The sequence below is a fragment of the Cavia porcellus genome, unplaced genomic scaffold, assembly GCF_034190915.1.
Source record: "Cavia porcellus strain 051 isolate PalLab524CR breed Dunkin Hartley unplaced genomic scaffold, mCavPor4.1 scaffold_11, whole genome shotgun sequence".
NCBI classification, from domain to species: Eukaryota; Metazoa; Chordata; class Mammalia; order Rodentia; family Caviidae; genus Cavia; species Cavia porcellus.
The window spans coordinates 41691657-41835835 of NW_026947494.1; the positions used below are offsets into that span (position 1 = coordinate 41691657).

General features: G+C 35.8%; 1 protein-coding gene and 1 long non-coding RNA gene across 6 annotated transcripts; one reads left to right on the forward strand and one right to left on the reverse strand.

The window, feature by feature from the left end:
- Positions 1 to 628: 628 nt before the first annotated feature.
- Positions 629 to 9615, reverse strand: Mocs2 (molybdenum cofactor synthesis 2). Of its 5 annotated transcripts, XM_063258135.1 has the most exons (8): positions 9303 to 9486; positions 9124 to 9219; positions 8409 to 8530; positions 7146 to 7290; positions 4185 to 4312; positions 3491 to 3641; positions 2466 to 2589; positions 629 to 741 (listed from the first exon to the last, which is right to left on the reverse strand). In XM_063258135.1, exons 4-8 carry the CDS (start codon positions 7241 to 7243, stop codon positions 673 to 675), a joined length of 570 nt encoding a protein of 189 aa, XP_063114205.1. In that variant the 5' UTR covers positions 7244 to 7290; positions 8409 to 8530; positions 9124 to 9219; positions 9303 to 9486; the 3' UTR covers positions 629 to 672. The 5 variants fall into 5 exon arrangements, with proteins under 5 accessions (XP_063114205.1, XP_063114206.1, XP_063114204.1 ...); XM_063258136.1 differs by lacking the exons at positions 9124 to 9219; positions 9303 to 9486 and adding an exon at positions 9564 to 9615; XM_063258134.1 differs by lacking the exon at positions 9124 to 9219 and having other exon boundaries at positions 9303 to 9484.
- Positions 9410 to 72776, forward strand: LOC111756973 (uncharacterized). Its single transcript, XR_010050469.1, has 4 exons — positions 9410 to 9532; positions 13423 to 13496; positions 55229 to 55336; positions 65151 to 72776. It is a non-coding gene; the product is annotated as an uncharacterized LOC111756973 (long non-coding RNA).
- Positions 72777 to 144179: the final 71403 nt, after the last annotated feature.

Genomic DNA, 144179 nt, shown 5'->3' on the forward strand with positions numbered 1-144179 from the left:
GAAAACTATGAGGGTATAGTCACAAATTCTAAAATACTACAAGTCTCCATATTTTAGATTTATTGCTAAATACTAAAAAACAGGAAAATATTGTTTTTAAGTTTTCTAAATCATGTAGTTTTTTTATTTTTTTGTTTTTCCTTTTTGGTAATGGGAATTGAACTTAAGACCTTGTGCTTGACAGGCAGGTGCTGTGACACTGAGCTATATCCCCAGCACAGTTTATTTTTTAAATATATAAGTTCTGAAAATATATAACACACAATGTTAAAATTGGTGGATAGTGATTTTCCATTTCTGTTAGCATTTCCACAATGCATCCCTGACAGTAACACTATTAATGTTCTGAGGGTTGGGGCACAAAGAAGTCTCTCTGAAACAGTTAAAATTAGTAAGGAGGGGCCACACTTTAATGTGAGTTGAGTTATAATTAGAAATTAATCACGGAAGATACCTTTCCTCATATTTAAATTATCTCATTTCTTCCCCAACTCTACTTCCTAGACCCTTTTCCTCCAGAACCATTTATTTTGCCTTTTCTCTCATTTAGCTCACTAGTAATACCTAAGAGATTACGCTTTACTCAACTATCTTTTCTGTAGAGGAAAACTCAAAAGATGACCAACAATGAAAATTTACCAAATTTAAGATTTAATGATCTAAAATATGTGATTAATCACTGGTTGCCCAAAAACATTCTTTGTTTCTTTTCCATGATGATGAAGATTCTTCATATATTTCCTAAAAAGCAGAACCATAACAAATATTCAAGAGACAATTTTAATAAATGACAGTGACTAAATACATTAGACAAACTAATTCCACATCTACTTCAATTTGTTCATTTCAATAATCCAGTCAATACCAACAATTGTATGAGGAACTGAGGGCAAAAAGCTGAACACAGACGCTCCCTACAATAAGGACTCCAACTCCAACTGCGGAAATGACAGACCTCCCCCGTAGGGAGAGAAATCCAAATTTAACTGTTCTTTCTTAATCCTGGGCTTTCTTTTTGATAGTTTTAGAATGATTCAATACTTTGTTAAATTTTCAGATACATTTCTCTACTGCTTTTGAATTCTCTGGAGTTTTCTGAGTTTTCTCAAGACAATAATTTTGAATTTCTGGCCTGAAAGGCCTCTTATCTCCAGACAACGAAAGTAAATTACTGGTGCCTTGTTAGCTCTATTGCACGAGATCCTAGCTTCCTGTTCACTCTTCATGCTTACAGAATCACATTTGTGAACACCTGTACCTCTTCTGACCCCCGATGGACAGAGAAACAAATACCCTAGTTGGTTCTCAAAGCAGAAACAATGCGACTATGCCAAACTGTTACCCTGTCCCATGTTTTCTGGAGCTGCCCTCTTACAGCTACTTTGCCAGCTGCCTATTCTTTTCTCCCTGGTAAAGAATCTAATCCTGGCACACAGGCTTGATGCTCATTTTGGAATTGTCTTCCTACCTTTCCTCTTCCAGGTTGTACCTTATGGGGAATTGACATTGTGGTTGACTTGTTCACAGCAAAACAATCTTGTATCTGAGCTCTGTTAAGGTCCTTTTCACATATCCTATCCTCTAAGCGAGGTTAATACATTTCTTGAGCCCTGCTTCATTTTTCTCATTTATCCCTCGCAATGCCCGAGGTGGAGGCTCAGGGAAGGACACAAGGCTCGGCCGTTAAAGCCCTGGCCCGCTGCTCTGCTCTTCTGACCCACTGAGCTGTTCATTTATTCCTCCAATTCCCCAACAGCCACAAGACTGTGAGCAACTCTAAACTCAGACGTGGAATTACACAAGTTTACAAATGCAGAACAATTCTACTGTTAATGCTAATAGCCAGGGAAAAATCAAAGGGAGCGCACCCTTTCACAATGCTCAGTTTTAATCAAAGAATTGCTTCTGTTGATTGGGTCTGACTTATTAACAAAAATAAGACACAACTTCCTATGTATCTTTTTAAATTCAATCATTATGCATTTTTTTAGTGTAACATCCCACTGCCCTCCTTTTTTCTCACTAAAAAGAAAGAACAATAGTTAAAGACTTTTTCTACTTTAAGGAATTTCTATTTTAGCCACCGCCTAAGTAACCAGGTGTTATTCTCATTCTCCAAAAGAAAGAGCCTGTACTTGAAAAGAACTCTTAATTCAAGGGATATGACTTTATCCATGAACCAATGGGACAGTCCAGGTTAGGAATTCCCTGCTATCATCTGTTGAGATCTACTCTGTGCCTTAGCTTCTGAGGAGATGAATTTTTTATGATTAACAAACCTGAGGATATTACAGAAATGCTCTATTTCACATATATAGAAAATAAGATTCTGTATAAGGAAGGCCCAGCCACGAATACAAATTCTGTATAAACTCTTTTTCCTTACCCTTCATTTGAGAACTCCTAACCAAAAAAAAAAAAAAAGGGAGAGTTGGTTTTTTTTTGTTTTTTTTTTTTTAACTTACCTTTTTCCATATGGGCACTTTGGCTTTTAAAGTGTCAATGGCATAGCTCACAGCTGCTAGAGAGGCAGCCCTGTGGGCTGAGGACACAGCAATAACTATGCTTGCTTCTGACACTGGAACCAAGCTTTAAGAAAATACAGAAAAAAAGTTACTATCCCTTCCTAATCTACATGTTAAAGAATCTGCTAGAAAAGCAAGAAGAAAAAATTCAGTTGTATAATAGGACTATATTATAGATCTATTTTATTTAAACAACCAGTTTAGAAAGAAAACAAAATCATCCAAAGTGCACTCAGCCAAGGGGATCCCAAAGTTGATGTGGCCAATATGCTAGCATTAAACCAGAAAACCTGTTTGATTGAGGGCCAAGAAGAAAGGATCCTCTGGCTGACTCAACAAACATTTGATTCAAACAAGCAAGGCACAGTGCCAGGTAAGACTTAGAGGTACAAAGTTATTGCATGCTAAGTATAACACAGAATTTAAAATAATAAATGGTAATAATAAGTAACAGAATTAACAATATTTATTAATAAAATTACTGGTTATAATAAAATACTGGTTATTAATAAAATTAAAATATAACAAAATAATAACTAATATGACAGAGGCTGTCTTAAATTCTATCTTGTAAAGGCTAGAATTGTATTCTTTTTAGTGGGACAAAAAGGCAAACTATTTTAATGACTTTGAATTTTTCACAGACTCATAAAAAACAGTCCAGAGCACAAAATAATTCTCAAAAAGCCTCAAGGACTTTAGCAAACCTTCCCACAGGTACTCAGGTCCAGGGCTGGAAAGTTTGCATGACTGCCCCCTGCTAGAGGAAAAGAGGCAGCAAGGGCTCCCCGGAGTTACAGCTCCCAAGCATCCATTCAAGTAGTAGAAGCCATCTCCATTGTCCACTGAAACAATACGCACACTTTGCACTCCAAGTAAGAGAGAATTTCTAAGAAAGAGCCCAGCATTCACGCAGAGATGGAAGACACTATACTTAACTTTCAGATTAGTAAAGAATATCATACCCAAGTCTATGGAACACTGCTATGTGTTTTACCGGCCATTTCTGCCTAATGTCACTACAAATTTTTCTGATTTCATTTTCCGCCATTGGTATATATGCTTCATATTCTAAACTAATGACTTTTTTCCCTTCAAAGTTATTTCTTGTAGTCCCTAAAACACAAAAAATGCACAATATTAAAATAAAATCTTCCCCTAATTTAGAAATAGCACATTAACAGAAAAAATAAACATCTATCTAAAAATTACTTTGAAATTTTACAGACACAGACCTTGATTAAGAAAGGAAAAGCTATTTACCCCAAAGTTGATAAGGAAATAAACACTGATTAAGCAAGCTTCACTGAAAACATTCAGGTGACAACACAAACGCTATTTCTTTTCTAACAGTTATCATTTGATATTAACAAGGAAAATATGTTCCCAGAATTATTTTCAAGTATATTTTTTCTCAACATTGGGGAAATACAGAACTTCTTCTTTTTGCTATTGCGTAAGACCTTTTTTGTGTCTTGCTATAAATTAATCTAAAGGTTACTAAGACAAAACAAAACAAAAAAATCTGCTAAACTTCTCTGGGTAATTTTTGTTTATTTTCTAGTATCTTAAAGTCCTCTATTAACCCTCTGCATGGGAAGCACTTGCTAATTTCTACAGTGTTGTGCAGTCAATAGATGCTATGGGATTAAAACTCACCTACAAATAAGGACACTGCACCACATAATGGAGAAATCACCAACTGTGAGATTTCATCTACTGAAAGTTTCTCGGCAGTGCATTTTATTATGTCTTTAGATTTCTCTTCAACCGCACCCATATTTATCCTAGAAATAAGACATTACTTAATCTTAACTGGAATACTAGAAACAAAACACTCAACTTGTAGGCTATTTCAATTTATATTTTTTTCCACACCAGACATCTTAAGAGGCTTGATTTAATGTGAATGATAAACATAAGCAACCATAAGCACTGGGGTGGCTGAGACAGGAGAGTTGCCATGAATTCAAGGCCAGCTGGGGCTAGACAGTATTAAAGGACAGTCAAACTACATAGAGAGACCCCCATCTCAAAACAAACAAACAAACACCAATTGTAAACTTTTAGCAAAATTAATCTATTCACAAATATCCCTAATAAGTCAGGCATTATATACAAAGGAATTCAACATTAGCTAAAATGTAATCACTCTCACATGTCTATTTCAGTTCTGGTTTTTTTGTTGTTGTTGGTTTTTTTTTTTTTGTCTTTTTCGTTTTTTTTTTTTTTTTTTTTTTTTTTTAATCGATACCAGAGATCGAACTCATGACTGCCTGCTTGCAAGGCAGGCGCTTATGCTGCTGAGCTAAATCCCCAGCCCCTTATTTCAGTTCTGTAACTGCTATTCATATCTCCAATCACGGTACAGGTGAGATATCACCATCTTCACCTACATGTACTTTATAACCAAGCACCCTAGAGCTACCTTTTTCTTTATCCATAAAGGAAAGAAGGAGAGTAGAAGTGATGGAGATTTGATGGGAACTAGGTTCCTTTCATAACTTGGAATCACCCCAGCTAAGTTACAGAGGAAACAGAATAAGCTGTACACCTATTTCAGGTGTTGAGCAAAGTCTTTCGCAGCGCATTCCTCATAAAATTCATTGAAGGTTATTTCACATTCACTAAGGGCCGCAAGTACATACTACTCACAGGTTCCCTTCCTCAGTTGTATCTGGATAGGAGAAACAAAGAGATGAAGAACTGTAGATGGGATACACCTCATGGAAATAAATAAGGGTCTGAGACTGAGCTTAGGGGTTATGAGAGAGGAAAGTATTCCAGAGGTCTCTCTCCAGAGGTAGTATTTAAAGCTGAGACATGAAGGATTAGGAAAAATGTGAAGAAAGGGGACAGGCAAAGAAAGGAACTAGCAAATGTGGAAGCTTTGGGACAAAAAAGAACATGGTGTGCTCAGAAGCCACCAGGAGGCCTAAGAACAGAAAGCACAGGAGAAGGGGCAGTCAGCGGTTAGATAGGTAGGTAGGGCCCTGTAGGGCCTAAAGGGTATAATTACAAATCCTGGGAGGTTTCATTGGCACTGAAAACAGAAAGAAGGTTCAAAGTAGTTAGTGATTCCTTCAAAATGCTGAAATTCCAATCAAAAGGCCTTAACAAGTCCAGTGCTAATTTTCCTGTCTCTTTCCAACTACTGAAAAGCACACTGTTCATGTGTCACTGGATTCCAGGATGCTTCACCTGCTGTACACATCAGTCAAGCTTCTTTCATCTCACCACCTTCACCTACAAGACCATCACTTTATAACCGAGCCCTGGTAGCTCTGGGCACACCTATTCTGTCCCAGAGCCTTTCAAGCTTTTTTCTTTCACTAAGACATATGTAAACCAAACAGGGTCTATGAGCTTAAATCACAGAATTCCTAACATCTAATTGTAGAATACTAAAACCTAGCACACATAACTAACATACAATGTTGAATAATCTTTCTAATGTGAGAACTGCTGTTACACACATCTGTAATTTTAACAGCAGTCTGTCCCAAATGCTGAAAAATTCCAAATGTTGAAAAACAACATTTTAAAAACTCCAGAAATCATGATGATGCCACCAAGGCCACAATAGTCAAAGAAAATTTGAGATCCATACCTAGTAAGAGATTCTATTATTTCCAGATAGCAGGTACGACAAAGGCCCCCTAAGTGTGGACATGCTGATCAATCTGCCATGCAGACCTATTTTTCATTTTCTGAGCCACTGTTCTCCAGGAAAGGAAGGCTAAGGAATGCATGAAAAGCTAATCAGGCGTCCTTGATTTGTTTCTTTCTTTAGTAAAATCAAGATTTTGCTATTGAGTGTAACATTCACTGTCAATTTTAGATAAAACTCCATCAAAGGTTTTTTCATTACTAATTTGAGTTTTAAATCAGGAATGATTTAACCTACCTTGTTCTTCAGTTGACAGTAAGTTTCATCCTATCTCTTTATACTGAAGAAAAGCATGATCTCTTGAAGTATGATGAATTTTCTTATACATCATCCTACTCAAATATGGGCTAAGTTATTTGGAATGATGGAAATATAGCACAGGACATGAGACCAACTGCAATACACCTATAGTGAACTATAGTAAATTTTATTTTCTGACAAAATGATCTACTGACATTCTAGTTACATTTCTTTGTGTGCAATTAAGCCAATATTTACCATTATGCAAGACAGTCATTATTTAAAGTCATTTCAGAGAAAATAAAAGAGTCCAATAAGATGAATTCAAAGTTGGTCTCTGCCACTTATTGGCTATGTGACAAAAACCAGCATTTTAAACTTCTCTGAATTTCAGTTTTCCCACCAGCGAGACATGGATATTAATACTCCACCATCTAATACCATGACTGACACATAAATAAGATCTCAATAAACCATGTTAAATAAAAAAATTAATATATCAAACTAATATGGAAATCCAACAGAACTGATACAGAGCTGGGAGGTAGGTATCTCTAATTCTGTCTATACCAATAAAGAGCTATTGCACCAGTAAATAACTGGTATAAACAGACTTACAAAGAATATACAGTAACAGCAAACCACATACAAGTTATCATCTCAACAATCCTGCTCCACAAGACTGGTTTAGAAAAACAAATCACACGTACCTACATGGTTGCAAAGTATTATCCTCCACTAATGGGGGGGATAATGGCAATTTCGTCTCCTGGCTGAAGTTGGAGGAGCTGATCTCCCAGTTCGACATACTCCTGACGAACAGCAAATATCACCTGATTTTTAATATCAGCCAATCTGAAGGAGAAAAAGTCTAATTAGAAGTAAGTGTGTGATTGACCTCAAAATTCTTCAGCTGCAATTAAAAATATGACACAAATACCATTATCTCAAGCATGATCTGCAAAGTTACTCATTTTCTATAGACAAAGGAAATATCTACAAAAAACACATTTATTCATTACAAAAATACATTTAACTGCCAACAACTCTTTATTAAATGTTGTATATATTGGGGAATTAAACAAAACCAGAATGGAGGCAACATTCAAACCAGTTCAACAGAAAAGAGAAATTCCCAAATCAGTCTGCAGTCTTCTGTGTAAGTATAGCAGCATACTAAGCACAGCTCGTAAGTTTCCTACAGTACCAGGTGTCTCCCTACAGCTACATGAAAAGCAAGACAGTATGGAGGCATTGTGAGGGTTCACTGTTAGAGCATTGTAAGAGAGAAAATCGAGCAGGTAATAGTTTTCTTTTGAACATTCATTGTGGAGTATGTGGGTGCTGGGGATGGACCCGAGGGCCTCCTGCATGCTTAAGCCACATTTCCATCCCTGAGTAACTCAAGCCCTTGGAGTCCAGGTTAAACAAACATTTATGTAGATTTCAGCCATTATTAATATTTCAAGAACACCTTCATGTAAGCACATTTATATTTTGTTCCAAACAGGTCTCAAAATCAGAATGAGAGTAGCAAAATTACAGTTTCAAGGACCAAGAAAAAATATATATATATTGCAAGACTCAAATTCAGCAGCATTTAGGGTTTAATGTATTTTTCTTTAATTTTAGAAATTTCTATTCTGAATGTTCTAAAGAAAGATAACACAAAGTACAAAGCACATCTGAAGTAGAATTTGTAAAAATTTCACTTAATGGTATAAAAATACAGAATCTACATTTTCAATATAGTGCAAATTATAAAAATTGTAAAATATATAATCATGTGGGAGCATCTAAGTTCATAGTCTTTAGTAAATTATCTTTAACGTTCCTCAAGGAATTGTGCATTTCTAAACAACAGAGTTGAAATTTTCAGGAGTAGTTCCAGAAAAATGCAACTAATAACTCATTTTAAAACTATTTTTTATATTACTTGTTTATTATATGCATTATACAAATTTTTTAACTACCCAGGATGTCGAGTTTCTATCTCTTTCCACAGCTGCAACGCGTTTATTTCTTGTGGCACAGAAATGGTCTCTGAACGAACTCCTGCAATTTCGGCACTTTTTGCAAAATACAATACTGCAACCTGAAAGAGGAAAAAGATGCTTTTGATAGTAACTCACAGTCCTTTTCACACAGTGAGTTTTCTGATTTTTTCCAAATGTATTTATTTTAATCAGATAAATTTTATAAATTAGAGAAAACTGAATCATCAGAAGTTTCCCATGTATCTACAGGTTCGTTTTTTAACAATTTTTTGTTTTAAACACAATTCAGATTAATTTAATGCTTTTTACTTTTATAAATTTAACTCTGCCACCGTCCTAAATTGTATAGCCTTAGAAAATAAGTTGTCTATTTCCAAGTGACAAAATCATAGTGACTTTTTAGAAAGCATAAGCAATGAACAAAGTGTCTGAGCTGTGAGATGAATTATGCAAACAAATAAATAAGTCAGCGAATACTTTGTTTTGACAATTGCTGAATGACCTGTGGCATCTGTCTACAATTACATTGGAACCAGTTGCCAGGGATTAAGCTACTTAACATACAAAACCCGACATCTAAAAAAGCAAGTGGGTAAACCCGCATTTCCTAAGAGAAACCTGCGCAAAGCAGTCTGACAACTGAGGGATTCGACTAAGTAAAACACACCACCTGTCATTCAGTACAACTTACTCTCTGCGAAAAAGAAATAATCACGGTTCTACAAATAAAGCAGTGTTTGTAAATCCATAGTTGTAGCGCATTTCTTCTCAGGAATTCTTAAGTGCACTTTAAAAATTAAAAATATATCGCGTCAAAATGAGTAATTTGAAAGTGGGTCTAAAAAGGTCCAGGTGCTTCCAACAACAAACCTGCCCTGGACTCGATGGCCTGGACACCTGAGTTCCAGGAGAGGCGCGGACTGCAGCGTCGGCGGCAGCAAAGTCCCCGAACCAGAGGCCACCGGGACGGCGGTGACGCAGACCCCAGGCGCAGTACAGGGTGAGTGCGCGTCGACGGGGAGGAAAGGAGGAAGGTCTCAGACCAGGGGCAAGTCTGCGGAGGGATGAGCCAGACACGTCTAGGAAACCTAAGCAACCAGGTAAGCTCGCCGACACACTTCCTACCCTTACCTGGCAGCTGGGTACCATCCCGCCCCCGACCCCAGGGCCCAACCACACCCGCAGCAGCGGAGTCCGACTGAGCCCGAGAGCGCAGGCGCAAGTAAATGCTCCCGCCCCTCTGGCGTGCCCGGACGGAGCATGCGCGCAACTAGCTCCGCCCCCGCTCCTGTCCAACTAGTCAAAATCCCCGGGAGCCTTTGCCACAAAAGTAGTTTTACTTTCTAGTTCGTCACGGGATAAAAGCAAACATGGCAATCGATGTGGAAATGAATAACGAACTGGCCATGCCTGGCCTTCTTCCCAGGAAGAACCGTGTGCAACCGAGGACTCGCCTAGACCCTTGTCACCTGCGTTAATGAGGCTTTGCTGGGAATAATGTTGCAGAGGAGTCTAGGCTTTTCCAGTTTTCCACCTTCAGGCCTCGATGCACTTTTTAATTAACTGCCCCAGTGTTTGATTTTCGTTAAAGACTTTAAGCCTTTGCCTTATCAGAACCTCGGAACCGTGTCAAGTTCACGCTTGTCCTAGTTGCTCAGCTCTGTGTCCGCGCCCTTCAGCCCACCTCGCCCGCTTCCACCACCTCACAACGCTGTCGCGCAGCGTTGAATTTCTCTCATGTAGTGAGTTAGGTATTCTGCCCTGGAGCTCACAGCCGTAGGGACTCGTTAACTTTAATCGTCAGTCTTGTACCAAGCGTAAAACCAGGTGTCATGGCGCGGCGGGGGGGAGGGGCAGAGTGCGTGGCGGGTCACCAAGAAGGGCGCTGTCGGAGCCTTGGCTACAGAGGAATCTGCTGGATCAGGGCCGCAGGGACAAGGAGGACTTGTGTGTGTGTGTGTGGGGGGGGGGGTCGCTTGCCCATGCGAAGCCGCAGGAACTGAAGCAGCAGAATGAGTTCACGGAAGGATAAATAGTTGGCATGGGGCTTATGCCTCTTGCAAGAAAGGAGGGAGTGAACAGTGAGGCTGTAGTCACAGAAGAGAAGCCTGTAGCAGGAAGAATTGATGTCTAACACCCATTTGTATGCTGGTGAAGTTCCTGAACACTGAGGATGAAAGATTATATTCATACCGGCCAAAAAAACAAAGGCATGACCAAGGAGGCCTTGTGGTTCCTGGGGGGCCGTCTAATGCCAGGCGATGGTAGTATCTAAAAGAGGATGAGGTCAAAAACTGACCCAAAATGTGATACACAACCAAACATTTATAAAGGCCAGAGTCTGAAACTCCTCATCCTGTAAAAACTCATTAAAAATACAATACTCTAGATCTTTTCTTAAAAATTCTTGATCAAGAAATTTAATCAATTTACAGCGATAAAAATAAGTAGGTGCAGTAATACAGATAGTGGTAAAAACAAAACACACATTACTATTTTGATTCATTCCAAATTGCAAATCAATTGTGGGATTATCATTATAAAATAAAATGCAAGTAACATCAGAATAAGATCAGTTCTAGTTAAAATGCATTAGTTACTCAAATTGGAACATTAAATATTGCAACACATCCAATCTTATCTATGTTTTTAATGATCATTTCTTTATTTCAGAAGAATGTTTTTAGGACCAAGAATAAATAATAACATGATGAATTATACTTCTGTCAGTTTCTCTTCAGTTATATTGTTAAAGAAGTAGCCCAGCCAGAAAACTTGGGAAATTTTCAGCTATTATTTTGACAATACTGCACTCTTTTATTTGTATGTCTCTAATTATTAGAGGAATCTTTACAGGTTTTCCTTGATCCATTGTTTTTCTTTGTGAGATTTGTGTTCATGTCTTTTATTCATTACTTCTGTAGATGTGAAACAGTTCTTTAAAATATATACCACATTTAAAATATATACCACATTGTCTTAGTTACTTTTCTCTTGTTGCTGAGACAAAACACCTGACACCCAAAGTTAAAGAGGGAAAGTTCATTTGGCTTATAGTTTGTAGAGTTCATAATTCACTGTTTCCAAGGCATGATGTCTTGGCAGAGAGGTAATGCAGAAGAGAACCTGTTCATGGCAAACAGAAGACAGCAAAAGCAAGCAGGGAAGGGAGCAGACAAGCCTCTTTCTGTCACTTACGTTATCCAGGCTGTAGGGATTAGGGTGGGGCCAAACCAATCAGTGTATTGTTTAGTGATCACACACCCTTAACCACAGCACCATTAATCCCAGCATTACATCATGAATTAATCACGCACTCTAGATTCACTCTCCTCTCAAAAAGCCCCACCTATGCCTGCATGAGGTTTTACAGGGGGGACATTTAAACGAAAACCATAACTACATATAAATACCATATGTGCATATATATCTTATCTGTAATTTGGAGGTATGCAAGAAAGATACCTGACAATTTCCACCTATTCAAAGACTCTTTTTAATTACAAATTCATTAATTATATCAGTGGACGATCAGAATGGAATATAACATTAGTTTAGAAACTTTAGGATCAATATTTGCAGTTCACTTGAACTACTGTTCACTTGAACTATTGACTGGATTAAGAATTGTCTGAGGTGCCTGAATTGTGGGAGCTCACTGTATTCATCAAGGGATTAATCCACTGCATTTCATAGTGCCATTGGCTGTCAGGGGGAGGGGCCAAAGTGGAGGAGTTGATCCCTGGGACCTCCTTTGGAGGGTGGTTCTCTTGCTGGTGTTCTGTGCTATTTTCTGGCTGCCTTTGCTCTGTGACCACTTTTGCTCTATGAAGCAGAAGATTCTGCTTTGAGAACCGTGAGCCCATAGGAAAAAACCCACTGAAACTGTGAGCTAAATGAACTAGTTCCTCCTTCAAGATTGTCTATGTCAGGCATTTTATTTCTCAGCAGTAGGAAAGCTAATATATACCATTACTATTTATGATAAAAGAATAGTCAGAGCCCACATTTTCTGTTATTTTTTACCACAAGAAATGCTGTTTGATTAAACATAAATAAAAAGATAAATCGAAGCAAAAACACTTCCATTTTATTTTAAAACTTCTGTGACATTTGAACTATAAATGTATTTCAGACTTTCACAAAAGCTCACATCAAAGCATCAAGAAGAAGCTGAGTATAATGGAATATGGCCTGTAATTCCAGCACTCGCGAGGCTGAGGCAGAAAGATCACAAATGAAAGAACAATTTAGCAATTTAGTGAGATGCTGTCTGTAAATTTAAAATAACAACGACAATAATAATAATAGATTAGGAAATATAGCTCAGTGGGGAGGACTTGTATTCAATCCCTTAGCCCCCTCCACACCAGGAAAAATCAGAAAGTTAACTTTGTTTGTAGCAATAAAATTAACAAAAATATTCTTCTCTTTTTCTGTAAAACAATGTCTCAGAAATGCCTAGCAGAATTAGCATTCACTGTTAGATTTTCTGTCAACTTTTTAACAAACAGGAAAGAGTTTAAGGGTTTATTTTTTCCTAACCAATTAATATAATTGAATATAGGTCATAATTACTTAGATTTAAGAACATGCTAAAGCTCTGCCTATAAACGAATATAAATATAAATTGAAATATCTGTACTATCTGATTTCCATAATCCAATTTATTCACCCACATTACAGATTTTTTAAAATATAAATATTTCAAACCAATTCAAATATTTTAAGCATATCCTATTTTCATTTCTGTCCAAATATTACCTACTATTATTTTCCACTAATAAATAGTACCTACTCTTGGATGGCCCTATTGTCAGGAATTTTTCAGAGGCTTTAAGCCAGGTGAGGTTTATAATTATGTACTATGTTTAAAAATATAGGAAATAGATTTTCAAATTTCAGGATTGTCATGGTTTATGTCAGTGGCCCCAAACCTCGTGCAGAGACGGACTGGACCAAATCTAGTGTTTGTGTGTTCTTTGTCTAGAGCTTGGATTGGTGGTGTGAACGTTTCAGCTGCCCCAAGGTGGAGCCAGGGTACCATGCATCAACTCAGAGAAGGTGCGTGTCTCTCTTGCAAGTTTACGTGCTTTTGCCGTTAGCAGTGGACATAAAGGTCTGCCCTGCCACACCATGTTGCCTGGGAGCCAACTAAGTATGGATGGAAAAGTCCAGGAACTGCAAGAAATAAACCTTTCCTTACCTAATTTTGGATGTCAGGTATTTTGTCTCAATGATGAGTAAAAAAAAGTAACTAAGACAAGTATGCATCTCTTTACTTTTAAATGTAACAAAGTTTATAAAGATTAAAACTATAAAACTATTTCTGAGGAAGTTTGGAGTATGTGAGTTCTGTAGACACCGAACTGAGGTCTTGAAGGGATTTGGGTGATACTTAAATTTATCATTAAAAAACAGATGATGCGGTAGCTGGTTTTTGAAGAACTAGTTGGGTCTACAACCATCTGGAGGGATGTATTTTAACCCAGAATGTCAAACACATTTCTACAGTGATATAAAGTCATAGAATGTAACGCAGTTTTAACAACCCTTCATGGCAGCTTGCACCTTGTAGGTATACAACACGTTTTAGAATAGCTTTGGAACTGAAAAAAAGACTGTTTTAAAAATATTGCATTTGTCTTGTATAATTTTATTTTTTCACCATTTAAAAAGAACCCAAACCCACCATAAACTACATATACTTATTAGTTTATTCAAATTTAGGTCAAAAAAAGAGAAGTGATCCCCCATGCAGTTAGTTATTCCAATTGCAAATCCTTCACCTCACAGTCAAAGTAGGTAACTAGGAAGTGCCAATGTGTACTCCACTGATTGTTTTCCAAAACCAGTAGGCAATCTTTCTACTCAAGGTGAAGAAGAAGTTAATGTTTTATTTCTATAAAATCTAAGATATGTGCATAAATTGCACATGATATGAAGGAGCAGGAAGAGGGGAAGGAAGAACATTGTGGACACCACCCAGGAGCCAACACAAAATGAAGCTCTTTTAAGGAACATGGTGTGGACCTTATAGAGGTTTTTGTTTTGTTTTGTTGTTTGTACCAGGGATCAAACTCATGCCTGGCAGGTGCTTATGCTGCTGAGCTAAATCCCCAGCCCTTAGAATCCTTAACATTAGCTTTTGAGAATTATTAAGGAGATTTGAGGAAAACAGAAAACTGAAAATCTCACCAACAAGAGTTAGTGAAGCAAAAATCTTCATAGAAAGAGACAGCACATTTACTTCTGGAATGGAAAAGACCTTGGGCGATTCATTGCAAATGAAGGTAGAAGCTGTGCCCCAAATCCTTGGTGAATACCCTGAGTAAAGTCCTAGTCTAAAAGGTGGTCAAGGAAGGCAGTCTTACCTTTCACACACCTTTTAACTCTTTGGCACTAGAAATGACAACTGTTTCTCTTTAAAAGCCACAGAGATAAAAATAGAACTGCAAATTGAGAATGATTTGAAGCCCAAGTTTATGTCAGTACTCAAAAGGGATATGACATTATAAACTGTTGTGGACTGCACGTCTCTGTTACCCCACAGTGTACAGTTTGAAATCCTAATCTGCAAGCCGATGGCATCTAAACATTGGCCTCTTGGAAGAAATGAGGGCATAAAGTTGGGTCCCTCATGAAAGGCATTAGTGTCCGTGTAAAGAGAACCCCAGAAAATCAGCAATCATTGCCATATGAAGACACAAGAAGTTGGTGTCTATGACTGGGAGAAGACCCTAAATAGGACCCAATCATATGGACATCCTGATCTCAGATTCTCTGATGCCAGAACTAAAGAAATAAATTTCATGCTGGGATGGGGATTTAGCTCAGAATTAGAGTGCTCCTCTAGTGGATGCAAGGCTCTGAGTTTGATCCCTTGAACTACAAGAGAAAAAGAAGAGAGAATGAAAAACGAAAATATATATTATGGTATAGCTTTTCATACCCATGGATTCCATATCTGTATGTTCAACTAACCACAAATTGAAAGTATTTTTCAAAATTTCCAGCACTGAACATATGGAGACTTACTTAGTTGTCATTACTTCCTAAACAATATGGTACAACAACAATTTACCTATCATTTGCATTATAAATAATCTAGAAATGGTTTAAAGAGTACAAGAGTGGACTACCAAAAATACTACATCACATTATGCAAGGCCCTGGAGTGTCTGTGGTAGTATCCACAAAACGTCCTGGAGTCAGTCTTCTAAGGATTTTGAGGAGTGATTCTACCTGCCACGGCAGCCTGAGCTAAAGCATGAAGTAAACACAGGCTAAAGACCTTTAAGAAAACTGTAAAGAGGAAAATGAACCATATTTGGGTAGTGGAGAACCTTAAAGTATATTCTCACCCTACCCCATCCTCTCAAGCAATAGGTAATTTTTTATTCACTGTACTTCAAGAGTCAGCAAACACTTATGGAAAGGATGAATCTGTAAAGGCTTAGATCAGCCAAGGCATGTGATCTGTCACAGCTGTGCAATGCTACTATTGCAGTGTGGAAGCAACTAGTTGCAATAAGTAAAATGAATGTGCTCTATTTCAGGAAAATTATTTACAAAAATAGGAAGTGACCAGTTTAACCCACAGACCATCTTCATAAACCCAGTATGTGAGGCAGTCCGTATCTCATAAACTAAGGGAAAAGACAGAGGAGGAGTTGAAGAGAAATCAACCATATTATAATTTGCATAAATAGACTTTGACAAATCTTTCCATGTTGAATTTCAGTAAAATAAGAAACAAGCAGAAAATAAAATATAAAACAGCATAAGGGGAAAAGAAAATATGCTTCAGTTAAAAATATATAAAATTGATATAAACTGCAGCATAAAACTGATAGCTGAAAAAATGTTACAGTAAAAACCAAACCCTCTCCCCAAAAGGATATGTCCTAGTAGATCTGCACTACAAGAATGTTTACCATGGTTCCCTGTTATCCATGGTCTCACTTTCTATACAATTTCAGTGTCTATCAGTGATTGATGAACAAGCAGACAACATAGACATACAGAAGAGCTGGGTAAATAACCCATTTGGTTTAGTTGGCATACAGAATATGATATCTAACATCAGTGTCATTTTACATTGACAGTTTTCTCTTCGGGTTGCTTCACCACCTTCTGCAATTCATTGATTCTCCTGTTAGCATGTCTGGGTGGCTCTTTGTGCGTCCACACAGAATGTGCTCCCCTCCCAGTGTACTCTAAAAGACTTCTCCTTGTCACTTGGTGCACTAACTTGCCTGTGATAGGCCTTGACATAATTTTCCGCATAGTTCTTGTGTTTCAGCTCACGAGTTCCATAAGACAGTGGGCTTACAGTTTTTACCAGTTTTAGAGGATTTCCAGGCATTTCAGATTTCTGCAAATTATTTCTCCTTTTGGGTTCTTCCATCTCTTGTGAGGACTATAATCACACCTTTTGTGATCCCCGCTAAGTTAGAACTCCACTCACAGGTCCTGCATTCACATTATTTCCCCTTTTTTTCAGTTTCATTTGGATAGCTTCAATCAATATATCTTCATGCTTACTATTTGTCTCTTCTCTAAGGACTAATTTACCATTGAAGTCATACATTGTATTTTTTTACTTCAAATATTTTTGTCTGCATCCCTAAAAATTTAATTTGAACCTTTTAAAACATTTTTTCTTGACTGGTCCAAGAAATCTGTCAGTTGAGGCAATTCTGGGTTAATTTGATTGACTTGTTATTATGAGTCATATTTTTCTTTTTATTTGCAAGGCTGGTTGGTTTTTACTGGATGCCAGACACTGCAAATTTTACTTTGTTGGATGAGGAAATTGTTTTTGTATTCCTATAAATGTTCTTATGTTTTGTCGTGGAACAGGATAAGGTATTTGGAAGCATTTTAACTCTTTTATGATTTACTTTTAAATTTTGTTAAGCATACTGACATTTAGTCTGGGGTTAATTTCCCTACTATGGAAGCAGAATCCCCCCCGCCCACTACTCTGCCTCCTCCCCTGTGAATGACATAAAAAGTTCCCCAGTTAGCTGGTCAAGTTGGGGGAAGAAATATGCAGCTTGGCTCTGTGATCACTGTGGATTTTTCCCCTGCTTATCGATATCGGTCCTTCCTATGGCTTTGGTAATTCCCTGACACACATGTGCTGCCAAGTGAATGCTTGGCAGAGACCCTCAGCAGTCTCCAGCCTTCTGCGCTATCTAGGTCTCCCTGGTTCAGTAGTCTAGTTTACTTGATCCCTGTACTCAGCTGCTCTCCTCAGCAAGACCACCGGTTTCTGCTGAGTTTTCTTTAGTGTGTGGCAGTTTGGAAATTCTGCTGGCTCAATTATAGAGTCATCTTCATTTGTTTTCCAGGTCTTACGAGTCACTGGTCTTCACTGTCTGATGATCAGCACCCTGAGAACTGTCCTTTCATATGTTTTTTCTGTTTTTTTAAAAAACCTTTTTCAATGGAAAAGGTGAATCTGATCCATATGATTCTACTTTGGCCCAAAGAAGAGGCTTGTTTCCCTGAGCATTTTGGATTAAAGATGAAGAAATCTGCTCCATGCTATTTTTTAGGGCACATAAGGTCTAGAAGTCTTAAGGTCTATACATATAGAGAGATTAGTGATAGAGAATTTAGAGCCAAATTTTCTATACCTAGACTTTAATATAAAGCCCTGGCTTTTAGCTCTGTATTTTCAGTCACACACATTGTTACACTTTGTCCCTAAATTCAGGTTTCTAAAGTCCAATTAAAACCTCTTCAGCTGTATCCTTCTCCTTAAACCCTCTAGATTGTGTCATAGTCTGCACCATCTCATTGCTCTAGCTGTTCCTCTCTGGATGTTCAGTGGTCTTTCACCTGATTCACTCTGTTTCTACATTCTGCTGAAATTACTTTTGTTTAAATTAGCAAACGATACATCTGCTATTAAGGCCACAAAATGCCACCTTTATATTTTCAATGCTGGTTAATTCTTGTGCACTTTATATGTTTATTTTCACCCAGGAAAACAATCAAATTATTAAACAGTTCTAAGCAATTCAAAGCATTCCACGGCTTATTTAACCTCATTCAATTTGTATCATATTGCCATGGTTTTTATTACTGTACATATATTTGAAGTCATTTACCATAAAAGTTATTAAAGAGTAATAGTTTATGCAACTGTAGCTAAAATTAAATGTTAACTAATTTAATCAAATTTAAATCAGTTAATTAGAAATTAATATAAAATGTCTTCTTACAATTGAGCATGTGCTATTTTTGTTTTTGCCACATGGTGGCACCACTTTAATTAGTAATTACAGGTATTAGTCTGCGATAGAATTTAACTGAAATTATGCACTCTGAATAGTACTAAGCCTTCAGAAATAAATCAGTTCCCTGAACTTTGATCAACCAGTTGTAGACCTGGTCAATATAATTGATTTTAAACTATTGAATAGTCAGGACTCAACTGTTAAGGTTCCCTAAGGAATCTTCCCTGTGGGTATTAGAAAACGTTGTTTCCTGAAAGTTTTTGCCATCAGCTTTCAGAGATATCCTTAAGGCAAAAGCAAAAAACGTACAAGTTGCAGTGGTCTGTTCATCCACGTGTATAATTCTGAGTCAGCCAAGAGCATTTATATTGTGTGAAGCTGAATTTTGAGAAATTAAAAGGAACCTCAGTAAATAATCAAACATCATCAGGGAAAAAATACTATAAAATATTAGAGAGGGTAGAAATACTGTACCTTCATTTATAAGATAAGACTATTAGTGATTATCAGTGAACATATATGCAAGAAATACTTAATGTGTCATCTGTCGCTCTTCTAACTTATTCAGGCCTAAAACATTGAGGACCGTTTCTAGTTATGATTTCACCTTTCATGTTGCTTCTTTCTCTCCATGAGAAAGTAGCATTTTTGGAAAGTCTTTGGTGTGCCGAGAACCATGCTCTGTGTTTCTCCTATTTTATGCCATTTAATTCTGACAACTACCTGGAGATAAGCATAATCACAATGATTTTACTGAATGAGGGGGCTCACTTAATTAAACACTCCTTTAAAAAGGAACAAAGCCAGAGTCCCCTGTGTCCCACAGCCCAGACCTGTCCTTCCCCTCAGGATGTTCCCTCGCTTCCCGTGAATGTGTGCGCCTCCACCTCCACATTGCTCTTCTTCCTGTTAACATTAACATTTCACCCTTAACTGTTTGTGACGATAATCTACGTATTCCTCAATTACTTACCGCTGGTTAAAACTAATGATGAAAGGAACTCATATTTCTGTTGCAATCTATTGCTTGATTAATGTGCACTTTGTCCCTTAGAAAGTTCTGAGGGTTTGTTTGAAAGATCAGTGTGGGAAGAACTAGATTCAAAGCCTCATGACTTAGTAAAAGAGGAGAAACTGAATTAATTAATTCATCCTGTGGGCAGGATGTCGGATCCTCTGGGACCACGGAGATTACTGAGTCCAAATAACTAGCTGAACTCGAATGCATTCTGCCATGTGCCAACTGAGTGGCTAACCACCCTCTTGTTGGGCATGCCTCAATTATCAGAGCACTCTAAATCCCAGGGGTTACTTTCAGGCTTTGATAACTCTGACTGTTCTTTATTCACTGAGATATGGACCATCACTAGAACAAGGTGGAAGTGGACTGGACAGCTGACGTCCTTGAAGATTTCCCACTTGATCACAGCTGGTCAGATCTGCGTCAGAATTATCCTTGGGGACAAGGAATCAGGAGAACTTTCAGCAGGCCAGATGCTAAAGGGATCAAGAAGAAAAAAGGGGAAAAGAAAGGAAGAAAGGAAGGAAGAAAAAAGAAAGAAAGAAAGAAAGAAAGAAAGAAAGAAAGAAAGAAAGAAAGAAAAGAAAGAGAAAGAAAACCCATGGAAACATTGTGACTTAAAACTTGTAAAAATATTTTTATTTGTATTTTGAAGTAGTCATCTGGTTCATTTTTATAATGCTAATCATTTTATCATAAAATCATTTTATTTGATAAAAATATCAAATTTCAGTTATAAAATTTTGCAAATTATATGATTTGCATACCGAGAAGAAAAATACAACATATTAATCATTTTTCATGAGCATGTCAAAGACTTATTGGACTATCCCTAAATCTGTTACTTATTCTGGACACCAAATTCAATTTGTGGTAGAATATAAGAGTAGCTAAATGAGCTGTTAAGTAAAATGTTTTTAAGTGTTGAATCAAATGATTGCTGAGGATACTCAAGATAATTCTGACAGTGTAAACTCGTGAAAGCCACTATTGTTCTGCATGTTAATCTACTTTTCTAGATTTTGTGTATACACAAAATTATATGATTAATTTGAAGCTACCATAGTGTCTAGGACAATACATCTATGGTAAGTTTTCTTTCCAGGACAGTCTGTAAAATAATCACTTCCACAAGAGGGCGCTAGTTGATATGTTAATCTCTACAATTTGGAAGGTTAATTTTAAAATGAGTTGTTACATTTTATATTTATGTAATGACGCCCAAATATTTCAACCTAATTTAGATAGCATACTTATGAGGATTATTTTCATTTTTTCCCCCTCCAAAATAACATTTTGGAGTACAGAAAGATGTAGTTTCTAATAAATGTGTTTATGTGTGTGTGTGTATATATATATATATATATATATATATATATATATCTCAAACTTAAGTATTGTGTATTTTGAAAAACAAATGTTAAAATGTAACATAGAACTATAAATTCATGTTATAAGTAGTTTTAAACTTTTCTGAAATATTAATTTTGGGCAAATACAGCTTTGGAAAATATTTGCTAATGTTTATGGGAACGTATCTAAGAACATTGCCCTTTACAACGTTTTGAGATGTTGTCAGATCTATAGGTGTCTCAAATTTGGCAGTGTCTCCAAAATTTGCATTACTAATCTCTGGAAATGATTAGTGAATCTCTCTCAGTTTAATCCTAGCATGGATATCCTAGCCACATATAAATGGACCCACACAGACACATATGGGCATATATTCTTGGATATACACACTCATGTACACGTGTGAGTACACGTATACTTACCAGGGCTTTGGACAGTTCAAAAATTCTTTCACGCTTGCTCTTCCATTTCCTATATACAAAGACTAGTAGAAGAAATGGCAGGAAATTCTGCCTGCTTCTGGCAAAGTAGAGTCAAATTGGTCCTGTTTAGGAAGTGGGAAGAGAATCCTTCATAATTTAACATGTTTCTTCATAACATTGCAGATAATATATGTATGTCTCAAGTATTTACCACTGGCTAAAAATAATGGTGAAAGGAACCCGTGTTTCTGTTGCTATCTATTGTCATGTTTAATGTGTACTTTTCCCTTAGCAAGTTTTGAGGGGTTTTTGAAAGATCAATGTGGGGAGAACTAAATTCAAAGCCTCATTATTATCTTAGCAAATAATACATGCTTAGAAGTATTAATTAAGCACCTAATTATATCACCTATTATATAATTCTAATCATAGCAGGCACATTTTATTTTATATTCTTAACAATCCAGGGTTACATATGTTAAAAATATTCCCATTTTATAGTTGGAGAAACTGAGTCTCAGAGAAGTAGTTATCCAAGGTTGTTTGGATCCTGGAGTCTTATTCCAAGTTCCCAAATGTTTTTTCTTCATGCCACTCTGACCAGTAATATCATCACTATCTTGCCAAACCCTCAGCTTAGACTCAGGAAGTAGTGTGTATCTATACTCTCAGGTTGTGTTTGGATGTGGCTGGATCTGGGAAACGTATGACCTTCTTTCACATCACCACAGAAGGTGGAGGAAGGATGAAGGGAAATTATTTCCAATCTTTGACTTGCTCTCAGAGTGGCACCAGCTAGCCTGAGCACAGTCGTGCAGTCGGGAACAAACACGTTACCCAAGTCACATTCTAGGACATTTATAGAGCAGCTGGGAAAGGTTTGTGTTGTGACACGCACCTCAGGGCCCTTTATAATGACCTTGCAACTCTTCTGTTTACCATTTCTTCCATTAAAGAAGGCAGAGTAGAGCCAGGGTCTCCATAGGGCCTGGAGCTGGATGTTTCCACTCACATTTTAAGATTGAGATAATGTTCTTCAATGGAAAAGCTACTTTTGACAAGGTTCTCTATTACAACCAGAAGTGTCCCAGCTCATTCATCCAGCTCAGACAGAATACTGTAGCAGAGTGCTGAGCACATGTCTCAGACTTGGCACCAAGGTTCTGAACAGAGAACAAGATGCGTGCAATTGTGAAGTTCTTGCAGTCTGAAGACAGGGACCAACATTCTTTCCTGGGGGCTTGAACCTACCACACATTGGTCCCCATTTCCAGACTTCGTGAACATAGGATTAGGGACAGCAATGGGTAAGACTTAGTGGATTCTTTGTCCTAGGGAGAACTGTAGAATTTGGTGACAACAGATACACCTGTTCAGGTCCCTGAAAGGAAGAGAAAGTCACTCCCTGCACCAAGGCAAGTGACAGGGAGGCTTCAAGAGAAGAGCTCAGAGGCATCTAACTGAGCTTCCGGCTCAGTGGGACAGATACCAGATGTTTGCCTAGGTTATACTGAGTTATTTGTCCCCGTGCTGCACTGGTTGTAGCGAAACACTTCAAAAGGGATAACAAGAAGGAAAGGGAGAAGCGGCCCACCACTATTTGCGTCAAAGACCAGTGAGTTGACAGTGTGGAAATTAGCTATGTTACCCTCCTCGTGGAGATGAGTTTTCAAGCCCGAGGATCCCAGTAACAAGAAGCTGTGGAGTGATGGCATGAGCTAATGATAGGTGGAAGAGATGAAGTCAGCGCTGGATTTTCTAGCCATGCAATCCTGGAGTGCAGGGGTCCTACAGGACCTTCTGAAAAACTCACACGGACCACACAAGAAAGAGCACAAGGGAGAGAAGGGATTTAAGTCAAATTTGAGATTGATACTCTCAAATAAGTGTAATGAGTTTTAATGGCTCCAAGTGACTGGAAATTTATGGGATCTATCCCAGATGGTATTAAGTGACAAGAAATGGGGAATGGATTAGCCATGCTTGAAGGCAGTGACTGGAAAAAATCAAACCTTTATGTATTTATACTGTAATGAATTGAAACTATTACCAACCCTAATGGGATATTAAAGAATTTCTCTCTCATCACAAGGACATCAGAAAATGGCCCAACAGGCACTAGAACACTAGAAACTTTGGCAACCGGTCAGAAGAAGCCATGGCAGACACAGCACCAGTACATCTGTTCACAGCTGTGTTAAAGCCTGTCTCAGGAGCTTTCCACAGAAGAGACTGAAGATGACAGTGAGGCTGGGATGTGCACGGCAGGGTGGAGAGTGTGTCCAGTGATCACTTAGATGGCATTTACCTGGATAGTCAGCAAGCATCATTCAGTTTCTTATTTTGAGAAGATATAAGAAATTGAGTTCTCTTTCTTCTGTAAGACTTGCAGAAGTTTATTCTTTCTCCTCTTAGGAGAAGAAGTTTATTCTTTCTCCTCTTAGGAGACACTGTTGTTGTTGTTTCTATTTCAAAGTCTAATTCTACAAGATTGTTGTCATTATTCTTAATAATTATTAGGGAAATTGGAATAATTCTTGGGAGAATGATGCTGTGGGAGTGACTGAGCCTGGGATCCATGGGTGCTTCACTCAGATACCTACACGGATCCAAGGAACCTGCCAGAAGGCAGGCAGACTGGGTAGAGTGGTGGAGAACTGCTGGATGTTTGTCAAATAACACAGCCACTGCTCCATTCCAGCTGACAGTTTCCATGTGAGCATGCATACCTGGTTTAACTAAGTCTTCCAAATTTTCAAGAGAAATGAAAAATTTAAGTTTTTATATAAATCTCATCATTGTTAAGCATTGGCAATTACTCAAAAAATTGTAAAGCAGTCTCTGGGCCAAATGAAATATGTCTGTGAGCTGATATAACAGATGGGTTGCCAGAAACTTCTGCCATAGGTAATGGGAGAAGGTGCTCAGAACTAAAATCTGGAATGAAGTTTCTGGGCCTGTCCATCATTGTTTCTGTTAAAATGAGTTTGGACCAGAGATATCTCTCAACCTGGAAAGAGAAACTTGGTAAAAGTTCTGAGGATGAAAGGAAACAAGATAGATCCTAATGCTAAACAGTGAGGCACTGATCCCCTTAAAATGCTGTCACCCACCACAGGGAGCACACAAACTACAAAAGACTCGCATCTTGTCCTACGCGGAATATACAAGGAGACTGAGATGCTACTAAATCCAGAACCTGCTTCAGTAACATACGATTGGGTGTGCTGCTGGCAAGACCAAGAAAATAAAAGTTAAGAAAATGGATCAAGAGTTTTAAGAAATTTCTCAAACCTATCAGAAATGTTTTGGAGTAAGAAAAAATTACAAATGCAAATTTTCTGAAGCCTGCAGGAAAAGTCTTTTAGAGCCAAAAGACTGAACATCTTTATTTCTTTGGATAGTGTCATTTGGCTATCTAAGGAGGTGGATTGGAGAAATGGTGGTTCTTGTACAGAAATGAGATCAAAGCAGGTTATGAGTGGTTCTGAGAAAAATGTCACACCCAAAGGTTGGCCATGAGATAAGGATTATGGTTCAACATCTAACTCAGACTGGACTGAATATAAGCTCTTCCAAAACAATAACTCATCTAATTTTTGCATCCCTCAATTGGCTGTTTATTTATTCTTAATATAGAAGTCAAAGTGATCCTTTTAAAATTTAAATCCAGTCACATCATTCCTCTGCTAAAAATTTCTGCATGGCTTTCTATCTCGATTAGAATAATTGCCAAAACTCTTAATACAAATCACGAGGCCCTTTACGTAGCCCCTTCTTGGTTTTATTTAATAATATTTCCTTCAACCCTGAATACCTTGCTCATTCTGGTCCAGCCAGCCACATCAGTCCAAGTCATTTCCTGAATACATCTAGCATTCATTCGCAGGACCTTGGTTCTTCCTGTTTCCTCTGTCTGAACAGCTCTGCTCCCACGTGCTGCACAGTCCACTGCCGCCACACTCCTTGCAGGTGTTTCTGAGGGGACACTCTCAGAGCAGCCTTTGCTGACCACCACAGCAGCCCTCCTGCCCAGTTTGCTCTTCTTCTCTAACTATGCTTACTTTCCTCACATCACTTATCTCTACCGGTAGATTGTTTTCTGCTTGTTTAATTTTATTCATTTCTCATCAGTACAGTGCAAATTTCATTAAGGTTTTGCCACTGATCTATCTCCAAAGCCCAAAGTAGTGTCACATACAGAGAGTATATATAAGCATTTGTTGGATGACAGAAGGAAGGAAGGAAGGAAGGAAGGAAGGAAGGAAGGAAGGAAGGAAGGAAGGAAGGAAGGGAAGAAGGGAGGGAGGGAGGGAGGGAGGAAGGGAGAGAAATTTTTAATAATGCCTGAGAAAGTTAACAGTTATAGACTAGGGAATTTCTTAGACACTTTTGAAAGAGATTCAGAACCTTGAGCAATTTCCAAAATTTAAAAACGTATGACTATCCTTGTCTATTCCTCCAATGTGATGAGTAATGTTAGTGACACTAAGTTAAAAGGATGGGTGGTTGCTTTCTGGAAAGAAGGCAGGCTGACTCCTTGAAACTGTTGAAAGATCAGAAAGGAGTAGATAGGATTCCAGGCTTGCATTAAAACCTTGGCTCCAAACTTGGCTAGTGCAAGACCCATATGTGGGTTTACAACTGAGAGGACATGATGTCTAAAAACTGTTACCGAGATTGTGCCAGGATCTGTAATCAGGACCTATGACTTTTCTACATTTCTTAACTTTTTAAAAAAGCCCATGATTTAGATATATTTCTTCAGAATGCTGGCTGTCATCAAGACCTAGTAGTGACAGCAGTCTTTAGGGATTACTGAGCACTTTTTAATTTGCTGAGCATTTTTTACTCTTCTGTAACACATATTTATAAAACGCATTGGACAGAGAGAAACACTTGCAATATTTTCTCCCAAAACATTTCCCAACCCCTCTCTTTAAGGTCAGGAACATATTTATCTGTACACATATATAGTAATCTATTTTTCCTCATAGAGTTATTTATTCTCAACCATCCCTTGCTGCTGAAAGAGGGTGGAAGAAGCTAGACATAGGATGAGTAATTTAATTCATTACTCAATATTAAGTACTTAACATGACATTAATCAAACAGCCCCAACTAGAGAAGGCCAAGGAGTAAAAATGACATCCATATTGCTATAATAAATGTCTGTATTTGTGATGGTCAAAAGGCCTTAACACTTTTAAGATGTAAACTTGCTTAATGTTTTGAATTTTAACTTTATTTAGTTTCAAATGTTTTTCAAGTCCCAGTGTAAAAAACAGCTTTGTTTTTAAAGTAATTTCTTTTAATTCAAGTTTAATAAATTCAAGATGGGGAAATGACTCAAAAACAATAAAATGTGTTTTTCTAAGTAAGTATATTGGGTTATAATACAAAAAAAGAACACATGTGAATAAATCCACAAAGAATACAATTTTAAATACAAATATTTTATGGAACTAATCTTCCCTGTAGGATACATGAAATATGTACCCAATTCTCATTCAATATATCAAAAACAATGTATAAAATCTTACCACACACAACATTTAAAATGTACCTTGTGGCTAAAGAATTATTTCATTCTTTATAATCAACCAAAGCCTCATTTACGTTGTCATTACCTCAGTGGAACTATTCCTGATCTTTTATAGTGATAGAAAGCTCTTTGTCACCAAGGAGCCCTATTTCACCACTTCTCAATTCCATTGCTTCTAATCTACTTTATATTTTAGAGACTCATCCATCTCTATTATTCACTTACCTAATTGTTGAGAAAAAAGTTGATTGGATACCTAATGTCAATCTCTACCTAAGGGTTAATAATGACCTATCACTCAAATTTAAACCAGGAATTCAATTTATAAAATGAGATTTCACACAAACGTGCATGAGATTTCACACAAACATGCATAAGTAATTATATTCTGGGAGTGTGTGTATGTGATATTTGTGGTACGGGGCCAAGTTCCATAGTATTTCAGAGATCAGAAAATTTTTCAAGTAGGAGATAGATTGTACGGGGCATTGAAGTCTATATAGCAGAACTAGTGAGGCAAAAGGAAGGTGCTTATTGGTGGAAGAATACAAGAAAGGAATTTCTTTGGGTAGGAAATAGCACAATCTATGTCTCCGAAGCAGAAAATGGACCAAAAGTGTTCTAGAAATGGAAGACAGTGAAAATTTTATCTGAAACATGGGAATCGAATAGCCAAGAAAAGATGTGTATGGAACAACAGCTTCAAATCAGATGGTGTAAGTATTTAAATACCAAGCTGATTTAGTCAACAGTAATGTTATTTTTAAGAAACAGAAAACCTAATTAAAGCATAAGGGCATTTTCTGATTTCAGGGGGAAAAAACATAATTAAGCAGTTTCAGGTTTGTTCAGCAATTCAACAGAGTTCACTTGTCTCCAGATCTTTCTTTTGCTCTGCCATCCTTAAGGACATTTTGTACTTTTTCTGTCTGTGTATAGTTAGAAGATAGCTGTATTTTAGGCATTATTCCTACATTCAAGACAGAAAATACAGAGGGAGAAAGGAAACAACCACATTTTGTTTTTATTACCCAAAGGCTTTTCTCAGAATACATCAGTAATTTTATATCTATTGTCTAAAAACAAGTCAATGACACCTTGCCCCAAAAAGCCAACAGGGGAAAAGTATCTGTTATCCACCCAGCTTTTACGCAAGGAGTGTCCAAAAAAGGAAGAAATGCTACAGATAGCTATTGCCTTGTCTGGCCAGCCTGCCCATGTCAGAGACATTGTGTGGACCACAGGCATTCATTGAAGATTTTCAGAAGAGAAATGACACAATGCAAGACATTACTGTGAATGATCTGCTGTTTTAAAGAACAATTAGAGTTGAGAAATGGGCTGCAAGAAGAAAACCTAAGAAAATGTGCTGTTTTACACATGCCGAATTTGAAATCCTATGGAAAATATATTTGTTGCCAGCTAAACTGTGCAAGCCCTGCTTCACTGTCCAATCCACGTCATTGTGAGCTAAACAATGACTGTTGCTTTCAGCACCTAAAATCTGGGATGATCTGTCACTCTGCGAAGCTAAAGAGTACGAGTACTTAATATACCTGATTGCCACTGTCCTGGTCTACTCACTTCTAGGCTCAGTCCAGCATACAAGAATGGTTTTTTTTAAAAAACATAAAAAAAATCACATTTTTGTTTTGCCTGACCCTAAGAAATAGCTTATTTAGGGCTCTAATATCTGCCCACGTTTGCCACTCAGCCCTCTGCACTCTGTTCCACCCATACTGGCTGCCTTACTATTTCTTGAAACCCAGCAGGCACACACCTGCCGTAGGGCTTTTTCTATTAAAATTAATTTTATTGATACCTTTTGACATACATATTGATCACCTTCCTCATAGAGGATTCGTAGTTACACACAGCATAGCCGGCATATCTTCTTCTTTTCCTCATTCCTTTCCTTTTCCTTCAACTCCTTTCCCCTTCATTTAAAAAAAGCTGTTTCCATTTTTCCCTTTGATTTTTTTCTTTCTCCTTCTTTCCTTTCTCTTCTCTTCTCTTTTGTTCCCATTCCCATTTGAACATTTGCTTCCTACTTTCCAATGTCTACCATTGATTTTGGTACTTTGGATTTCTCATACAAGAGAAACAATGTGATAATTAAGTATTTGCATCTGATAGATTTTACTTAAAAACATGGTCTCAAAGTGCATCCATTTACTTAAAAATGCCTCAAGTTCTGCCTTCTTTATGGCAAAGTAGTTCTGCATTGCACATAAAACTTGCATTTTCTTTATCCATTCATCCTTTGATGGGCATATGGGCTTTTTCCAAAATCTAGCTATTACAAATTGTTCTGCTATAACCATAGGTGTGCATATATTGCTGTCGTATAGTACTTTTAACTTTTGGGGGAAGATACCAAGAAGGAGAATAACTTGGTCAAATGGAAGCTGTAGCTTTAGTTTTTTGAGGAATTTCTGTACTGATTTCCATATTCCAATTTACACTCCTACCAACGATGGAGAAGCGTACCTTTTAGCCCGTATTCCTCTAGCATTTGCAGTTGGTTGATTTCTTGATGATACTCATTCTTTCTGGAGTCAGATGGAGTCTCAGTGCTATTTTAGTTTGCATTCCTTGAATGAGCAGTGTCACAACTTTTTTAAACAATTATTTGCTGTTCATATTTCTTTATGTCCAGTCATTCCAGATACCCATTTCTGGTCTGAGTCTTTAAATTTGGAGAGCTGATTGTTTTGAGTGCTTTATATATTTTAGATATTACCCTGGAGAATAGCTGGTAAAACTTTTTCCACTGTGTGAGTTGTCTTTCACTATGCAAAAGATTTTTAATAAGATGAGATCCTACTTGTTGATTCTTTGTAATATTTCCTGTGTGATCAGGATTTTGTTTGCAAGTCTTTGACTACATGTATCTTCAAGAGTTTTATCTTTTCTGTCTTTCAGCAAACTAACTGTTTTGCTTTACTATTTAGTTGAGTGATCCATTTCAATTTTAACTTAGTGCCTGGTGACGGATGTAGGTCCGGTTTTAATATGTGGCATGTGGAAAGTCAGTTTTCCCAACACCATTTGTGAAAGTTACTTTCTTTCTTCCAGTGAAGGTGTTTGTCCTTTTGTTAAAGATAAGGTGACAGAATATGTTTGGAATTGTCTGTGTACCTTGTTTGATTCCCTTGATTCTGTGGTCTGGCTGGGTTTTTGTTGTTGTTGTTGGTTTGTTTTGTTTTGTTTTTGCTAGTATCACACTGTTTTAAACAAAGTAGCTTTGTAGTATAATTTCAAGTTGGACACTGTGATGGTCCCTGCCTTGCCTTTGTTTCCATTATTGCTTTTCCTATTCTAGGTCTCTTCTGGTTCCAAATGCACTTTAGGATTATTTTCTCTAGTTGTATGAGGTGTGTTGTTGGTATTTTGATTGGAACTGCTTCAAATTTTATAACAGTTTTGGAAGTGTGGCTATTTTCACCATACTCATTCTGCCTATCCAAGAAGAAATATCTTTCCACTTTTGATGTCCTTTTAGATTTTTTTAGGAGTACTATAATTTTCAATGTAAAGTTCTTTTTCTTGCTTCATTAGGTAGATTCCTTTTTCATTTTTCGTGTTATTGTGAAAGGTTATTTCCCTAATTTCTTTCTCAGTGAGTTTATCTGTGTATAGGAATGCTGTTGATTTTTCAGTATTGACTATGTATCCTGCTGTACTACTGAATTCAGTTATTAAGTCTGAGAGTCTTTTGGTGGAGTTTTTGGGATCTTCTATGTAGAGTGTCATGTCAGCTGCAAATAATGGTAATTTAACTCCTTTTCTTTCCTATCCTTATTCCTTTTATTTCTTCCTCTTTTCTAATTCCTCTGGCTGATGTTTCCATATTGAATATGGCTAATGTTTCTATATTGAGTAAAAGTATTGACAATGGACATCCTTGTATTGTTACTGATTTTAGAGTGAAAGCTTTCAGTTTTTTGTCTGTTTAGTATAATGCTGGCTGTTGGTTTGTCATAGATGGCTTTTATCAGATTGGGATAAAAGTTTTCTATTTGAATTTTCTATAGGGCTTTTATTATTAATGAATGCTAGACTTTGTCAAATGCTTTTTCTCCATCTTTTGAGATGATTTTTTCCTTGATTCTGTTAATATGGTACATTACATTTATTGATTTGCATATATTGAGCCATCCTTGAATCCCTGGAATGGTGTAAAACCTTCTTGATGACTTGCTGCATTGTTTGGCAATATCTTATGGAGTATTTTTGCATCTATGTTCATTAAGGAGATTACAGTTCTCTTCTTCTGTTGGGTCTTCCTCTGATTTTGGTATTAGTGTAGTGCTTGCTTCCAGAAATGAGTTCGGGAGTGTTGCTTCTCTTGTAGCTTCATTACAGAATTTGAGGTGTAGCGATGTTAGATCTCTTCTATATTCCTTATAGAGTTCAGCAGTGATCTTATAAGGATCTAAACTTTTCATTCTAGGTTTTTTAAAATCACTCCAATTTAATTGACTAATACTGGCTTATTTAAAATGTTTATACCTTCTTGATTCAACTTTGCTAATTCTTGTATATCTAGAAATCTGTGTATTTCTGTTGCTGATCTTCTAGATTTCTATGTTAGGATTCATTGTGATTTTTCCCTTTGCATTCCAAACTGCATAAATTTGAGTCCCTTTTTTGGCATATTTTGATAAAGCTGGCTATGGTTTTTCTGTTTCATTTAATCTTTCAAAGAACCACCTCTTTGATTCATTGATTTTTGCATTTGTTTTCTTAGTTTCAATTATACAAATATTTGCTCTAATTTTTATAATTTCCTTTCTCAAACATGCTTTAGGTTTAATTTAATCTTTTTCTAGAAGCTTGATGTTCAATATTAGATTTTTTTAATATCACTCTGTTTTTCTGATGTGGGAATTCATCACTATAAATTTTCTTTATAGGATTGCTTTCATTGCACCTCATAAATTCCAGTAACTTGTATTTGCATTATTGTTTGATTATAGAAGCTGCTTAATTTTTTCATTAATTTCATCTGTGATCTATTGGGTTTTCAAGAGTATGTTATTTCATTTCTGTGTGTTTATGCAGTTTTTGTGGTTTCCTTTGCCATTAATTTCCAGTTTCATTGCACTATGATCTAATAATGTGCAAGGTATAATTCAATTCCTTTACATTTACATAGGCATGTTATAATGTGTGGTCTGTTTTGGAAAAAATCCCATTTTCAGCTGAGAAGAATTATATTCTGTTACTGTGAGGTGGAACACACTGTAGATACCTACTAAATTCTTTTGTTAAAACATTTTGTTCAGCTCTAATATTTCTTAACAAGTGTATAGTGATCTTCATTGTCTCTTCTGATTAATCTTGGCTTGTCTAAAAATAGAACAGCTACCCCTACTTTTCGGTGGGTTCCTGTCACATTGAATATCATTTTTCATTCTTTATCTTTCAGTTTATAAATTTCTTTTTGAGTTAAATGTGCTTCTTGTATGCAGTATATTATTGAATCTTGTTTCTTGACTTATTCTGCAAATCTGTTTGATTCGTGAATTGAGGCTATTTACATCAGTGGTTAGTACTGATATGTGTTGACTTATCTTTGTCATATTACTTTCCTGTCGTTGGCTCATGTTCTTTCCCCCGCTGTTTAGTTGCTTGCCTAGCTTGGGGATTAATTCTATTGGGGTTCTTGGAATTGTCATTTTCCAGAATATCCTTCAGAACGTTTTGCAATGCCGGTTTGCTGGCCATGCATTTCTCAGGTGTCCTTTATCATGGAAGTATCTTATTATTCCATCAGTTTTGAAAGATAATTCCTCAGAGTACATCAATCTAAGTTGGAGGTTGTTTTCTTTTAGGGCTTATAATATATCACTCCAAGTTCTCCTTGACTTAAGTTTTTATGTTGAGAAGTTTTTTGTGGTTCTTATGGGGTTTATTTCATAGGTGATTTAATAGTGTTTAATATTTTGTTCTTGTGTTGAACTTTTGGAATCTTGACTGCTATATCCCTTGTAGTGTTTTTTTCTGATGATAGCAAATTGGGCATCAATGTGCCATAGTTAATTCTAGGTCAAATTCTTTTTCCATGCTTGAGAAGTTTTCTACCACTGCTTATGTAGTGGTAGAAAAATCACTCTGGTTTTTTATGTCCTTTGTCCTATCTTCTGATTTTTTCATTGATTCCAGTCAATCTTATATTATTTTTCATTACATCATCTAGAAGTTGTTGGATTGATTTTTCATGGCCCCTTGCTATTTTTAAGAAGTCTTTCATTTGATGATTACTAACCAAAAGCTTGTCTTCTAGATCTGATATTCTGTCTCATATTTGTTGATTCTAAAGCATATACTTTCAATAGAATTTTTAATCTCCTGGATATCTGTTTGAATTTGTTTCATGAAATCCAGTTTTTCCCTATGTTGTAAATTCATGGTCTCCATCACTCTTCTAATCTTCTCTGTGTTTTTTTTTTCTGTATGCACTCTAGATTCACTACCCACGTCCTTCCTTATGGTCATCATCTCTTTATTTACCTGTGTAATTATTTCTGAATCTTTTAGAGACTTATTCATCTGCTTTGCTACTTCCACTGCTCCCACTTCAGAAAATTCAGCCAGGCAGATTTTGATTTCTTCCATATCAATGCCCTCAGGATTGGCTTTGAGTGAGCTGGAGGTTTCAGGTTGTATCTTGGTTCTATGTTTTATCATTTTCTATTTTTTAAAATGTGTTTTCTGTGTTGATGCTTATAAATTACTTATGGTAATTAGCTTTTATTACCAAAACTGAGACCTCCCTAGGAAATGACTACTACTAGGAAATGTTCTGTAGATATAGCTGGCTTTTTGCTTACTGTCTCATGATCCTTCCTTTCCAACTTATTAAGGATGAGACATTGCTGCATAGTTGATCTCATACAAAGATCTTTAGTACTGGTCCATGGTATTTTTAATGATCGTCCAGAAAATCTCAGTATTGGCACACAAGGAAGAACAACTGATCACAACAACTATGTCACGTTGGCTAAAGTAGTAAAATCAATAATAACAATAGCATCAAGTACAGTTAAGAAAATGACACATTGTGTAAGTATTAATTTGCCATCTTTAACCATAGGTACAGGATTTTATAGTTATATAACAAAATCTAAAACAAATCAGAAAGATATATACAGTAAATATTCTCTCAAAAGAGTTATGTTACCCTCAGGGAGAAATTTTAAAATGGATAAGAGAAAAAAAATCAAAGAAAAGAAAAAGTTTAGAAGGAAGGCGGAAAGACAAAGGAAGATTGCCCAAACTTTGGGAAACTGGTGAAAAAGACAGAAAGGAATGGAAGAAGGAAAAAAAAAACATAACAAAACAAAACAAAAGCAACAATGTTCATACTCATGAAAAAACAAAAACAATCAAGATAAAAAAAATGTAAAGAAAAAACAAGTATTTCTCTGATTTCAAACCAATGGTTGTTTTCTAGGGTCTACAGTTTTGTGATAATGTCCAATTCAGCACGTCTCCACTGTCAGTGGAGACAAAGGAGAAAGAGCCTAGATCCATACTCATTGATCTCACCAAGCCCGTGGTAGGATTAGGATGAAGCTCTGGGTAATTCTACTGCAGAAGGAGTAGAGTGGGGTGCTGATTCAGGTGCTTTCAGCTCCACAGAAGTTCAGACTGATCCTGGTCTCTGGTTGTGGGGCTGGGTCCTGAGTTATTCAGCCTATAAAATCTGAGTATCTTTTGCTGATCTAACCTTGGCTCCCTGACTCTAGACATCTCCTGAAATTGTCCCTCACCTAGTCCCTAGAAGCCCTGTAGCTGCTCCAAATCCCAGGTTCACTTGGCCCCTGCCTAAAATGGCATTTGACCACGCTCCCTTTCTAGGGGTCACAGAAGTCGCTTGGACTGGAGTCACTTACCAGCTATTGTAGTGCACAACATCCACTGCTCCATCCCACTGATACATTTCTCTCTAGAGACCTCTGGAGTCACCCCCACCCCCTCACTTTGTCTTGGTAGATTCCATTCTCATGCCTTGATCCAAAAGACGAGGAGAAAGTGTATTTTGCCTCCTCAATTTTCTGCACTGAAATCTGTCTCTTCACTTTCTCTGTAGGCTCATTTCTCTCTTAAGATCCTTCCTGGATGCCAAGGGTCCATCTCCTTCCTTCCTTTCTTGTCCAAGTTGTCTTCCTTAGGACCTTTGCTCCAGTAGTTGCACAACCTGAGATGCTCTTTGTCCATATGGACTAACTTCCCCAGTGTTCTCTGATCTTTTCTCACATCTCACCTTCTAGATGAGGCTTCAGCCCTTGAATAGACCACCCCAGTTCTTATCCTCAACATTTTCATTTATTCTATTCACCTTATTTTTTCACATTTATCATCATGTAATGGACCGTACAATTTCTTTAGTTATTTTACCCATTCTTATTGTGTAGTTGTCTTTGAGTCAGGATTCTCCAGAGAAAACCAACAGAAATAGGACTTCTGTGTGACTATGGATATGTGCACATGGGGGTTGGTGGCTACAAATGCACTCACATATTTTTTTTCTCTGTTTTGAGGATTGGCCCACATAATTGTGGGGACTGGCAAGTTCAAATTCTTCAAATCGCTCTGGAATCAGGGAAGAATTTTTGTTGCCAGTACTGTCTGAAGGCCACATCGAGGAAAAGTTCCTTCTTCCTCAGGAAACTTCAGTCTTTTTTTTTCCCTTAGATTTTCAATTGGTAAATTGATCCTACTGATACTATTGTGGGTAATCTGCTTTACCCTGTTTACTAATTTAAATGATCATTACATGTAAAAAATACTTGCACAGCAACATCAACATGTACAAAATTAACCATCATACTCACTTTTCTACAATACAGACATTGAGGGGAAAAATCATTTATTTTGTTTACTTACATACTTCAAATGCCCAGAAGTATGCCTACAATATGGTTATATATATGTTAAATGAATTGATTAATATGATTGTATCTGAAAAACATAAATATAAAAATTCAGCAGAAAAATTGCTAGAGTGATTGGAGGTTGGTGGTCCAGAAAGTTCCCTGAGAGATGTGTATTTTACCCATAGTTTTGCAAGGAGACTGGGATATAATTTGGCAGAAGAAAGAGTGAGGAAACTCCATAAAAAAAGAGATATGTATTTTGGCTCAAAGTGAGGAGAAACAAAAGGGTACCCTCTATCCTTACCACATCTTCTGTAAGTAAGAAGGACATTCTTCCATTATCCCTGAAAACTAAATGCTTCATTATTATTTGTTGAGTTCTAAAGCATCATTTGACTATCTATAGTAGTAAAAATTGTGGTCCCTTGAACATTTGAACTTTTTCCAAGTGAAATAAGGCACTTATATAAAGCAGATGCATGCAACATAACATTTCATCAAAATTTTCCTGTACTCACAAGATCATTGCAAGTAGAAGCTATTAATCAGATCAACCCAGCACTTTAAAGTCAAACACAATTTGATGATTACAGGCACCAACCAAACCTGGGCAATTTTCTGCAGAGACAAGCACAATCTCTGCACACCTGCTACCAAAGTCACTCAGCTATACAATTCTCCTCCCCTGACCTTGATGAGGGCCTGGGAGTCTCAGACACCAATTATTTCTAATAAAAACTAGTAGAAAACTTGGAGGAGATGTTTCTTTAAAAATAATTGCTTTTCATTGTGATTCACTTAATAAATATTTTTAAAAAGAAATTTCTGGTAACCTTGGTCCAATGGTAAGTTTCTCAATCTGCCTATTTACCCCTAGTTTCTTTATTTATTACGGTCCAGTGTTTTGCATACTGTAATTATATATCAGCAACCAAATTCTAATATAAATGTATGCCACCCTTCTGTTCTGTGAGGCAAGGTCACAACGAACTGTTCACTGTATATGGAGACTGCTAATCAATGACACATTAATTCTAATTGCTCTTCAGATACAAGCGGTTGTAAATCTTTCAATGATCACAGTTTAGAAAGTGATCTCTTTTTTATTGTCTTTGACAGATTTTAAAGGCTAGAAACTTCTCATGAGATAAACTACCTGAATTGCATTTAACTTTGAGGAACAAATAATGCAAAAATCAGGCTGTCTGGGACAGCAATGATATCTAAATATTTTGTCTTCTTTGTATAGTAACAAACAGTATTAGAACAGGCTATAGGACTGCAGATCTATTTTATAGTATATAAAGTCATTCATTCATCCACCCATGAGGCATTTTTATTTTAAATACTAGTGGATTTTTCTCTAAAAATATAAATATTAATACATAAACACATACTTAAAACATTAATTCCAAATGTGAATACTTACTCTTTGAAGAGAAGGGAAAAATAATCAGAACATAATGAATGCTGTTTTCAATACTGATTTCTAAAAAATGCTTGTGTAGATTTAAAATATATTTTACAGAATTTGTTAGCACTTTATATCAGTTATTAACAACAATTTTATTGAGAAAAGAACAATTAGCATCCTAATGCAATCGAGCATCTGAGAGCTTGTCTAGAAATTTTTCAGTTACTTAATAAAAATGAAGTGTATTAGTAATGTGTGAAAAGTGATAGCTAACCATTACTAGCAGGACACTCAGGCTTATTTCTTCTGGAATCATAGAAGCCCAAAATATATTTTCTGATCCTCTGGGCAGTCTATGTTATTAAGATAAATTCCTGTCTGGTTTCTGTAATTCAGCCTCACTTTTGGAACATATTGTATCGTTCATCACATATCATTTGCATCTGAAAAATGAAACCCTATGAAGAAAAAAGTTAACGAAATAGCCTTTAAATTATTCATCTAAAAACAAGAATAACTTGTGAGTATTATTTTGGCATTGTATAGTATCTTTTATTTTTCATTTTTACTTGTTTTTTATCAGATATCAATCCTACTCATTCTTTCCTTGGAATTTGTTCTGTATAATGGAAAAATACTATCACCAGTCTTTTAGAAGTAATCTACAGAACCAAAAACTCTTAGAATATTATTTACAGTCATATTGCCTCCCACTCAACATCTTCCTGAAAAATAGTAAACACTTCTGCAGGTTTTACCTAGAAGTTTACTTTGATGGGAACTCAATAAAGAGTTGAATTTTTCCAAAGTTAACTTATATTTGGATTAGTATATGTTTTCATCTAAAGTTTGATTGGTGTTGGTTGCTTCTTCTCCTTATTGGAAAGTTTTAGGAAACTAAAACATAATTTTTATATTGGGAGTGAGCTGCAATTTTCCCCTATACTTTATTATTGAAAAAACCTGCCAGAAAGAGCCTGTTCTTTTCCCTCTAGGCTTATCCTAAGTGGTTGAGGAAGAACATTTACAATACTACACAGAGACTCCGAATAGAATTTACCCTCAATTTGGCCTCTAGTTAGGAAAGGCAAAAAAGGGAAAGCTGTTCCATCTGCTCCATAAAAATGTAGATAACTTGACTCGTCTAGTGGAAAAACTGAGGTAATGATCAAATAATCTATACCATAACGTTGAAAATAGGGTGCAAAATTCAGTGGTCCTCATATAACACTTAATTTAATCTCTTCAATTTTCAGAAATCAAAATTTAAAACTGGATGTGTGCTATAACCTTATAAAAGTCAATATAGCTTCACTTTTTAACCATACTGCATAAGCTAACTATAAAATAAAATGTAAATGATTGCAAATGAATTATAGAAGTAAAATTTCAAGCAATAGTTCTAAAGATAATCTTTTAATCATTATTATGTAGTAATAATTAACATTGTACCTTGGATTGTCACAGATCATATAATTTCAAGTGTTTTGTAGCATGGACTCTTAATTTTTATTTTAATTATAGCACTCATACCATGCAAGTAAAAAGTAATATAAGAATTTTTTAACAGTGTATGACATATTCTATTTTCTCAAAGTATATATAAGAATTGCCAGAAAATAAGGGTTAAAAAGATCACAAACAAAAGACAACTAATAATGCTACAAAATTTTTGATAGATAAAAAGAAGTACCCAGAAATAAAAAAAAATAGTCCACAGTGTTTGCTTCTCTGCTTAACTGCCTCTCTCATTTCCATATAAAAGGCAAGAATAAAGTTTATTATAGTCTAAGGGTCTGAGGGTGAAACAAAGATTATTGCTAGCCTTAGAAAATATGTACAAAGTGATATATTTAATACATAGAAATGTTTTCCATTCAACCTGATTTATTGATAGTTGACAATTCAAAAGGAAAGGCCATCTATTAAACTCATATAGAATATTAAACATCAGTCATTCCATCTAGCCTTCATTCTAAAATATATTATTTTGTGAACTATAGAATCTATAGAATTATTTTCTCTAGAACCTATTTTTACTTCTACACTCTGTCAAATCATCTCCATAGGAATGAATTTAACAAATGGTTGCCTCCCACATCAAGGATTGCTGGACACTGATGAAAAAATAAAGATGGTTAGTATCGTCTTTGGCCTCAAGGACTGCCACATCGGAGAAATGAAGTATAGAAATCCCTCGCTAACCATGATTCAAGTCACCTGAAATTCTTTGTAGAACTAGATGAACTTATAAATCATTTTAATTCCCTCAGTCAATATAGCTTCATATTTGTAACTATAAGCTAAAATAAATGAAATTAGAAGTACAGATAAATTAAAATTACAAAGGAAATATCATATTGTTCAAGCAGTGCCAAAACATTGTCGTTGTCTTTGATTCTGACCCTGTGTCTGTTTTCTATTATTATTTGATTGTCATCCAAGTTTTAAATGAATCTAAAAGATGACATTCTTTAGAACAGAAATCACTTGATCTTAAAGCATACTAGGAAGATGGTATATTCATATAAGTAAATATTAAATTTGTTTAAAGAAGAACTTTTTGGACAGTGAAATACCTGATACAGAAATCTTAGTTTTGTGATTGGTACTTTGGAAGGAACAAAATGAAGTAGACCAGCGGAGAAGCCAAACCTGAGGTTAAACTCAGCTCTCTCCTGATTATGTATCTGAGTTGAGCAAGTCTCCTAACAGAGTAACTTCTTTAATTTCCTTATCTACAGAGTTTGGCACCACGTGGTGCTGTTTAACAAAAAATACACAGTTGGTATTCAATAATGGAACTCATTCCATATGATTTACTTACACAAAACTGTCAAGACAATACCAAAAAAGAAAAAATTCTTATATAAAAAAAAAACTGAACAAACTGCCCAACGTGACACCCTCTACTCCAACTAGAAGAAATGGTGATAGTGATACCCGAACACAAGCACCTTATACCAAGTCTGTAGTCTCTGGGACACTGTAGGTTCTTTAAGCCATGTACTATCTCTACATATACCATTAATTTAATTAAATGGCTCTCTTGTTTTCCTGTTTCATTCTTCTACCACCATTCTTCTTCCTTTGTCTAGCTTTTCCTTCTTCCAAAAACTTTGCAATAACGTATACTTGAGATTCATGAACATTTTTTCAGTTAGCCACTTAGTATTAAAAGTTTGCTGACTTTGAGAGAAATCTTACGACCTCTGAATCTGCAATAATACCTTCTAACATTAAAGTGATTAATTCTTGGGGTAGAAATATCATTTATATTTATTTATTTATGAGCTCAGTTGACCTTTGTTTATTCTTCCTAACCTAGAAGACACTGACAATCCATCAGCCAGCCCTGCAGCTTTGCTGAGTGTCTCCTCAAGAGATGGAGGACACAGCAACAGTGCCACAGACAGTATCGTTTAACTGCCTTTGTTATGGTTCTGCTTTATTTTTTTTAAATTTTATTTAAGGAGAAAAAAGAAAAAAAAACAGAAAAGGGGTACAAGTTATACAGAATTTCAGAAAAAATAAACAGTAGGAAATTACTAGTGTTAATTACATATTGTCATCTTAGAAATAGTTGTTGAAGTTACAAAATTAAAACATATAGAGGGGACTTTCAAACAGTGAGACTGCAAACAGTTTTGTTCAATAATCCAACAAAACTCAGTAATATGGTTATCTGTCTTATACACTTAAATATATATGCAGTTATATCCTTTAGAGCACTTTCTTTTCCTTTCTTTTGTACAATGACAATTACACATTTTGGGCTTTATTACTCCCACAGTTCTTATTACTTTTTTTTTTTTTTTTTGAAGAAAGTAAAACCAAATGTGACATACCAGGACAGAGTCAGTCAAATCAAAAGGATGGACATAATACATAATGTAAAAACAAAATACAAGGTGATCAACAATGGTTACCATAATGCCTCTTGTTATCTTAAAAAGAATTGCCTATATCATCAGTTATAATAAAATTGAACAAAACAGTAAAGAATAAGACCAATAAAACCAAAACATTGGAGACATTAGAGGACTTCAAAAGAAGATAATAGTCAACCAGAATGGGCGTCACAATGGATCTTATTGTCTTCATAGTTGTTGCCTAGACTTTCAAACTTGGTACTATCTAGCATAACAGAATAGAGGAAAATCAGTCAAAACAAGATGGTGAGAGCAATACAGAGTTTCAAATCAAGTTAATAGGAAATCAAAGTGGGTTACTATAATATATCCTGCTATTTTTTATTTATTTTTCCCTTAATTAAAAGGATAAAAATGAAAAAGTAGATAATAAAAGGGAGATTGAGATTAAAAAAGAGGGCATAACAACAAAATAGTGCAGGTCAAAACATAGCCATTTAAGCAAAATAGTGTTTCACCACAAGATAATCTCGACATAATAGTAGTTACCATAGTGTCTCTTCCCTTAAAATCTTTGGGCATAACTTCGTATACTGTAGCATCAAACATATCAAGACAATGTAAAACCATTCAAGAGAATGACAATATTACAGGGTATTTAGAATCAACTAACAGAAAATGAACAATGATTTCTGTATAATCTCCTTGTCTATAAAAGTTTTTGTTTATATTATCACATATAATAAAATCCAACAAGCTACAACATGTTAAAACCGATGGAGACAGAAGAACAAATGCTTGATGGGACTTCAAAACAAGAGGATATTAAATCAGCACTATCTATTATGATGTCTTGTTTTCTCCAAAATGGCTGTTGCTACCATCCAACCTTCTCTGCCTCATTTCTGTTGAGCTTTTTTTCTGTCACTAGTTGTCAGTTTGTCCTCTTCATTTTGCTTTCTGCTCCATTCATTGTGGCCGCTCTGCCACTGTTCCTGGAATCTTGGTATTTTTCATTTTTAGAATATCCTGCAGTAATCTCTGTAGAATTGAATTGGTGGTAACAAATTCCCCTAGTTCCTCTTTATCCTGGAAGCACCTTGTATTTCCATCAATTTCTAGGGACAGTTGTGCAGGATATATCAATCTTGGTTGGAGGTTATTATCTTTCAAAGCTTGAATTATTTCCCCCCATGTTCTTTGTGATTTGATGGCTTGTGCCGAGAAGTCTGCTGTAATTCTGATGGGTATTCCCTTGTAAGTGATCTGTTTCTTGTCTCTGATGGCTTTTAATATTCTGTTCTTATACTGGATTTCTGGAATTTTGATTATTATATGCCTGGCTGTAGCTCTGTTTGGGTTGTAGGTGGCTGGGGTCCTGTATGCCTCATTCATCTGAGTATCTTTATCTTTTGCTAAATTAGGGAAATTCTCCTGGATTTTTTCTGTGAATAGCTTTTGTAGTTCATTTGTTTGAGTCCCTACTTCTTCTTTTATGTTCTTAAATCTTAAGTTATAGATCCTCTTGTCATCTTCTAGTCTTTGTATTATTGCTGTTTGTTTTCTTGTTATTTTTAACAAGTTTTTCATTTCATGCTCCCACCTTACAAATCTGTCCTCCAGTTCTGATAATCTATCCTTAGTTTCTTTCAAGCTGTTATGCCAGCTTTCAATAAAATTTTCAGTTTCCTGGTAATTTCTGTGAACCTGCTTCATGTATTTTATGTTTTCTCTATTTTCTCCATCAAACAATTCTCACCTTTTTTTCTGTTCTTCCATTCCACCATCTGTTTTTTCTTGGGCAGTGCTTAGCATTTCTCTAACTGTTCTACTTATTTCTTACTTTATTTCATTAAATACTTAATTTTTGAACTCGTCTATGAGGCTCTGGAGATACCACTTTAGGTCTATAGGTGCCATGTTTGATATTGTATGTTTTCTGTCTTCATTTTCTTTTGCTTTTACCTTTCCTGGATCAGTGTTCTCAGGATTGGGGACTGAGAACCCTTTCTTGTTGCTCCCTTTTCCCATACTTTTTGTTCCTTCCATACAAGCGTATGTAGGAGGCCCAGGTGTTTTTTTTTTTTTTTTTTTTCTGTCTGTTATAGTTTGTTTGAATCTGCCAGCTAGGTGTTCCCACCCACTGCAGTGTACTAGGGAGACACAGACCTGGGCAGCCTCTGCTGGGCCTGCCCCTCCAGGTCAACCTACTGAATGTTTCACTGCTAGGGTGCACCGCCAGGCACAGGGACCTGATTTGGGCTAGCCTACGGGATCTTAGTCCACAGCGTCACCAGGCCAAGCGCTCCCCACCACTCCCACTTGACAGGGGAATATGCCACTAAAGTCACTGCAGGGCCCTGTTCCGGCTAGTCTGCCCGTTCCCAGAATGTCCTCTGTTGGAGCCTCCTAGTCTATGAAAGGGTCCCCATTTCTCTCACTCACCGCAGGTCAATGCAGGGCTCCCTGCCAGTCCGGCTCTCAACGCCGTTTGGGCCGATTCCCGCTCTCAGAGCTTTGGCGCGCCTCTCTCCCTGCCATGCGGATTGGGACACAGTATTGGCAGCAGGAAATTCAAATCGTGGCTTCCAATGGTGCGGGATCCAGCTTCCACACTGAGATTTTATCTGTTCCTGTTATAGCATCAGGATTGCATTTCCAGTTGGTTTCTCTCAGCTTACTTTGTTCCTGGGTTGGCAAGGTACATTTCCCCTCACGTAGGACTCCTCACACGGCACCGCTCCTGGATTCTAAGCTGGTAATCTCAGAGAGCCTCTGTGGCTGCTGTTATTTGTCCGCCATGTTCTCCCGGAAGTCCTCATTCTGCTTTATTTTTTGAAACTGGGAATAAAATTTAAAAAGAAATCTAAAGTACTGTTGAATTTAACTCCTTTAGATTTAGAATTTACTCCTTTCGAATTTACAATCTAACCTTCACAGAGCTGTAGGGAAATGAGCTCAATTTCTCAGCTCGTACTTTTCAAGTGCTATGATATTGTGGCACAGGCAACCCAGATTCACTTGACATAGGAAGTATTAGCCTGTAATTGCTCCCTAAACTTCCCCTTGATGACAATTTAATATTGTCCTGGTTCTTTTCTGTGTATTAAAATTTATAAATACACATGCTCATTATGAGACCCTTTGTTTTCCTATCAGCAGGAAAAGAAAATGTGAGTAATTTAGGAAGGAAAGGGTTGTTTAGCTCACAGAGAAGGGAAATAGTCAAAAATGAAATTGTTTAATTCTTTCTCACCAAGTAACCACAGAATTGCAGATGTCTCTTGAATGCAATAAACTAATTTCAGTCATGCTTTTTTATTTGTACACATGTTGCCAAAATAAAGGCCTAATCCAAAAATTAATGATTTGAGACTCCATTTGGTATTCTTCTGGACCTAGTCCAATTATTTTTCAAATGAATACAGCTGAACGCTTCTATAGCAAGATATATAGACAGTTGAGCAATGGAGTAGACATCTAACACATGCAAGGACAGTTAAATTCACAATTTTAAACTAAGGCATAGTTTAGCTACTTAACTCCAGTCACCTTTAAATGTAATTAAGTCTACTGGCCTCTAGTTACATGGAACCAGAAACTAGAAAAGTTGGGCTATTCAATGGAAATAACAACCAGTTATAATCCACAGACAAAAAGTAATGAAAGTATTCACAGGGAGAAACTTTTGTTAAAAAGAATCAGATGTTGTGCTATTGGCTTTTTAAAAAGTTTAATGAACTGTTTCATAATTTGCCAAATAGTATCCATGTATGTAAACTAATAAAAAGCACCACTGATTAAGAGGAATCTGATTATTGGGACAAGAGTTGAAAGCAGTATTCATTTGGCTAGTAGTTAGATGTTTCTCTTCATTACATTACAGCATCATTTACATGCTTGTTCTTGTGATGTATTGGATGGGAACCCCCACCACTCTTTTAAAAATATTTATTTTATTAGTACATGTTTGCAATATGTAATGAGTACAATCATTTGTGGGCTGTTGGTACATGTACATAGCATGTATTGATTCTTTTTAGGTCCCCTGCCACCACTTGCTACCTGCTTCCTTCCCTCCATCTCTCGGTCCCCTCCATTTGTAAGAGCTTAGTGTGCCTCTAAGCAAGCTTTTAAGCATTATCAAAACATAGTCCCTAAATCACTCCAGTTATAAAACTGAAAGAATTGGATTGTGGCACTCCTCATGCCAGATTCTCTCAGGGTAATAGGTCTAGTTACTTTTTGTGGTTAATTCCTTTTACCTCTAATAGAAGTTTTTATGTCAACACTCCCAGCACCATCAATAGAGACTTCTCTAATTTGCTCAAGCTAGACAAGAGGATAGTAAAGGTACTGTTCTGTACATTTTCTGCTTTGTAACAAATTTTATGTACATGTAAATGGAAATGTTTACATATTGGTTTTTCAACAAAATTCTACTTACTATGTATTAGTTCATTAATCAAATTTTCACACAATTTGATTGAGTAAAATTTGATAAATTGAACAAAGTTTGTACATACAGAAAAAAGTAAGTTCCTTCTTGTATTTTTACATCATAATGAGATTTTGACAAATTTGGATATCATTATAAAGATTAGAAAATTTTGAGTTTCTAACCTCAAAAGCATAAAGTTTTTGAGTTGATAAAGTGAACAATTAAGGCCAGACTGAGTTTCATTTTGAGGCCAAAATTTTGTACAATAATGTCAAAGGTATGATCAATATCTCAGACTTATGGAAAGTTGAGGAATGAATGATCATTCATGGGAAGGTTTTGAATTAGAGAGACTGCTGAATCTGAAAATTGAAGCATCAGGGAGATGACACATGAGTCACACTGATTGACATGGCACCAGCAAATGTTAGCATAAAACATACCAGCATACACTAGCAATCCTGTCTTTGAAAGATTTTTTTTTTTTAAAGTGTAAAATTTGCACTTTGACTAACTAGATGTGACCAGTGCATTGCTGATAGCTTGGTGTGTAGTGTGGTTGTAGAACTATTCTGATCTGTTCCAGAACCCAGATACTGCTGGGGCAATGCAGACCCCTTCACCTGAGTCAGACTTAAAGGGATTTACCCAAAGCACACCTTTTAGAATTCAGCATCTCTCCAGACAAATGTCGTATTCCTTTACTGTAAGTGTTAAATAACCAAATAGGTTTCCCAGTGTGCCTTGACTGAGAGTGCTCAAGCTCACATTCCAGTTGTCATCAGTTTCTATACTGAAGACATTGAACTTCTGCCAGCGTCCTTAGCTCTAACACCTCGCAGCTACACTCGGTCCCTGGTGATCTAGAAGAGCTCTAACTTACCGTACTCTGTTGCCTCAAGGTAGGAATCACTATCAGTTTGCAGAATGACCTAGAAAACACAAACTTAAAGTCTATCAGCATCTGCTAGACCACCAACTTTTCCCAGGTTTCCTCATGGTTTCTCTTCCTTTTTTTCCACCATGGTGAATCACACTGTAACCTCCCTTGCCAGCACTCTAAACATTTTGGCTCAACTTTTTTCTACTACACTCACTTTGAAAACTTTTATTTTTATATCAGTTCTTAGGCCAGTTCAATCATGTGTATTATGAGCCCCCACCCCTGGAAGCCAGGCACTGCCAGAGAAAAGACACATAAATCAAACTGATTAGTGTCAATGTAAATTTGTAGACTTTGGTGTTGGCTTGGTTTCAGCACTTGACAATCTTTGTGTACATAGCTGGCCATCTTTCTCATTTTCTGTAGCAGCTATTTCAAACCTCCACTACTTTCTTCTTTATGAACCATCTTAACTCTTTTTTCCCCACACAAATAATGATGCTTTTACATTCCTTTCTCTGATTCCCAACTACATCTCAACTCCCTTGTGCTTTAGTTCCCTTTGAAATCCCTCTAAATGAAATGCTAATGTTGTGTTTGTTGCTGAAAACAGTGGTTAATTTTGAAACTCTATCTTGCTGCTTTCCTGTCCCATTTTCTTTATTAAACTCTCTGCTCTTGACTCAGTTTCTTTTCCCCTCTATTGATTGTATCTTTTCTGCTATCCTTTATAAGCAGTCTTCCTCAGAATGTCCTTTATTGGTGTTATCTAAACTTTATTACCTTTTCTTCTTTTGCTCATAGGCCATAAAATGCTAACTTCATACCAATAAGTACTAAACCTTCAGCACCATACTACCCTGCATTGTAGGCTCACCTGTCTCTAGCTTAATACTTTCTCACTGGCAGGTTTCTGAACACAGAACCAAACCATTTGGCACTAAGAGTAAGTCCAAGTATATTTTAGCCCAAGGTTATTTCTCTTTCAACTCAAGATAAAGGAGTAAATCTACTATGTTCATTGCAAAGACTTCTTTTACCATTCACTTTCAAAGACAGGAGAGGGTTTACATTGACGTTACTAACATAATATTTTTAAGAACTAAGTTTAGGCTTTCTGTCTCCTTTGTTCCTTGGTCATAAAGGATTCTCCCATTGATGTAAACTCTCACTGGTGTAACTTGGATAAGTAGGTATAACAGTGGTAGGTGACATGCACCTAAACTCTTGGCATTTCTATTTTCCTTCCCTTACTTGTGCTTTTGTGGAGGGACCACCTATACTAATACTGTTCATGTAGCACAATATTGAGATTCACTGGTGTTAGGCCCATCTGAGTTCATGATTCAATGGACTTGACAATGCCTCTGAGAACACTTCAGTGACATCATCATTTAATCCTGTAATCAGGAGTTCTGTCTCTACCAAGGCCCTGTAGCATACCCAAAACCCTCTCTTTACACTGCAGATTATGTGTCTTTACTCAAGAAACTGCATTATGATTCCTTCATTGAAGCCTGCCATAAACTGCAAGTGGCTTTCCTATAAGCTATACTTATAATAGCACAATCTTACAGATTATATGATTAGAACAGATTTGTTTTCACTGCAGTTTGGAAGTGATGCAAAGACTTTTCCTGTTTGGATCCCTCTCAAATATACAGTCTCTGGTATCACTCACTACATTAGTTGGAGTAGTATTAATAGAAATGGAGTTGCTACTTCCAAAATGCAATGAGAGCTTTTGAAAAGAAGTAGATACTCTAAGCAATAATACATCTGCTACCATGAAGGGGATGCCCAGAACAATGTACACTCCACATTAACATGGCTCCTGAAATGTTATGTGCTTTGTGTCCCTCCCTTGGAGAGTATATACCCTACCAATATGTTCAATGTGTTCCTGCTTTGTGCTTATCTGGTCCAGTTAGTAAGACATCACCATTATATGTTCTGCATAGTATCCAGTAAACCAAAGACCCTTTAGACTACTTTATGACAAAGGTCAGAAGAACTGAACTAGCCTTAAGATAGTGGAGATGGATATTGTGACTTGTTTCAAATAAATGCAAATTGATTCAGAATCTCTGTTCTGATAGGGAAGAACAAGATGCATTTATAAAGTCAGTGACAAATTACTGCATTCCTGGGCCTGTGTAAATCTGACCTAACAAAGATGTTTCATCTGGCAGAGTAGTTTTAGTACCAAGTACTATTTTGGTATTGTGAAAATAGCTTTCACAATAATCTACCACAATCCTCCAAGATCTGTCTTATTTCAGCAGGGACCAATTTCTAAATTAAATAGGAATAAAACAGAAGAACCACTCTTGTATCTTTTTAATCTCTGAGGGTGCACTGGTTTCAGTGATAACCCTTAGATTTCTTATTGTTTTCCCATTTATTCTTTGGTTTGAGGAAAGGTCATTTCAGAGACATGCATTTGGCTTTTCCCTACAACTGCTCTTAAACTGCGAGCCAAGGAACAATGTGGAGGATGCTGACCACCAACTTGTTTATTACAGCTATGTATTTGAAACCAGGAAAATGGCCACAAGCTATTTCTTGGGTTTTGTAGACCAATCATGGGCCAAATTTCCCATTACTACTGCCAACTACATGTTACCCTCTACCGAGGACTCATAGAAGCACTTTAGGATACCAGATGTTAATGTCAATGAATACCGTATATTCAAAAGTCATCAAAATATCTGTTATACCCTTTCACCAGAGTACTTTTACCTAGGAAGAAAGAACTGTTGTAATATATATTTATTGTAATGTTGCAACTCTTGGGAGTCTGCCTTTTCTTCAGGCAGTAGATTCTGGGATTAAGCACTGCTTTGAGTTTGAAAACTAATCAGTTGTTCAATCTGTTAATCACCTATTCTTGTTTTCTTTTGTCATTAGGGAAATCACATTTTTTTAGCCATATCTGTAACTTTCTGCAATTATGATGCCTTTTCTCTCCTTATCACTTATTATGATAGTTATATTCACTTGGATTCTACTGGTAAAGTGCTTCACATGGGTTTGCCATCTATGAACCTGGTTCTGTACAGCATCTCCCACCATCCTCCCAACCTACAGTTGGATGCAGCCAAGTGGGTAATGCTGATTCCCATTCACTAGCACATGCCTTATTTCTTAAGTAATGTATCCAGAGGACCTTCCTGTGAAACAGTCTTCAGATACATTTTCATCCTTGTATTTTATCCATGCCTGAGTTCCCATTTCTCTGAGCTTTACAATGTCTTCTTTCAACATCACCTTAGAGAATTTGATATTTCTACCTCACTTATCATGGACCATCATTTTCCTGTACTTATTGAGGACACCATTATACCTCATATGTACTGCCTCCAGGGAGTTAAATCATCTGTCCTGGGAGCATGACTTCAAATTGGTAATCTTTCTAACTTTATATTTCTCTTCCCTTAGTAGTCTCAGAATCCAGTCCAACACATAATATCTCTCATGTACAGAATGAATTTGCTTAATCCTGAAGCTCTTTAGTCATCCAGTCTCATTGTCACCAGAACACTGATGAGTGGCCCATCTCCAAAACCATAACCTAGTATGTGTTTTCCCAGAATACTTTGACACTAACTATAAAAGTTATATTCTATGTGGAGCAGACTCTGAGCCCATGATTATCACATGCAATGTTATTAAATAAAGTCTAGAAATCAAGAGGGAAAAGAGACAGGATCAGCCAGAATGAGATGTTTATCTGTAGTGTAGTCTCTAAAGGCAAACCTCTAATAAATTCTGCAGAAAAACTAATTCTTTAGAGCTATCCCTACCTGAAAAGAAGGAACCTAAGCCTTGATAATTCCCTGTTTTAAATGTTAGCCACCCTAAAAAGGGGGACAGAGCAGTCCACAGCTGAGGTATACCTGGAGAAGGCTGTCAGTTAAAGGCTATTTTCAGTTGCACACTATGAGGCCCATGTAAGTAAGTCTTTTGTTCTTGAAGGGGAACATAGATGGTGTGTCACAGCCTCTTCTTTCATTTTTCCAAAATTAGACAAGGTCAAAAATTCTCTGGAGGGGATTCCACAAACTGAACTAAAAATTTAGGGAAATTGGTATCAATTAGAGAAAGCATGTGCATGCTTAAATCTTTTCCAGAAACAGAATTCTACAAAATTTTTCTTCACATAAATTATGATGTCCTTCACATGCATAGTAGGGAGCCCAATGTCCCTGTATAAATTTCTATTAGTGCATTTGCCAAGACTAGAAGAAGTTGGTTTATGTCATTCAACTAGAGGAAGTATCAAGGCCTACTTCTCCCTCCCCAACTTGGGATATCTCTAAAATTAGTCCATCTTCAGAATTAGCTAGATGTTTGCTATGAACACAGAACACAAACTCACAATTTCATTCAAGATAAAAAAAAAAGGTGGGCATGACAAGCATTAGGAAATATTCTTCCTTTAAAGTAGTACATTATTCAGAAGTATGGCACAAGAGTTGCATGGTGCTTTCCTAAAGAACCTATTCAATACTAGCAAAAGTCTAATAGGCAGGATGCAAGATAACAAGTCACAGACTTTTAGCCTGGGAAGTGAAGACTCCAGTATGATGTGGGAAGCACATGATCAGTGGCCCTTGCATCTAAGGGTATTTCTTACACCTCTCAGTGGATGTGGTCTCTTGGTCCATTAGTTGAATAAAGAGTGAAATTGTTCTTATACATCCCAAATACTTGAGCATTGAAGATTAAACTACTAATTAATATTCAGTCCACAATAATGTACCTGACACTGTGATAACCAGAAGCAAATTCCCAAATCCTAGAAATACATTAGAATTGTGACTCCCCTTTAAGGCACTGGGGTCTGCCATATGATAGAATTGGTTCTAGCTGGGAAGATTCAAATTTGTAGCTGGGGAAAAGTAAAAGTAAAAGGCTAGAATCACCAGCACTAAAGTGTGCCCTTCCTTTTGGTAGGTATGGGAAATATAGTAAATAAAATATGATGCTTCCATTAGTTTAATATTTGATATCAAGGCTAAAACCACAAGCCTATAAAAGTAGGACATTCAGTACCTTATTATACATTAATTTAATGGAAGCTATTATGGTCTAGATCTGTATCTGCAAAGACGATATGCTGAAAAGGAGGGCTTTTGAAAGGTGATTGGATCATGGGGCCAGTGTAGCTGACTTGCTGTTAAGAAACAGGGGCAGGTTGGAGGAGGTGGGTCACATGGGCCACAAATATATATACTTCTCACTCTGCTTCCAAGCCATCAGGATGTGAACAGCTTTATTCGGCCAAACTTTTTTGCCGTCCACGAACTGAGACCTCTGAAATTGTGAGCAAAACTAAAACATTCCTCTTTTCAACTGAGGGTCTCAGGTATTGTGTCTCAGTGATGAGGAAGGTGACTAAGACAGACCTGAGTACTGAGTGTGGGGTTGGTGCCTGACTGTACCTGACCATGTGGTTTAGAAGTCTTCAGTAATGCTTTGAGAAAGTTTGAAAATGTGTAAAGATGCTAGTTAATGAAACTGTGGAATTCTGTAAGCTGAGTTTGATAGAAGATTCTGGTCAGAGTTCAGAAGACCAAAATGCTAATAAAAATGTGAACAGTAAAGGACATGTTCAGGCAGTTTCACTTGGGAAGAAGGATTTCATTGGCAGTAAGACTTGAGGTCATATGTGTTATGGCAGAAAGTTTGTCTTTATTTTTCCTGTATTCTGAAACCTTGTAGATGATTGAGATTAAGGGAAACAGATAATTAATCAGGGGGAAATTTTAAGGCAACCCAATGTTCTAGTTGTGGTGTGGATATTGTTGGTTGCGTTTAGCTGTAGTTTAGCTGAGAATCAAGACAAAAATGAAATTTTTTCTGGTGGCCAGAAAAGAAGTGCTTATAATGGTTTTGGTCAAGGAGAGATTTAACACTGAAATCACTAACCTTATAAAGAAACCATTCTTTTTATTAGGGCAATAAGAAAGAGACTTTGGGAGCTCTGCAGGAATCAGAAGGCCCCACTTTCACTAGCTCAAGTGTGTAAACTGGTAAAGGTAAATTCTTTTAAAAGACTTTGCTTTGAGAAGAGATCCTCTGCACGTTCTGCTAGAGAACTGTCTAAGGAATTGGTTTCTGAGATTCACTTCAGACTGTTCAGCTATCCAGGAATTCAGAAGTTGCTGCAGCCATGATCCAAGGAGCCATGGTTATTGTTTCAGCTGGTTGCAGACCTTGTTATCATTTATGTGGTTCTGGTTTTATGGGGATGAAGAATGTAAGAATTAAGTAGTCAGGAAGGCTTCAATCTATATTTCAGAAGAAGGCCTGGGAGGCCCAGCAGTGAGAGGGCAGTGAGTAAGGCAATCAGCTAAAATGTAGTAGAGACTCTGGGAAGTTTCAGAAGCTGAGCCATGGAACAGCTACTGAAAAACTCTGCAGTAGTAAGCAAAGCCATCCTAAGAGTGAACCCATAAGGCCTTCAACCGGCAATGCCATGGGGATGGGACCACTCAATCCCTTTGGAACTCACATTTGGCCACAGTGTTTCCTGGGGGCTAGACATGGAACTACAGGATTTATTTTTGCTGTACTGAGTTTCATTCTTGCTTTAGTATCATTCCTCCCTAGTCCATTTCTCTATTTTGGAATGAAAGTGTTTACCCTGCAATGTTTCACTTTATTTTTTTTTTTCAAGGGCTACAGGTAAGAGTTTCCTTTGTGCTTTGGAGGTGGATTTTTAGATATTGCTAAAACTGCCAAAACCTTGACAACTCTTTGACATAGACTAAATGCAGTTTGCATAAAGATACAGACATGAATCTTTTGGGGACCAGAATCAGAATGTTCGTGGTTTAGAACTGGGCTGTCCCCTCAAAGCCACATGTTTTTAGAGGTAGGTTTTAAAACAATAATTGGATCAGGGAGGTAGTATAGCTGCTTGCTGTTAGGTGGAGGGGCTTGGTTGAAAAAGTGGGTCACTGAAGGCATGAGGTACCAGAATATTTTTCCCTCCCCAACTTCTCCCTTTTTTCTCTGCTTCCTGATCATCATGGTGTGAGTAGCTTTCCTGTACTAGACTCTTTCATTCTATGTGGACTGAGATCTCTGGTGCAGTGAGCAAAAATAAAACTGTCTCCCCTGAAAGTTGTGAGTGTTGGGAATTCTGTCGTGGCAACAAAGAAGATGGGGTAAGACAGATAATTCTAAGGACTTTTTAGGCAGTAATCACAGAGCTAGTGGCAAAAAAGATGAGTTGTGCAGTATAATTGGTAGCTGACCCCTACAAGAACCTAAGATAGACAGCATTTTTCTTAGCCTATTTTCTGCAACTATGACAGACTAAAAAAAATATAAACAATAGAAGTTAACGTTGCTGACAGTTATGGAGGTTTAAGAGTTCAAGTTTCAGGGGTCATATCTAGCAAGGGCCTTCATCCTGCATTTTCACATAGTTGAAAGGCAAACAATCACAACTGTGACACAGAAAGAAAGGACAAACTACAATAAATGTACTCTCAAATACGAGAAAGGCTGACCCACTTCCATAATGACAATTTTAATCTATTCATGAGGATTCAACTCATGACCTAATCACCTCTTAAAAGTCCCACCTTGTAATATTGCTACAATACAGTTACATTTTAACATGAGTTTTGGAAGGTGGGAAGGTTGACCCGTGTGTCTGGTCCACATCAGAATCATTGAAGACGGGAAAATATTGCAAGCTTTGAAAATGATATACTGATAGAAATTTCCACTTGGACTCATCTTCTTGAGTAACTGTTCCAAATCTTACATGTTTACAAAAATATTTTACAATACCCTTTTTATACCTTAAAACAAAAATTTTAGCTAGTCTCCTCATATGTGTTTAAACTGAAAAACAAATAGGAAGAAATAGAAATTTTAGTTTTATGAAACAAAAAAGAAAGTAACATAATAATTCATATTTCACTGGTAAAGTCCTAGACATATAAATGATGTAAGACAAAATAAAGAAAACATACATCTGTATGTTGAATCACTTTGAATGGGACAATTAACTATTCTTACCAATACAGCTACACATAATAGAAACACAAATAATAAGAATGCTTCTATCATAGTAACATGATTTTCTGAAGCTGGGAATAATGTTTGGGCATCAAAAACAATTTTTCTAATAATATGATTTTATATGTAGAAAATTTTAAAGATTCCACCAAAAACCTACTATACTTAATACAAATTCAACAGAGTGGCAGAATTCAAGATCAAAATAAAAGATCAGTTGCATATCTTACATTAACAATGACCAATCTATGAACAAAATTATGAAAATTCAATTTACGATAACATAAAAATTTAAAAATTACTCAATGAAGTAAAAAACTTGTACCATATAATGAACACTATGAAACTTTGCTGCAAGAAATTAAAAGCTACTAAAGTAGCTAATAAGCTACTAAAGTTACAGCTCTATGTCCCACCGTTTCCAGCCAGGTTCCTCTTAACAGCACGTTCAGCCAGAAACTCATTAATGGATTTATTAAGTCACCAGTACAGGAGCCTGTCCAAAAGCCCCACGTCTGAACAATATGGGGAGACATTTTCCATATAATCCGCAACAGCCACGTACTGTCCCATACAAATACTAACTCAAAATACACCAATTTTACTTCATAAAATTAAAACACTTATTTTATTTTACTTTATTTTCATCTGTATGATACAGGGTCTGACTTTGCAGTTGCAGCTGGCCTTGAACTCACCTTGTAGCCGAAGCTGGCCTCAAACTCTCAGCGATCTTTCTACCTCAGCCTCTCGAGTGCCGGGATTACAGGTGTGTGCCACCATGCTCAACAAAATTAAAACATTTTGGGCATCAAAAGAGAATTTCAAAATTCAGAATTTTAAAATAGATAGTCCAGAAAGTGAAAGTTAAAGAAGAGAATGAATAAGGGCAATATGGGGCACTTGCCATGAAAAGCAAGCTCAAAAGTTTTACACACACCTGAAAGGTAGCTGTATATCAATATTTCTCAAAATTAAGCTAGCCTTGTCTTTTTAGATTACACCATTTTTTTTACTTAAAAAGACTTGCTAACCACACATAGAAAGTTTATAGGGAAAGTAAAAATCATGCAAAATTCTACAACCCCAAGGTAAAATTTTATATTTTAGTGACTATTCTCCCAGTCACCTTCCTATGTAGTTATATATTTTTACAAAAATAGGAAATTATTTTTCTCTTTTTTTCTTTAGTGTACTTGATACTTTATGGAACCATTTTTAGAATCCAGTGATTACAAAGTATTTGTAATCACTGGATTTTTGAAACATGAAGTGTCTCATTACTTTGTGTGTTGCAGATGACTTAATTAAAGGATACAGATATTTCACTGGTATTAAAAATGGACATAATTTACTCTAGGAAACTTGGTTTTCAAATGATATGTCTTTGATTAAATAAAGTGCATACTTTTCTTTGGTTTCAGTGCTTCTGTGAATAAACAACTTTGCAACTCTCTTGTGCTTTGGGGGAAAATGACCTCTCAATTTTGAATATTGCCTGCCCTTTGTTTTCACTGAACTCTAATCTATGAGGACAGGAGATCATGTCTCTTGACTCTAAATTGCTACATATAAGACTCCACATGAAAAGACCTGGTGAAAACCCAAGGGCAAGAGACAAGGGCAGGGCACACAGTTCCTAATGTTGTTTTGGAGGGGATCTGGGAAAAGAGAATCTGGTGGCTTTGTGATCCTTATTGTCTCAGCAAAGGGTGCAGGATCTCAAGCATATCTCATGCCTCTTGTATGTTCTCACCTCTGCTTTGAAATTGGAAAGTAGGACCATTGCTTTGATGTGAGCTCTAGGCCTTCCTACATGGAAGTTAAGGGAGCTGGGGAGTCCTAAAATGAGAGACTAAGCTAACTGACCTTCAAAGATCCCATCAGGTTGAGTATTCTATCACTCTCTGAGACAACAGCTCTCTACAGAGGCGAGGGGTTTCCATTTTATTCTGAGGAACCTTTAGGAAAAAACTTAAGGTGACCATTTCTGCACAGGGCAGGTGATGAAGCCCCTCTGTTCTACAAATAGTGGCTTTGGCAACTCTCATCTTTCCACTCCATAATTTGATTTTGGAATCAAATAATTTCTGAATGTATACAAAGGAAACCTGAATTCCCTAATTCAATGTTTCAGAAGAACACAGAATAAAATTTAACACCTGAATTTACCTAATCAATATTAAAACATGTTGTTTGTTCTGCATAGAAAATTAAAGATGAGAACTAAAATGAAAAAAATGATTGTGGCTCACTCTATGTAAAGTTTCACATGGTAAATTGCCTTTAATTGCAGCTATGTGAGGTCAGAGTCTGGTGTAGACATCTATTTTTAGATAACCTGGGTAGTACTTCTCTTTTATTTTTGTATAGTTCACCTTCCCAATCATCATATGCTTGCTTTGACAATGCATACACACAAACCATATATAGAGATCCACACTCGGAGTTATGCACTGATAATGACATTTTTATCAGTGACAAGTCACCTATGCATTGGCGATCCCATAAGATAATGTTGCCTAGTGATGATGTAACCATGTTAGTTTTTTAGATGCTCAATGATGCTCTGTAATGTTACCACACTGACTAAATTACCTGAATACACATTTCTCAGAATATATCTTTTCATAAGCCACGTATGACTTTGTGTGTGTGTGTGTGTGTGTGTGTGTGTATGTGTGTGTGTGTGCTATATACCATATAAAATATGTCCTTTCGTAGTCATCAACCAGCTCAGGCATTCTCAGGGTGCCTGAGAATACTTTGCTTTTCTTCTCAAAAGTGCCCATAGCTGCTTATTCTGAACATCTGCGATAATAGAACTCTTAACAAAGTACAGTGTGTGTATAATGCCAAAGCACACTTAATCCCTCTTTTGAATGAATTACCAAAATTAGTATGAAGGAAAAAATTCAATAAACCTAAAAGAGCCGACCTTCAATATCGCAGCTAATATATTACAATGCAAAAGTCTCCCTTGAAGTAGATTTATTCTTATGGAAGCCCTGTTACATGAGTCGAAAACAAGCCAGATTACTAAGTCCAAAAGCAGTGATAAATGACCATCCTTGGACAGAAGGTGATGTTCAGTAAGTTTTCTATGGTTTTGAAATGAAACCAGCTTAATTTAATGTCTTTATTTGTGTCCTAGTTGAGGGGAGAGGAGTTTAAACAGTATCTCCGGTTAATCTGGTAAATGTGTTAAGTGTGAAGCTGTTTAAAAATTGTAATGATACAGGACGAAATGCACCATGGAAAAGAGACTCTAGAAATATGGCACAAAGTCATGAAATGAGATTCAACTTGGAAATATTAATGTCAATACAATTGGGAATTATAATATGAAACAGGGAAATTATCCAAAATCTTGCCTAAAGGAAGGAAAAAAACAAAGAAAATAATAAAAATCACAGTGCTGTTCATTTGGAAACAAGATTTGCCATTTCCAAGTGTGTGAGTTAAAACTTTACATATCTAAAAATATTATACAAATCAAAGAGTAAAGCTTAGAGGGTTGTAACGATACAACAGAGGGCACATCAGGTCAGTAATTATGTGAGTCTGTTTTAATAATACCTCAGGATGAACTGATGGCACTTGTAGAAAAGCCAGTGGAATTGCATTAACCAAAACTAGATAGCCTCAGGTGACTGGAAACTAGTCACATTAGGAAGGTTTTTGGACTCTAACAAGATGGAGTAGGTGGCGGGTGACAAGCGTTTCAATACTCTGCCTAAGACAGGCAATCTATCTGCAATCAAAGAGGCAAAACATCAAAATGGACCATTTCATCTCTCAAGTCAAGGGCAAAAATAAAATGCTAATGCTGCAACTGTTTAACTGTGACCAACTGGCAGAATCCAGTACATTTTTTTTTTAAATGATTCAAACACTACATCTGCCAAATAGTGCTGCTTGTGAGCAGAAGTGCTGTGGAATCCTCAAGCAAAGCTCAAGATGAATGGGCTTGACAGAAAAATGAGAAGTTTTAGCTTTTTGGATCTTCGAAACATCCTTTCCAGTCATCATAAAAGTTATTTTAGGGGAATTATTTATTTTTCAGATGCCTTCCTATAGGACTCAATGTCTAAATCAGTCACATATGAATTCAAATTTTAGTTCTACTACTTCTATCAATGAACTAAAAATCTTGGTTTCTTCTGCTAAAAACAAATGAATTATGTATTATATATCAAAATAGATAAAAGAGGTTAATGCATAATACACAACACTTTACACAATGCCTGCTTATAGAAAGCATTTATAATAGAAGTGGTATAATTTAATCAAATCAAGTAAAATATAGTGCATAAGAAATACCTTGTTCAAATCTTCATTATCCCCAACTTACTAAACAGGGAAAGTTTTGTGGTTTGTTTTAATCCTACTGTATCTCTATTTTCAATGCAAAGAATAATATTACTACCTTCTTGTGTGGTTATTGTCAGACTTTAATGAGAAAGAGTACATTATTTAGGCAAGTTTTTAACACATAACTACTCAAAAAATTAGCTACCAAAAATTTGCAAGGTTCTTAATCCCAGTTATATTAAATACAATCGATTAGTTATTTCAATTACACCTAATTTGTCTGAGCTGGTAATCCTGAGTGGCACTGCTCATGTTTAAACATTAGAATGTCTGAGATGCAGTAGTCTGTAACAATTAAAAACACGGTTCCTGTGGTCAGGAACACTTGGGCTCAAATTCTGGCTCTGACTCTCTGTAGCTATGTTGTTGTGGACATGTAATTTAACCTCTGGAGACCTCAGTTTATCTGTAAAAGGCTTATCTTTTCATGGCGTTACTTCATGTTGTCCCTGAGTGATTTTTAGGAGCCAACACCCATAACCAGTGTGGAAGGACAATGCAGAGGGTTGACTTCCTTTGATGCTCCTGACAGGTCTAGTGAGTTGGAAAAAGCCAGAGAAATCTTTCTTCTATTCTTCCTGTACTGTGGGTCAGCTTCTGGCTAGTTACTAAAACTGGGAATAGTTCCAGGGACAAACTGCAGCTGAGGACACAGAGAACAGAAATCAAGGACAGTTGGGAGACATAGCTGTGGGCAAACTCAGATCCTTGTGGATGGAAGTTGGCTGAACCTGGTGTCATTGGGCAATGATCATGGGAAAGAACAGACAAACAAGAAACATTGCATGATCTTAAAGACACAGAAAAAGCCTTAAAATCAGAAGAAGGAACAAGGTGGTTTTCATGAGGGGGTCTGTGAACAGACGAGCATGAGGCTGGCTCTGAGCGATTTCAGCTTCTCAAAATGACTGTTTTCATTATGCTGCTAAGATTGTATGTAAAATGCCACATTGTTTTCAGACAAATCTATTTGTACGTGTACTTGTGTCAGTTTTGCCCATTTATGAAGCACTAATTTATGACAAGTGAATTATTCCAGGCACCATTATTTTTTATCCTTCAAAATAATCAAGTTTTATCTTTACTGCCCATTATAAAGCCCAGATGAGGCCACAAAATAGAATCTTTTCCTATTAAATATAGCACCCCTGCAGAACACTTTGTTTTTTTCAGTCCACGGGAGGGAAGAACAGAAATAAATTCTGTCAAAAGAAAACAAAATCTCTCCCTTAAAAGGGGTTAGAATACTAGAAAAAAGACAGAGGGTTCTGTGAGCAATGGATGTTATTAATGATGGGTGACAAAATTAGAGATAATAGAATAAAATTAGGAGAATTGAAGTTAACCCTAGCCATGTAAATAAATACCCCAAATAGGAATAGTTCACTAATCTTCTGATCTATGGAATCGGTCACACACAGATCAAAATCAGTGAAATCCCATTCATAAATTACTCTCTAAGAGCTGGTGGACATATTTGGAAGGTTTTCCACTCCAAGGTCATTTGATAACTATTTATGTAGGTGTTAATTTGCTAACTGGTACCCTGAGGAGGAGGAATGAAGAGAAAAAGGAGTGATTTTGGAACTGAGAGAATTTGGCCAAGAATAAGAGAAATAGAAGATAGGATAGATCCTTTTGTGATTTGAGCAAGTCAGAAAAGCAGGGCTGAGATTTGCATGTACTTTTCTGTTTATTCTCAGGACCAGTGAATGCCAAGAGACAAGGCCTCATCTTGACTAGCATCTTGAGTCCCTTTTAACCTTCTAGTAACTTCCTTAGAGGCAAATTTATTAATGAGTACCTGGCAGAGTACCTGAATTCCCATGTATTTAATTTGTCATTAGAATATCATTGTGCATCTTATATATTTACAACTTTTAAAATTTTATTAGTAGAGTATTTAATCATGATGAAAGTTATCCAGTTCGATCAAGTAAGTTTTTTTCTGGAAAAAAAGTGTCATCCTTTTAACTTTTGGTAAAAATGTAATAATTCTTTTTTAATGGAATAAACTATTTTCTCATAACAATAAGGTATGTTCATTTGATGATCAGTTAATATAACGTTCTATTCCTAATTTGAACTAAGTCCTATCTTAAGCCTTAAGTCAAATTATACTAGCCAAGTCATAATAGTATTTTTCTTGACTAGGTAGAGATTTTTTGTTTGTTTGTTTGTTTTGCCTACTTTTATATGCATATTACATAGCAAGATATCTACTCAGACTACCGAGTAATGAATGTTGAATGACTAAATGTTTATCATTTTGACACTTCAATAAATGCAAAAATTCTAAAGCCTACTTAAAATGTGCCCTTGACCACTTCTTCAGCAAACATTACCATGGTAAAAAATTTACCATAACATTTTAATTTCATCTCATGTCACATTTTATACTATAGCTTTAAATAATCCCATACTATATTACTAGGTAATTCTTGCCTTTGGAGTTTGGGTGCTAAGGTCATCTAGATGATAAAATTTTAAAAGTTGTTGCTGCTCTGGAGAACTTTCCAGCATTTCCCAGCGGATATTCCTAAACCTAGGCCTTCGTAACAGCTGAAGTTCTAAAAGGTGCTCTGCCTGCTATGTGCTACAGTCCTACCCACTGCACCAAAGCGCAGCTACTTTTGACTTTGTGGAAAGTGCAAGCTGCACACTGGACATGAAATACCTGAATAGCAATGTTTTTATTGAACTTGAAAATACTTTCACTTTCCTGAATGGTGAGTTTCCTAAACAAAGCAGACCTCTTTCACCATCAATGCCTTTTGCCACGGAGCAAAGTGCCAATTATTTCCAGCTATCTCTCAAGCAAAAGGTGAAAAGGCCTGGATCATTTCAACAACTTTTAGAAAGTAGTGTAGAAACTGTTGCAGCAAGTTACGGTTTTACTTTTTAATTTTTTTGCCAGAGGTTTGAACAGTGATACTGAGTGTAATTGTGAGCACATAAAGAACCACAAGGAATAGTCAGCCTAGTCTGTCCCCTCTCTGGAGAAAGGCCTGCACCTTACAGACTGTTCTTAATAAATGAGACTCAGGCTGAAATTTAGATACCTACAGACCAGTTAATCCATGCTTTATTGCAGGGTTTCTGCCTGCTCTCATTTCTCATTGCGTGGAGAGTTACTCTCAACACATTGGTAGGTATTTCTGCAAAATAGGGCTGTTATTACTTGATATAGCTTCAATATTCATAGGAAATTCCATTGTTTAACTATAGTCACCTCAGATCAGATTTTGAATGAAGTACTTTGTGCTGGTTTTATAGAAGAAACATTTTTAGCTAAAGAGTTCTTCTCCCTTGTCTCCAGGGAAAGCCACTTTAATCTGGACAATTATCCATCCCTACTGTCCTGATTGATATGATTCAAAGACAAAACGACCTCTAACCTAAAAGCTGGTGTCATTGGGGCACATTACCATTGGGTGGCACTACATGCTCAGAACAACCTACCTACCATAGTGAACCCACTATTTCTGAAAAAAAAAATGTATTTTTCTAAAGTCTAATAATTGTTTTTTTTCTTAATAAAGAGAGTTCATTGAGCATATAATTGATAAAAGATGAGCAGGAATTAACCTACCTCCTGGAGATTTATGTACTGTAATAAATTTCTGAGTGCTACTTTTGACAATTTTTAGCATTATTATATAGTATAGTGCAGTGCTTGGCAAATATTGGACATTGAAGATTTTTTATAAATTTATATGCCAATATGAGATCTAAATACGAATTCTGAATTCAGAAAAATAAACTTTCTTGTATATTCAACTAACTGTCCAGCGTTTCAGTCTAAACTACTTCATATTTAGTAATCTAAACTGTATTAAACACAATCATTCTTATCTGCCATAGTTTAAAGAGATGTACAAGATTCTGTTTTAATGCAGTAAAGGTGGCAGATGTTTAAGTTATCATTTCCCATTAAATCATGGATATACACATGTAATCAGTTTTATGTAGCCTACATACACATTTGTATTCTATGTTAGATTTTTAAAAAATAAACCCACTCAGACTGGTGAAGAGAAAAAAAATCCAGTTATGAAGCTCTTAGTGATTTTATACTTGTTAATCTTGGTTTTGACTGTTTATTTTCATTGAAGATGCTTTTCAAACTAGTCTGTTGAGCTAGGGTGCATTTTGGAAAGTGCTTTTGGCTATAGACAAATACCATCTGTATTAAAGTAAACTTGGAATTATTTGTAAGAAAAAAAGATTATTAGTACAAACTGAAAACAGAAAAAGATCCAAAATGAGTCGTTAGAGAGAACCAAGAAGAATATACAGGTTTTGTTGAAAACATTTCCAGCAAATTGATATGTCCAGTAAATAATTTTCACTTAAAATTGATTTTACATGGTAGTAGAAACCTGCTTCATAAATTATTGATTAAATGATTCCTAATGATTTTATTAGTAAAAAAAATTATACTTCATTTAAGAAGTTGAGTGGGAATATATATTTTTAACATGCATATTCCTAATTGTAAATTCATGTGCATGTACAGTAGACATTGTTTACATATATAATGGTAAATGTAGGGTTCTTTCTTTGCTATTTATTATTATAAAAATTACAATAAATAGATTTTCAGAAATAATTTTTGAAAATCTCTTCCAATTTTGCCCAATTAATGGCAAATTAAACTACAAATTAAACCATAGTTTAAATTAGACCATAGATTAATCAAGTAACCTACTTAGTCCCATCATATTTTTCACTTAGAGAAGAACAAGGAGCACTGGATGTAAAGTTAAAATTTAGATTTTGTTAGCCATTACCTTTGGAAATCAAACAGTGATACCACGTACTAAGGGAGTTTGACGTATAGAACCCATCAAACAAGGATGCAACTTGTCTACTGACAATACAATAAGCAATTCTTTTGTTATTTTATTATTTGTATACAAATGTTTTCAACAAACAATTTTGAACCGATTTAGGATTATGATTCTTGGTCATAAATGGCTGAAAAAACATGTTTGCATGGATAATGCATGAAAATGTTGAGCAAATTAGACAGAAATGTCTATCCCTGAAAGCCTGTCATGGAAAAGAACAGTTTATTAGGCCTGAACTGGGCAAAATGCTCTCTGATGCATGTGACAATTATTCTGTTGGAGGTGGAAAGGAGTGAATCAAGGACAGATCATGTTTATTGTCCTCCATGTTCACTTCTCTGCCTGGAGATAATGATAATGGGGTGTGGTTGAGTGAATGTGGAAGGGTTTCACATTTCCCGTTCCTATCTTGGAACATGTCTCAACCGTAATCTGCTAGTGTTGTTGTTTGAAGAAACAGCGGAAACCTACAGTGGAAAGCTTCAAATGCAGCCCATTAAAAGACTGTCCACACATGATATCACGTATTTTTTGGTTAATTCAGAAAGATTACGAATCTCCTTGTACCTTAACCAATGAGACTTCTAGAACGTTCTGAAGGTGTTTTCTTTTCTTTTTTCCTTTGCAGTAAAATAGGTTAATGCTTTTAAGTCACCATCAACTGAACAGGCTTATACCTTCAATAGTTAATGAGACACCCCAAGAATTTACCCTTCACAGAGGGAGCTTCTGAGCAAACCAGTTTAAACATGAAGTGTTAGCTTTGCATTGGAACTAAAGCTTCAGTTCCAACTTGCCAGTAACTAGTCTCTGTTTCTTTCTGATTTTGCCTAAATGCTAGTTTTAAAAGCTAGTGGAGTCATTTATGAATAAAACCTGAAGATGATAGGTTTGATTGTAAGATCTCACTTATCAGGATAGAAATAATGGGATTTATTTATTTTTTTCCACTGATGACCAAAAATTCCTATACTTCAAAGTGCCTGACATACTGTCTTCATTCTTCACATGGTGACTGGCTTAACCTCAAACTTCATATCTACAGATGTTTTGATACACAGAGACTTCCCCACCCTTTCCATAATGAACTTATTTCGTGTATAGTATCCCCCATTTATATGTTGACCCCCATACCTGTGGAGAAAGGGTTTCTAGGGAAGCAGTTAAAGTTGAATGAGGCCTTCCTACTACAAGCAGAGGTAGATGCTACAAGGGGCTGTGGCGTTCCGTCTTTACTGCATCATTGTGTTGATTTCTTTTTTTCAAATTTATCAAAATAATTATTGTTTTAATTATTTTATCATGTGTTTATATTCTGTGTTCCTCACTATTAATATCACTGTAAATTGTTTGCAGGAAGAAAAGAATACACAAAGAAATCAGGAAATCATTACTAAGAGTTCAGAAGCAAGAAAATGGCAACTTGGGGTATGTAGGCATAAGAGAGGGGCACAAACACACTGAGATATCTTTGAGAGGTGTAAACCAACAGGACTTGCTGATGAATGTGATCTTGGAGGAGGGTGTGAATGGAAGAGAAGAATCGAGGGTAATGCTTAAATTTAGTGCTTGAGGAATAGTGGGGTTTTTGGAGACGTGAGTTTATGTGCTGTCAACTTTATTGTAATAATCAATGTTGATACTTCTTTTTCTAGCTTAGTGCTTCTCGAAGTTGAAATATGCATAGTTCCATTTTAAAAAGAATTCTGTCAATAAACAAATTCTGATTTCATGTCTGTACTGTTTACTATCTTCAATAGAGGTACATGTTTGTTCTTCCTCTAATGTCAGACTGTTTAATTCCTCGAGGTATATGTAGATCTCGGCAATGTGATCCTTCCAATTTTGTTCTTCTGTTGTCAAAATTGTGTCCTAATCATGCTAAACTCACTGAATATCTCTAGGTAAGAATTTCCCCAAACTGATGAAAACTAACACACCATACATCTCAGAAGCTCAGAGAAGCCCATGGAAGATACATACAAAGGAAAACACAACTAGGTACATCTTAGTGAAACTCTTGAAAACCAAAAGGAAAGAGCACGTCCTAAAATAACCCAAAAGCAAATGATTTACTATAAGCAGAGAAAGAAGGTAGAAAAGAAAAAAGACCTCTTGACAGTAACAGTAACTATGCAAACCAGAAGAGAAAGAGCAATGTCTTTGAAGTGCTGAGACATAGTAAGGAAGAGGGTAGGAGGAGAAGAAAGAATGTGAATCAGAGAAAGAAGGAGCAGATAGAAGAGGAGGAGAAGAAAGAGGAAGGAAAATATCCTCTCTAGTTAGAAAAGAAGCAAATTATAAATTATCAATATCATCATTTAAAAAATAGTCACTATTATAGATCCTACAAACATTATTAGAATAATAATGAACTATTTACCACCTTCTATGTTTCTCCCACTTCTGATCTATAAATTTAACACATGTAATGAAATGAATAATTTTTCTAAAGACAAAAGTTCCTAAAGATTTCTCAAGAAAAGAAAAACATGACCTGAAGAACCTCATTAACCATATTTCAAACATCTTTTCCTTGATGAATTTTACTAAACAGTCAAGTAAGAAATATTTGCAATTTTACACAAAATCTCCCAAAACATGGAAGAGAAAGATCCCTTCCCAATACATCATATGAGACCAGCATGCCTCATACCAGAACTCAGACCAATATTTTTTATCTTTAGGGAAACAAAAATTCGACAAGATATTAGTGTAAAAAAAATCCTGCTGTATAAAATGCATTATGATTAAAGTGCAATTCATCCCAAGAATGTAAGGTTGGTTTGAATTTTAAAAATCACTTCATATGATTCACAATAACCATATGCTAATAAGAAAAAATACATGTATCATTTCATAAATACAGAAACATGTTCAACTAAATCAAATATCACCAATGGTGGAGTTGCTGCAAACTAAGAAAGCAAGAAAAGTTTGAAAACTTTTCAAAGTTTTGAAAGTTTGAAAAGCAAGAAAACTATGAAAGCAAGAAAAGTTTCTCAACCTGGTAAATCACACCTATAAAGTAGCACTAAGTAAAAAACATGCTAAATGATGAAATAATAATTTTCCTTGAGATGGGAATCAAGGAAAACATATTCAAGGAATACAGATTGAAAAGGAACTATAAAAAAGAATTGTTGGTCTTAGGCCTACCTGCGCCAACTTCCCAACTTCCTGCCACACTTGGCTGGCTCCGGGGGTCTTGCGCCTGCCTGCACCCTCAATTCTGAAATTGGGTGGCCAGAAGTGAGTGTCCCCTCACCATCCCAAGCCCCAGGAGTTTAAGGTCATCCCTCCCACTGGCCAAGGAACTTCCCAGCTTCCTGCCACACTCGACCTGCTCCACCTGCCTACCACACCCTCGGTGACCCTCTCTCAATCTGGGGAACTGGGCAGCCACAGTCCCAGGAGCTGATGGCATAGAAGACGATTTCCAACAGGACCAGGGGGAGCCTTGGAACAACATTTGAAACACGGAAATATATGAAAATGACAAAATGAAAGACCAAAATACAATCTCAAACCTCCAGACCATCCCAAGAAACCTTAGGAAATATGTACATAGAAGAAAAATATGTGCCATACACCTGAAATACCTGAAATAACAGCAACTAAAATAAAGAAGCAACTCCAGGAAGCTTTAAAGGAATTCAAACTAGCAATAATATTCCAGGTAAAAGAAGAAATGATACAAGTAATGAAAGAGATGCTGAACACATCTAAAGAAGACACAGTTAAAAAATTAGAGAAACAAAACAAAAGATAGAATCCCTGGATGAACAATATAAGAAACAAACAGAATACATGAAGTAGATTCAAAGAGATATGCAGGAAATCAAAAACTCCATTGAAAGTTGTCAAAACCACCTCAACAAAAGTGAAAATAGAATTTCACACCTCCAAGACAAGATTGCAGCTAGGGAATAGGACAGGAAAGATCTTTTAAATATAACAAGGAATTAGGAAATAACAATTCAACAGCTGCAAGATGATGCAAAGAAAAACAACATAAGATTGCTAGGGATAAATGAAAAAAAAGGGGGGGGACAACACAAAGGATATCAAGAGGATATTTAGAGAAGTAATAGCTGAAAATTTCCCAAACATGAGAATGGAAACTGACATCAGGATCAGTGAAGCATATAGAACTCCAAATAGCCATAACCAAAATAAAACTACACTCAGACATATAACAATCACCATCCCAGAAATCCAACCTAAGAATAGAATATTAAACGCTATCAGAGAGAAAAGATACATCACCTATAAAGGAAAACTTATCAGAATTGCAGCAGACTTCTTAGCACAAACAATAAAGTCAAGAAGAACATGGAATGAAGTATTTCAGATCCTAAAGGAAAATGATTCCCAACCTAGACTGAGGTATCTTGCAAACCTGTCCTTGAAATTGGATGCAGAAATAAAATACTTCCATGACAAAGAACAGCTAAAGAGCTTCATGATCACCAAACCAACCCTGCAAAGAATACTGAAACACAGTCTAGATACACTTAGGGAAAAAAACACTAAGGAAAGCAGACAGTTAAACAGAATGGAAAGATAAAGATGCCACAGCAGAAAGATAACATTTCAACAATGAACCAAAACAATAACAGTTATAACCATTACTGTAAATTGTCTCCATTCTCCAATTAAAGGAAACAAACTGGCAGAATGGATCAAGAAACAACATCCAACCATATGCTGTCTACAAGAAACCCATCTAACCCAAAAGGATACACACAGGCTGAAAGTCAAAGGATGGAAAACAATACTTTATGCAACAGGAACCAAAAAAAAAAAAAAAATGGGGGTAGCTATTCTGTTTGCAGACAATGTAAAATTCAAACCAAGAATGATTAGAAGAGATAAAAAAAGGTCATTACATACCGGTTAGGGGAAAACTTCAAGAGGAAGAGATAACAATCTTAAATATATATGCACCAAATTCCAGAGCACCCAGTTAAACAAAGCAAGTATTAATAGAAATGAAAAATCAAATTAGCAATAACACAATTATAAGAGGAGATCTTAACACACCATTGATACAAAGGAATAGATGAACCAGACAGAAAATCAGCAAAGAAATGACAGAACTGAATCACACATGTGAACAAAAGGACTTGATAGACCTACACAGAGTGTTCCATCCAACAACATCAGAATACACATTCTTCTTAGCAGTACATGGGTCATTCTCTAAAATAGACCATATACTAGCCCGCCGAAAATATCTGAACAAAGGCAAAAGGGTTGAAATTATTCCATGCATGTTATCAGATCATAGCACCATGAAACTAGAAATTCATGATAAAACAAACTGCAAAAACCCCACAAACACATGGAAAATGAATAACACACTCTTGAGCAATCAGTGGGTTACAGGGGAAATTAAAGAAGAAACTAAACAATACCTGCAAGCAAACAAAAATACAAATACAGCTTACCAGAATCTGTGGGATGCAATGAAAGCAGTCCTCAGAGGAAAATATATTGCACTGAGTTCTCACATCAGGAAAACAGAATGAATGCAAATAAATAACTTGATGCTACACTTCAAACATCTAGAAAAATAAGAGCAAGTCAAGCCCAAAGCAAAAAGAAGGGAAGAAATTATAAAAATCAGAGCAGAAACTAATGCAATAGAGACTAAGAAAACAATCCAAAGAATCAATGAATCAAAGAGTTGGTTCTTTGAAAGAATAAATAAAATTGATAAGCCTCTAGCCAACCTTATTTCAAAAAGAAATGAAAAAGCTCAAATTCATGCCATAAGGAATGAAAAAGGTGAAATCACTACAGATTCTGTAGAAACACAGAAGATCATCAACACCTATTTCAAAAATCTCTACTCTCATAGGTTTGATAACAGAAGAAATAGACAGATTCATAGAAACTTATGAAATACCAAAGCTGGGTCAAGAAGATGCAAAACTGCTGAATAATCCAATTTCTTTTAATTAAATCGAAAATGTAATTAAGTCCCTACATACAAAGAAGAGCCCAGGCCCAGATGGATTCACTGCAGAATTCCACAAGAAATACAAAGAAGACTTAATGCTGACACTCCTTAAACTGTTCAATGAAATCAAAAGGGATGCAATTCTTCATAAGTCATTCCCGGAAGCAAATGTTATCTTAGTACCAAAACGTGAGAAAGACCAAAAAAAAAAAAAAAAAAAGAGAGAGAGAGAGAGAGAGAGAACTACAGGCCAACAGGCCAATCTCCCTAATGAACACAGATGCAAAAATCCTCAATAAAATATTGGCAAACAGGATGCAGCAAATCATCAAGAAGATTATACACCATGACCAAGTGGGATTCATCCCAGGCATGCAGGGATGGTTCAACATACATAAATCAATAAAAGTAATCCAGCATATCAATAAAGCCAAAAGTAAGAATCACATGATCATTTCTGTAGATGCAGAACAAGCTTTTGATAAGGTCCAATATTCATTCATGATAAGAACCTTACAGAAAATTGGAATAGATGGTGTTTACCTCAATATGATAAAGACCATCTATGACAAACCAACAGCCAGTATCCTACTAAATGGCCAAAAACTGAAGATCTTTACCTTAAAATCAGGCATAAGACAAGGATGTCCCTTATCACTGCTCCTATTTAATATAGTACTAGAAACACTAGCCAGAGCAATTAGACAAGAGAGAGAAATAAAGGGGGTAAAGATAGGAAAAGAAGAAGTTATATTAACATTATTTGCAGATGACATGATACTCTAGATAGAAGACCCCCAAAATTCCATTGAAAGATTCCTAGATATAATAAATAAATTCAGCAGTATAGCTGAATACAAAATCAACACTCAAAAATCAATATCATTACTATACACTAACAACAAACTCACAGAGAGAGAAATAAGAGAAGCCACACCCTTCACACTACCATCCAAAGAATTGAAATACTTAGGAAATATTTTTACTAAAGAAGTGAAAGATCTATATAGGGAAAATTATAATGCACTGAAAAAAGAAATTGAAGAGGATCTCGGAAAATGGAAAGACATCCCTTGCTCATGGATAGGAAGAATAAATATTGTGAAAATGGTCATTCTCCCAAAACTGTTATACAGATTCAATACAATCCCACTAAAAATACCATCAACATACCTCATATATCTAGAGAAATCACTCCTAAAATTCATCTGAATCCAGAAGAGATCAAGAATAGCAAAGACAGTTCTAATCAGCAAAGGCAAGGCAGGAGGCATCACAATCCCTGACTTGAAGTTATACTACAAAGCAGCTATAGTAAAATCAACATGGTACCATCTTATCTTTGATAAAGGGGCCAAACATGTTCACTGGAAGAATGACAGTCTCTTTAATAAGTGGTGTTGGAAAAACTGGCTTTCCATATGCTAAAAACTAAAACAAGACCCATGCGTATCACCATGTACTAAATTAAAACCTAAATGGATCAAAGATCTGAATATTAAAACAGAAACACTAAATCTATTGGAAGACAAATTGGGTAAAAACCTTGAAGACATAGGGGTAGGTAGCGAATTCATGAACAGGAATCATACCACATGATAAATACTTCCCAGAATCAATAACTGGGATCACGTCTTATTAAAAAGTCTCTGCATGTCAAAAGAAATCTCCAGCATAGTGATAAGAAAACCCACAAACTGGGAAAAAATCTTAGTGAACTGTCCTTCAGACAAAGGGCTTCTGTCTAAAACATAAAAAGCTTTAAGAAATCAGATCCTCAAAATTCAAAGGTCCAATCCAAAAATGGGCATCTGAGATGAATACACAGTTCTTAGATAAAGAAATACAAATGGCAAAGAAATGCATGAAAAAATGTTCATCATCACTAGTCATTAGAGAAATGCAAATTAAAACCACACTGAGATTCCATCTCACTCCTGAAAGAATGGCCAGGATCAAGAAAACTACCACAACAAATGCTGGAGATGCTGTGGGGAAAAAGGAATTCTCCTGCACTGTTGGTGGGAGTGTAAACTGGTGCAACCATTGTGGAGGTCAGTCTGGAGACTTCGCAGAAAGCTGAGATTGGAAGTCCCATTTGTTCCAGCTATTCCCCTTCTGGGCATATTCCCAAAAGAACTGAAAACATCCTAACACAGTGATATTTGTGCACCCATGTTTATAGCAGCATAATTTGTAATAGCCAGATCTAAGAAACAACCTAAGTGTCCATCAACTGTGGAATGGACATAAAATTGTGGTATTTTTATGCACTGGAGTACTACTCAGCTATAACAAATGATCGCATTGAGATATTTATAAATAAATGGATGCAGCTTGAGACCATACTCGTAAGTGAAATAAATCAAACTTACATGTATAAATACAGAATAGTCTACCTAGTGTAAGAAATGGTAAGAATACATAGAAGTGTGTGATAATCATGATTCCCCATTATATTGCTTTGAAGCCTTATAAAGTTCTCATTCATCAGTTGGAATGGTTTATTCTGGGTTGTTTGAGTGTATTGTAGGTGATGGTATGAACAGCTATTTTGAAGAAAATAAAACATTATAATAGCTAGTGCTGATTTAATATCATCTTGTTTTGAAGTCCTTCCAAGATTTTGTTCTTCTGTCTCCATCAGTTTTATCATGTTGTATCTTATTGTATTTTATTATATGTGATAGTATAAACAAAATTCTTTATGGACAAGGAGATAATATAGTAACCATTGTTCATTTTCTGTTAGTTGGTTCTGAATAACCTGTAATACATTCATTCTCTTGAATGGTTTTGTACTTGTTATCTTTGATACTTATGTCTTATCTTTGATACTATAGTGTTTGAAGGTATACTCAAATATTTCAAGGAAAGAGACACTATGGTAGCTACTGTTGTGCTGGGTTGTCTTGTGAAACACTATGTTGCTTTAATTGTTCTATTCTGTCCTCTTTTGTTATGTCCTCTTTTATCTATCTTTTTTAAAATAAAAAAAGAATTGTCTGTATATAAAATAACCTGCTTGTCTGTGTAAGAAATTATAAAAATTCATGAAAAGGTATGCAAAATAAAATTGATTAGATGTCTTTTCTGCAGAACGCAATGTATAGCAATGCAACAAAAAGCAAGTTCATCCATGGTAGATCATAGGTGGAGAAACGATATTTTTCCAAAATTTGACTGCAATTCAAAATACTTGAATTACATAATCAATAACAAATTTTGAAGCTGAAATTTTACTAAACTCTCAATAATGAATTATAATTTCAATCAATCAATTTTAAAAGAATTCTACTAGAAACAATAATAGAATCACAGAATGTTTGAGCAGCCTTGGAGTTTAGAAATCGCTTCTTTGCTTATTTTACAAGTAAAGAATCTCAGACTATAAATAATTTGCCATAGGTTTACCTTACTATTTAACAGTAGAAGTATATTTGTCTAGGCACTTTAAGGGGTCGATATTAATACCTTAATCATACCTACACAAGTTTAGAAGTAAGTAACAGACAGATTTATGATTCAAGAAGATAAACTGTTATTTTTATTAGTGTTGATAATTTCTGGAGAAAAACAAAACATAGATATGAGACCAAATGGGGATACCAATGCTTCATTCCTAAATTAGTAATCTTCCTTACTTAGTCATTAGGGAGATAATTTTAGACCTCCCTTTCAAATGAAGACCCTGATAGCAAATAATGGACCATGAAGTATACTCTCTTCTGACAGCCTAAATCCCAAATAGAACAGGCACTGGCCTGGGCATACTTGACTCTCTCCAAATTTATGAATCAGGTTATAACCTCATCTCCACAGCTTCCTCCTTCCTCTTATTCACTACTCTGTACCTGTCTTTAAGCAGCTTCTGGTACGTATTAGGCAGTTAGTAAATATGCATTGGATGATTTCTTGGATTGTAATTTCTTAGCTAGTAACTTGCACTGTGCAATGACATGGTACTTAGCATCAAGAAATATGCAATTTCTTGCAAGACCAATATGTCACCAAAAAAATTGTTTACTCATCTAACAAAATTCAAGCCTTGAGTTTACTCTTGCATTTATTTCCCAGTAATAAAATGCATCATTTCTAATTTAAAGATGTTAGAATAAAAGGTGCTTTTGTCTACCTCACTTCTCACATAATAGTGTGTTTGCAAAGGCTGGTATGTGGTTAGTGTACTGGGTTGCAATCACAAGCTGTCATTTGACTCTTGTTTACACATTCCGTGGGTCTATAGTAATTTGCAGTCCTTTCTTCCTCACAGGAAGAATTGGACTCAAACTTGGTGTGCATACTATTAATTAATCATTGTATGTCCACTGCTGCTCTTGCTCAACACGCTTTGAGCAAAACTGAAATCACAGAGTCACGCATTGATATTTGTTCTATTTACAAAGTTAATTTTAGACTAAAGTTACAAAAAAGAGACAATCTATACTGATCTTTTTTTTATCGGTACTGAGGATCAAACTCATGACCAAGGCAGGTGCTTATGCCACTGAGCTAAATCCCCAGGCCCTATACTGGTCTTAAAAAGAAAAGGCATGATTGTATTTTTGCTTACTGAAACAAAACCACATTGAAGTATTTATTTTAATCTTAAAGGACAGGATTCTTCATCATTGTTATATCATCTCACTCTAAAACATGCTGACACTGTCTGATGCAATATTTTATATTTTCTCCAAAGGAATTACTCTTATTTTTTAAAAACTTAACTGGGGAGGAACCAAATAGAGATACCTACTTTCATATATTTTAAGGAAATAAATACTTTTAATCTTACCTAGTAGATTTTAACTTCTCCATAAAATTAGCTTGCTTTGCTGTAAAATAAATCTTTTATTATTTCATCAGCTAAAAGTAGACCAAGTTTAGATATGGAAATCAAAGTTCATTTTTCTCTTCCCATGAAAGGTAAAGCAATAGGCAGAGGACCTTAGATGGATTCTTTGATACAGTACAACATTGAAAGGCTACAATCCAGTCATTTTTCTAGCAGCGTAGAATCAGAAGCCAAAGGTATGGGAGCTTTTATTTGGGGCCAACACATCCAATGACAATACACATGCAAGCCTTCATGATGTTGCATGCGAGTGAATGCGGGCATTGGTTAGACTCATCAGTAAACAGATGTGATTCAGAGACACATGTGACCCAGAGCCATAGCTATGGTTCAATAGGAAGGTGACATCTTTCACACAGTCACTTTTCTAACTCTAATCATGATCCTGGGTTGATGTGGCTTAGGATTTAGTAGTTTAGGAATTTAACAAAATCAAACTTGTCTCAGATGTAGTGAAATCTGCCACTAGGAGGGATTAAAATCATTCAGTAAACAATTTTAAATACCCAAATAATTGTCAAAATGATTCCCTATGTTAAAATGGGATTTCTGAGAACCTAAACCAATTCAAAATAAATCTAAATATTTTTGTTTAACCAAGCCATCTTGTCATTAGTTCAGAGCAATGGTGCTTTTTCTATTTCTATTCTAAATGTTGTGGCACGACTTCTTTTTTAAAAAATGAGATTTACTCTGATTCAGAAATATCTTTTTCTTTTTACCCTTTTTTTTTTCGGTACCAAGGATTGAACTCACAACCTCATGCTTGTGAGGCAGGTGATTACACCACTGAGCTAAATCCCCGGCCCTTTCAGAAATATCCTGCTTCATTTTGGAATAATTGGAGATTTAGTGGGTCCCTCTACACCAGGTATGAAGAATAAAAATACAAAAATACCATCTCTAAAATGACTTCTCCATCTAATTTCAAAATATAACAGAAACAATGGGAACAATATCAATTTAAAGCTTATTGAAAAAAGATTCACATGTCATGTCATTAATTTACTTGAAAATCTTGTATTGAACTGTATCTGCAAAGTCCTAAGATGGGAAAGGAAAAGATGGATAAAGATTGATTTAGACACTTTAAATTTCCAAACCAGATTGTTCCAAGCTTGCGGATCCAAGATAATAGTCCCAATCTTCTAATTTAACTTTTATTCTGTAGATAAATAAATGTAATATTACTGCTTCTGATATGACTTCGGGCAAAAATAATAACCACACACTATGCATTTTTCATAAGGCAGAGTCTATAAATAAGATCAACATAAATGGCTGCCCATATGGTTTCAATCACTCAATATATTAAGAGCAAATCCAGTTGCAGAGGCCACGGGCCAGGATTGTATAGACCAGGTCAGAGCTTATGTAGTGTTTAGACAATTCTGGTGAAGACAATAGTGTACAAAGTATCTGTACCCATTCAGAGCTCAAAAGTACAGTGAAGCTGGGGTTGATGGAGGTACCTTCTACTCAGCATTCTCAATCAGCCTAACCATTATCAATTTCTTTCCTGAGACCTTTGGTTCTATGCTTGGCCTTATTTGAAATACTGTTGCCTTCCAAATTTTCTTTTTATGTTTACTACAGACCATGAGTTATAGAGTCAGATGCAGCCAGACTTTTATTCACTGCTGTGTGTAGAAGGTGATAAGTGATGGACAAATTCAATAAATATAATAAGTAAATAACAATCTGATAATCTAGAGATATTCCTGGCATATGTATCTTTTCTACAAATACATTTTTCTTGCGTCCCACTTGAAACATAGGACCTTCAGAGACTTTTTTTTTTTAGATTCTATGTTCAATACTGCAACTTTCACAACTTTCATATAAAGTCAGTAGCAAATTTAAAAGACCAGTGTGGGCTTAAAAGATCAGTGAAAGAAAATAGCATATAGTCTTTCTAAACTTTCCATCTGCATAATAAAGCTACAAGAAGTAATCTTACAAATATAACACCTGCACCTTTCTGTGTGGATTAACCAATTAAACACAACAAAACAATTGAGGTCCCAAGTGGTACTTTATTATTCCTTCCCTATTTTGATTCTTTGTGCTAATAGCCATTTTTCTCTTTAATCATTCTACAGGCATGGAAAATAAGGAAGAAAATACTGAAATCATTACAAATAAAATAATAAAAATTACTAAATTATAGACAATTAAAAATTAAAGAAGTCTAAAAATCACCTAAGTTACAAGATTTGTTGCTGCTTTTGTTGTTGAAGGCAACTAAAAAACCATCCAAGCTGCTTTAAACATAAAAATATATTATTGTCTTGCATACTTGAAAAGTCCAAGTGAATCACTGGTCTCAAGTGTGGCTTGATGAAGAGACTCATAGATCTTCTCTGGGTGTTTCTTTCTTTCTTTCTATTTCTTGACTTAAATCACCTTTGATAACCTCACTCCTCATTCAAAGGAGCAAGATAAGTCTGTATCTTTTTATGCTGCCTTAAACCCAGAAATAAAAGCAAGTCTCTTGTCCAAGAATTTTTAGTAAAACTTTCATTTCATTATAACATCTTTTCTTAAGTCACATGTCAATCCCAGTGGCCAGGGAGCGCAATACTGCAACTTACATGAGCTTATGTCACACGCTTTGACCTCTGAGCTTAAGGAAGGCCACACACATGGGCTGAGAGGAGAGGAAGCTCTGCTTTAGAGGGAATTTTGATTTTCTTACCAGAAGAAATGCACACATACTGAGCCACAAACACAGCTGACTTCTAATATATTTTTTTCCTTCAAGTCCAAGATAGGAGCTGACTCTTTCCAGGTAAGCTTTCTTGAAACACTCTACAGTGCATTCCCAAGTATCTTCACTGTCTCTGTCACTTATTAGCAAAAATGTAGCACAGCCTGTGATATGATATCCTTTTTATACTTTGTTCTTAGCTCTCCATATAGGTATTGGGTATTACCTCACATTCTCATTGAGTATCTTTTCAGTTCAGATGCTGGTGCAGCAGTCAGCTATGTGTAAGGCAAGCTGTCTCTGCTATGTGGACCACCTCTCACTTTCTGCCCTGAAATTTCTCTCTACTATCACTGGGAACTCATTTATTCTGCTGCGCGAACAAGGCTGGAAGCCTTGACCAGTGAGGAATGGGAGGTGATAGGTCAGAATTCCTCTTTACTGCCTCCTGAACTCAAAGTTGCAAGGCACATTCTACATGAATTTCCAGTCTCCAAGATGTTGGAGCCCACAGCTTGATCACCGCTCTTAAAAGTTTATCCTTTGGTTCCTGTTTTAACTTCTCAGCCTTCCACTCCTGCTGAAGATGAATTCCCCAAATAAACCACCTGTGCTCAGTACTACCTTCTACTTTCTCAGGGATAGTCAAGCAGAAACAGGCTAAAAGTTATCTGAAGATAAGTTTAATATTTCCAGTGTTACCATAAAGGTACGAAGGATAGGTTTATTGAAATAATTGGATTCAAAGAAAAAGAAAGCCGTAAAAGTGCCTACTCAAGTGAGAGCTATACGCTGGTATGCAAATCCACTAGATGGCAGAGATTTGAGGAGACCGCTAAACTGCAAATGTGGGACATGAACCCAGAGATGAAGGGGTTCAATTCAGCCACAATTGGAACCTGGTCACATCCTTGACATTTTATATTCCTTTAATCATTACTCATTCCAGCAACACAACTGGTCATCAGTCCATTAACAGCTGTTTTCTAAGTGAATTCAAAATTTTTTCTTTTTCAGGTCAATAAATATTTTATTTCAAGTGCTTGAAATTTTGCCTTTTGGCATAGGGTCAGTAAGTTATAAAAAATATTTGTCATTGTGTCAGAATAGATGTTAAGAGTGATGAGTCTGTGTAGAGTTGAGTAATAACGAAGCTTGGAGCCTACTGCTTTACTCTTAAATTGCTTCTAAGTGCTACTTGACCTCTGCAATTATAATTCTTCCCATACATTGATGGGTAAAGGAAAATGAGTAACACTTAGAGAAAAAAAAGATCAATATATAACTACTCTAAATTGTGCACGGAGCTGATCACCATGCCTGGCAAATGAACTGTGGAAAAGAAGTCCTCGCTGAAATGTACCACTGGGTCCTCATCACAATAATCTTAATGGTTTAGGCCGCATCAGCGAAATAAACAACAATTATTTCCTCCATTAACACAAAGCTATTCATCTTTGTGACTTTGAAAATTTTTTTTGTACTAACAGTATTGTCTGGAAGACCAAAGCTATCTAACGTTTACTTAGAAATTGAAAGAAAGGGAAGCATATGTAGAATCTGACTATTGAGATTAAGGCCCCAAGATGCCACAACAAAAGCATAATATGAAAAGACAGGTATTAACATTTACCAAGGACCTCTGATTGCCAAGACCAGTTTTATAATGAAGTAGACTAAATAATACCCCTCCATATGCATATACCCCAAAAGTATTAGGACCTGATCCTTAGAATCTTAAATGTCACCTTATGAGAAAGGAATTTTTGCATTGGATTTCGGGAAGAGAAGATTATCTTTGATTATCCAGGTGGGTCCTATCTGCAGGCACAGGTGGTTAAGGAAGAGAAGAGCAGAGAAGGATTACACCAAAGATGAGAAGAGTATACAATATGGCCACGGAGACAAAGATCGGAATTACGTGACAACAAATCAAGGAATGCCACTAACCACAAGAAATGGTGTGGGTTCTTTCCCAGAACCTCCAGGTGTCTTCAGCCCTGCTGACACCTTGATTTAAGCATGGCACCAATTTCAGGCTTTTGCTCTCAAGAACTAAAAGGGAATTGAGTTTGTGATGATTTCTACTGCTGCCGCAGCAACCTAATATATATACATTATCTCACTTACTCCTCACAGCAACTTTGTGAGGTAGCAGCTACTCGTTTGATAGGTGAAGAAACTGAGTTAAAGCCGCAGGGTCTCTCATACTTGACCTCAAAAACGTGGCTCCCATCACTGTCTTCTCTGGGTCTAATCCCTGTCTGCTTTTTATCTGCTCTCATTAGGCAGTTGTTCTTTGATTTGCCCTTCTCCTCCCTGGGCTATGAGCTGCTTTACTGTGGGAATTGTACCCTTTTTTGGCTCCCTGATGTACTTGATGTCTGCTGCAAGTCTGTGCTTAAAAATATTTGTGGGCTGAATGAATTATGCTGTTTTAACTTCTAGATAGACACAACATAAGTAAGTTAATATAGGTAGGAATGAGGGTCTTTGGAATTTGTGTTTGAACAAGATGGGTTGCAAAATAAGAAGGCACAACTTTGTTTCTGTCCACTGCTTTGTTTCCTTCAGAGAACCATAGGTATCATAAGGGCATCTCCTCTGGGAGTTAGTGTGGTTATTTAATGATCTGTTATAAGGAAAGGCTCTAGAATAAGGCCTACCACAAGTAAAAACTATGTAAATATAATCTATTTTTATAACCTCTTTTGTTTGTAAAAAGGGAGGTCTTCTTTTGAAAGCAAATAAATAAATGATATAAGAAGTTTTCATCTGTTCTCTATAAATTGTAATCATCTTAATAATGAAGTTATAATCAATTTTTATAATGTGAATGGTAAACAATAAAATCAATCTTAAGAGGACAAAGATAACTTTGAAATGGCTATTTAATCTCCATTGGTATCAATATAAAACTGAGGTCAGTACACATACATTCATTCACTCAGTCCAAAATCAGGAGAAGCAGCATGTTGGAAATACTAAAATACATGCTCCTTGAAATTTAAGATTTTCCATAGTGGTTTACCTTGATATCTGTGAAGTGAAAGGATCTTACTGACTCTACATGTTAATGCTGTATTAATCTTTCAATAGTTTGGTATTTCTAGATTAGCCCCTGCCAGGAACTCAGTCTACTCGTTTATTTTTTACTGATGAACAAATTTGATTAATTTAAAACATGTGGAGAAGAAAGCACAGTTCTCCTTTTGCATGTGGGACCTGACATTGTTTTTAATTGGTTCACAAGCTTTTATTAAATAAGTGAAAACTGAGGCGTTTCAAGAGATGGATGGATAAAAGAATAACATACTGAAAGTTTTGAGGCTGTTTTTGTTTTATCTTCATTTGTTTCTGGTCTCAAAAAGTAAACATTAGATTGTTTTGTAATGAACAAATACTTCAGGGAATAAAAATATTGAGCATGAGACCTAGGATGCAAAGACCATTTCTTGAATTTAACTAAACAAAAACTCCACTTTAGTTCGTGGATAGCAGTAACTGTGTAGCAAGTGACATCAGTATACTTTTGTAGATTTATAGCTGACCCATAATGTTGGCCTTCACTGGAGATAATGGTGTCACTGAAGATAATATATTAGCCCATTTCTCTCCCCAGTAAGTTTACTATGCACCAAAGCCCTGAATACCAGGAGCACAAGGATGTCTTGGTATTGTATTTAAAGAGGTCTTAAAACTTTGGTTAACTGAAATATATCATGACTGTAGACTCTAATGCACATAAACCACATTCAATAGACTAGAATGCCTGGTCTATCTTACACTCATCACACTGTTTTTATGATCACTGCTGAAGGAAAAAGCGCAGAAATGCTCTCAGGAATGCTTCTTTCCCCACATAGAAGTACTAAGGTAAGACACTTAAAATGAACTGGAAAAAAAAGAACTGGATCATGATCTTCTTGAAATACAAGAGTGGTAGCAATATGAGTGAAATGGTGGGTGTACTCATGAGACATTTCAGAGAAGAAGCACAAGATACGTAAACTGATCGGATGAGGCTAATATAGTATTGAGTTATAGATCACTCTGAGTTTTCCAGTTGAGAAAAATGAGAGCAGTCATGCCATGCTAATAGAGGAAATGAAGAAGGGAGGGGTTAAGGGCAAGAAGGTAAATCCTGTGAGAAGCGGAGAGAGAAAATTTGCTTCTGAAAATATTGAATTTGAGATGCTTGAAAGATAATAGTGTAAAAATAGATGCCTTGAAATAAGGCAGAAATTCAGAATCGATGCCTGAGGAAAAAAACTCAGAGTTATAACTTTAGGTTTGTTTTTCTGTTTAGCACTGAGTAGTTTTTATAGTGCTGTACATTAAGCAAATTATTTTCTCACCATCTTAACATTTGACTTTCACAATACCTCTGCAAAAGTAAGCATGGCAAATTTTATATTTTCATTTCGTATAAAAGCTCAGAGAGGTTAAACTATTTGCCCCAAGGCCTCATTGAGCAACATGTAATGCCAAAGCAAGAACCAGACTTATCCCTTCTGCAATTTATGTTAGTATTTACTACACACTGTGTCCTGGGGAACTGGAATCCTACATTTATTGCTTTCAAATATAGATTGATCTGTTGCAGAAAGGTGACACATGAAGCCATGCAAGTTGATAAATTTCCCTTGGGTACTATCTATATTAAATGAAGAGTTGGAAGATGAGGAGCCAGTGTTCAAGTAACTAGAGAGGTAAGAGGAGATGCAGGAAAGAGTTAGAATCACAGTGAGAAATAAAAGAGAGAGAAAAAAACTCCCTCAGATTCCAAAAAGGAAAGGGATGTCAGCAGCAAGAAAGATCATTTTTCCTTAATCTCTTTACATTTCCCATGCCAATCCTATCCAGAGGCAGATGTAGATAAGATCCTCTCGTAATTAGATGCATGAGGATCCTGTACCCCACGTGAAATACTTCTGCCTGTGTGTGTATTTACAGCAAGTCTGTGCTTCCAACATGTCCCTCCTCACGATTTTAAAGATTTAGTGTGAGGCTTGCTTGAATGGATTTTAAGCTCTACCTCCCAGTGATAAAGTCATCAGTAAATTTCACAAGATTCCATATGTAACCTTTAGTCATAGATCAATATGTAATAACATACTTTTAAATGTAGATCACATTGTGATGCCATGTCTACACAACAACAAACATGTTTTGGCAAAGAGAGGAGCCAGCATATGTTTATGAGTGGCAGTATCTCATAGTGAGAACCACTTCCCACCCTTTCCTCGTCTTTGTTTGCAGTTTTATTTTAAACTGTTTGTTTCTGATATATAGAGGTAAATTTTCCACCAAAACCTGGCTTTCAAAAAGCCAGGCTTCCTCTTGATGTAGGGAGACAATATGTGAAAGAAAAACAGAACGGAATTACTCTATCATCCAACAAATTCAATAGGATAGATGTTTATTGAGTCTTTTCCATGTGTGGAGCATTATGCTAGGCCCTCTGGTAATATGAATGTAGTCTGTAAAGCTTTACACTTGGACAGAGATACTGTGTCCAGAAAACTTTCCATATGTTTTTCTGGATTTTTCAGTCCTTCTCAAGTTAAGCAAGACTGGGAATCTAGGTCTGCCGATAATTTACTGGAGAATGATTAAAGAACAGAAGTGCTGTCTCATTACCTTCCTTATTTCTCTAATCCTTCTTTAATGATCAAGAATATTGTTCTAGATAGTTCAAGCATAGAGCCTCTACCCACCAGAATTCCCAGTAACTGTATGAATCAGATCTTCCCACTAACTATAATTGGATATATGGTGTGATAGGTAATCTTTTAAAATTTTCTCTTCAGTTAGGCTACTGAAATTTTGGAGATATTCATTACTGAAACATAACCCATACCTGTCCTGATCAATATGTTTGCCTTTCAGAAGTGTGCATCCACAAAAGCTTCCAATTTATTGAAAATAGTTTTGTTTCATACTTCTTATTGACTAAAAGCCATTAATTAATTTTAGAATACTTCACCTTCAAAAGTATCATGGATTGGATGATGATGCTATTGGCCCTCCAACATTCTCTCAAGGCCCATATATTGAAGCATTAGTCATCAGCCTGTGGCACTATTGCTACTAAAGAATTGTAAGTGGGGCCTAGTGTAAGGAAGTTAAATCATTGTGAGCACGCAAATTGAAGGACTTCCCCAAGCAGCACAAACTCTGGCTGTATCATTTGAATCCTTATGCACACTGAGACGCTAAACTTTCTAGCTCTTTGCTTCTCCATTTCCCGCTTCCTTCCACCTCCTTTCTGTCCATCACAAAGTGAATACAAAGTGATCACAAAGTGATCCCTTGTGCATCCACCATGATATACATGCTAACACAGACCTAAAGTTGTGACCATGAACTGGATCCTCTGAAACCATGAGCCAAAATAAATTTTTCCTCCTTTTAAGTCTCAAATATTTGTCATGGCAATGGAAAGATAACTGACACAACTGATAAATTTTATGATCATCCTATTGAGAGAAGAATGACAATAATAAATAATGAAGCAGAAACATAATTATGTCGGGGAGAAAGAAAGGTAATTTCCCAAAAGGACCAAAGGATGATGTTTAGAGAACAGAAGACAGATTAAGGAAAGTATAATAAGCATTAGGGCAGAGAGCTAGAAAGAACAGGGAGGCAAGGGAAGAAGTAACTGGACTCATTGTCAAGGATTTAAAGGATCCAGATGAAGGACATTTACTTATTTAATATATAATGGAAGATTTATTTGGGAGAGTTACACATTACACTTGCCTTCTCTGATTAGTTCTTCTCTTCATCTTTGACTTTATGCCCCAGATCTTAGATAAATCAATTCATAAAAAATACTAAAATATATATTGGTAAGATAAAGCACTTCTGATAAATTTCACATGAAAAATTTATAGCACAGAAAAAAACAATATGGCTGTTCTATATGCCCTATAGTGGTTGATACTCAGGGAATTATTTTATAAATTATACAAATGCAAACAATGAAGCAGGCGCTATATTCTCTATATAGGAATGGATGCATTACCAAGCTCAAAATACAAAGAAAAACAACCACAATTATGGTAGTTATGAGTCACATATCCCAACCTGGCTGGGATTGACAAAGCTCAACTCCGTGATAATAGCAGTCCTTTTCACCCTCAAGAGGATCCCAGTTTGGGTGATAAACTATGTGGCCTCCCTTCCTGTGACACTCAGGGTGGAGATAATTTTGCATTCCTTTGTTTCCTTTATTTGCTCAGATTTAATTAGAACTGACTAGAATCTACATCTGCAAAAACTTGGCATGGAGACCAACATCAGTCATTTGGGAGAGCTTCCCCTCCTGGCTTAGATAGTACAAGAAACTCATGGGTTCATGCCCAGAGCCTCCACTGCAAGCCCTCTACTTTGGCCAGCAAGCTCTTTTTTTTTTCCAGACTATGTTAGTTCCTACTGGCTCTTATACAGGAACTCTAGACTACAGCCCCAATAATGCATTTCTACCTGACCTTCTATACCTGTGCCTTAGTACTAACACACAAATGAAAAATACATGTGAAAAGACATAAAGTAACCATTAATGAAAAACTTATCAGCTAGTGAAGAGGATCAGGAAAGCTTTTAAGGACTTTACAAAAACATTTGTGTTCATGTCATGGGTGTCATCATTAGGACCTGTAGAAAAACATCATCTCCTAAAAGTTCTGCATACATTTGTTATTTGTTTATCAGCCTAATTCACACTATATACCATAGCTAAACAATTTAGTATTTGTCTACATCAAGAAATAACAAACACAATTGGTCTACAATATTATTCTCATTCTGTTATTAACATCAGTATTTTAACATAAGTCCTGATTTTGAGGGGGCTGGGGCTAGGACTGTTGTTCATGAATGACTTGCTGCGACTGTCAGCCTGCTGTGATGCATAAGCCTTAAGAATCCTGTAAGGCCAAAGCAGCATGGTTGGGTGTTAATATTTGCAATGGGTGATATATTTTTGAGCAATATTTAAGTAAGTTAATGTATTCAGATATGTTGGAGGGTGGCAAATTGAAGGACTTCCCCAAGCAGCACAAACTCTGGCTGTATCATTTGAATACTTATGCACACTGTTTCAGTTTGAATTCAGACTGCTGTTTATCACCTAGTGACCTTAAGCAAGTTACTGAACTTCAAAACTTCAGTTTCCTCATCTGTAAAGTGAAGAAGACTTGAAAAGTAATTTTTTCATAAGGATGTTTGGAGATCATTTTGAGCAAACAGTCATCAAATACCTAGCATAATGCCTGTCACATTTCTTGATTTTTCTCAGATTAAATCAAAACTAACTCAAATCTCCACCTCAAAAAAAAGTGGGGGGGGGTGAGAGGTCCATCACCAGTCATTTGAAAAGTCCTGTCTTCCCACCTTGGGCACTACTGAACCAAAAACTAATGCACTTTAGAAAGGGGCCTCTGTACCACTGCTCCTCCACAGATCATGTTTTGTATTGCTATAACAAAATACCTGACATTGCTTAATGTGTAAAGAAAAGAGATTTATTTGTCTCACAGTTTGGGTGACTCAAAAACCTAAAACTGATGAGAATCTTCTGATTGTATCTCAGGATGGCAGAGAAGTGGAAAGGAAAACAGTAACACAAAGGAAACAGCAAGTACATGGATAGTCTTCCAAACCCCTGCTCTCCGAAGCACCAACTCATTCCATGAAGCCAGCATTAACCCCTTTCAAGGTGTCTCTGTTTTGACCTAACTGCCTTCCCCTCTGAGAAGTACCACCACTTCAGCGTCATGACATGGGGGACCAAGACTCCAGCACTTGAACATCTGAGGGATAAAACACAACTAAATAATGGCACCAGTGCTCAAAGACCCATATAGACTTACAAGTTTTAAAGTAAAATCAAGAATTCTTATTTATCAAGAAATTCATACTTCCTTTCCACTATGTTCTTTCCTACACTCATATTGCATTATCTCTCCTTTAGTTACATACTAAATTGTCTTATAGCTGTTTCCTATCTATCTTTTCCCTCAAGTTTAGTGAAGGCTCCTTCAAGGAAAATAGAAGTTAACACTCATGAACTGCTGGCCAAGTCACATTTGCACAAGGTTTCCAACTGAGAGTGAAGCAGAGGCTAAAATCTAGACGTGACTCTGTATTCCAGGCTGTGGACTTTGTGCTGAGCTGTTCACAAGCAAACTGTATTGGCCACAAGTATCCCTAAAAAGGAAATATATTTTACATTTATACATCTAACAGCTTCAGACACAAACTGAAGTCTTTCAGGAAGTACCTCAAAAATAATAGCAACATGAATTTATTGTTTGAACTATTTTTTAAGAGGTATTTTAAAAACAATGAGAACATGAATATACAATAAAAATGGAGGGCCAAAATGAAGGGCCTAAAAGTTGGTTCCTGTTATTGTTTTCTCACCTGTAGTAGTTAAAGACAGAGAAAAACCATTCAGATTTTATGGAAAAAGTACACTCAAATGTTACATGATAATATGAAATGTATTTTATACATCTCACATCTGCAAAGTATAAGCTGAATGAGCACATGAGTTGCAAATTACCAAGGGCAATTGAATTATTTGCCACCTAACATGATATTACTTCATGATTCACTGTCAGAAAAAGCCTTTGTAGGATTTCTTGCCAACCCTGAGTCATCAGCAGTGTATGAGTTTACTCTGTTTTTATGTCAGTATTCCTGAAATGAAATAGTTTCTCAGTGATTTGGTAGAAGAAATTATGATCATCAATAAATCTTTTCCCTCTTTTCTTTCTCTTCCCTTCACAAATAGTAAGTAGGGAGGGTAGGATCATTTTTCTCCCAAGTTGTCCAGCATTTTCCTGAATGCAAAAAGGGAAAGACTCAACTTAATACTGCAATATTTAATGCAAAATGGGTTATTCTAACTTGATGGATGTCATATAAATGGTATACTTTTAAATGTCACCTTTTGAACATGAAAAAGTTTAGTAAATGAACAATTTATTTTTGTCATTTCTTTTCTCTTTTCCTAAACTATTTTTAACAATCATTTTACATCCCTTTTACAACAAGCTACAATTTATAACCCAGTCCAGAAACACAAGTCAAACATTTGAATAAAAACCATCCCCAAGTGTCCTATGAAAACTGATTGGCATTTTAATCTTTATTTAGTTGGCACTGCCTTTTCTTTCTCCATGTGTTTAAAACTAACACATCTGTATGACTTGATAGATTAATAAAAGTCATAGTACATTAAAATTTAAAATATACTGTGTGAATAAACATGTAGCAATACAAAGATGAATTCACACATCAAATTAATTAATTTTTAATTTTGAAACATTTATAAGTAGTTTATATTGCAGAGGTAAAAGAGATACAAAGAAATGAGTAGATACAACTGCATATTGGAGAGAGAGAGGATTTGTCTTCCTGAAGATAATTTCTTCTTAAACATCCAAAACATTTGAATTAAAAAATGAAGACACATAAAATACGCATTTAAAGAAATGAAGAAAAAGATTCAGAGCAGAATCCTCTGTAGAGAAGATATAAAAGTAGATTATCTAACCTAAATTTAAATTCTACACTTTTTCTGTGCTTTGAATGGTTTTGGATTAGACTATCAGTCTGTGTTGGAGGTTATTATTATTATTATTATTATTATTATTATTATTTTGTACTGGGTATCAAATTCAGGATCTTGCACTTACCAGGCATGCACTGTACTGTTGAGCTATATCCCCAATCTTGGGGTTATTTTTTAATGACTACATACATTTTACACTTACCAACATCCAAAGTGTTTGAGATAAAATTTAGAAAGCTTAACGATATTTGAATTTGTAACCTAAAGTAATTGTTTAATCATACATATATTTAGTGTTTATAAAGTAGAAATAGGAAAAGTCTACACAAAAAATGACGTTTATAAAGATACAAAGTAGTTATGAAGATAAAAATTATGAACCTATTTTTAAATCAAGTATCACTTTTGATACATAGAGATTACTATCAAAGAAGGTTCTATGTATTTCATTTCAAATGAAACATAGAAAGGACAAATATTATTTACTTTGGAATTCTCCAAAGAATTTAAATATACTTACTTAAATCAAAATTTAAATACACTTACTTAAATCAAAATTTCTGAATATTTGTTTGAATGTTTCAAATGCAACAACAATTCTATAAAGTACTGTTGGGATAGTTCCAGTAAATGAGAAAAGGGGAAGGTATTAAAACAGAGCAAAGACATAAGCAGTTACTCAGTCAACACAAGGAGTCTCAGTACGGCAAGTGAGGTTAGGCCAGATTGAGAAAATCTGTTAACTTTCTCAACATCACTTAGACTTGAAAGGACTCAGTTCCTCAACACTAGAAACAGATGTCTAAGGATTGAGACACATCGTGAGAAACCTCATGCTTCTTGAGATCAGGGATGTTCCCAGAACATATTTATTGGTTCTATTTTGCTTTTTCTACCAAGTCTTAATAAAGGTGTTATTTTAAGGGAGAAGATTCCTGGACAGACCAATTATGATTTCAAAAGAGTTAACATATGTTATTGGCATTGTAGTCTACACTGGTTTGCACTTTCCACTCCCAACATAAAAATGAGAAAAGGAAGAGAGAGAGAGAGAGAGAGAGAGAGAGACAGAGAGAGAGAGAGAGAGAGACAGAGAGAGAGACAGAGAGAGACAGAGAGAGAAAGAGAGAGAGAGAAAGAGAGAGAGAGAGAGACAGAAATTATAAAGCAATTGAAAACAAAATGTAGCCCATGCCCCCTAATCCCTATGTGTGTAAGCCACTTGTCAATTACTGCCTGAAACCAGTCACTCTTTTCCATGTGACTTGAGGTAGTGAATATAATATACTACCTACATATCTACTCAATATAGCAACTATTTCTCCAGACACCTACATCTGTCATTCCCTTCAGGAACTATACAAGCTGCAGTCTCCTTACTCAAGGTCACATCTTTTCTTGGGGCAGCTGATAGCTAAAGACTTACTAACACAGGAGTACAAAGGCCTGTTATCTTGGCCTAATGAGAAACTCTGAAATGTGATTCCAGCTCCAAAGCCTTGGTCAGGTTAGCTATGGCTCTTCCTTGGGCAGGTTTCACCTCTCCTTTCTGTGGCATTTGTACCAGGACAATCCTCAGATAATATCCTATGCATGAAATTATTAGTCTTCTGCCAGAAAAGCTTTAGATTCAAGTTTAAATATTCTTTGTCTTACTGCAATACACAGTATGAAAAATGAATTTCTTCAGAAAAAGACAACCTATCTTTCCTTATGAAAACAGTCCGATATTCATAAACTCATTGGTCACTTCAAGCTCTCAGTCTCTTTAGTTTGTGCTTGAATATAGTCATATGACAGTCATTACTGTGATTGATTTAGTTAAAGTGCGAGAGGAAATGTAAGATACTTTTATAGTTACTATTATAATAAAAGTTCTAAGTACTGTATTGTGAGAGAATAGGTGAAATCTCCATGATCCATGATATCCTCTATCTGCAAGGAAAAACCATTCTTAAGAGTTTTTGTATGGCCACATTATGTAAATCAGGCTATATTAACTAAAAAATAAAATCACTAATTAATTTAATTCCAACTGTTCTCTGAATTCCAACTAATTTGGTGGTAGACAAATTTGTGTACATTAAGAGGAGGAGGCAGAGAAAGACACAAAGATGGAGAAAAGAAAAAGGAAGGAGGGTAAAGAAAAAGAAAAGAGAAAGAATAAAGATAAATAATGAGGAGAGGAAAAGAAAATAAAAATTTTGATAACAGAGTTTTCAAAGAGTCATAAATGTAAGTATCTAAACAGCGATGGAGTTGGTATAAATGACATGGGCTGAATGTTTGGTACAAGAGAGAATGGCAGGGCTGTGGCAAAGAAGAGAATGACTGTTCCATCCCAAAGGAACAACTATATCTTATCTCTAGCTTATTGTTTTCTTGGAGTAAAACAGAGTTCAAATACCAAGTTTTGTAACTTTTTTCAAGAAACCACAAATTAAGAATTTTTGTAAAGGTTTTGGCTTGCAAAAATTCTGATATCCGAAACAAATGTTTTTATGGGCCAGAGGTTGATTGGAGGTACTAGTATGTAAACCCTTTCACAACAGTGATTGTAATATAATAGTGGCCTTTTTGTCACATATGTTAAAGTATGTAAAAGTTAATTTTCATGAAGACCACCACATTGTAAGTCACAAGAACTTCATGATTCCATTGCAACCTTTAATGATTTCTTAAAAGGGAAACAACAAGATCAATCTGGAAAGAAATAATTTCATTAAAAATTGATGAAATAGAATATAAAATGTATATGGGGTGGATGTGTGTACAGTTGCATGGTGGAGAGGGTAAGGGAACATCCTGCTAGTCAAATAATGCTTTCATTCTATTGTACTAGATATAACATTACCTCCAAAAATTCATTAGCAATAACTATGTCTTATGGTAAAATTAAATTTCAATTATTTGAAAGCAGCATAATGTATTTTAAAATTCAGATATAATTCACATAATCATAAAGTTCATCTTTTAAAAATATATACAATTCAGGGGCTGGGGATTTAGCTCAGCGGCATAAGCACCTGCCTTGCTAGCAGGCAGTCGTGAGTTTGATCCCCGGTACCGATAAAAAGGAAAAAGACAAAAAAATAATATATATATATATATATATATATATATATATATATATATATATACAATTCAGTGGCTTCCAGTATACTCAGAGTTGAACAGCTACTAATATTATCTAATTCCAGAGCTGTTAATCAAATCCTTCTCACCAAAATTCCATGCTTAGGACTATGTATTGTCTCTCATTCATCAAAAATGACACATCTACTTTCTGTCTGTATATTTACCTATTTTATACATTTTATATAAATGAAATGATATGTATGTCACTTTGCAAAAGGTTTATTCATCTTGTGTCTTTAATCGGTACTTTCTGTTTTTAAGGTTAAATGATATTCAGTTGTAAATGTATACTACATGGATCTACCTACTCATCAGTTAATAGACATTTAGATTATTTCTGCTTTTTAGCTGCCATGAGTAACTAAACTGTGAATGCTTATGTACATGATTTTGTGCTGACACAATTATTGACTTTCCTTGAGTACATACTTAGTTTTGGAATTGCTAGTTATATGATAATCCAATGTTCTACTTTTAGAAAAGCTGCTAAACTACTTCGTAAAGTGCCTGACAATCACAACACATTACAAAACCAGAAGGATATGAAAGTTTTAGTTTCTCACAGCCTTCCCAACACTTACTGTTGTCTTTTGTAGTATTGCCATCTTGATAAATTTGTAAGTGGTATCTCATTTTGATTTTGATTTTAATGTCCCTAATGATTAATGATACACATTTATCTTTTCATGTGTTTATTGGTTTTTTTACACATTGTCCTTAGAGAAATGTTTATTCAAATCTTTTGCCAAATTTTTAATGGAATTATTTCTCTTTTTATTATTGAGTAATATATTATCTTAAATGGTAAAAACTTGTATTTCATTGTTTTGTGCAAGTCCCATAAATATTAGCTCTATCACAACTTCTAGATCTTGTAAGAGAAATGGTACGAGAAGTTAATCATGGTAATATAGTAGATGTAGGCCTAATTCCATAATGAGTACAAAGGCCTTTACATTAAGTCTCTAAATTTGGTTCTTGAAGTTAAGGTGACCCATCAGGGACAATTCAGATCACAAGAATTAGTAGGAGGAGTAGCAATGAGACCTCTAAAATAATATTATGCTGAGGAAAAAAGAGAGAAGTCTAGGACAAACTCTATGTCTAAGGACTCCAAATAAAGGTTAATTCCCACCAGCTTATTCTGTAAGCTCTCTGGAAACAATCATTTTGGTTGTGAGGATAGCCTGGGGAAAAAACAGCTTCAGTTTAAGTTAGAAGTACAGTTGACCTTAAACCTAAAACGACTGTAATTTCTTTCTCCAAACTATGACACAATTAAATAGGAAATGGGTGGTATTAATAATTCACCAGGACAGTAGGAAAAAAAACCTTGTCCTCTTGCAGGGATGTCCTTGCTAGACTATTTGAGGAAGCACTGGTTCCCATGGTCCTTCATGCTTGTAACATCACCACAGAAGGACAAGCTTCTAGCACCAAGTGAAGAAACAAAATGGTGCAACATGGAGGTGAGGATCAGTAGTGGACATGAGTTCAGTTATTCAGCTAGCATTTGGGTGCTGGAGAAACTGGGCCTTTTGCTCAAAATGAAAACAGATATTTGTTCACTTAAATGCACCTGAATTTGTGGATATAATCATTAGCTACAAGCACATAGCTGTCAAATTTATTTTTTAAATGTCTGTCATACTCTGAAATCAAAGGAAAGAAAACAATGTTCTATGTGACAAGAAACCAGAAAAATGCAAGGGTAGCTTGCCTATCAACCACAGAATGAATAAGAATGATATGGTATTTTTATACAATGGAAAGCTACTCAACTATAAATATAGCCTCAAGGCTTTTGTAGATAAATGGATGCAAATTGAGATCATGCTGATGGATGAAATGGTTCGAACTCACATGGATAAATATCATGTTATTTCCCTAGTATAAAAAATTGAAGGAGTTAGTGGGATCCAAAATACACAATAGATATTATGAAAGTGATAGGGAGAAAACTAAAAAGGGAAGGTGGTAGCCATTGATAATTTCCTGTTCTATTGTTTTGAACTCCTGTATCATTTACATTGTTTTGTTTTGTTTAATTTAATTATGTCTGATAGTATGTGCAGTTATTTTGAAGATAACATATATTTCAGTAGCCATTGTTGATCTATTACCCAGTTTTGAAGTCCTGTAATGCTTTCATTATTTTGGTTTGATTGGTTTTATTCTGTTTTGTTTGGCTTTATTCTGTTTTGTTTGGTTTTATTCTCTTTAAAATTAAACAAATTGTCATACTTATAAGAGTTTTGATGTAATAAAATATTTATGAAGTGTTTGGATATTATATATCATTATTTTGCTAATTTTTGAGTATTTCAAAGCTACTTGAACCAATAAATTAAATACATATGTACATTTTTACTGATCTTCAATTTTTAATGCACATTTAATATAATATTTTATATGTGATTTATCATTTAATAAATCTGTATTTTAATTTTTACATTATTATTAATGTTTTGTCTAAAATATATTTATTATTGATACATTCTTTACAATGAAATATTTTCTGTATTAAATTGCAAAACTTTTTATCAAAATATTTCAATCATAATTGCTGAAATCCAAAAGACACTTAATTATAAGTCATAATTCTGAAGTTAGTATTTGCTAAACTTGTTAGGATTCTAAGTGCATACTACAGTTTTCCTTGATCTTGGAATCTTTACTATTAATTTTTCCCTAATTTCCCTTGCATAACTAGTGAGATGTGTTCTTAGCCTGATTTTTGTCTATTTTAAAAGAAGCATTTAAGTAAATAACTAGAAGTATATTGAGCCTTACATCTTCTGAAGTACTACTGCTCAGATATATGCATGTTCCTCTATTTAATTTTAATGTTTGTTATATGAAAAGTACTTTCATAGTCAAAGTATCAATCATTTCTGGTATGAATTGGATCTAGAATGTTCCCCCAAATTGTCATGTGAAGGTAAATAATCATGAGATCACTATTGCTGACTTGCTAGTACTTGTTAGGTTGTGAGGCCTGGTAGGCAGAGGGAGTAGGTGGAGCCATGACCTGGAAGGATACATTTTTCTCCCCAGCTCATCTCTTCACTGTCTACTTTCTAACTCTCATGAGATGAGAAACTGTTCTCTAGCCAGGCCTTTCCACTGTGCAGTTTATATCTTTGAGCTAGATGACCATGGATTTAAAATGTGAGGCAAAATAAAACTCTCTTCCTTTAGATTGTACGTATTGAGAATTGTGTTTTAGCAATGAAGAAAATTAACACAGATATTGGTACCAAAGACGTAAGATGATTGTCATAACTATAGCTGATGGCTTAGAAGCGTTTGCAACCAGTTCATTGGAGGAGTTTGGAAAGGTTTAGAGATGCCAGGTAAACCATAGGTAGAATACTATAAGCTGAATTTGATGGGAGATTCTGACTGGAGCTCAGAAGACCAGAATCCTGTTAAGAATATACAAAGTAAATGCCAGGTTTAGGAAGTTTTAATTGGCACTGATTTTGTATTCATGCAGAATGAAAGGGTTACGTGATCAGGAAAGCTTCCACCCAGATTTCAAAAGAGCATTTAAAAGGTTAGGCAATATGCCTTTGAAAGGACAGTATGTGAAGCTATGAAAATGAAACCCAAAGTACAGTGGAGACCCCAAGGAGTAGAAAAAGCCAGGAATGTGGAACATCTAAGAAAAGTCACAGATGATGAGTAAAACCAGTCCAAGAGAGGTCATGAGCATTGTAACAGGTATGTTATAGGGATGGGGCCACACAAGCCCTTTGGAGCTTACATCTCTCTAGTATTTGCCCCAGTTGCTGAATATGGCACTATGGGATTTAAAGTGCTTCCTGTTCAGCTTTAGTCTTCTTTCTATCTGCCTATTTTACCTTTGGGAGTGGGAATATTTACCCTGTGTTATTGTATTTTGATAGTATTTAATATTTAATTTTATTCTTGATTTTTACAGGGGCTCACAGCTGAGTTTGCCTTGTGGCTGGCTCAGAGAAGACTTAAAACTTGAACTTTTAAATACTGGAACTGATAAAATTTTGGTAACTCTCAGAGATGGACACAAAAAGATAGAGTTGGGGGCCAAAGGAAAATGTTATGCCTTGGATCTGGAATGTCCCCTCAAATTCTCATATGTGTGGAATGTGATTGAATTATGGGGATGCTAAAGTTGGCATGCTGTTAGGCACTAGGGTCTTGTAGAAAAAGATGGGTCACCACAGAACATGCCCCCGAAGAATAGATCTCCCTCCCCAGCTCATCTCTTGGATCTCAGCTTCCAAACTGCCACAAAATTAACAGCTTCTCTCATTCAAATGCTTCCAAGTTGTTCCTGCCTATAGCTAGTTAAACATGGATTTAAAATGTGAGTCAAAAACAGTCTCTCCACCTTTAAGTTACAGGTGTTGAATACTGTGTCTCAGTGGCAAGAAAAGTGACTAAGACAATTGTAGATTTATTGAACAGGACACATGAAAAACAAAGGACCCTCTGTTCAGAACAGTATACCTTGTGTAGGCTCTTTCCCTCTTCGCTGATAAATAGCATATAGATATAGTCAATAAAATACTACTAGTATATTGTCGATGCCAATTTATGCTTTGCTAGAGAGATACTCCTATCAAGTATTAAAACATTTATACTGGCTAGTTCAAAATCATTGTTATGGATTAAATATGAAGGAACAACTCATTTATATACTTTTTTATGTAGGCAACTTTGTATAAGTGGTCACGTTTTCCCTCTGTGTCTTTTAATAAGATCTGCATCCATTGTTATGTGTCTCATACTGAAAAATGTGTTCAAGTCCTAGCACACCATGTAGTTCCATGTACTGGCTAACCTTAAGTAAGTCAAATTGTGCCTTGGAATTTCAGTTTTCTTATCAATAAAGTGAAAAAAATTGCACTGACAAATCTGTGTTGCTGAATTGTTACAAAATGAGTTTTAAGGAAATGTGAATTGCTGTGGAAAGGAAGAACATCACAATTTGCCTTCTAAGTGTCATTAGTTATTTCCTGGGCATTGCTTAACTCAGAAGCAATGACAAAATTCTATGCCTTCTTTAAAGTTCTATGCCTTCCAGATTTCCTTCCACTTTCTAGGAACTAAGCATTAAAAGATAAGTTGAGTTGTTAGGACATAGAAGTTCATATAAAATCTCCAGGACTTTGACCAATGCTTTTTCTAGGATTTAATTTTTGTTAGAAACTGATCAATAAACTGTAGATTCAGATATTCATGTTTCAGTTTTATTCAACTTGTGCACTCTGACAATTTCTAGATTTCTAATGTTTTAGAAATGAATGAACACTGGGGAATTAAGACAGACTCAAGTAATATAATTCTGAAGGAAAAATTATGTGGGAATATTATATTGTCCAAGTTTTTATTATGAAATCAAAAAATTATACTGTGGGCTGTCATATTACAGCAGCATATTGGGAATTAAATTTATTTTCCTCCTTATAGGTTTTCAAAAACCATTCTGCTCTATCTAAACTTCAGGACTCAAATCTGGGACCATAAAAGACTGAGATGAAAATTTGAGCCAGTTCCAAACTGACCAAGCTTACCCATTCCTTGTGTAATTCTATTTTGACTTTAGTTATTGAATTTTAGCCCTTTTAGCTATTGAATTTTTGCCAGCTCCATAATGAATTACAGTTAACAGTGTGAACACTAGAAAACTTGGTGAATATTTGAAAGGCACATGCCAGATAAATGAGGGGTCCAGGTACCCTGAAGTTCCTAGTGTGAGAAGCTTTCCCATTGTGTGCGTGCTCTGTGGCAGGTCTTAGATTAGAAAAAGAATTTTTTTTTTTTTAGAAAAGAAAAAATAAGCTAGATTTTTCTAAAAGTGTGTAGTTTTGTTATATTTATATTTGTGTCCTTACTCAGGCAGACGAAACACATTACACTGTCATTTGTTATCCACATAAAGGACGGCCTCTATACTTTCAGTAGGGCAGTAAGGACAGTGACACCAACAACTGTCATGACGGCTTCTCGCTAAAACAGCCTCAGACACTAGGATTATAGAAAAACGTCTTTAACCCTCTTTCCCCCTCATGCCCTCTTCTACTTAATTTTCGTTTCCCTGGTCTCTTCTTGAAAAATCTATCTAAAAGTAGGAAAAAATTAATAATACACGGTGTTCTGGGATTATATTTCTTTCAAACTGGCTGACCTCCTAACACCTTGAACCATGGGCTGTTCAGGACATATCAACTATGAAGGTCATCTCTGGCCAATCGAGCAATGGGACTCTTCCAACAACAATGGAAATGTAGTCAAAAGCTGCCTGGGGGTCTATGGATCTATCCCAGCCAGGAATGTTTGGGGCACTGTCATGAAAGGTGCTCTGTTTTCAATAGAGAAAAAAGTCACCACTACTGGAAGAGCTTAAAAATATTAAACATTTTCTTCTCAAATGGAGGTGATCCCTGACCACTCATGAATGATCCCACACTAATGTTTGTACCACATAAAAGTTTTAATTGATCTTTTCTGCATCGTAGACTAGCTGTTTCCGTTTGCTGTTGTTTAGGACTTTTTTTTTTTTTACCATTGTATTATTTTAAAAAATATAAGATTAATACATTATGGTTTCATTAAGAATGACAAAAACTAAAGACAAGACATAAAGGAGGTATTACTTACTAAATTGTTAACCAAAGAAAAAGTCATGATTTCCTTTAATGCTCTGCCTTTTCAATTGTCAGGTATTCTTCGCATCCTTAAAAAAATAAACTGAAGTACTCCTGTATCAGAGCGTGTTTAGGGTTGTGCCTAGGTTTGCTAGCTTCAATCTTTCTCCTGGGCTTCAAAGACTTGCTCAGGGCACCACTGAGCATCATCTCATATACTGGGGGTTGTTTTAGCCTTCCAATGGTAAAAATGGGGCTTCAGCAAGAAATGCAACCAAATCATTGGTTTATCAGACGCTGAAGCAGCTATGGGCCAGTTAGAACTATCTCATGGTGAACTTAGCTTCTCCCAATCTTCCACGCTCAGCTAATGAAGTGGAGTTTGTTCACAGAAGGCAGATGACCTGGAAAAGTTCAGCAATGAGAATCAGGAAATGGAAAGGAGTCAGCAGAAATATATCTTGCCTTTATTTCCCTGAGAGATTGCTTGGGCATTGGTTGGTTAACAAAAAAGTTACTGATAAAACCAGCTCTGTGTGTGCCTGTGTGTCTGCATATTTGTGTGTGTGTGTGTGTGTGTGTGTGTGTGTGTGTGTGTGTGTCTGTGTGTCTGCATGTAAACTAGACTGTAGCCAGCCCACAGATATACAATATAGAAAATATACTCATGAGATAGGTTCCAGGACCGCAGAAAATATAAAAATCTAATGATGTCTAAGCTCTACCTATAAACAAGCAAAACTTTAGCAAATAATCAATATAGATCTTTTTGTATGTTCCAAGTTCTGATAATTCTGATAACCTAATACATTATAAATGCCATGTTAATGTTGCTATAGTGCATTAAGAAAGAATGACAAAGAAAAATGTCTCTGCATATTCAGTATATACAGTTTTATTCTGAATATATTCAATTGTCTCGATAGTCAGTTAAATCCAAATACAGCACCTCAGTTGACAGAGGGTCAAATCTGAGCTTTCCCTCTAATATCACTTCATTTCACTTTCCCCTACTCTTGCTATAATAGAGTTATACTTCTTGATAAAGTCACAGCATTTAATTTTGCAGTCAATTCTAATTTTTAGGCCACAAAGAATAAGACCACTTCCAGAAGACACCAGTCAGATTTTAACTTTCTGGGTTATAAGAAATTACATGCAGCTAAAATGGTAAAATTCAATTTTTCATTAAATATACTAATAGTTAAAACATAAATTGAATTAGAAAAGTGTTAATGTCTAAGAGTTCTTATTGTAAGATATGGTAGTATCATATAGTTTAACCCACTGATATTTATTCTGGTAGTGATACAGTATGAAATCTGGTGAAGAGGCTAGAAACTGTACCTATTAAATGTGCATCAGTTTTTCCACTAGTTAGCTGTTAGACATTAAACTAGTTAATAATTTAGTCTAGACCTTGACTGAATATTTTTATAACATGAGGATATTATCTTGGCTGGCTGTGAAAACTAAGTTACATAATTCATGAAACTAATTAGTAAGTGTTGGTTACTTCACACAAAACAAAGTATTTTTTTCATCTATGAATAATGACTGAAGAAATAAATATGGGTTTAAGAGCCTTTATTTTAGATCTACTCTTTGCTCTCATGATTGTAGGACAGACATCTTCAACCCTCAGGTTGGAAACTATGCACGTGAAAAATATCTCTGCCACACATTCATAAATTAAGAAGGAGCATATTCATTATTATTATGATGATTCATTTCTTATTCACTAATTTCAGTTCTAGTAATTAATTCTTACATATAAAGACTTAAGTCTTAATTGTCTCAGGTTGTTGTGGTTTTATATTTTACAAAAATATAAAAATACACTGATGATATGAATAATTTGACTTAAAAATGATAAATTAAGCCACTATTTTTCAAGGGTACTGGCCTCCACATTTAGCCCAAGTTTATTTTGACTTCTTATGTCATCACTATACTAAACAAAATTAAGTTGAAAGAGAATAGTAATACCTATTATATGTCATTTCAAAGACATCCTAAGAAACTTCTGCCCCCTAAGAAACCGAAACACTGAATATCTAATATTTTCCTTTTTCGATTAGGTTATTTTCTAGTAATAGTCATGGAAAATATTTACATAGTTCTGTGTCTTCAAAGTCTTTCAAATGTGTTATTTAATCATCATAGTATATTTATGTTGCCTTAGTCAAGCCCTTAGGCACAAAAAAGAAATTTCCGTCAAACTTTACGAGAAAAAGATACTTTTTCATTATCATCATCATTTATCTAAAAGGTATCCAGTCTGGAAAGACTGAAAACTGGATCAGAAGGTCAGCAGGGCCTGAGGGCAGTGGTTCTCATCTTTTATTCTTCTTTCCTCTGTGTAGTTTCACTGAACCCAACTGGCTATTGCACTTCCCTAGTTCATTTCTTTCATGGCCAAGTGACCAGTCCAGCCGTATGACAATTGTTCTTGATTCTAAATTCCCAGGACAGTGTAGAGCTATCTCTTTTTGGCCCAACTGTCTTGGAGCTTTGTACTGTAAACACACCTGTCATGGTCCTCCTGCAGATAAGAAGCAACTTTAGAGCAGTTGGATTGTAACAAACAGATAACCCCAAATGTGTCCACTATATCTGAAGGAAATATAATTGTCTGTTTTATTGATAAGAACACTGAACATTTGTAAGGTTGAATCTGAGAATGAAGTAAAAAAAATCAAAATTCACCCAAATATTTCAGCCATGCGTTCTGTATTTTTTTGAAGTTTTACTGTATAAACTCTACGGAAGCTGATGTATTATCTTTAAAATTAAGCTACTATCTTAATTGGAAAGGATAACACAATAATGTGAATAAGATAATCTGAAATAATTGCCTTAAATTCTTTATAAGAGCTTGGAGTTGGCTCTTGAGAAAACAGACTATGATTGGTTTTTCTGAGTTTGAAAGATAGAACAGAGCTGAAATATCACCAAAATTTTAGGAAAGGGAGACACAAGGGGAGGAATACAGCTGTAAAAATAGAGACATTTTAAAAAAAGATACTATGCATTTGCTATTTAATAGAACCCAGTGCAAGAAAATGCTACTGTAAGTAACAATAACAGTTTGTGCTTCTTCCAAACATACAATTTCATATTTTAGAAATAAACAGCATGTACTTGGTATCACTAGGAAATGACACCTGATTTTCATTAAGCATTTTGCTTGACTTCTTTGAGTACACACTGATCATTGAAAACTGGTTAAATCCTGCCCCTATGGTTATTTTCGTAGTTGACTTAGAGCATCGATTGCTACCTGACTTCAAGCAGTAAGATGAAAGGTTCTTTTCAACAATACCCAGGCATATTAACTATATTATGCCAAACATCTGGGTATTTGGAAATATTGAGCTGATTATTTTAAAGTTTTGGTTTTCAAATTTTTGAAAGTATTCAGTCTCCAAGGGAGTACTGTAATTCATTTTTAAAATATGAACTATTATTAAAATACATGAACAACTGCCCAAAACTTGGTAAGCAAAATTTTGGCTGTCAGTACCTTGAAATTTAGTCCAAATAGTATTGGACTAAATTGGACATCAGAGGTTTGTATACTCATGTGAATATATTAATACTTGAAAATCAACTGATCCTTTAAATCTCTATTGCTTGACAAGGGATACAGATACACATAAGATATGTATGCATACATATATACACAGGCACACGTGAGCTGAACATGATTTCTTGGACAATCAGTGCTGGAACATGACATTAGTCCTACATTCCTGAAAGTTAGTTTTCATCTTAATCATGATGTTGGGCTTCTCTCAAACAATGAGGAAAGGTCATTGTTACTCCATACTGGGGAAATTAAGCTGAATGAACCTTGGGCTCTCATTTAGTAAAGATTAATGGGATTTCTATACATAGAGAAAGTGAATGAGAGATGCTAGAAGCTGTTGGACTAATATACTGTAGGAGATAGAATAAGAGAACAAACTGAGTTTGGGGAACTTGTACCCTAAGACTTTTTAAATGAATACAATTATTTGAGCAAAAAAAAAAAAATCTCAGTAGCAAGATTCTTCCTGGTACTAAGCAGCATCTCTGAAGTCAGCATCAAAGAATTAGTAATTTTTTTAAATCCAAAAACAGCAACTACTATTTCTTTTTATAAATTAAAAGTATATCTTTGTTTTTAAAATGCAGTGGATAGCAAGAATGGCATATTAATTATTATTTAATGTGAAGCTTTAATAGGTAATAAATAACCCTACGCTTATCTACCAGCTAGAAGTTTTGTTTTATAACTAATGATTTCCTTCCACCAGAACATAACAAAGTAGGTGCAGTCCAATGTTGTATCATTATGCTTACTAGTAATTCTATGTGCAATTTCTGGTGTTAGAACTTTCTATAATTATATAAGATAGTGATGTACACAAACACAACACAGTATACTTTATGGGGGGAAACCCAGAGATAGAAGAATGTTTTTATTTAAGTTGTTTTTCTTTTGACAGCTTGACTTACTCAAAAGCAATAGAATATCCTTGACTTCATTTTGTAAATCAAAGCAAAATCAGTACTTAACATCTGTTTTTCTGAGCAGTTGAAACTATCTTGCTGACTGAGTGATTTTGAATGGATGTGTAAAAGACCAACCAGTAAAGCAGTTTCATTTGAGGCAGGTCCTATCATGTCTGTTTGAAGTAATAGTTCAATAGAAATAGTTCTACCTAAATATTTTTAATGTCATTTGATAGTTGTTATTAACTTATGAAAACCACTGGGCCACTTACTTTTTTGCCCATGTTTAGAATCACTATACACATCTTCGTTCTTGCCTCTGGCAGAGTCCTATGATGTAAATAAGTTCATATGGCTGGCAGGAAAGAAAAGAATGTGTGTGTTACCAAACACAGTGTGTGTTACATCAAAGAGTATGCATGGTTTCAGCCAAAATTAAGACCAGGAGTGGCTCAGAGAGGTGCTCCTGAGATATTTCAACAGATTGTGGGCTGCCGTGAGGAATGCTTTCTCTTCGTGCTAATACTCCTTCTTCCTGTTTCCATCTTTAGCCCCCATTCCAATATATAGTAAAATCAGTATTAACTATGAAAATAGTTATGAGAAAATTTGAGTAATCAGAAAAAATATTTGAACAAAGGGAATAATATGCTCACATCACTAATGCAATCCTAACAAATTTTTATTTTTTATAGAAGCCTCCATTTATTACAATGTTTTAAATTCACTCACTGCTATGGATTAAGAACTGCTGGTCAACTTAACGCCAGCTGCATTACATCAGCATGGCACTGAGCGAAGATGCTCCACCTGAGGAAAGTTGCCAGCATAAATAGGTGGAGAAAGAGAAGGAGAAGCTATTGCATTAAGGCTTTATTGCGTTGTTGCATTGAGGCACTGTGGATTCTCCTACGAGCTGCTGTTTGAGCTGTTGGTTCTCCTGGAGAAGCTCTGGTCCTCACATCAAGCATTGCTTCCTGGCTCCAGAGAGAAAGATGTGTGCCGCTTGGACTCCAAGATGAACTCGTCATGCTGATTCCTGGCACGTACCCGACTGTGCTTGTCGTCGGAGGAGCCTGGGGCCTCTGTGTTGCTGAGGATGGCTGTGGTGCCTTTCAGGACAGCCCTGGTCTTTGTTATGTGTGACTTCTCAGCTCCAGCATAGAACTTTCATCCCACCAGCACAGCTCCTTCACCCCGCTGGCATGGACTTTCTGGTTTCCACCACTGACTTTGGGCCTTCCCGGCACAGATCCGTGAAAGAGACTGCGTGAGTCCTTTTTGTGGGCTCTGGGCCTCCAGTCGTACTCATGGGAGGCATTGTCATGAGCTCTGGGTTTTTATCTGGACTCATGTGGGACATTGCTGTAGGCTTTAGGCCCTAGACTAAATATTCTATGTTTTTGGTATTGCGGATAGATTTCCTGCATTTTCTTGTGTTAACTCCCAGTGACCATTATAAAAATAATATTATAAACTCCATGTCCTGATTCTAATTGTTCTCTGTACAACCCCTGACTACAACACTCAGATACTTTTCTGTCTTATAAACTTGCCTTATACATTTCTTAATTGTGGGTGACAGACATTTTCAGAACCTTTCAATGGACTCCTGCAGAACTGACATAACAGCCGGATTCAGGTCTTGTGCTTATATTGTTCTTAATTCTTTTTTGACAGAAACACTTAACATAGGAAATAAAAACCTTCAATGTTTCCTCTTTAAAAAAGCAGAACTGCTGGGGATTTAGCTCCATGGCACAAGTCCCTGGCTGGTGAGCACAAGGTGATGAATTTGATCCCTGGTACAAAAAAAAAAAAAAAAAAAAAAAAGCAGAACTACTCATAATATTTATTGCACATCAATTTCTATATGTGTCCTAATATATTAATATTTTCCTTTTCTGTAATATTCTTTGGTCAACATTTTTTGCAAAAAATTTAGAAGCACTAAACTACTTTTATACTTACACATAAAATTTTAAACAGAAAAAAAGAACTTTCATATTATTTATTTTATGTTCTTTCTTTTTTTCTTCCATATTTTCTTTTCTTTCTCTAATTTCTGTTAGGACCAAGACCTTTGGCAATGGAGCTCAGAGAAATTTCCTGACATTTCCCAAAAATGCTATTCAACTTTAAACTATGACACTCATAATGGACTTTATTTTCCATTTGGGATAATTTAATAAATATATTAAAACAAAATTTGTTACAAACAAATTTTCTGGCAAGTATATCAAGCTGCCCTCTGATTTTCATTTAAAATTAAACATGTCCTGCCTGCACCCTCAATTCTGGAGAGGGGGCGGCCTGGGGTGAGTGTCCCCGCACCATCCTGAGCCCCAGGAGTTTAACATTATTGCTCCCAGCTGCCCAGGGAACTTCACGGCTTCCTGCTACACTCAACAACTCAGCAGGTCTTGGACCTGCCTGCCTCAACTTTCGGGCTTCCTGCCATGCTCAGCTGGCACTGGGAATCTTGGACCTGCCTGCGCTCTCAATTCTGGAGACTGGGTGGCCTGGGGTGAGTGTCCCTGCACCATCCAGAGCCACAGGAGTTTAACATCCTTGCTCCCAACTAGCCAAGGAACTTCATGGCTTCCTGCCACACTCAACCATCTCAGCAAGTCTTGGGCCTGCCTGCACCAACTTCCCAGCTTCCTACCCTGCTCGGGCCACTCCAGAGATCTTAGGCCTGCCTGTGCTCCCAATTCTGGAAACTGGCGGCCAGAAGTGATTGTCCCTGCACCATCTCAAGCCCCAGGATTTTGGGATCATTGCTCTGACAAGTCAAGGAACTTCACAGCTTCCTGCCACACTTGACAGGCCCCACAGGGCTTGGGCCTGCCTTCTTCCCCACCCCCAATGACACTCTCTCAAGCTGGGGGAATGGGCAGGCAGAGTCCTAGGAGCCCAGGACATAGACTATCCAACAGACCCAGGGGAAGCCTTGAAATAACACTTGAAACAGAAATATAGGAAAATGGCAAAACAAAAGACCAAACTACAATCTCAAACCTCAAGCCCATCCCAAGAAACCTTAGGAGCTATGTACACAGAAGAAAATATATGCCATACACATGAATAATAGCAACTGAAATAAAGAAGCAACTCTGGGAAGCTTTAAAGGAATTCAAACCCAGGTAAAAGAAGAAATGATAAAAGAAAGAGATGCTGAACATATCTAAAGAAGACACAGTTAAAAAACTAAAGGAACTAAACAAAAGGAGGAACTAAACAAAAAGATAGAATCCCTAGATGAACAATGTAATAAACAAACAGAATACATGACACAGATGCAAAGAGATATACAGGAAATCAAAAATTCCATTGAAAGTTGTAAACATCATCTCAATGAAAGTGAAGATGGAATTTCAGACCTTAAAGACAAGATTGCAGCTAGGGAATAGGACAGGAAAGATCTTTTAAAAATAACTAGGAATCAGGAAATAATTCAACAGCTGCAAGATGATGCAAAGAAAAACAACATAAGATTGATAGGGATAAATGAAAAAGAAGGGGACAACATAAAGGATGTCAAGAGGATATTTAGAGAATAGATGAAAATTTCCAAAACATGAGAATGGAAACTGACATCAGGATCAGTAACACATATCAACTCCAAATAGCCATAACCAAAATAAAACTACACCCAGACATATAGTAATCATCATCCCAGAAATCCAACACAAGAATAGAATATTAAAAGTCATCAGAGAGAAAAGACAGATCACCTATAAAGGAAAACCTATCAGAATCACAGCAGACTTCTCAGCACAAACAATAAAGTCAAGAAGAGCATGGAGTGAAGTATTTCAGATCCTAAAGGAAAATGATTTCCAACCTAGACTGATGTATCCTGTAATACTATCCTTCAGAATTGATGGAGAAATAAGATACTTCCATGACAAAGAATAGCTGAAGAATTTCATGATCACCATGCAAAGAATACTGAAAGACAGTTTGGATACACTTAAGAAAAAACCACTAAGCAAAGCAGAAAATTAAACAGAACAGAAGGATAATCATGCAACAGCAGAAAGGTAACATTTCAACAATAAAACCAATACATAACAGTGATAACTATTAATGTAAATGTTGTCAGTGCACCAATGAAAAGAAACAGATTGGCAGAGTGGATCAAGAAACAACATCCAAATGCTGTCTACAAGAAACCCATCTAACCCAAAAGGATACACACAGACTGAAAGTCAAAGGATGGAAAACAATAATTCATGCAACAGGAACTCAAAAAAAGGTGGAGGAAGCTATTCTGTTTGCAGAAAATGTGAACTTCAAGAATGATCAGAAGAGAAAAAAAAAGGTCATTATATACTGGTTAGGGGAAAACATCAAGAGGAAGAGATAACACCCTTAAATATATATGCACCAAATCCCAGAGCACCCAGTTATATAAACCAAGTATTAATAAAAATGAAAAACCAAATTAGTAATAATGCAATTATAACAGGAGACCTTAACACACAATTGACACCAAGGTACAGATCAAACAGACAGAAAAATCATCAAAGAAACAACAGAACTGAATGACATCTGTGAACAAGTGGACATGATAGACATATGCAGAGTATTCCTTACAACAACATCAGAATACACATTCTTCACAGCAGTACATGGGACATTCTCTAAAATAGACCATATATTAGCGCACAGAACATATATATATAAATGCAAAAGAGTTGAAATTTTCCCATGATTGTTATCAGATCATAGCACCATGAAACTAGCAATTAATGATAAAAGAAACTGCAAAAAAACCCTCAAACACATGGAAACTGAATAACACACTCTTGAGCAATCAAGGGGTAACAGGGGAAATTAAAGAAGAAATTAAACAATACCTACAAGCAAACAAAAATACAATTAAAACTTACCAGAATTTGTGGGATGCAATGAAAGCTGTCCTCACAGGAAAATTTATTGCACTGAGTTCCCACATCAGGAAAACAGAATAAATACAAACAAATACACCTGATGCTACACCTCAAACATCTAGAAAAAGAAGAGCAAGTCAAGCACAAAGCCAAATGAAGGGAGGAAATTATAAAAATCAGAGCAGAAATTAATGCAATAGAGACTAAGAAAACAATCCAAAGTATCAATGAATAGAAGAGTTGTTCTTTGAAAGAATGAATAAAATTGATAAGCCCCTAGCCAACCTTATTATAAAAAGGGATGATAAAACTCAAATTCATGCAATAAGGAATGAAAAAGGTGAAATCACTACAAACTCTGTAGAAATACTGAAGATCATCAACACCTGTTTTGAAAACTTCAACTCTCATAGGTTTGATAACACAGAAGAAATAAACTGATTCCTAGAAATGTCTGAAGTACAAAAGCTAGGTCAAGAAGAAGGAAAGCTGCTGAATAACCCAATTTCTATTAATGAAATTGAAAGTGTAATCAAGTCTTACCTACAAAGAAGAGCTCAGGCCCAAACGGATTCACTGCAGAATTCTACAAGAAATACAAAGAAGGCTTTATGCCGACAACTTCAAACTCTCCAATGAAATTGAAAGGGAAGAAATCATTCCTAAGTCATTCCTGGAAGCAAATATCACTCTACTACCTAAACATGAGAAAGACCCAACTAAAAAAGAGAACTACAGGCCAATCTCCCTAATGAACACAGATGCAAAAATCCTCAATAAAATATTGGCAAATAGGATGCAGCAAATCATCAAGAAGATTATACACCATGGCCAACTGGGATTTATCCCAGGTATGCAGGGATGGTTCAACATACATAAATCAATAAATATAACCCACCATATCAATAAAGCCAAAAGCAAGAATACCCATGATCATTTATATAAATGCAGAAAAACTTTTGATAAGGTCCAACATTCATTCATGATAAGAACCTTACAGAAAATTGCAATAGATGATCTTTACCTCAATATGATAAAGGCCATCTATGAAAAACCAACAGCCAGCATCATACGAAATGGCCAAAAACTAAAGGTATTTACCTTCAAATCAGTCACAAGACAAGGATGTCCCCCCTTATCACCATTCCTATTTAATATAGTACTGGAAATACTAGCCAGAGCAATTAGACAAGAGAGAGAAATAAAAGGGGTAAATATAGGAAAAGAGGAACTTAAAGTATCATTATTTGTGGATGATATGATACTCTACATAGAAGACCCCCAAAACTCCACTTAAAGACTCCTAGATATAATAAATAAATTCAGCAATGTAGCTGGACACAAAATCAGTACTGAAAAATCAACAGCATTTCTATACAGTAACACAAAATCACTGAGAGAAAATAAGAGAAGCCGCACCCTTCACATTAGCAACCAAAAAAATGAAATATTTAGGTATTATTCTCACGAAAGAAGTGAATGATCTATAAAAGGAAAATTATAATATACCGAAAAAAGAAATTGAAGAGGATCTCAGAAGGTGGGAAGATATCTCTTGCTCAAGGATAGGAAGATTATTGTGAAAATGGCCATTCTCCCAAAACTGTTATACAGATTCAATGCAATCCCAATAAAAATACTATCAACATACTTGATAGATCTAGAGAAATCACTCCTAAAATTCATCTGAAACCAGAAGAGACCTAGAATAGCAAAGACAGTTCTAAGCAACAAAGGCAAGGCAGGAGGCATCACAATCCCTGACTTGAAGTTATACTACAAAGCAACTGTAGTAAAATCAACATGGTACTGGAATAAAAACAGAGCTGAAGATCAATGGAATAGATTAGAAGATACAACCACAACTACAAACACACTCAACCACCTTATCTTTGATGAAGGGGCCAAACATGTTCACTGGAAGAATGACAGTCTCTTTAATAAATGGTACTGGAAAAACTGGCTCTCCATATGCTGAAAACTAAAGCTAGACCCATGCCTATCACCATGTACTAAATTAAAATCTAAATGGGTCAAAGATCTGAATATTATAACAGAAACACTGTTTCTGTTGGAAGACAAATTATGTAAAAACCTTGAAGTCATAGGGTAGGTAGAGAATTCATGAACAGGAATCAAACTGCACAGGAAATACTTTCCAGAATCAATAACATGGATCATGTCTTATTAAAAAGCATCTGCATGTCAAAAGACATCTCCAGCATAGTGAAAAGAAAACACACAAACTGGGACAAAGTCTTAGTGAACTGTCCCTCAGACAAAGGACTTCTTTCTAAAATATACAAAGAATTTTTAAAAATCAGATCCCCAAAATTCAAAAATTCAATCCAAAAATGGGCATCTGACATGAATACACAATTCTCAGATGAAGAAATACAAATGGCAAATAAATACATGAAAAAATGTTCATCATCATTGGTCATTAGAGAAATGCAAATTAAAATAACACTAAGATTCCATCTCACTCTTGAAAGAATGGCCAGGATCAAGAAAACTACCAACAACAAATGCTAGAGAGACTGTAGGGAAAAAGGAACTCTTCTGCACGGTTGGTGAGAGTGTAAACTGGTGCAACTACTGTGGGGGTCAGTCTGGAGATTTCTCAGAAAGCTGAGATTGGAAGTCCCATTTGTTCCAGCTTTTCCACTTCTAGGCATATTTCCAGAAGAACTGAAAACATCATACCATAGTGATATATGTGCACCCATGTTTATAGCAGTACAATTTGTAATAGCCAGACCTTGGAAACAACCTAGGTGTCTGTCAACTGAAGAATGGATTAAAAAGTTGCAGTATTTTTATGCAATGGGTACTACTTACCTATAACGAATAATCACATTGAGATATTTATAAATGGCTTCAGCTTGAGTTAATACTCATAAGCGAAATAAATCAAACTCACATGTATAAATACCGAATAGTTTTCCTAGTGTAAAAAATGGTAAGAATACATAAAACTCTGTGGTAATCATGATTCCCCATTATATTGCTTTGAAGCCTTATAATATTTTCATTCATTAGTTGGAATGGTTTTATTCTGGATTTTTTGATTTTATTGTCTGTGATGGTATGAACAGCTATTTTGAAGAAAACAAGACATTATAATAGCTAGTGATGATTTAGTATCATCTTGTTTTGAAGCCCCACCAACCTTTGTTCTTCTGTCTCCATCAGTTTTGTCATGTTGTATCTTATTGGATTTTATTGGGTCTTAATGGGTTGTATCTTACTGGATTGGATATATGTGATAGTATAAACAACATTTTTTATGGACAAGGAGATAATATAGTAACCATTTTTCATTTTCTGTTAGTTGGTTCTGAATACCCTGTAATACTTTATTCTCTTGAATGGTTTTATACTGTCTTGTTATGTTTGATACTATAGTACATTAAGGTATACTCAAATATTTCAAGGAAAGAGACACTATAGTAGCTACTGTTATGACAGGTTGTCTTGTAGTGAAGCACTATGTTTCTTGAATTGTTCTGTTCTGACCTGTGTTATTATGTCTTTTATCTTAATCTTTTTTAAAATAAAAATGCAAAAATATTAAACATGCCTGTCAAGTGATTAGAGTACAATGAAACCTTTAAAATCACATTTAAAGGAAAAATCTTATTTTTTATTAACATGAAACACAATATTAACATAAAACACTCAGTATAACATTTGTATGTTTAGTAGCTTAATATGATTTGCATTTTATAGCAAAGAATGTTGTTGTAATTCTCTGTTCAACAATAGTTCTGAAACTATGGCAGAGATAAATGCTTTCTGTAAGAATGTCCTTTAGATCTTATCACTAACAAAGAAAACACTAAACTAGACCAAAAGACAGGAACTCATGTATCTATCTTTGGTTCTGCTACAAGCCATTTACTTTATGTGAGAAAGTAATTTAACTTCAAAGATCTCAGCTTCCTCAACTGTAAAATTAGAAATTCGGATTAAATTTTCAAAGATTATTTGAAACATTTGAGTCAGTCTACTTTTGGTCTTGGAGAAAACTGTTGACAATTAGCTAGTTGTCACAACAACAAACCTTTCAATTTCACAGATTAACATGAATAACACATATATTTCATGGCCATTACATGACCAAGTCCAGTGAGTATGTTCTAGGATGTTTTTTTCTATGTGTCAATTGAGGATCTGAGATTTCCATGATCTTGTAGCATTTCCATTTCCTAATCTTTGGGTTCTTCTCCATCTGGCCCATGGATAAGTAAATACAAAGCAAGACTTGTACAACCACTTATTAAATTAAATACCTTTATCTAGAAACAATAGATTTATTTTTATTTGCTTTCTAGTAGCCAGAACTAATCTTATGATCCTATCTAGTTGTAAATAGCACTAGGAAATGTAGTCCCTGAACGTCCTGACACTTTTCAGTGAAAATCTACTTTATGGAAATTTGAAAACAAGTAATAAATCTACAAATGCCATCTTAGAGTCCACAATTCTATGTAAAGAAATAAAGGTCTTTGGAATGTTTTGTAAGTACTGACACATTCAAACTACTGCTTTACTCAAGTAATGTTCTGTGTGGCAATTGATGTAGTGATTCATTTCTCAAAAAATATGAAGCTCCAAGAATACATCATAGAAAATCAAGAATCGCACTATTTTTTGGTGTAATGATAAGCTTAGTTGTCAATTTCATTGGCTTGTGAGTCACCTGGAGGACTTTTTAAAGCCTGCTCCTGGATATCTGGGTGGATCACAAAGGCATGATCTTAAGTACCATATCTGGTCCCCGGCCCCTTTTTCTCTGGTGCTGTTCCCTTGTCCTCTTTCCTGACCATCATAAACTAAGCAGCTTTCCTCCACCATGACTTTTTGTTATGATGTTCCTACACTGTAGTCAACCAACCATGGACTGAATTTTCTGAAAGCATGAGCAGAAATAAACCCTTTCCCATTTAAGTAGTGTATTGACTATTTAGTCCTTAGAATGAAAAGATGCTAATACAGATAATTAGTACTAGAAAGGCAGGGAAATTGTTGTAAGTATAGCTATCAATGGAGTTCACAAACCTTTGAAATTGATTTTCAGGATGAGTTGGAAAAGGTTCAGTGATGTGGGATAGAGAAATTTGTAGAGTGCTTCATGGGTGATTCTGTTCTGTACTCAGAAGAGTATAACATTGAAATGAATGTGAACAGTAAAAGCTAGATTGATAACATTTCAGTTGGAAATGAGGACTTTACTGGAAATTGTGATAGAAGCTATGTGTGTTACACTTGTGGGAAAAGGCTATATTTTGCTCATGTCTTGAGACTTTGTGGGATGCTGTGTTTAAGGACAACAGACTACTTATCCTGGTGAAGGAAATTTTAAGGTAGCCCAATATTCAGGTGGTGGCATGGATATGGCTGACTGCTTTTAACTGACTCTACAATTTGATCAGGAGCAAAAAGCAGAGCCAAAAATTGGAAGAAATTTGTGCCTGGTCAGAAAGGATGTGCCTATAAATTTGGGGCCAAGAAGAGTGTTGTTGCTGATCAGAACACCACCATTAAAAACAAACAGTGGCATGAAAAAAGATGGTCTGAGGGCACCTAAAGAATCAGGAAGACCCCACCAATTTCAGAATCAAGGTTGCTTCATGTGAGAATCATGTACTTCATGTGAGAAAGAGCCCTTTTGATCCCTGATCCAGAGGAACAGCTTTAGGAATTGTTTCCCTAGGAGTTATTTTACTCTGCATGGGTATCCAAGTGCTCAGAGGCCTCACTACTGTTCAAGCAAATGAAAGACTTAGGCATCATCCACAGTATGCTGTTTAACAGTCACACAGAATATAATAATTGTGGGATCATAGATGCTTCCACTCATAATTCAAAGGAAGACCTGAGAGTCTAAACAAGAATCCTCTGAAACGACAATGCATGAAGCCACATGCAGCCTAAGAGGGTGGCTGTGGAAGCTGCACCCAACATAGTGGTAAAGTTGCCATGTCTTCTGGAAATCACATTTTACCTCTATGTGTTCTGAATGTTGGGCTAGAACTATGAGATTTAGTGTTTGTCCTTATGAGTTTTGGTCTTACTCTGGTCCAATTCTTATCTCCAGTTGCATCTGCTTGTAACCTGCACACCCCAAGACCCCTTCAACATCCCATCAAAACCTGCATTCAGGAAGCCTTGCTCATGGCATTGCAGTTGCAAAACGCAAATTGAAAGATACAGTTATTAAAGATTTCAGCACTGAAATCAGCAACACATGTGATCTTTTTGAGCACAAGGTCTTATACTACTGAACTGGCCATATGCCCACTAATTCAGCTCTATTACCACATGAATCAACCTTGAACATTATATCTTTCCTCCAATACTTCAAATAAACCTCTGAACACTAAACCTTGCCAAGATGTCTCAGTCAGAGAAAAAGCACAGTAAAGTAACCAGGAATTATCGGAAAAATGTTGTTTCTTTGTCTTATTACTAACTCAAAGAAATTTACCACCTGATCTTTTAGCCTCCTTGACATAAAGTACATAAAGTTTTTGCTTTCTTTCTTCCTCCTCATTTTCTTTCTCTTATATAAATCAACTCAGCCTCTTGAATTTCTTTGCCTATTTTTCACTATTTGATCCCCTCATAAAGATACATGCTCTAAAGAGGAACTCAGAAATTGATGTAAAGGGCAAGAATCACACACATCCACCCACAAAGTAAGATCAGGAAACAAAGTACACATTTAGCCATGACTTACATCTCAAAAATCAGTAAGTCATTGCTCTTATAAATGACAAAAAGGACTATTCATTTATATTATTTACATTTATTCCCTAGAATATCTCTTGATACTAAAGCAAGCAGGAGTAGAAATTTTATTTTCAGAAAAATTGAATCTTAAGCCAAAACTCACTAGAAGAGCCAAAGAAGGCCACTAAATGTTAGTTAAGGGAACAATTCAACAGGATAAGATAGTAATTTTAAATATACATCCACTAAACATTAGTGCACACAACTTCATAAAACAAACACTATAAACTTAAAGGATCAAATAAACACCAAGACAGTCATAGTGAGTGCCTAAACTTTCACAAACAGATGAATCAACTAACCAAAAAAAGAATAAGGAAATATCAGAGCAGAATCACACCTTTAAGTAAATGTAATTAGTAGACATCTAAAAGCTGGGCATGGTGGCACATGCCTGTAATTCCAACACTCAGGAAGCTGAAGCAGAAAAATTGCCATGAGTTTGAGGCCAGCCTGACCTACAAAATGAGCTCAATGTCAGTTTGAACCATATAGTGAGACTCCATCTCAAAAAAACAAAACAATGGAGTGCCAATGGCTATGGAGTGTTCTGGCCAATCTTTCCATTAGCACATGAATCTTTTTCCCTATACTAACATACTAGTCCATAAAGCCTGCTTAAATGAATACAAAATAATCAAAATTATTTGATGCATGCTATCAGATCTTAGCTCACTGAAACTAGAAATTAATCACAAAAGAAGCCACAGAAATTTTACAAACACCTGAATACTACATAACACACTACTGAACACTCAAAGAATCAGAGAAGAAATCAAGGAAGAAATTAAACAATTCCTAGAATCAAATGATTTTGCCAGCATGACATATGAGAACATATAGACAAAATGAGAGTAATCCTAAAAAGGAAGTTTATTTCTGTGAATGCTCACATTAGAGAAATAGACAAAGCAGAAATAAATAACTTCATGAAGCATCTCAAGATCCTAGAAAAACAAGAACGTTCTAAACTCAAATATAATACAAGGAAGGAAATCATAAACATCAGCGCAGAAACTAATGAAGCTGAGACTTTAAAAAATACAAAGACTCAATGAATAAAAGATCTTTTTTAAAAAAGAGAAATCTTTAGCCAAGCCTACCAAAAGAAGTAAGATAATACCCACATGAAGGCAATTAGAAATGAAAATGGTGAAATCACAATGGACACTGTGAAAATATAGAAGATCATTAGTAACATCTATAAAAAAAAAGTGTATTCCAAAAAATTAGAGAATCATGAAATTGAAAGCTTCCTAAACAGAGAGGACCAAAACTGAGTCAAGAAGACATAAATAAAAAAAGTCTAACAGTCTAATAGCACATAATGAAATTAAGACACAAAAAAAACTTACTAACTTAAAAAAGTCCAGAACCTGATGGATTCGCCACTGAATTTAACAAGACCTTCAGGTATAAAAACACCAGTGCACTTCAAAAAACACTCCTTGAAAAGGAAAAGGGTACTTCCAAATGCATTTCTGACAACTAGAACTATATTGATACCAAAATGAGACAAATATCCAACAAAAAAATAAAATACAGGCCAGTCTTTTTAGTGACCATAGATGAAAACAATTAAAAAGATGTTGACTGAAAAAGATACTGGATCTTAACCTCACTGACTAAGCCCTTGAAAGATACTCAGTCATGTTAGAAAAAAGAAATAAGCAAATAAATTTTATTCCTTGCCTGGAACAAAGCAGAGAACTATCCTGTTACCTACCTTCAAGGGTCACATGGCAAAGAACTATGGGGAACCATTAGGAATTGACATCTTTGGCCATCAACTAGAATGCAGTGATGTTTTAGGCACTTTCTTGTCACTGGAACAAAACACCCAATACCTGAAACTTAAAGAAGAGGCTTATTTTGACTCACAGTTTCCAATGTTTCAGTTCATGACGAACAGGCTCAAATGGAGAAATGCCATGATGGTAGACCTGGCACTGACCAAAGCTACCATACCAAAGCTGTGGTATCCAGGAACAGAGAGCAAATGAGGATTCAGGGAGAAAGCAATACTCTTCTACAGGGTGTCATGGCCCCAGGGCTTATTTAGCTATTGATTCATCAGTAGAATAACATACTGACAACTACAGTGTTCCAATCATCTAATCACCTTCCAAACATGTGATGCGGGCATTTCAGATCCAAACCATAACAACTAACATAACCTTAGTCTCCTTAATGTGCATCTGAATCTTGACAATATTCTGAATGAGATGGAAAAGGACCCCAAGTCTCAAATGACAACTTTGGCCAACTCCTTTACTTCTGCATTTCAAGACCTTGAACAAAAGAGCAGCTGATCCATATTTGTTCTTATTCTTACACAGTCTGTAAGATAATAAATAGGTGGTGATTTAAGCAAACAAAAAGATACTAGCAAACAGAATGCAACAAATCATCAAAAAGAACATAAAACATGACCAAGCAGGCTTCATCCCATATATATAAGGATGGTTCAACACAGACAAATCAATAAATGTAATATATAACATACACAAAAGCAAGAAGAAAAATCACATGATCATCTTAATAGATGCAGGAAAAAACCTTTGACAAACTCCAAAATCCATTATAACAAAAACCTTGACTAAAATGTAAACGATTGCAGAGAAAGAAACACACAATACTCCATGTCCAGGGCTCTAACCAAGAATCTCTCTTATAGATTATATATTTCTTTAATTTTTAAAATTTTTTAAATTTTAAATAGATTAAGACAAAAGAGGACGTAACAAAGCAGATCAGAAAATAACAATGTAAGTAATACAGTATTTCATCACAAGACAACCCATTATTAACAGTAGCTACCATAATGTCTCTTTCTTTGAAATAGTCGAGCATAACTTCATACACAATAGTATCAAACATAACAAAATATCATAAAAGTATTCAACAGAACGAAAGTATTACAGGGCATTAAACCAAATAACAGGAAATGAACAATGGCTACTATATTATTTCATTGTCCATAAAAAATTTGTTTATACTATTACATATACTAAAATCCAATAAGATACAATATGATCGAACCAACGGAAACAGAAGAACAAAAGCATGGTAGGACTTTAAAACAAAATGAATTAAATCAGCACAGGCTATAAAAATCTTTTGTTTTCTTCAAAATAGCTGTTTATACCATAACACATAACAAAATCAAACAAACCAGGATGAAACCATTCCAACTAATGAATGAAAACATTATAAGGCTTCAAAGCAATGTAATGGCGAACCATGATTACCATAAAATCTTATGTACTCTTACTATTTTTTACACTAGGAAGACTATAAGGTATTTATACATGTGAGTTTGATTTATTTCACTTATGAGTATGGTCTCAAGTTGCATCCATTTATTTATAAATATCTCAATATGATCATCCTTTATAGCTCAGTAGTACTCCATGGCATTAAAATACTACAACTTTTTTATCCATTCTTCAGTTAATGGACACTTAGATCTGGCAATTACAAATTGTGCTGCTATAAACATGGGTGCACATATATCACTGTGGTATGACGTTTTCAGTTCTATTGGGAATATGCCTACAAGAGGAATAGCTGGATCAAATGGGACTTCCAGTCCCAGGTTTTTGAGAAATCTCCAGACTGACCCCCACAGTTGTTGCACCGGTCTACACTCTCACCAACAGTGCAGGAGAGTTCCTTTTTCCCCACAGCCTCTCCAGCATTTGTTGTTGGTAGTTTTCTTGATCCTGGCCATTCTTTCAGGAGTGAGATGGAATCTCAGTGTGGTTTTAATTTGCATTTCTCTAATGAGTAATGATGATGAACAGTTTTTCATGTATTTATTTGCCATTTATATTTCTTCATCTAAGAACTGTGTATTCATCTCAGATGCCCATTTTTGGATGGGTCTTTGAATTTCAAGGGTCTGATTTTTTAAATTCTTTATAAGTTTTAGAAAGAAGTCCTTTGTCTGAGGGATAGTTCACTAAGATTTTTTTTCCCAGTTTGTGGGTTTTCTTATCACTATGCTGGAGATTTCTTTTGACATGCAGAAACTTTTTAATAAGACGTGAACTCAGTTATTGATTCTGTGAAGTATTTCCCTTGCGGTTTGATTCCTGTTCATGAATTCTCTACCTACCCCAATACCTTCAAAGTTTTTACATAATTTGTCTTCCAACAGGTTTAGTGTTTCCGTTTTAATATTCAGATCTTTGATCCAAGATTTTAATTTAGTACATGGTGATAGGCATGGGTCTAGTTTTGGTTTTCAGCATATGGAGAGCCAGTTTTTCCAACATCATTTATTAAAGAGACTGTCATTCTTCCAGTGAACATGTTTGACCCCTTCATCAAAGATAAGGTGGTTGAGTGTGTTTGTAGTTGTGGTTGTATCTTCTAATCTATTCCATTGATCTTCAGCTCTGTTTTTATTCCAGTACCATGTTGATTTTACTACAGTTGTTTTGTAGTATAACTTCAAGTCAGGGATTGTGATGCCTCCTGCCTTGCCTTTGCTGCTTAGAATTGCCTTTCCTATTATAGGTCTCTTCTGGCTCCAGATGAATTTTAGGAGTGATTTCTCTAGATCTATGAGGTATGTTGATAGTATTTTTATTGGAATTGCATTGAATCTGTGTAACAGTTTTAAGAGAATGGACATTTTCACAATATTTAATCTTCCTATCCATGAGCAAGGGATATCTTTCTATTTTCTGAGATCCTCTTTGATTTTTTTTAGTGTATTATAATTTTCCCTGTATAGATTTTTTACTACTTTTGTGAGATTAATTCCTAATTATTTCATTCTTTTGGATGCTAATGTGAAGGGTGTGGCTTCTCTTATTTTCTCTCAGTGATTTTGTTGTTACTGTATAGAAATCCTGTTGATTTTTCAGTACTGATTTTGTATCCAGCTACATTGCTGAATTCATTTATTATATCTAGCAGTTTTTAAGTGAAATTTTGGGGGGTCTTCTATGTAGAGTATCATGTCATCCACAAATAATGATAATTTAACTTCCTCTTTTCCTATCTTTACCCCTTTTATTTCTCTCTCTTGTCTAATTGCTCTGGCTAGTATTTCCAGTATTATGTTGAATAGGAGTGGTGATAAGGGACATCCTTGTCTTGTGCCTGATTTCAGGGTAAAGGCCTTCAGTGTTTGGTCATTTTATATGATGCTGGCTGTTGGTTTGCCATAGATGACCTTGAAGTAAAGACCATCTATTCCAATTCCCTGTAAGGTTCTTCATATTGAAGTAAAGACCATCTATTCCAATTTCCTGTAAGGTTCTTATCAGGAATGAATGTTAGACCTTATGAAAAGCTTTTTCTGCATCTGTAGAAATGATCATGTGATTCTTACTTTTGGCTTTAATGATATGGTAGATTACATTATCAATTTACATATGCTGAACCATCCTAGCATGCGCGGGATGAATCCCACTTAGTCATGGTGTATAATCTTCTTAATGATTTGCTGCACCCTATTTGCCCATATTTTATTGAGGATTTTTGCATCTGTGTTCACTAGGGAGATTGGCCTGTAGTTCTCTTTTTAATTGGGTCTTTCTCAGGTTTTGGTACTAGAGTAATATTTGCTTCCAGGAATGAATTATGAAGAATTGCTTCCCTTTCCATTTCATTGAAGAGTTTGAGGGGTGTCAGCATTAAGTTTTCTTTGTATTTCTTGTAGAATTCCGCAGTGAATTCATCTAGACCTGGGCTCTTCTTTGTAGGTAAAGACTTAATTACATTTTCAATTTTGATAATAGAAATTGGGTTATTCAACAGTTTTACATCTTCTTGACCCAGCTTTGGTACTTTGTATGTTTCTAGGAATCTGTCTATTTCTTCTGTATTATCAAAACTATGAGAGTAGAGGTTTTTGAAATAGGTGTTGATGATCTTCTGTATTTCTACAGAATCTGTAGTGATTCACCCTCTTCATTCCTTATTGCATGAGTTTAAGTTTTTTCTTTCCTCTTTTAGTAAAGTTGGCTAGGGGCTTATCAAGTTTATTTGTCCTTTCAAAGAACCAACTTTTTGATTCATTGATTCTTTGAATTGTTTACTTAGTCTCTATTGCATTAATTTTTGCTCTGATTTTTATAATTTCCTTCCTTCTTTTGGCTTTGGGCTTGACTTGCACTTTTTTTCTAGATGTTTGAGGTGTAGCATCAGATTGTTTATTTGTATTTGTTCTGTTTTCCTGATGTGGGAAACCAGTGCAATATATTTTTCTTGAGGATCACTTTATTTTTTTTTTAACTTTTTGTCAGTACCAGGGATCGAACTCACGCCTGCCTGCTTGTAAGGCAGGTGCTTATGCTGCTGTGCTAAATCCCCAGCCCCCAATGAGGACCACTTTCAATGCCTCCCACAGATTCCGGTAGGTTGTATTTGTATTTTTGTTTGCCCTGTAGATTTTTTTAATTTCTTCTTTAATTTCCCCTGTGACCCACTAGTTGGTCAAGAGTGTATTATTCAATTTCCATGTGTTTGTGGGGTTTTTGCAGTTTCTTTTATCATGAATTTCTAGTTTCATGCTGTTATGATCTGATAACGTGCATGGGATAATTTCAACTCTTTTGCATTTACTTAAATGTGTTCTGTGGTCTAGTATATGGTCTGTTTTAGAGATTGTCCCATGTACTGCAGAGAAGAATGTGTATTTTGATGTTGTTTGATGGAACACCTGTATATGTCTATCAAGTCCATTTGTTCACAGGTTTGATTCAGTTCTGTTAATTCTTTGCTGATTTTCTGTCTTGTTGATATGGCCCTTGGTGTCAATGGTGTGTTAAGGTCTCTTGTTACAATTGTGTTATTGCTTATTTGATTTTTCATTTCTGTTAATATTTGCTTTGTATATCTGAATGTTCTGGAGTTTGATGCATATATATTTAAGATTGTTATCTCTTCCTCTTGAAATTTTCCCCTAACTAGTATGTAGTGACTACATACTATGTCTTAGGATCATTCTTGGTTTGAAATTCACATTATTTGCAAACAGAATAACTACCTGCACTTTTTTATGGGTTCCTGTTGCATGAAGTATTATTTTCCACCCTTTGACTTTCAGTTTGTGATTTTCCTTTTGGGTTAGATGGGTTTCTTGTAGATAGCATATGATTGGATATTGTTTCTTGATCCATTCTGCCAGTCTGTTTCTTTTAATTGGTGAATTGAGACCATTTACATTAATGGTTATAACTGTTATATATTGGTCTATTATTGACATGTTATCTTTCTGCTGTTGCATCTTTATCTTTCCGTTCTGTTTGTCTGCCTTGCTTAGTGGTTTTTTCCTATGTGTATCTAAACTGTCTTTCAGTATTCTTTGCAAGATTGGCTTGATGATCATGAAGTTCTTCAGCTGCTCTTTGTCATTGAAGTATCTTATTTCTCCATCCATTTTGAAGAGCAGTTTTCCAGGGTACATCAGTCTAGGTTAGAAATCATTTTCTTTTAGTATCTGAAATACTTCTCCCCATGTTCTTCTTGACTTCATTGTTTGTCTTGAGAAGTCTGCTGTGATTCTGATAGATTTTCCTTTATAGATGATCAGTCTTTTGTCTCTAACAGCTTTTAATATTCTATTCTCATGTTGAATTTCTGGGATGGTGATTATATGTCTGGGTGGAGTTTCATTTTAGTCATAGCTATTTAGAGTTCTATATGCTTCACTAATCTGAATGTCAGTTTCTATTATTGTGTTTGGGAAATTTTAAGCTATTACTTCTGTAAATAGCCTCTTGATATCATTTGTGTTGTCTCCTTTCTCATTTACCCCTATCAATCTTACGTTGTTTTTCTTTGCATCATCTTGCAGCTGTTGAATTATTTCCTGATTCCTTGTTATTTTTAAAAGATCTTTCCTTTCTTATTCACTAGCTGCAATCTTGTCTTAGAGGTCTGAAATTCTGTCTTCCCTTTCATTGAGTAGGTTTTGACAACTTTGAATGGAATTTTTAATTTCCTTTATATGTGTTTGAATGTGCTTCATGCATTCTGTTTGTTTCTTATATTGTTCACCCAGGGATTCTATCTTTTTGTTTTATTCCTCTAATTTTTTAACTGTGTCATCTTACATATATTCAGCATCTCTTTCATTACGTTTATCATTTCTTATTTTACCTGGGAGATTATTTCTGATTTGAATCCCTTTAAAACTTCCCAGAGTTGCTTCTTTATTTCAGTTGCTATTATTTCAAGTATTTCAGGTGTATGGCATATATTTTCTTCTATGGACATGGATCCTAGGTTTTCTTGGGATGGCCTTGAAGTTTGAGATTGCATTTTGGTCTCTCATTTTGTCATTTTCCTACGTTTCCATGTTTCAAGTAACATTGCTAATCTTCCCCCTGGGTGTGTTGGAAATCATCTCCTATGCCCTCGGCTCCTGGGAGTGAATGGAGGTTGCTGAGCATGGTCCAGTGTGGCCCACGGGACCTCCCATGCCACCTCCCATGTTTCAGGAAGCTAGGCAGGCACCTAACCACTGTGGATGATGGTCCAAAGCTCTCCCCACTTCATGGGTTCTCAACTCCCCTGATTAAAGGTCACTAGGAATGGTCTAGTTGGGCCACAAAACCTTCCAGGCCTAGTCTAGTATGGCTGAAAGCTGGGTGGGCACTTAACCACTGGGAGGGATGATCGTAAACTCTCCCCTGGCCTAAGCTGGTGTGCTGGAACTCACCTCTGGCAGTCCATTTCCCCGGATTGAAAGAAGTTCACTGGCATGGCCCAGCCAGGCTGGAAACCTGCAGAGCCCAGTCTAGTGTGGCTGGATGCTGGGTGGGTCCTTAATCACTGGGAACCATGACCTTAAACTCTCCCAGGCCAAGCTGGTGTGCTGGAACTCTATAGATTATGTTTTTAAAAACTTTTAAATTTAATTTTTGTGTGACTTTTTGCATTGTTTAATTTGAAACATTTGTGACAGAAAGCCTTTTTATCTACCAGAGCTCTGGAAAACTTTTGTGCTATGCAGTGGCATTTATCTACAGTATGATGCATTTTATATTAAAATGTGCTCAATTGTATACCTGGTCAAGAGTTGGGAGCAGGATACTAAATCACATTGACAAAAAAATAAGGCGACATTGGGGGCTGTAATGGTATCAGAGACAGAATCAAGGCCAGGCATAACTTCAGAAAGTCATATAAACAACAAAAATGTGTAAGATTATGAAATTATTAGTGAATGTTAGAGTAGTAATAATTAATGTTTTCTTTTTTGTTTTGTATCTTCAATGATAGTATGTAATAACTTCTTTATTTTCTTAGTTCAGTTTGCCATAACATATTACCAGAGAATGAGTGGATTAAATAATGAACATTTATTTCCCATGGCTTTGTAGGCTAGAAATCTAAAATCAACGTGCCACAGTGATCTCTTCTAAGTTACGTCTTCACATGGCTTTTCCTTGGTACATACATGCAGAAAGAAAGCAAACTTTTAACTCTCTTCTTAGTGGCGCCACCCTCATGATCTAATTACCTCTCAAAAGCCTTATGTCTTAAAACCATCAAATTGAGGATTTGAGTTTCAACATATGAATTTGGTGGACATGCAAACATTCAACCTACCATAACTACCCTCAAAGTACAAATTGGCTGCACAGCCTCACTTGGGTTATGGACACATTTGGAAGTGGGAATAATTAGGGCAAGTGAATATTCAGAATGTGGCAAAGTGTTATGGAGTAGAGAGGGAACAGTAGTCACATAAGACAAAATGTCGAGCCTGGAAGAAATGAAAAGAAGCTTCTTTTGAATCTAGATGACTTCTGCAGCCTAGGGGAGCTTTGGCTGCCCTTCCCTTGCACCTGAAAGACTTCTGAAGCCCACAGCATTGTCAGCCAACCTTTTCCCACACTTGGACAACTTCAGTGGCTAAGGGGAACCTTGGCTGCACTTCCCCTGCACCTAAAGGAACTCAGATGCAAACAGGCTTGGGCACCATCATTGCTTCCACCTGAAAGACCTCAGCAGCCCACCTGAAAGACCATCAGGAACCCCTTCCATCATCTGCAGTACCTTGTTAGGCTGGTGGGAGCCTTAACAATCTCTTCCCCTACGGAGAAGACCTCAGAGGGCCTGCAACACTGTAGTGAAGATGGGCCTGATGGGCCCTCAGAGGGGCTGAAGAAGATGACCTCACTGGGTCAAAAGCAGCCTCAGAAAACCTCTCCCCCCAAATCGAGGACCTTGGAGAGTCAATTTCCCATACAGAAAACCCAGAGTGGGTTGATGAAAGTGCTCACGAGGCCATCTCCCACTTGGAGGAACCAGAAAGGGCCTAAGAGACACTCAGTGACACAGTAAAGTCCTTGCTGGAGCACACACTATGAATGGATAGATTTGGCAGCCTGGAACAGCCTGAAGCTACAGTAACAATAGGATATAAGGGTTGGTTTACATCAATACTCCCAGGTTATCTAAGCTAGGAAGAATATAGGACTCACTCAACAGGCCCTGCAGGAGGAATTCAGGTGACTGTCCCCTCCCCTACACTGCAGGATCCAGCAATGAGGCAACATCAGCCACACCGTAAGACCTAAGACACACTTGACAGACAGTTGAGAGTATCAGGATTGAAAAAGCAAAGTATTTACTCAAAAGGTGAAAAAGAAAAAACAAAAAAGCATAATGAAATCTCAAACATCCAATCCATCAGGAACAAGTATAGGAGACATCAAAAAACTTTCATATACCTGAAATTTCTAAAAAGATAGCAAATGCAATAAATAAACAAATCCATGAGGCTATAAAGTGAATCAGATTAGAAATAATTCTTCAGGTTACAAAAGAAATGACAACCTTAATAAAGGAGTTACTCAGCACAGCTTGAGAAGAAATAGATTTTAAAATACAGTAGCATGAAAAATGATGGAAACTATGAACAACAATAAAGGAAAGAAATAGAATGCACAAAAAATTCAAGAAGACATCCATAAAATTAAAAATTCCACTGAAAACTGGAAAAAATACTTGAATGAAACTGAAGATAGACTTTCAGACCTCGAAGATAGGATCACAGCTAGCAATCACAAAAGGAAAGAAGTTTTAATAATAACAAGGGATCATGAAATAATTCAGCAACTTCAAGATGATGCAAAGAAAAACAATATGACTGATAAGTGTCAGTGAAAATGCAGGAGTCAATTCAAATGACATAAAAAAACTATTCACAGAAAAAAATAGCAGAAAAGTTTGCAAACATAGGGAAAGAATCCAATATACGGACAAGTGAGGCACACAGAGCTACAAACAATCATAATCAAAAAAATCTGCACCCAGACATACAATAATCAAGATCCCTGAAATTCACCATAAAAGAAGAATACTTTTCAAATATGTTAGAAAAATGACAAGAGTCCTGAAAGACATACTAGAGAGGGATAAAAATGACTCAAATCCCAGAACAACAACAGAAAGAAGATACCAGACAGGGAAGCATTTAAACAAGGGGGAAATCAGGTAACCAACAACAGGACAACATGGCAAAGTTAAGCCAGTATCTGTTATAACCATCAATATAAATGGCCTCAATTCACCAACTAAAAGAAATAGGTTCACAGAATAGATCAAGACACAGGCTCCAACAATATTCTGTATACAAGAAACACATCTGACTCAAAAGGAATTTCTTAGACTGAAAGCCAAAGGATGGAAAACAATATTCCATGCAACAGGAACCCAGAAAAGAGCAGGGGGAGCTATTCTATTTGCACACCATATGAACTTCAAGTCAAAAATGATCAAAAGAGATAAATAAGGTGAATCTTTATCCTACCTAGCAATGCATTCTGTCTATGAAATGGCCAGTATGTGTTGCCCACTGTTTTCTAACTTTGTTTTTTGTTTTTTGGTACTGGGGATTGAACTTATGATCTAGAGCTTGCCAGGCAAGTGCTTATGCCAGTGAGCTAAAGGAAAACACTGAAAACTTTCATTCTAAAGTCAAGAACAAGAAAAGGATGTTCCCTTTCATCCTCTTTTCAGTATAGTTCTGAAAACATTAGCCAGAACAATTAGACAAGAGAGAAATAAAAGGAATAATAATAGGAAAGAGAGAAGTGAAATTATCATTTTTTACAGATATAATACTCTACTTAGAAGACTCCCAAAACTCCACTGAATGACTTCTAGATGTAATAGCCAAATTCAGTAATGTAACTGGATACAAGGTCAACACTCAAAACATTCATATATGCAAACAACAAACTCTCTGAGAGAGAAATAAAGGAAGTTACATCTTTCACTATAGCGTTCAAAAAATGGAATACTTAGGAATTAATCTAATAAAGGAAGTAAAAGAACTATACATTGAAAATTACATTACTCTGAAAAAGGAAATCAAAGAGGATTTCAGAAAACAGGAAGACATTCCCTATTTGTGGATAGGAAGAACAAACCTTATGAAAATGACCATTCTCCTAAAATTGTTATACAGATTTAATGCAATTCCAATCAAAATATGATTTGCATACCTTACATATCTAGAGAAAACATTCCTAAAATTCATTTGGAAGCAGAAGAGACCTAGAATAGCAAAGGCAATCCTGGGCAACAAAAACAGGAGGCATCAAAATCCCTAAGTTGAAATTCTGCTCCAAAGCTACAGTGATAAAACCAGCATGGTACTGGTGACTTGAGGACTTGAGGATCAATGGAACAGATTAGAAAATGCAGACACAACTACAAAAACACTCAGCCACCTGATGTTTGACAAAGGGGCCAAACATGTTCACTGGAAGAAAGTTAGCCTCTTTAATAAATGGTGCTGGAAAAATTGCTTTCCACATGCCAAAGGCTGAAACTAGACCCATGTCTATCACCACGGACTAAACTAAAGTCAAAATGGGTCAAAGAGTCTAAATATTAAAACAGAAACACTAAATCTACTGGAAGACACTGTAGGTAGAAATCTTGAAGATTAGGGTTAGGCAAAGAGTTCATGAACAAAATGCCAACCACATGGAGAGTATTTCAAAGAATCAAAAACAAAGATCCTATCTTATTAAATAGTTTTTGCATGTAAAAGAAATCTCCAACAGAGTAAAAAGAAAACCCACAGAATGGGAGTGAATTTTAGTCAGTTGTTCGTCAGATAAAGGACTTCTATCTAGAACATATAAAGAATTAAAAATAGGAGACCCCTCCCCAAATTCAAAGTCCTTATCCAAAAATAGACATCTGAGATGAATATACACTTCTTAGATGAAGAAATACAAAAGACAAATAAATATATGAAGCAATGTTTAACATCCCTGGTCATTCAAGAAATTCAAATTGAAACAGCATTGAGATTCCATCTTACTCCAGAAAGAATGGTTTCCATTAAGAAAACAACCAGTAACAAATGTTGGCAAGGCTGTGGAGAAAAAGGAACTCTTCCCCACTGTATGTGGAGGGGTAGACTGGTACAGCCACTGTGTAAATCAGTGTGGAGATTCCTCAAAGAACTACGATTGGAAGTTCCATTCATCCCAGGTTTCCTACTTCTTGTTATTTTTCCAAAAAAATTGAAAACGACATTCTACAGTGGTATATGTGCACCCATGTTTATAGAAGCACAATTTTTAATATCTAAATCTTGGAAGCAACCCAAATACCCATCCACTTCAGGATGAGTAAAAATGATATGGCATTTTTATGTGGTGGAATATTACTCAGCTATAAAGAAGGATAATCTTGAGACTTTTATAGGCGAGTGGAGGCAACCTGAGATTATATTCATAGTGAAATAAATCAAACTCAAATTTTTAAATATTGTATTGTCTCTCTAATGTAATAACACCTGAAAGTGTAATAAGATTCAAAATGAACAATAGATATTGTGATAATGAAAGTAAAAGAAAGTGCTCAAAAGAAAAGAACTGGGATGGGGAAAGGAGAGAAGGAAAAAGGGAAAAGATTATAAATATAGATATAGATATAGATATAGATATAGATATAGATATAGATATAGATATAGATATAGATATAGATATAGATAATGATAGATAGCTATAGTACTAATATCTACTAGTTTATCCAAAAGAACTAGTTGTGCTTTCACTGTTTGTTTGATCATTTTTGTACTTAAATCCTGTAACAACTACTTCTAAGACGTCAATATGCAATATATTAATTAGTGTTAATTTCCTACTTTTTTGCAAATTTTGTATCATTTCTATCCTTTTTCCTATTTTGCGTTTTTTTAAAAATTGTTTTTAAGTAAATGAAAAGAAATAACCATGTAAATCCTTAGAAATTTTGGAGGGCAGGATTATGGAAGAAAATGTTAGTTTTCTAGTTGGTATTAGAAGCAGCTAGCATGCTTTCAGTCATCTGGAAGAACTGGAAGCACTCAAAGACCTGATAACTGTATAACACTTGTGGGGTTCAGCATCTCAAAATGCACAGTTTCCTCACTGCCTGGTGACGGTAATGATGATATGACGTAGCGGAACCACCACTGCGGCTGTGCTGTGGGGTTTTACCTTCTAGGCACCTGGTTCCAAAACCACAAATATGCAACGCTTATCTAAGAAACTGATACTGATATTTCTGGCCTTCTCAAAGGAACACATTCTTTAGTAAATTATCTTTCTGATATGCAAAATTATAAAAGCCAGCCATGCTGGTTTATTTTCTAAGAAACTATCTCCGTTGGCACACTTCACTGTTACATAACAGCATTTTGTGGCGTGTCTCTTGCAGTTTTAGACATTTTTCTTTAATATGTTCCTTTCCTCGTGACTTCTTCTCTCTGCAAAGCATCTCACTACTGCGTTTGGATTTCCAAATCTGGCCTTAGGATAGTCTGATGCCAGTCTCGTGAGGATTCCCTAAACTGAGCAGCCCATTGTGTCCCACTTGATCTCCTTTCTCTCTGTAAGTCTCCAGATTCGACATCTTCTTCCCATCATTTGTATGTTCATTGTATTTAACTATTATATAGGCCTCTTCTTTTCCTTCTCAGTTACTCTTTCAAAGTACAATCTTTTTTCTTTAACCAAGCATTATTGTAAATATATAGACTACAGCTCAGGTAAAAACTTCATTTTCTTAAAATAGATTAAAACAAAACATAAGTAAGTAAAAGACAGTGTTACTCCTTTGCAAAGTGCATGGAAATGCTTCCATTTGTGTTAGCTACCTTTCTTTTCTTTTATCTTTTCTTCCCCTTTTCTTTTCTATTTCATTTGTTTTCTTTATCTTTCTTTTTATTCTTTTTTGAGGGCATGTAGAGCGATGAGACTTTCTTTAAAAAGGCTAATGTCAGATAGGAGGCAATTTAAGAAATTAAAAATTATTCCATGATACACTAAAAACATTTTAAAGACAATCTGTATACTCAAAGCTTCAAAAACCTTAGAAGAAAAATATGGAATTATCATATATAATATATTACCATTACTTTTAGTTTTTTTGTTATCATTATCTTTACCTATGCTAAATTTCTGTCTCCGTGTATTGGTCTTTCTATACCTCCTTAACTCCAGCTCTTCTCCCCAAACAATTCAATAATTTGATGTTACTAATTTTATCTCTGAAGCCAATGATATATTGCAGCAAAACAATCAATAGTCAAATGTCTATCTGCAGCTCAGATGTTTATATGCATATTTACACACACACACACACACACACACACACACACACACACACACACACTTCTTTGAATCATATTTTCTCCCTACCACCCTTTCTCAAATGTTTGCTTTCTAGGATTGACACTGGGAAATAAGATCATCCATGACTAGTTAGAAGTAAAGTTAGTTAACAAGTCATGATCTCTTTGGGTCTTTGTGCTATGGTATTGCTAGACTAAACTAATCAGTGTAAATTAACACACTTTTACAGTGTCTTGGAAAAATGGAAACTGTTATAAGGTGTAAATTTCTATTAAAATTCTAACATAACACATCCTAAATTAAAGTATTTTACCTCTAATAAGCATGTGTGGCAACATCTCCCTTTGGAATTCACAGTGCAACACTTGTTATATGCTTGATGGTTTCATTTATTCCTTTCTTCTTTTTATAGGTTTACATTATATAAAATATTTGTGTGAATTATAGTTATTTATGTAATTTCCTCTGTCAAAAAATCCTCTGAGACAGGACTGACGGCATGATCTACAAGACTCACTGCAATTGAAAACTCAGGGTCTTTTTTAAAAAAATATTTTTTAAGAATTTCAAGACAGCAACACCTGAGAATAAAACCATGTCACACATTCTAAGTGTGGGGCTTGGTGTGACTACACTTCTGGCCATGAAGACTGCTTTGCTCCAAGAATAATAATCTATTTGTCTATTACATTTTTTCATTGCTGAGACAAAATATACAGCCCCCAAAGTGAAAGGAGGAAAGATTTATTGTAGCTCACAGTTTGTAGAGGTTTCAGTCCATAATCTGTTGGCTCCAAAGCAGGTGAAATGTCAGATGGACATCTCAGAAGAAAAACAGTTCATGTCAGGCAGAAGGCAGTAAAGCAGCAAGTGACAAGCAACAGATCCTTGTCCCTTTATATTTTATCACAACCAAGGTGGACCTTCCATCATTCACATGCAGAAGTATGCCAAACCAATCAGTGGGCTAATTAGTAATTCACAAACCCTAACATCAGCATCTCATCCTCTGGATCCAACCACCTCTGAAAAGCCCCACTTCTGACTGCATGAGACTTTGCGGGAACACCTAGACAAAAGGTGTAACACTATTTCTCCTTCATATTCATAACCCTAGAAATTATCACATTATCTGAGAACAAGCCCTCAGTAAATGAATGTTAAAAGGCAGAATCCAGGGCCCAGTGATATAACCCAGAGGCACAAGCACCTGCCCGGCAAGCACAAGGTCCTGAGTTCAACTTCTGATACCCATAATTAGGACCCAAACATTTACAGTGTCCTGTAGAGAAAGGTAGAAATCATTTGCAATTAAAAATAAAAATATGCACTCATTGCATAGCTATTTTCCTTGCAATTTCTTTTTTAAAATTTTATTTAAAGAAAGAAAAAACAGTAAAAGGGTACAAATAATACAGAATTTCAAAAAAGATAAACAGTAAGAAATCACTAGTTAATAGATTACATATTGTCATCTTAGAAATAGTTGTTCAAGTTACAAAATGAAAGTATACAACAAAGTGGACATTCAAACAGTGAGACTGCAAACAGTTATGTTCAATGATCCCACAAAAACTTAGTAATATGGTCATCTATCTTACACACCTAAACACACTTGAAGTTATATCCTTTAGAGCACTTTCTTTTCCTCTTTTTTACAATAACAATTACACACTTTGGGTTTTATTACTCCCACAGTTCTTATCACTTTTTTTTTTTTACAATTTCTGATAGTTTAAAGGAAAGATAAATTTGGTCAATTAAAAGGCATTTGCTCACTTCAAGTGTTGCTGCTTTTGTTTATTTTAGACTCTTAAGAAATAAACATCATAAAAGAAGATCCCCACCAAGTTCAACCTTCCTAGACCAGAGTGTGGTATTTGTTAGGGATCAGGAGGTTCATAGAATATAAGTACATCTTTTTCACTCACAGGCACCCTTCTCACAAGCACAATCTGCCTATCATGGACCCATAACACTTGCCCTTTCTAGCACAACATTTCAGCTTCACAATCTTGGCTTGTCTTCTTACCCCTGTAAGTTCTACACTGCAAATCTAGTGATCCCTTACCTTCCAGCAATCATGAAAATCTTCAGCAAGACTGTATTGTTTGCCCATCTGTACACTTGAGTATAAGTCTAACCTCTGTGTGCCATTTGAAATGCTCCCTGTTAGCATTCACATCTTGTGGATTTGAAACAGTGGCTTCTCCGCAAATGGGTGACTCTGGCAGTCTTTCAATCAGATATCTCTCTGAGCCATCATTTGTACACTTCACTAAATTTATTAGAGGAATGAGAGGACTAGCTTAAAAAACTAACCACTACTCCCAACATCATGTAGATCAAAACCTGAATAGAGCACTCTGGGTTTCTTCATTGTGGTCAATTACTTCTCCTTCAGTCAGTGTCTCCTCTTTTTGAGTTTTTGTCCTTGATCCAAGATAAAAACTGGCATTGTACAAACTTAAATAGAGCAAAAATATCTTTTCTCATGGCTTTTATGACCTAGTGAGACATAAAGCACAGCACCAGACATTTCATGGAAAATCATCTTATTGTAAGATTTCCAATCCAAATCGGCAAGCTTAAAACAATGTCTGAGGTTTGAAAAAGTGTCTGTGCTGTTAGGTGCTTCGATACACCCAAGTGCCAAGTCTTTTGATGTCAGCTTGTCACTTGCCCAACGCAGACCCTATGCAGGTTCCAAACCTTTAACTCATACCGATGACTCAGAGGACAGAACCTGTGTTATCTGAGTAGTCCTGAAATACAGAAAGAAAGCCTGCTACATGATATTCCTGAATGACAGTTTCTTGGTCAATTCAGTGAGACAGTCAAGCAGAAAGAATGTTACAGAAACAATACACAGTTGAACTCGTAGGGAATACTATCTGAGACAGGATTTCAAACCTAGAATTTCGTAGACTGTATAAGAATTGGAATCTATAAGATTTGCAATCTATAAGCTTTCATGTATGCTGCAAATTTTCACCTTTCTAAGGCAGTCATTCCCTTCTCTCTTGGAGAGTTTTCTTACCTGTGCTTCAGATTGGTTCCTTTTTTGACACTCGCATGTGCTCACCTCATCCCATGTAACTTGATGGGTAAGTCTCTCCCGGGCAATTTAAACCATCCCTGTCTTTATTGGAAAGGCCCAAGAAATTTGCAACTTTTATTATTACATAAAATTTATATTTTTCTGATTTTTTTACTTTGTCTGCATGTGGGAGATTACTAACAAGGCCAATTTCAAAATTAAATAGTTAATAAAACTAAACCAAATGTACTAAAAGGTTGGGCCACATTTGCTTTGACATTTATTAACTATTTCAATAACTACATATGTAGCTTCAGTAAAACTTAGAGTGGGAAAATAAAGTGATTTTTTTACTTTGGACAGTTTTCAGGTTCAGATCTTCTGATTTATCTTGTTTATTCTTGCTAAGATGTTGCTCTTCACAAGTCTTCGAATCTCTTCTTCCATCATCATGCCTTTAAAAAATGTGAATGCATCTTTGTCCACAGGGCAGATGATCTTATCTGTCTTTCTTTATAGCTATTTATAAATTGTCTTCCTAATATAATATTTCTAACTGTAAAAGCCGTATACTCTCCAGTTCCAAAGAATTAGATCCAAATCTGTTTGAAGGTCCCGTTTATTTCCTAGAATGAAATCTTCCACAAGTACATTTATAATCCAAAATTGCCTCACCTGCATTCTGTTCAGCAGGCTCTGTGCCTACTGGTACTTTTCCAAGACATATGATTAAGTCATGCATTCATCCCAGGCACTCCCCATGCAAGATACAGCTACATTCCTTCCCAAGAAGTAACATGTGCCCACAAGCCACTACTTAGACTTGTCCACCACTCAAGAGTGGAGCCTTCACTTTTCCAGTTGCTAAAAGAGAAAAATATTCAGGCTGTGGGGTACAAATTGGCTTACTCACCTACCAATATGTATGTGCGTCTATATAGCTTCCCTTACTAAGAAATCCTTTGATTATAACTAGGTGTACTCATTGAATAAGCCATTAATATTATGGAAACTTGCTTTTTGCCTCATCCTAGGTCAGATTGCCTGGAAACGAAAAGCCTATGATAAGAACTGTTAAGAAAAGGTTTATGGAGAAAAATGATATGAAAAGGAGAACAAGGAATGCAGAGTGACTTCAGATGGCTTTGTTTCTTCTTTTTATTTTAGCTATTGGCAAGTTATTATATCGTATAATTAACTGTAATTGCAAAAGTCCTGGGTGGAGGTGGAAGCTAAGCAAAGATGTGATTATAGCTGGTGATTGGCTTCAACCTGATCCCACAGGGAGCTCCAGAGTAAGGATTACACTGCCTTAGGCAAAGGGCCCATATTTTTGTCCCTTGTACTAGAGTTCTGAGAAAGAAAATCAGCTCCCTGGATGGAAGCCTCCCCTTTAGCTAAAAGCAAATCTCCTGAGAAGGAGGTGGCCTTCCAGCATTCGCAGCAGCTGGGAGTTAAGTATACTTAAAGCAAGGATCTGAGCAGGACAACAACACTTGTTACCATCTGCCTCTCACATTGCTCAGGTCCACTTAATTCTCACTTTAAGTTCTATCCTTTGAGGTATAACTTTTCTCCAAGTTCATATCACTTTCTGAGAAAACTGCAAAATGGAAGTTGATAGATCAAACCACAGTCCTAAACGCTACTTTTAACTTCAAGGCTGTAACAGACACTTATTATTTTTCTCCTCTAACATTCATTGCATATTTATTCCCTTGGTTGGCATTTGTGCAATTCTAGGTGACTTGCTTCATAGATACTCATGCCTATGGAGTCTGAGTTCTTTGTGAACAAGCATATCCTTATCAGGCTAGGGTTGCTGGGGTGGTATTTACACTTAAAATTAGACATTACAAAAACTGAAAGATGCCTCCAAAATAAATAAAGTTAGTGACAAAAATATTCTCCATGTACTTATGATGAACTAATTCAACCTTTGTCAATGAGTGGGGTCAGTTACCCTGTGATATATAACAATTTTCTTAGCTCACTATTTTTATTGGAATGAGGTGCTCCTAAATGATTGTGCAACTCGTGTTCATTTGGGATTCTTAATACATCTTCTAGAGGAAGGGTCTCTTCTGGAAAGCATGGCCTGTAGAATGATAAAGTACATAGTTGCAGGACTGAGAAACACAAAGACCCCAAGTGGTTTGTAGGATAATTTCTACTTACTTTGATTTCAGACTTTGATTTCAGACTCATACACTGCATCTATTAGTATAAAGTGGCCGGTGGTTTAATGTATACATCACATTCTGTAGGATAGCATCCCATCCTCATAGCATGGCATTTCAAGGGGTGAGAAGAAGTAATTCCACTGTCCTGCCTATCAACCCATCCAGTATTTGGTAGTGCACCTTGTGGTAGGGTTAGTGAATTTATTTTTTATTAAGTTTAATGGTACATTTTAGATATACAAAATGATCCCATTCATCATGGGGAATTTATAACTGTACATGATATAACTTGATTCTTTTTTTTCCCATTCTCTTACCCACCCTCAAACTCCTCTTCCCCTCCTTATTTGCAGTTTTTCCCTTGATTTCATTTTTCCCTTTATTCTTTTCCCTTCCTTCTTTTTCCCCTCTGCCTTTCTTAGTCCCCTCCCCATTGAATATTTTCTTCCTATTTCTACCTTCTTACCTTATTTACACTTTCCATTTTTCATACTTTCATTTTAACACATACAATGAGTGTTTACACAAATGTGTCTGATTTATTTCACTTAAGATTATGGTCTCAAGGTTCATCCATTTTGCTACAAATGTCTCAAACTTATCCCTCTTTATGGTGCTGTAGTATTCATTATGTAAAAAAAAAAAGCCATCTTCTCTACTATTCCTCAGTTGATGAGCACACCAGCACTTTCCAAGATTTAGCTATTTCAAACCCTGCCACTCTAAATGTAGATGTACAGGAGGTCTGGGAAGATGGCAGAACAGTAAGCAGCAGAGTAAATAGCCTCTCTGAGAGAAACAGTCCAGATACTGGAATACGGCATCTGGAGAAGACAAGAAGGAAAGAAGTGGGTCCCCTCAACCCAGGAAGAAACTAAAGTGAGAACTGAAGCCCACTGAAAGAATTCAAAAGAAAAAAAGAAAGAAAAACTTAAACAGAAGAAGGTGGCAGTTTGGGATGCTTTCACCGGAGCCGGAACCATCATGCCAGAAGTGCTGTTGGAATGCAGAGATGCATGGGCACGGTGAAGCTGGTGGCTAGCAAGCCCAAAGGCCTTGGCAGGGAGACACAGTGGCAGAGGGGAGTAGCAGACCAGACAACTGCACTGGCTGGTGGTGAGTGTGTGGGACTCAGTTCTCTCGTGGGAGTGGGAAATTGGCCAGGTACAATTTTGGAGTTGTGCAGGATAAGCCTGGAGACAGAACTGCAACTGAGTTCGTTCAGCCACTTCTAGCTCTGAGCAGCCTGGTGGAAACTGCTTGGACTGAGTTCTACCTCTGCACGGTCCAATAGCCACTGCAGAGATTTCCCTAAAGCTATCACTAACCAACCCCTTCTTCCTGGCACACACTAACATGGCGAAGACTCCCTGTGGTTAACCAGCTCAGAAGGCAGGGGCCAGCCTGCCCCACCCGTGCTTACACTCCAGTAGCCACCAGCAGACTGGGGAAAGCAGCAAACAGCAGAAATACCTAGCCATCACACTTCAGAGTAATTATAACCAATACAGGATGTGCTGGGGACCCCACTACCCACTTGTCCAGAAGAAACCAGGAACATGACAAAAGGAAGAAGTGAAAGGCAGTCTCTGGCCTCCAACCCAAGCAGTACTAGTCCAGAAGATGTAAACACAGAAGAAATCCAGAGATGTACACCTGCAGTTTTTGAAGCAACAGCAACTGAAATAAAGAAATAACTTTAAGAATTTAGAAAAGAAATACTATTACAGATAAAAGAAGATATGAGAAACACTATTACAGATAAAAGAAGATATGAGAAACATAAAAGAATTGCTAAGCACCTCTGAAGACACAGCTGAGAGAACAGAGGAGCAGAGCAAAAGGAGGGAAACCTTCAATGAAGAATATATATTAAAAAAAAAACTAGAACACATGAAACAGATTCAAAGAGATACCAGGAAATTAAAAACTCCATTGAAAGCTGGAAAAACTGCTTGAAAGAAACTAAAGACAGACTTTCAGACCTTGAAGACAGGTTTGCAGCTTGTGATCACAAAAGGAAAGATCTCTTAAAAATAACTAGGAACTAGGAAGTAACAATACAAAAGCTAGAAGATGACAAGAGGATCTATAACTTAAGAATAAAAAATGTGAGTGAAGAAGCAGCAGTAAACACAAATAAAATACAAAGGCTATTTACAGAAATAATTAAAGAAAACTTCCCAAGCATAGGAAAAGGAAATGATATTCAGATATATGATGCATACAGAACTCCAGCCAGCTATAACCAAAATAGATCTACACCCAGACATATAATAATCAAGACCCCAGAAATTCATCACAAGAACAGAATATTAAAAGTGGTCAGAGAAAAGAAACGGATCACCTATAAAGGAAAACCTATCAGAACACTGCAGACTTCTTGACACAACTATCAAATCAAGAAGAGCTTGGAGTGAAGTATTCAAGCCCTGAAAAAAGTAATCTCCAAACCAGACTGATGTATCCTGAAAACCTACCTCTCAAAATTAATGGAGAATCAAGATACTTCCATGACAAAGAGGCACTGGGAGAGTTCATGACCACCAGACCAACCCTACAAAAAATGCTGAAGAACATTCTAGAGAGAGAGAAAAAAAAAAATCATGGTTTCAGGAACTGTGGCAGAGGAGGCTTACTGAATGGGGCAGATGGTGGAATGAAGGGGAAAAGTAGACAATCAATGGTAGAAAAATAACATGGCAGAGAAGGTTGGCTATAATCATTTATATGGATGCCCTGGATTCACCAATAAAAGGAAACACATGCAGAGTGGATCAGGAGGTAGGGTCTATCAATATGCTCTATATAACAATACAGTTAACCTGAAAGAGGATTTACAGATGAAAGTCAAAGATGAGAAAACAATACTATATGTGACAGGAATCCAGATAAAAGTGGGGATAGCTTGGCCTTCAGCTGCAGATTGGCTAGAAAGCCATAACACTTTTATACAATGGAAAACTACTCCGCTATAAAGAGAGAAAACATTGAGGTTCTTGTAGGTAAATGGATACAACTTGAGATCATGCTCAGTGGTCAAAAGGTTCAGAGTCACTTAGGTGAAGAGCGGGCTGCCTCTCTAATCTAAAAACCAAAGGAGTTAGTGGAATGCAAAATGTATAAAGCACCCTGTGAAAGTGAAAGGTTAGGAATTGTCTAGAAAGGGAAGGCAATGGCCATTGTTAATCTTTTATCTTGATATAAAACCCATATTGTTTCATCATTCTGTTTACTTTGGTTTTATTCTGTTCCAGCTTGTCTTCTTGTATTAGATTTGATGGCATGGATAGCTATTCAAAGGTAGCAGAATATATTATAGTAACAATTTTTATTTCCTTTTAACTTGATTTGAAGCCCTGTATTGCTCTGACCATCTTGTTTTGATTGATTTTAATCTATTCTGTTTTGTTTGATAGTATCAGGTATGAGGGCATAGGCAACTACTTTGAAGACAGTAAGATTCACTATGACACCCATTCTGATTTGACTATTGTCTTCTTTTGAAGTCCTGTAATGTCTCCAATGTTTCAGTTTTATTGGTTTTTTTCTGCACTGTTTTGTTCAATTTTGTTATACCTGATGATATAAGCAATTCTTTTTAAGATACCAACAGGCATTATGGTAACCATTGTTGATCACCTTGTATTCTGTTTTTACATCATGTACTATGTCCATCCTTTTGTTTTGACTGACTCTGTTTTGTTTTGTCACATTTGGTTTTATTCTCTTCAAAAAAAAGTAATAAGAACTGTGGGAGTAATAAAACACAAAATATGTGATTGTTACTATAAAAAAGAGAGGAAAAGAAAGTGCTCTAAAGGATGTAACTGCATCTATATTTAAGTGTGTAAGATAGATAACCGTATTAATAAGTTTTTGTTGAATCATGGAACAAAACTGTTTGCAGTCTCACTGTTTGAATATCCACTTTGTATACTTTAATTTTGTAACTTGAACAACTATTTCTAAGATGACAATATGTAATCTATTAACTATTGATTTCTGTTTATTTTTTGGAATTTTGTATTACTTGTACTCTTTTTCTGTTTTGTTCTTTTCATTTAAATAAATTTTTAGAAAAAATAGATGTACATATATCACTGTGGTTTGATGCTTTTAATTCTCTTGGAACATACCAAGACGGAAAATAGCTGGATCAAATGTAATCTCTAGCTCTAGTTTTTTGAGGAATCTCCACACTCATTTCCACAGAGGTTGTACCAGTCTACATTGTAACCAACGGTGAGAAAGAGTTTCTTATTCTCCACAGCCGCCTAGTATTTGTAATAACTAATAAGTAATAACTAATTTGTAATAACTAATAAGTGAATTTCTTGATGATAGTCATTCTTTTGGGGGTAAGATAGAATCTCAGAATTATTTTAATTGCCATTTCTTGAATGACTAATGATGTTCAATATTTTTTCATATATGTATTTGACATTTCTAATTCTTCATATGAAGTGTCTATTTCAGATGCTCATTTTTGGATTGGATCTTTAAATTTGGGGATCTGATTGTTTTGAGTTCTTTATATATTCTAGATGTTAGTCTTTGGTCTCAGAAGCAATTGACAATGATTTTTCCTACTGTCTCTTTGCTGTTGGTGGTTTCATTAGCCATGCAAAAGCTTTTTAATAAGATGATATTCCAGTAGTTGATTTTTTTTAATATATGATTCTGTGTGATTGTGTTTTTTTGTTCATAAAGCCTTTGCCTACACCAGTGTTTTCAAGAGTTCTACTTATTCACTCTTTCAGAAGATTCAATGTTTCTGTTTTAAAATTTAATTGATCTTCGATCCACTTTAATTTTAATTTAGCATATGGTAAAAGACATATGCTTTATGTCTTTGTATTAGATTTGATGGCATGGATAGCTATTCAATGCTTTATGTCTTTGTATTAGATTTGATGGCATGGATAGCTATTCAGTGCTTTATGTCTTTGTATTAGATTTGATGGTATGGATAGCTATGGGTCTACTTTAAATCTTAAGCATGTGGAAAATGAGTTTTTCCAGAACATTTATCCTTAATAAGTAGCTTCTTTAAGGCTATTTCTCTTCCATGAAGATGGCTGGTACCTTTGTCAAGAAAAGCTGGCTAAGTATGTAGGAGTTTTTTCTGCATCTTCAAATCTGTTCCATTGATCCTCAGCTCTCTGTCTCTCTCTCTGTCTCTGTCTCTCTTTCTGTCTCTCTGTCTCTGTGACTCTGTCTCTCTCTCTCCCAAGACATTTCTATCATAGTAGCTTTGTACTGTAATTTAAAATCAGAGATTGTGATGCTCCCTGCCTTGCCTTTGTTCCCCAGAATTGCTTTTGTTATTCTAGGTCTCTCCTGGTTTCAAATGAATTTTAGAATTGTTTTTCCTGATTCTGTGAGACATGCTGTTGGTACTTTGAACAGGATTGCTTTAAATCTGTTTAACAATTTTGGAAATATGGTCACTTTCACCATAATGTTTTTTTTACTCAAGAGCCAAGGATTTCTTTCATTTTTCGGTGTCCTCTTCAATCTCCTTTTCCAGAATACCATAGTTTTCAATGTAGAGGTCTTTTACTTCTTTCATTAGATTGATTCCTAAGTATTTCTTTTCTTTCTTTCTTTCTTTCTTTCTTTCTTTCTTTCTTTCTTTCTCTTTCTTTCTTTTGTGCTACTGTGAAAGATGTTGTTTCCCTAATTTTTTATCTTAGTGGCTTTGTTATTCATGTACAGGAAGGCTACTGATTTTTGTATTGAATTTACATACAATTATGCTACCAAATTTGGCTATTAAATCTAGAAGTCTTTTGATAGTTTTTGGGCTTTTCTGGAATAAAATGTCACCTACAAATAATGATAATTTAACTTCTTCCTTTCCTATTTTTGTTCCGTTTTTTTCTCTTGTCTAATTATACTGGCTGAAGTTTCCAGAACTATATTGAACAAGAGTACTGACAGTGGACATCCTTGGCTTGTTCCTGATTTTAGAGTGATAGCTTTCAGTTTTTGTCCATTTAGTATGATGTTGGATATTGGTTTGTCATAGATGGATTTTTTCAGATTGAGATAAAGACTTTCTATTCCAATTTTCTGTAGGATTTTTATCAAGAATGGGTTTTGAATCTTGCAAATGATTTTTCTGCATATATTGAGATTGTCATATGGTTTTTGTCCTAGCCTCTTTTAATATGGGATATTATATTTATTGATTTTGATATGTTGAACCATCCCTAAATCGCTGGGATGAATCCTATTTGGTCATGGTGTATAATCTTCATGATTATTTGCTGCATTCTATTTGCCAGAATCTTATAAAGGATTTTTTGCATCTATGAATGCATTTTTTGCATTCATTAGAAAGATTGGCCTGTAGCTCTCTTTCTTCTTTAGGTCTTTCTCTATTTTGCCATCACAGTAGTGCCTGCTTCCAAGAATTAATTTTGGAGTACTGCTTTTCTTTTCAATTTTATTAAAGAGTTTGAGAAGTAGTGATGTCAAGTCTTCCCTAAATTTCTTGTAGGATTCAACAGTGAATCCATCAGGACCTGAGGGTTGCACTGTTGTTACATGATTTGAGGTTTTCTTTTATTTCTTATAAGATTGGCTAAGAGTTTTTCAATTTTATTTAATCTGTCAAGGAACCAACTCTAGAGTCACTAATTCTTTGTTTTGTTTTCTTATTCTCCATTGCATTTCTGCTCTTATCTTTGTAATTTCCTCCCTTGTATGAGCTTTGGGCTTGACTTGCTCTTTTTCATTAGAAGCTTGAGATTCAACATTAAGTTATTTAGTTGAACTCACTCTGTTTTTCTGATATGGGTATTCACCATTATAAATTTCCTTCATGTAAGTGCTTACATTGTGTCCCATAAGTTCTCATATGTTGTGTTGTTATTACTATGTAACTGTAGAAACTGTTTAATTTCTTCTTTAATTTCATCCATGACCCATGGTTACTCAGGAGTGTGTTAATTAATTTCCATGTATTTATGAAGTTCTTGTGATTTCTTTTGCCATTAATTTCTAATGTCATTGCATTATGGTCTGATACTATGCATGGAATAATTTTAGTTCCTTTACATTTTTCAAGCATGTTCTTTGAGCCAGTTTGTGGTCTATTTTGCACAATGTCTTGTGTGCAACTTTGTAGACATCTATTATGTCCATTCATCTACAAATTTGGTTCATATCTGTTATTTTGTTGCTAATTTTTTGTCTAGCTGATCTATTTTTGACACTGCTATATTGAGGTCTCTCATTAAAATTGTATTAGTGCTTCTCTGGGTTTTCATGTCCATTAGTATTTGTTTTATATAGTTGAGTGCACTGGTATTTGGTACGTATATATTTATGACTATTATCTCTTCTTCTTGGATTTTTCCCTTTATAAGAATGTAGTGACCTTCTTTGTGCCTCTTCATCAGTCTTGCCTTGAAATCCATTTTGTCTGCAAATAGAATATCTACCCTTGTTTTTTTTTCCAGATTCTTGATGTATGAAGTATTGTTTTCCATCCTTTGACTTTCAGACTATGAGTTTCTTTCTTAATTAAATGTTTCTTGTATGCAGCATATTGTTAGATCTTGTTTCTTGATCATTTTGCCAGTCTGTGTCTTTTGATTGGTGAATTGAGCTCATTAATATTGATAGTTATAACATATATATTGACTTACCTTTGTCATGTTATTTTCCTGTTATCGGATCCCTTTTTCCTGTTTAATTACTTGTCTTGCTGCTGGATTCATTCTGTTGGAGTTCATGGATTTGTTAATCCTTGTTATCTCTCTCTCTAGAATGTTCTTTAAAATATTTTAGTGTACTGGTTTGGTGTTCACAAATTTTCGCAGGTGTTGTTTGTCTTGGAAGTACCCTATTTCTCTATCAATTTTGAAAGATCTTTTTACAGGGTACATCAATTTGGGTTGGAGGCTGTTTTCTTTTATGGCTTGAAATATTTCACTCTAAGCTCTCCCTGACTTGATGGTTTGTATGGAGCAGTCTGGTGTGATTCTTACAGGCTTTCCTTTATAGGTGATTTGTTTCTTTGCTCTTTTAACATTTTGTTTTTAATATTCTGTTGTTCTTGTGCTCAATTCCTGGAATCTTGACTATCATTAGTCTTGCTGTCGAATTTTCTTAATATAGCTACTTGGAATAGTACATGCCTTACTTATCTGTATATAAAGTTTTTTTTTCCCTACCAGGGATATTTTCTACCATGAAATCTGTGAAAAGGTTTTTTAATGTCATTTGTCACATCTTCTGCTTTTTCCATTGACTCCAAGTAATCTTAGGTTATTCTTCTTTACATCATCTAGCAGCTGCTGGATTGATTTCTCATGGCTCCTTGCAATTTTTTAAGAAATTTTTCTTTTCATGATTGCTAACCACAATCTCATCTTCAATATTTGAGATTCTGTCCTCACATTGTCTTATTCTACTCCCTTACTTTCAATAGAATTTTTAACCTACTGAATATCTTTTTGAATCTATTTCATGGATTCCATTTCTTTCCTATGCTGGGGATTCATAGTTTCCATTATTTTCCTAAGCTGTTCTATTTTTTAAAATATCTATCTGATCTAAAGTCATGAAGCATGTCTTTCATCATTGTCATCATCTCTGTACTTACTGGGAAAACTATTTCTGGTTTGAATTTTTATACAGTCTTCTTAATTTGCTTTGTTCCTTCTATTGCTACTACTTTAAAGAGGCCAGGCAGATGGCTTTCAGACTGTCCTACCACATACACCCTAGTTTTCTACTTGGTGATCTGTGTATCTTAAGTGTCTCCTCATTTTCTCTTTACATTTTTTTAGTTTAATTCCTGGGTTGGCGTTTGTAAATTGCCTGCAGTGAGTAGCTTTACTGCTAGTATTTAGAACTGTTTAGAAATGACAAATTCTCAGCAGGGTCTCCCAGACAACTGCATTTTGGATTTTAAGTTTGTTGCAAGATCCTTCCTCTTCAATTTATTGGAGCTGAGAAGTTGCTACCTACTTGGTTCAGCCCCTAATTCTTTGGCACTAACATATAGTATTTTTTATGACCTTTTTGCAATTTCAATCTTGGTATCCCAGGAAGAAAAACTGGTTAGAACAATTACATAACTTTGGCTAAAGTGGCAAAAATCAACAATAATAAGAACATCAAAAAGCCTAGGAAATGACCAACTGAGGTAAATATTAGTTTTCCACCTTTAACAGTATGAACTAGATTTATAGCTATATTTTTAAAAATTATAAAATAAACCAGAATTCTGTTTGCAGTAAATAAGTCCTAAATATGGCAATTTTATCCTTAGTGGAGAAAATTAAAAAGAGGGATAGAGGGGAAAGTAGAAAAATAATATATGAGGAAGATATAAGAAGCTAAGGTGCAGGACAAAGGAGTCATGCAAACTTTGGGAAACTGATGAAGAAAACAGGAGGAAAAGGCAAAAAGAAGAAATAAAAACAAGAACA

Coding starts and splice junctions, on each gene's coding strand:
- Mocs2 (XM_063258136.1), bottom strand. CDS start 7,243: ATGTCGAACTGGGAGATCAGCTCCTCCAACTTCAGCCAGGAGACGAAA. Junction 3,642..4,184: donor TGCAGTGTCCTTATTTGTAG/GTGAGTTTTAAT, acceptor TTTGTGTTTTAG/GGACTACAAGAAATAACTTT. Junction 742..2,465: donor AAGTGCCCATATGGAAAAAG/GTAAGTTAAAAA, acceptor TCTGCTTTTTAG/GAAATATATGAAGAATCTTC.